Source organism: Lathyrus oleraceus, chromosome 4, assembly GCF_024323335.1.
Source record: "Lathyrus oleraceus cultivar Zhongwan6 chromosome 4, CAAS_Psat_ZW6_1.0, whole genome shotgun sequence".
Taxonomy (NCBI): domain Eukaryota; kingdom Viridiplantae; phylum Streptophyta; class Magnoliopsida; order Fabales; family Fabaceae; genus Lathyrus; species Lathyrus oleraceus.
The window spans coordinates 211,932,143-212,076,321 of NC_066582.1; the positions used below are offsets into that span (position 1 = coordinate 211,932,143).

Consider the following 144,179-nt stretch of genomic DNA (forward strand, 5'->3'; position numbering starts at 1 on the left):
TTAGGGTCAAAATTGGGGTCTTACAGCTGCCCCAATTTAAGGATATTCTCACTGAGGAGGTGAAGGTTAAAATCTTCGGCTCGACTCAGTAGAATGGGCTTAAATAACAACATAGAGAAACAAATTTTGGTCCCTAAGAGACCTCATGATGCATATGATATGAAAATGCAAAAGTTAACGCTCTGTGGGGAAATATTACCACAAAGGAAAAAGAAATCAGAGAGACCGAAAGTCCGCAAGAGCATAATGCATTCCATGAGGAAAAATCGTTGGGGAGACCGAGACTTTGGGGGGATAAAATGGAGTTATGCGTAGGTCAGGCTACGACTTAAAACTACTGAGGGACTAGAGGGATTCCACACAAAATGTAAAGACTCGGTCGGGGAGACAAAAAACATCTGCAGGGGATACGAATAGGTCAGGATAAAACTGAAGTACTCGGCTCGTGCAGGGGAAAACGATTTCACTAAGGAAATGCACACTCAACTCAACTGGGGAGAAAAACTTCAACACAGGAGGAGCAGAAATCTACTATCTAATACCTGTTACTGGGTAAGGAGATAATAAAAATATGACAGAGAGAACATCTGTCATCGGTTAAGATGAACATATCAAGGATGACTCGCTGAGGAAAAGCCAGGGGGAATACTCATTACCGGTTACTAGGTAAGAGTAGCCTTGATGGGGATGTCAAGGAGGATACCCGTCATAGGTTAGGATGAACATATCAAGGATATACCAACTGAACAACAGAAGGGGGGAATTACATCTATCGAAAACTTGATAGAAAATCGTTGAAGAGAAAAATCTGTCACCTGTTAGGATGAACATATCAAGGATTCACCCTGCGAGGGGACAAAGCAGGATTTACAACTACCGGTTACTGGGTAGAAGACCAATCAAAGAGAAAATTCTCCACCGGTTAAAGTGAACATATCAAGGACAGACTCTGAAATGGGGAATAAAAGTAGGGATTACATCTACCAGTTACTGGATAGAATACCAAAGAAGAGAAAATCCTTCACCGGTCAAAGTGAACATATCAAGGATTGACTCCACACAGGGGAAAAAGTAGGATTTACAACTACCGGTTACTGGGTAGAAGACCAACAAGGAGAAGAAAATATGTCATCGGCTAGGACGAACATATCAAGGATTAACTCTCTGAGGAACAAAATAGGGATTACAACTACCTTTTTACTGGGTAGAATACCAAAGGATGAGAACATCCGTCACTGGTTAGATTGAACATATCAAGGATGGACTCATGCGGGGGAAAGAAAGATATTCGTCACTGGTTAAAGTGAACATATCAAGGATATACTTTCAAGGGACTCTATTGAGGAGACCAAAGGGTACTTTTGCCGAATATTGGTCAAGAAGTAACACACTGCAAGCTAAGAAGAATATTACCAGTTATTGGGTAATAGACTCTTGGGGGACAAAAATATCTATCTAGGTAAGAGCTAGAGAGAAACAATCAATCAAGACTCGACCCAATGAGGACATAACTCAAGGGAAGTAATTCCATCCAGAAAATTTACTGGAGAGGAAACTGAAATAATAATCATCCACGAGGAAAACAAACTCAGTGGGGAAACAAAGGAAGGTTAAAGTCTTTCCGCTTAAGGGGATGACACTCTACAATTGACAGAGGACAGACACCAGATTTGGTATGGGGATAAAGTACCGCCATAAGAATCTCAAACAAATCAAATATGGAGATGCGGATTATCCAATTATGAAATTGTATGAATGTATATGCATATATAATGCTTATGCTGACAAAACGATCACGAAGGATACAGAGGTGTCGCAACGGAATTGAACCACCGGTACAATCCTCGGTCCATCCACAAATCATGGAGACAAACTGCTGGGGAACAGAGAGATAATCATCCCAAAGGCTCAACCCTGGCTAGGGAAAGACGGAGGAGATCTGCTGAAGAAAAAAACATTTAATCTGTAGGGAATTTTAGGTCAACACCATAAAAATGGGAGACAACCCTACTGGGGAAGAAATCAAAAGTTGCCCAGGAACCAGGAGAAAACTCTGACTGGGGGCAAAGATAGATGGCGACTGATGGAAACATCAAAGCGATCTACTCGGGAAAGGTCAAACATCTTCTGATGACAATCTACCTGCTGAGGAAATACGAACTCCACTGGGGAAGGCCGAAACCCTATTGGGGACAAGGAAACGCCGCAACCAACTCAGTTGGGGATAAAAAAGAAGCTCCATTAGGGATCAAACGCTCCACGGAGGAACTGAAAATCAACACAAACGTCTAGGGATACCTGAAGAGTTAACTGCTTGGGCAACCTCAGATGCTTCGTACTTAAGAACTTGCTTCTTACTGAAATACTGTTGATATTCTTTTTACTCGCTTTGGAAAAGTTCTTGCTTATATATTTTAAAAACTTGATTTTTTGGTTTAAAAATTTAATTTCAGAATGATCACAATAAAATTTAAAACTATTAGTTGAAGTAAATAAGAGTACAAACAATTGGATAAAAGCTCAACTTTATTTAATAGGATGGTATTCTGTAAATGACAAGACTCCATAGATTTTACAAAGTTGAAAATGGTAATTTACATGGAAAAGGTTACATTGAATACAAATGATCCTTAATCCTCTACTAAATCTTGATATCCACTGTGCTCTTGACCGTTGTGGGGATGATGAACTGATGTCAACCCTTGTGCTCCAACAAGTCTTCAATACACTGAAGATCAGCAGAATACAGTTACTTGCCATAATCCCTAATTTTTGCATAAGTTGCCCCAAGGTGGGGTATTCAACTTATCGGGAAAATCTTTTCTGTTTTATGTCTCTAATTTTTTCCTGGATCGCCCTTTCGGGTTTTCAATCCACCGAGACGCTCATTTTTGCCTAAGCCGCCCTTTCGGGTTTTCAACTTAGCGAGTTGTTCTTTTCTTTTTTAGGCGAAGTATTTCTTGACTGCATCTGCGTTTACAAGACGAGTGAACTCTTCACCATCCATAGTTGTAAGAATCAATTCACCATCCATAACATATGGGCCTTCATAATTGGGAGTCCATTTTCCTCTAGAATCTGGCTTGAACGACAAAATCTTCTTGAGCACAAGGTCTCCTTCTCTGAACACTCGAGGTTTGACATTCTTATCAAAAGCTTTCTTCATTCTTTACTGATATAATTGACCATGACACATGGCAGTCAATCTCTTCTCTTCTATCAAATTCAACTTATCAAACCTGGTCTGACACCATTCAGCTTCAGTCAACTTGGCTTCCATGAGCACACACAACGAAGGAATCTCAACCTCTACGGGGAGTACTGCTTCCATACCATACACAAGAGAGAAAGGGGTTGCCCCTGTTGAAGTGCAGACAGAGGTACGATACCCATGCAAAGCAAATGGGAGCATCTCGTGCCAGTCTTTATACGTGACAACCGTCTTCTTGATAATCTTCTTAATGTTCTTATTCGCAGCTTCAACAACCCCATTCATCTTAGGTCTGTAAGGAGAATAATTATGATGTGCAATCTTGAAGTCTTTGCAAAGAGCTTCCACCATATTATTATTCAAGTTCGATCCATTGTCAGTAATGATCTTACTTGGCACACCATAACGGCATATGATTTGATTCTTGATAAACCTTACAACGACTTGCTTGGTTACATTTGCATATGATGCCGCCTTAACCCATTTTGTGAAGTAGTCAATTGCCACCAAAATGAAACGATGTCCATTCGAAGCTTTAGGCTCAATCATCCCAATCATATTAATTCCCCACATGGAGAAGGGCCATGGGGAAGAGATAACATTCAATAGTGTCGGAGGAACGTGGATCTTATTAGCACAAATTTGACACTTGTGGCACTTCTTCACAAATTTGCAACAATCAGATTCCATTGTCTGCCAATACTAACTTGCTCGCAACATCTTCTTTGCCATTGCATGTCCATTGGAATGAGTACCAAAGGAACCTTCGTGCACTTCGGTCATCAACAAGTCTACTTCGTGTCTATCCACGCATCTGAGCAAAACCATGTCGAAGTTTCTCTTGTAGAGTATATCACCATTCAAGTAGAAATTACCGGCTAATCTTCTCAAAGTCTTCTTATCTTTCAAAGATGCCCCAGGAGGGTAAATCTGACTTTGGAGGAAACATTTGATGTCGTAATACCATGGATTCTCGTCTTTGATCTCTTCAACAGCAAACACATGAGTTGGCCTATCAAGACGTATCACAAATAAATTGGGAATTTCATTCCAATATTTCACTACAATAATTGATGCCGATGTTGCGAGAGCATCTGCCATCCGATTCTCATCTCGAGGGATATGATGAAACTCAACCTTTGTAAAGAAAGTTGAAATCCTCCTCGCATAATCTCTATATGGTATCAAACCGGGTTGATTCGTCTCCCATTCTCCTTTTATCTGATTCACAACCAAAGTTGAATCACCGAAGACATCCAAATACTTGATTCTGAGATTCATGGCCTCTTCAAGCCCCATAATGCAAGCTTCATATTCTGCCATGTTGTTTGTACATTTGAAAGTCAATCTAGCTGTAAATGGTAGATGCGTGCCTTGAGGAGTAATAATCACTGCCCCAATGCGATTTCCATATAGATTAACAGCTCCATCAAATACCATGCCACAACGGGAACCAGGTTCTGGCCCTTCTTCAAGTAATGGTTCATCACAATCTTTCATTTTCAAGTACAAAATCTCTTTATCAGTAAAATCATACTGTACTGACTGGTAATCTTCAATTAGTTGGTGAGCCAAATGGTCAGCCAAGATACTACCTTTGATTGCTTTCTAAGATCGGTATTCGATATCATACTCTGACAACAACATCTACCAACGGGAAATTCTCCCAATTAAAGCAAGCTTCTCAAATATATACTTGATTGGATCCATTTTGGATATCAACCAAATGGTATGATTCAACATATACTGACGCAGACACTTAGCAGCCCAAGCCAATGCGCAATAAGTCTTCTCAAGCATTGAATATCGAGTCTCACAGTCGGTGAATTTCTTACTGAGGTAGTAAATTGCAAATTCTTTCTTTCTAGTCTCATCTTGCTGACCAAGAACACAACCCATACTATCTTCTAGCACAGTCAAATACATGATCAACGGTCTTCCTTCAACAGGTGGAGACAAAACCGGAGGCTCAAGCAGATATTCTTTGATACTGTCAAAAGCTTTCTGGCAGTCTTCGGTCCAATCACAAGATTGATCTTTCCGAAGAAGCTTGAATATAGGCGCACATGTGGCAGTCATGTGGGAAATGAATCTGGAAATATAACTCAAGCGGCTGAGAAAACCTCTGACTTGATTCTCAGTTTTAGGCGCAGGAATCTCTTGTATTGCTTTGACCTTGGCAGGATCAACTTCAATACCCTTCTCGCTGACAATAAAGCCCAACAACTTGCCAGAACGAACACCAAAAGTACATTTATTGGGATTCAAGCAGAGTTTATACTTCTTCAAACGCTGGAATAGCTTCAACAAATGCTCAACATGTTCCTCTTCGTCAGTTGATTTAGCAATCATGTCATCGGCATAAACTTCAATCTCTTTATGCATCATATCATGAAAAAGAGTGGTCATTGCTCTTTAGTAAGTTACACCAGCTTTCTTTAGACCGAAAGGCATCACTCTATAACAGAATGTTCCCCAGGGTGTAATGAGTGTGGTCTTCTCCATATCTTCGGGTGCCATCTTAATCTGATTATATCCGGAAAATCCATCCATAAACGAAAGGACTTTGAATTTAGTAGTATTGTATACCAACATATCAATGTGTGGTAGAGGGAAATCATCTTTCGGACTGGCTTTATTCAAATCTCTATAATCGATACACATGTGGACTTTTCCATCTTTCTTCGGTACAGGAACAATGTTGGCCACCCATTGCGGATACTCAGCGGTCACAAGGAAACCGACATCAATCTGCTTCTGAACTTCCTCTTTGATCTTCACAGCCATATCAGGATGCGTTCTTCTCAATTTTTGCTTGACTGGCGGGCATTCTGGCTTCAACGATGTGGATGAATAGAATTAATTTTATTGATGATCAATTTAAAATGCCCAACAATGTTCACTTCTCCCTTAGGCATAGGAGAAGGATTTTAAAATATAAAAGCAATTACTTAGATCGATGCAAAGTAACAGGAATATCAACGGCAATCCAATTGTTGCATGTCTGTCCATGCGTTACAAAGTTGGTGCAGTCTTCCTCTTCATTGTCCTCTAGCACAGCAGCTAAGTGTTGTTCATTCCCATGAATGAACCCTCCGCTACGAAAGCTGAGTTGCATCTCTTCAGATCAAACGGTTGACGAGCCCTTCTGGAACCCCAAACCAGTTCTTCCCTTGTTGTCGGAGACCTCTACCACGCGCCCTCACTGGTCAACAGTGCTTCAATAATTCTCTGTGCATCTTTCAGAGAGGACATAGGTGCCCCAACTCTCTTCTCAGCAGCAATAGACAAGGCTTGGAACAGAGTTTTAACCTCATCCTCAGCTTCTACATATGAGAAAGATGACAAATGGCTAACCAACAACGCTTTTTCACCTCCCACAATTACCAGCTTGTCATTCTTGACAAATTTGAGCTTCTGATGCAGAGTGGAAGTAACAACCCCTGCTTCATGAATCCATGGCCTTCCCAACAAACAGCTGTAGACCGGGTGAATATCCATTACTTGGAAAGTAATCTGAAAATCACTCAGACCTATCTTGACTGGGAGGTCCACTTCTCCAATAACTGTCTTGCGCGAGCCATCAAAGGCTTTGACAATCACCCCACTGTACCTCATGGGAGCTCCTTGATAAGACAACTTTGACAATGTTGACTTCGGAAGCACATTGAGTGACGAACCGGTGTCAACGAGCACGTTTGGCAAAGCATCTTCCTTACAATTCATCGAAATATGCAAAGCCAGATTGTGATTTCTTCCATCCCCAGGGAGTTCTTTGTCGCAAAAGCTCAAATTATTGCATGAAGTGATGTTAGCCACTATATGATCAAATTGATCCACAGTAACATCTTGCTCCACATACGCCTGTTCAAGAACTCTCTGGAGTGCTTCTCTGTGCGCTTCAGAATTCAAAAGCAGAGACAACACGGAAATCTTAGAGGGGGTCTGGAGAAACTGCTCAACCACATTGAATTAGCTCCTTTTAATCAGTCGGAGCACCTCATCATCATCATTGGCTTTCAAATTGCTGGATTCACCAGACTTATCCTTTGAACAACCAACCGGATCTACAATAGGTACCTCTGCCTTCTTACCAACAACTGTTTCTTCTTTATTTTCCGGGAACACCGGTCCAAAAACTCGACCACTGCGGATCACCTTCGTAGCATCTGCAATACTCACCACTGAGCTGGTCGTGGGCAACAAGACCTCTTGAGCATTCTCTAACATTGTAGCATTGTATTGATACGGTACAGCCTTATCAGATGCATATAGGACTGGGTCCGCTAACCGTATTACCAACGGCGATACTGATCTATTATTTATGCACTTATTGGCTATCACATTTTATTTACTCAAAAACGGACACAATCCAATCGATGATCCGCAAAAATCGTGGAACCGCAACCCGTTGAAACCGAATGCTGAAACACACGAAAATGGATTTTAATAGGCTAATTGTGGGTTTGGCCGGTTTGTGATTTTGGGACGGGAAGGCTTAAAAAAAATGGATTTTAATAGGCTAACAGTGGGTTTGACGGATTATACACCCTAAATAAAGGGAGAGGAAGGCTTAAAAAAAATCAAGTTATTAAAAAATATCTTAAGATTAACAATTGGATCAGAAACATGGTTTTGTGATTTTGGGAATCCAACCGATTATCCACCCCTAAATTAAAGGGAGAGAAGACTTAGAAAAATTATAAGAGAAATAATTAAGAAAGATCTTTAGATTAATAATTTGGCCAGAAACATGGTTTTGAATAGATCCATGTAGCTCACTTCACTTAGTAGGATAAAACTTGATTGTTGATTTTTTTTAAACTTAGTATCTAACATTTAAGGGGATCACTTCTATCTTCCACTAGCTGGCCGTTAAAGGTCAGAACAAATTTTTTTATTGATGGATTCAATAGAGAAATTGTTAAGAGTTTCACCTCATACAATATATGGCCTCAACATAAGCGTATAACGTCAGAACAAAGTTTTTTATTGACGGATTCAATAGAAAAATTGTTAAGAGTTCCATCTCAAATAATATATGGCTTCAACATATGTATATAAGTTAGGACAATCTTCACCCTACAAACCAGTTTTGTAAAGATTAATTAGACCTAACCGCATTTCTTAACATGTATCAAGAGACATATTTAAGATTCGGCCATACTATCATGTTTCCGTTATTTGACTACCCATCATTTATTTTCATGCTCTAGATGTCCAGTCCTGGACGCGAGGGAATGTATTTAGAGTCTCTTATCGAACATGATATTATCTGAACATATGTTTATAAGGATGAACAATTCTCATCCTACAAATCGATTTTATAAGGATGGATTAAGTTAAATTAGATTTTAAAAAAATATTATTTTTTTCTTTCTCCTAAAATAAATTAATACAAATTTAAAAATAAAAAAATCTCACAACATACACTGCATTTTATCTATTAAAAAAAATAGCAGAATGAATAATTGTTAGAAATGATGCGAAAGAATATATGTTGATATGAAGTGCAAAAATGTAAGCCAGAACTTATATGTTGATATGAAGTGCAAAAATGTAAGCCAGAACTTATGTGTTCCATTTCATCCATTCTCAGCCTCAAGGTTCTATTTTTCTCCCTCTTATCTACTACTTGAACATCACTTGGCCCCACCTCAGATTTATGATATTGCTTTTTATTATATATTTATAGTTTTATATAATAAAGTTCATCTAAGTGCAGAGGGCAGTGGCAGCTCTTACTTCTGCCATATTTCACCAAACTCTCTGAAATCCTCCCTGGTAAACTAACTGATTCTCATTTCATTTTTCTTATTATATCATATATTACATGCTATCTTTTCCCTATGTATTCAATTTTAATTTTCCATGTTTTGTTCTTTCAGTTTTATATTTTTTCATGAATGATATATACTACTCATGTTTTGTGTTTTGGAAGCGAAGAAATCGTTATAATGATAAAAAAAGTATACATGAAATATCTATTAGTAAATATAAATATTTCGGTATGCTTTATAGTTTTTATTTTGAGTTAACTAGTTTAGTGGCTGAAATTTCCTGAATGTGATGTTGTGGATTCGAATCCGCACTCTTATAGTTAGATGTTTCTTCACAGCTATCAACTGAGCTGACTTAACAGGACTTTAGAGTCCGGTAATTTCTGTTAATACTGACTTTATGATGGATTTTATATAGGTGATTCTTTGGTGCTAAAAGAAAGGCAAGAGTTGTTTGAGTTCAAAGAGGTAGCAATTTCAAGCTAAGGGAAGATGGACTATGTTAATGGACCAGGAAGAAACCATCTCTTTGTTCCAGGGCCGGTTAACATACCTGACCAGGTCATTCGGGCTATGAGCCGAAACAACGAGGACTATCGTTCTCCTGCAATTCCAGCTCTCACAAAAGAGCTACTTGAGGATGTCAAGAAGATTTTCAAGACTACTACCGGAACACCCTTTCTTTTCCCTACCACTGGTATTCTTCAATCTTTACATGTGTATAGTTTTGGTCGATGGTCTTAGATTTTTTAGAGGTCCTATGTTAATCATGGTTCAACCGTGGAAAACAGTTAAAGACCCTATTTTGCCACGGTTTAACCGTGAGAAATATTTTATGAGGCTCTATTTATCCAGAGTTAAACAATGATAAAATTTAGGTTATGTGTGGTAACCCACCTTACAGTCCTCAAAGACGGTCCTGGTTAGCAACCGGACTCTATTGCATTTAACCAAATGAAACTTGACTGCAAAATTATTATATGAAATTCTAGAGTAGTGGCTGAATTGTAAGTTTTTTGAATTTTTCTTTCTTTCTATTTTGGGTCTTTCGGAGGTTACAAAAAGATGGAATAAGGTTGGTTCAGCAAGACCAAATAAGTTGGTTGTGTTGTCATTTCAAATAATGCTTTTGCATTTGGTTCAGGTACTGGTGCTTGGGAGAGTGCTCTGACAAACACATTGTCGCCTGGAGATCGAATTGTATCTTTTGTGATAGGCCAGTTCAGTTTGCTTTGGATTGACCAGCAGCAGCGCCTAAAATATAACGTCGATGTTGTGGAAAGTGAATGGGGCCGTGGTGCTGATCTCGACGTTTTGGAGTCAAAACTTGCTTCAGATTCTGCACACACTATTAAGGCTATTTGCATTGTTCACAATGAGACTGCAACTGGTGTCACCAATAACTTGGCCAAAGTCCGACAACTTCTTGGTGAGCATGGAAAATTCTGATGAAAATGCATTTTCTTATTGTCTTTTCGATGTTTCAAATAATTTTGCAGTCACCAACCTTTGGATTTTCGATGTTCTCGTCTTTTCTTTACTTATATTGTCTCTATGAAATGGCACTCACATTATAGTTTGGATACTCAGATGCATACAGCCATCCAGCTCTTCTTCTTGTTGATGGAGTGTCATCCATTTGTGCTCTCGATTTCCGTATGGACGAATGGGGAGTAGATGTGGCCATAACTGGTTCTCAGAAAGCCCTTTCTCTTCCTACTGGGATAGGATTTGTGGTTGCAAGTCCTAAAGCTATTGAAGCTTCGAAAACTGCTAAGTCGCTTCGAGTTTTCTTTGATTGGAGTGACTACCTGAAATTCTACAAGTTAGGAACCTATTGGCCATACACTCCTTCCATTCAGCTTCTCTATGGTCTCAGGGCAGCTCTTGATCTCATTTTCGAGGAAGGACTTGAAAATATTTTTGCAAGGCACAATCGTTTAGGTACAGCAACCAGGTAAGGCTTGAATTCGGTGATTTACAGCCTCTTATATTTTTCTATCATTTTATATTATGGACTCATATATTTAAATCGTATCTTAGGGGATGATATGGTTTTCAACTTTTACCTCTAAATTAAAAAGGTTTTTTTTTATTGAACTTACATTCTATTATTTGGTCTTACTTATATTTAAACGAAAATCATGCATTTTTAAAGTTCGTCTTCAAACTCTCATCTAAATTCCCCTTCAACTCACAAAATAGAATTATATTATCTGGGAAAAAAAACATGCATATTTGTGTTAACTATTGAATGTGTTTTGTGAGTGTATCCAAAATAAATCGGTTGGTTTGGCTATGGAACCAATGTAAAAAGTAAATTTTTTAACAATATAAAAAGTCATTTCCACAAGTGAGTGAACCGCAATAATAATGGAAGGATATTTTACAGCCATAATATAATTTAGGGAACATTGATGTTTGAGGTATTTTCACTGAAATGATTTAGAGGCTGAGAAAGCAATATGAGAGATAAAGAGATAATATAGAATGTCAACCACACTTCACTTGTGGGAAATGAAGCTAAATTCCAATCTCCTTTTGTTTGGAATCATTTCCAATGTTTGGCCTTATCCCCCTACATGTAGCTTTGCTTGCGTGTGTTTTATTGTTAACAATAACAGCGATAAGTGTTTTTGATGTATTCATCTTTTGTTTTTTTTTCTTCCATTCTCGTATTCTTAGTTCAACATGATAACATGTACGTGATTCGCATCAATACACGTGTGTAGAACAAAAATATTACTTATTAAAATCTTCATATAATTTATTTATTTTTTGAAGATTAGGTGAGCAAATCCTCATTTGATTAAGATGCAAGAGATTTCAACCTCTTAAAAAAATCGACTACTCTTACAAATAGAAAAAATCAGAGAAAATTTATGCGGTGTTAAATTTCGTATCTATAAAATAGTCTAAAATTATAAGTTTATTAATAATTTCAAAATCCAATTACACTGCATTTGACTTATTCTAATCATCCAACACACCACCTTAAGTTAAATGCGTGTTCTGCGATCAGTAATCGACAATAGTTGTAACTTTTTGTTGAAGTGAATGAATCTGATAGGTTTTGAATATGGTAAAAATACAGACTTGCTGTGGAGGCATGGGGATTGAAGAATTGCACACAAAAGGAAGAGTGGTTCAGTGACACTGTGACTGCTGTTCTTGTTCCTCCAAACATTGACGGTGCTGAAATTGTAAGAAGGGCATGGAAAAGATACAATCTGAGCTTAGGTTTGGGACTAAACAAAGTTGCTGGCAAGGTTTTCAGAATTGGACACCTTGGTAACATGAATGAGGTAATGTTATTGAAGCCTTTTACAAATGAAATTGTTAATTACAAATGCCTTTTACCATTGAAATTGTTAATTGTTTGAATAATTTTCAGTTGCAATTATTGGGATGTCTTGCTGGTGTGGAGATGATTCTGAAAGATGTGGGCTATCCAGTGAAGCTAGGAAGTGGAGTTGCTGCTGCCAGTGCATACTTACAGAACAATATTCCTCTCATCCCTTCAAGGATTTAAGTTACATGCTCATTCTTGTAATTACTTCCATTTATGCTCTTTCAAGATATATGTATAATACAACATAATGTATTATTATTATTATTATTATTATTGTTCCCTTGATGAACATATTTGCTACTTTTAGTTTTAATAAAATGCATTGCTTCTTTCATTGTTGAATTTAATACCTTTATTTCAGACTCTCTTGTGGACACCAAAGAATCAATGTTGTTATAGGTAAAGTACTATAAACATCCATTGTAACAAGTAGTACGACTATATATTTGTAAAGAGACTCAATTTCACTAGCTCATTCAACAAAAGTATATTTAAGTGTTACAATTATTTTACTGTTGAACAAAGGTGATGCACTTAAAAAAATGAGATCGTTTAAAATATTATCAATTTTTTCCCCAACAAATTCATTTTTTCTCATAATTTTAACTTCACAATTTTTCTCTTTATTATTTTTATTAATAATATTTTTTCTACTCAATTCTTCATCTCACGGATTCAAAACAACTTTTGTTAATGTAAAACGAACCCAATCAATATAATTTTCAATTCTCTTTATTGTAAATAAGTTATTTTTATTATCTGTAGTAGTAATTTATATTTGAGCTTTTAGTCCATTAATTAGGCTCATTAAATTAGAATTGTCTTATATAAAAAGATTAATGTTTATAATTTTAACATACTTGAAATATATTATTCAATTTCAAACATATCATCAGAGCTCTCGTTCGAGAGGGTTTATCTTCCGCATAAAAAAAACCTAATCATCTTAATTGTGATTTCTTTTTCAAAACACTAGCCGACTTAATTTTAGTTCTTTTTTCAAAATCCTAGCCGCCTTAATTGTGGTTCTTTTTTCAAAACCCCAACCTCCTTATTTGCGGGTTTAGGTTCAGAAACACTGTTCACTGCAGGAATATTATTCATCTGCAGTGCTGTTCACCGGAAACACTGGTCACTGCAGGAAAATTCTTCATCTGCGGGTCTGTTCATCGACAGAAACATTGTTCATCGCTGAAAACACTATTCATCAATAACGACATTGTTCACTTTTAAAAAAATTCAATTGAAGGTTGTCGATCTCTTTACAACTAGTATGCTGGTTTTTTTATTCTATTGAGTCAGACACATTCGCATGACATCCATCAATATGTCAGAAGGAGAATTGATTCAACTCAAGAAAGACGAAGTAGAGATGTTGATACCCCTCCTTAATAAGTTAGAGAAATAACAGGTACTTCTATGTTAGTACATTCATATACGTTTTTGTTTTCATTTCTCTTGGTATGTTTCAATTTTCTTTTGGATTTAATGCCACAAATAAACCCCTTAACCAATATTGGATACTGGATTCTGGACCCACTGACCACATGACACATTTACCCACACACTTTTCTACTTATTCACCACGTCCTAGCAATAAAAAAATATCCGCGGTAGATGATATAACAGTAATTGAGCAAGGTGATATCCAAATAAGCCCATTTGCAATCCTTGGAAATGTTCTTCATATTTCCAAATTTTCCACTAGCCTAATATCCATAAAAAAAACTCACAACCGACCTATCATGTAATGTTGTTTTTTATAACAATGCTTGTGTTTTCCAAGACAAGAATTTAGGGAGGACAATTGAAAATGCTAGAGAATGGATTTGCCTTTATTACTTGGATAACCAAAATATTCCTCCAAATCTATTCAACAACAACAAATCCTTTTATTCATAATAAATTAAAATCAAAAGAGAAAAGTTTCTTCTGTATCATTTTCGCCTTAATCATCCATCATTTATAGTCATATAACAATCATTTCCTTCATTATTTAAAATTTTAGATGTGGAGAGTCTTTGTCGTGAGGTGTGACAACTTGCTAAACACAAGTATGTCTCTTTTCCGGTCACTAATAAAATGAGTACTTTTCCGTTTTACTTAATTCATACTGGATGTTCCAAATATATCAGATGCTCGTTGGTTTGTAAAATTTATTAATGATTGCACTTAGGTTACTTGGGTCTACTGGTTAAAACAAAAATATGAAGTTTGTTCTGTGTTTCTTCACTTCTTCTCCATGGTTAAAAATTACTTTGGTGTGAGTATTAAGAGAATTAGGTCCGATAATGCCAAATATTACTTTAACAATGGTCTTAATTTTTTTTTTGTAAAAAAGAAGGTTTATTCACGAGTCTTCTTGTGTTAAAACTTCACAACAAAATGGGATTGTTGAGAGAAAGAATGAGCACTTGTTAGACAAACACGTGCTATGATATTCCAAAATAAATTCCCTAAGAAATATTGTGGCGAGGTTGTCTTAACTGCATCGTATCTCATTAATCATTTACCCTATACCTTCTTTGCCTCCAAAACTCCTATGAAAGTCTTATCCCCATTCTATCATGATATGTCTACTTCAAGTAATCTGACCCATAACTGATGTAAAATTTGAAAAGAATTTAGTATATACAAGAAAGAAGAACATTCATGAATCTACTCATATCCAAAAAATACAATCCGATATTACATGAGATAACTTCTCTCGACCCTTCAAGCACTAGTGATTTAATTTTTGAATTTTCTCATGAACAAGAAACAAAATCCAACTCAGTACTACCAACACACTACAAATATTTATATCTTCCAATTTCCGTTAAAAAATATACCAGAAAATGTACAAAAGTCCATATTATCCTATATTCAACTACCTAAGTTTTGAACATTTTTCACCCACCCATAAAGTATTCCTCACAAGTCTAAACACTATTATAATACCTAACTCTTAATTGAGGCATTGTTTGACATGAAACAGAAACAAGCCATGGACTTGGAGATGGAGACACTGAATAAGAACAATATTTGGGATTTGGTTTCTCTTCCAAATGGAAAGAAACTTATAGGGTGAAAATGGGTATACAGTGTAAAACACAAGGTTGCTGGATCTATTAAGAGGTACAAAGCAAGATTGATTTCCAAAAGATTCACCCAAACTTATGGAGTAGATTACTCATAGACATTTGCTCAAGTTGCTAAAATGAATAGCCTAAGGGTGATATTATCTTTAGCAGCTAATTACAATTGGAATTTATATCAATTTGATGTGAAAAATGCATTCCTTAATGGAGAACTTGATTAAGAGATCTATATAGATGTATCCCCTGGATATTGTGAACTTACTACCACCAACATTGTATGCAAATTAAAAAATGCTTTATATGGGCTAAAGCAATCACCATGAGCATGATTTAGAAGATTCACCAAAGTTATGATAGGTTTGGGATTTAAACAAAGTCAAGGAATTCATATTCTATTTATCAAACATTCTGAGATAGGGGGTTAACAATTTTATTACTGTATGTGGATGCCATTATAGTAACAATCAATGATGAGAAGGAATTATTAGGCGAACATTTATCAAAGGATTTTGAGATTAAGACCTTGGGAAAATTGAAGTACTTTCTGGTAATTGAAGTTGCCCACTCTAAGAAAGGAATCTTCATATCTCAATAAAAATACATTATTGATCTTATACAAGAGACAAGTAAGATAACATGCAAGCGTGCAAGTACACCAATTGATCTAAGTGTAAAGTTGGGGAACACATAAGAAAATATTCCGGTTGATAAGTGAATGTATTAAAGATTAGACAAAAAACTTATATACCTATCACATACTAGACCAATGTTGCTTTTGTTGTAATCTTAGTTAGCCAATTCATGCACCAATCAAAAGAGATTCATTTACAAGTCAAGCTCCGAATTATGCAATATTTAAAAGGAACTCCATGTAGAGGAATTTTGTTTGGACGAAATGAAAGTGTGAGTCTTGAAGCATATAATGATGCTAACTATGCATGGTCAGTTTTGGATAGAAGATCAACGACATGACAATATACTTTTTCGGGTGGGAATCTTATGACTTGGAAGAGTAAAAAACAAAGTGTTGTATCTAAATCTAGTGCTGAAGAAAAATTTAGAGTAATGGCACAAGGGATATGTGAACTACTTTTGATGAAAATGATATTAGAAGACTTGAATATAAATAGTGACGAACCAATGAAACTTTATTGTGATAAAAAAAAATTCTATTAGCATAACCCATAGTCCAATGCAACATGATAGAATCAAACATATTGAAGTTGACAAACACTTCAACAAATAAAAGTTAGATAATGGTCTTATTTGCACTCCATATGTTTCTTCTCAAAACAACGTTGCATATCTTCTAACTAAGGGGTTGAACAACAATAATTTTGAAAATATTCGTTCTAAGTTGGGAATGATAGATATTCATTCACCAACTTAAGTGAGAGTGTTCTAAATAAGTTATTTTTATCACTGTTAGTAGTAATTTATATTCGGGCTTTTGGTCAATGTCAGAATTCAAGTTTCACACTTAAATTGTTCTTGAAAGTATTATGCTTGAAGATAAAGAAATATGTTTGCTAAAAAAAACTCTAAAGCTATTTACAAGGAATAAGAATACACTTCTTATTTAATCATGTCAAAACATTTTAAAGGATATAATTGTGAGAGCTTATAAAAAAATTGACAACTTTTGGTTAAAAGTTTTTGCAAATTATGACCAATATCATGAACAGTCGAGAGAAAAACAACATGGTCAATTAAAAAATCTTGATGACATCTAATAAATGACAATGTTAAAAAATTTGTGGAGTATTACAAACTAATGATTCATGGAAAGAAAAGAGGAATTTCAAAGAAATACCAATGGTCAATGCACATGCTTTTTTTTTTCAAGGACGAAGGCACACCATTTAATATTGAGTATGCATGACAATCATTAAAAGACACCTACATGAATAAAAACATCGACTAAAAATTCTTCAAAAAGAACAAATACTTATGCTAGTGGAACATACTCATCATTTCCTATTTGAGATATTCCTTCAAGTTATGAATATAGTTCAACATCCCTAATGAATCATCCAATAGAATAAAAGGCAGTAAAAATGAAGGATAAGGCGACGAAGAATAGAGTTGAAATTCCATACAAGATTATTCATGATACAATAGATAAAAAAAGTAGTAATTATAGAAAAGTTGGTACAACCTATAGAGGAAGAAGACATATTAAATAGATAATATATTGAGTTTAAGGCAATGTTGTTGGTGCAAAGGTAGACTGAAAGATGAATATTCTATTAAGAGAATGACGGCTACAAAACATGATAAAAGTTACAATGATTGTCACCCTATTTATAAGCTAAAACTAGGGTTACTAGAATAGGATAAAATACTAAAATACCCTCTAACAAACTTAGGGGCTAAGAAAATAATATAATTAATAAATATGAATTACTTCTAATACCATCCCTTAATTCATATTCCATCAAAACTTGTAACACCAATTCCATCCCTTAATCTGAGAAATTGATCAGTCTTGATAGCTTTCGTCAGAGCATCTGCTAACTGTTTCTGAGTGCTGCAGTGTACAACTTCTAACACTCCCCTCTGAACTTGATGTCTCAGAAAATGATACTTGGTCTCAATGTGCCTGCTTCTCCCATGCAACACGGGGTTTCTGGCAAGATTGATTGCAGACTTGTTGTCAATCATCAGCTTCAGAGGTTTGTTTACTTTAATCTTCAGATCCTGCAATAGATTCAGAATCCACACAGCTTGGCATGCAGTAACAGCACCTGCAATATATTCAGCTTCACAAGTTGACAACGCCACAACAGGTTGCTTCTTGGAACACCAAGAAATGGGACCTCCCAGAAATTTGAATAAGTACCCAGACGTACTTCTTCTGTCAACTCTGTCTCCACACCAATCAGAATCTGAATAACTCAGAAGTTCTGACTCATCCTTTCTTCCAGAAGGAAATAATACTCCATACTTCAGAGTTCCCTTGATATACCTCAGAATCCTGACTGCAGCTTGGTAATGGGACCACTTAGGTTTACTCATGAACCTACTAACCATCCCAACTGAATAGAAAATATCAGGTCTGGTATTGCACAAATACCTCAGAGAACCAACTAACTGTTTGAAGGTTGTAGCGTCCACATCCTTTCCATCAGAGTCAGAATCCAGCTTCTGATTTGTATCAGAAGGTGTGACAGCAATCTTACAATTCTCTAATTCAAATCTCTTCAGAAGTTCTAATTCATACTTGAGCTGATGCAAAATAATACCTTTCTCAGAGTATCTGAACTCCATCCCTAGAAAGTATGTCATTTTGCCTAAATCAGTCATTTCGAATTCATTCATCAGAACTTTCTTGAACTTAGCTATCTCCTGTTCAGAACTTCCAGTCAGCAGTATATCATCAACATATAAGCATACCAGAGTCATATTTCCTTCAGAAGTATGCTGAACATAGACACCGTACTCCATCTCACATTTCTGAAAGCCTTGCTTCTTGAAAAAAGAATCAATCTTCTTATTCCAAGCTCTGGGCGCTTGTTTCAATTCATATAGAGCTTTGTATAATCTGTACACCATCCCTTCCTGATTCTTTTTCACAAATCCAGGAGGTTGTGACACGTAAACTTCTTCTTCTAATGGACCGTTCAGAAATGCAGATTTTACATCTAAATGCATCAGAGGCCAATTCCTGTTAGCAGCTATTGCAATCACCATTCTGATTGTTTCATGTCTTGCTACAGGTGCAAACACTTCAGAGTAATCCAGCCCAGGTTTCTGTAGAAATCCTCTGGCTACCAACCTTGCTTTATGTTTGCCAATTGAACCATCTGGCTTTAACTTCTGCTTGAAAACCCATCTGACGCTGATGGCTTTCTTGTCTTTTGGAAGTTCTGTCAGCTTCCAAGTCTTGTTCCTCTCTATAGCATCAAGTTCTTCTTTCATGGCCTTCAGCCAGAGCTTCTGCTTAAGAGCCTCTTCTGTACTTATGGGTTCAGAGTCTACTAACATGGCACACTGAATAACTTCTCCTTCAGAGTCTACTTCAGTGTCTTGCAGCATGTCAAATTCTGCATATCTTCTGGAGATGTTTCTGATTCTTTGTGGTCTCTGAACTTGTTCAGAGTCTTGAGCTTCAGAGTTTCTAGCTTCAGATGGTTGACTTCCTCCAGAGCTTTGACCATCTTCAGGGGCTGGCATATTTCCAGAGTCTGAATTGCCACCAGAATCTGAATTACCATCAGAGTCTGGGTCATCAGAGTCTGGATCATCAGAGTCTGGATCATCAGAGTCACCTTCATCTTCTGAGTCTTCTCCAGAGTCAGAATCACTATCAGAATCAGAATCAATGTCAGAGTTTACTCCAACTTCAGAAATTCTTAACTCTGACCTTTCTTCAGAAGTTCTAACATCAGAATCGGATTGAGACTTATCCCAATTCCAAAGTTCTGATTCCTTCATAATCACATCTCTGCTGAATTCAATTTTGTTGTTTTCTGGACAATAGAGCTTGTATGCACCTGTACTGTGGTACCCTATCAGAATCATCACTTTGCTTCTATCATCCAGCTTCTGTCTTCTGGCTTCTGGAACATGTTTATAGCAAACAGAACCAAACACCTTCAGATGACTAACATTTTGCTTATCTCCAGTCCACTTCTGTATTGGAACTATTTCCTTCAACTTCTTCGTAGGACATCGGTTGAGTACATACGTTGCAGTGGCAACAGCTTCTCCCCAGAGCTTCTGAGGAAGCTTCTTCTCCTTTAGCATGCTTCTCACCATATCAAGTAAAGTGCGGTTTCTTCTTTCAGCAAGACCATTGTGTTGAGGGGTATAAGGAGCAGTAACCTCATGCTCAATTCCATTCTCCTCACAGAACTTCTGGAACTCTTTGGAGTTATACTCACCTCCACCGTCAGTTCTAAGAATCTTCAACTTCTGACCACTCTGATTTTCAGCCTTCATTCTGAACTTCTTGAATTCATCAAACACCTCGTGTTTAAACTTAATAAGGGATACCCATGTCATTCTTGTGAATTCATCAACAAATAACACAAAGTATTTATTCCCTCCAATCGATGCTACTGGAAATGGACCACACACATCAGAATGTACAACTCCCAAGGCATGTTTTGCTCTTGGAGCAGTTTCTGACGCAAATGGCAATCGTGGTTGTTTTCCTTCCATGCAAACTTTGCATGACTTTTCAGGCTTCTTAATTGCAGGAATTCCATGTACCAACTTCTTTGAATTCAGATGTTTTAAGCTTCTGAAATTCAAATGACCAAATCTTCTATGCCACAGCTCACTCTCCTTCTCAGCACTTGTTGCACTAAGACATTCTGAGTCTGCAGTTCTGACATTCACCTTGAATGTTCTATTCCTTCCCTGTTCTGACTCCATAATCAACTTCTGATTGCAGTCATACAGCTTCAGAAGATTGTCCTTCATGGTAACTGAAAAACCTTTCTCAATTAATTGTCCCACACTCATCAGATTGCTTCTGATGCCAGGTACATACCACACGTTCTGAATCAATGCTGTTTTCCCATTGTTCAGAATCACTCTGACATTTCCCATACCTTCTGCATTAAGATATTTGTCATCAGCACATCTGATCTTTGTCCTCTTTTCAGAGTCAAAGTCAACCAGCCATTTCTTGTTTCCAGTAAGATGATTTGAACAGCCAGTGTCCATATACCACCAGTCTGTCAGATCCAAATCATCAGATTCAGAGGCCATCAATAGCACAGATTCGTCATCAGAACTTCTGGCTATATTTGCTTCTTCTGATTTTCTCTCCTTGTTTGACCAACAGTCTCTAGCAAAGTGACCAAACTTCTTACAACAGTAACATTGGATTTTCTTCTTGTCATACTTCTCTTTTCCCTTCTGAGCATTCTTTTGTCTATCAGAGGTTGAGCTTTCTGACTTCTGACCACCATCAGATCTTCTCCTGGCTTCTGACTGCTTCTGATACCTCCTATCAGAAGTTGCTTTCAGAGCCTGCTGCTCTACTTCCCTTTCAGAGGTTCTCTCAGTTAAACGCAACTCTTGCGCTTCTAGACTGCTCTGCAGCTCTTCAATTCTCATGGTGCTCAGATCTTTGGAATATTCTATTGCTACCACAATGTAATCAAATTGACAAGTAAGGGATCTCAATACCTTCTCCATGATTGTTTCTTCAGAAAGAGTTTCTCCACACGCTTTCATCTCATTAGTGATCAGAATCACTCTGGAGATGTATTCAGAAACTTTCTCATTATTCTTCATGTTGAGATTCTCATATTGTTTTCTCAAGGACTGAAGCTTCACCTTTTTCACTGATGTGTCACCACCATAACATCTAACCAGTGTGTCCCACGCAGCCTTTGCTGTCGTTGAATCTGCAATCTTCTCAAACACATTTACATCAACACATTGATGAATGAAGAACAATGCTTTCTGATCCTTCTTCCTTACTTCCTTCTGCGCGTTTTTCTGTTCATCCGTCGCATCTGCTGCTACCGGAACATAACCATCAGTGACAAGATCTAGAACATCTTGAGCACCGAACAGTACACGCATTTGTATCATCCAACGATTCCAGTTTTTACCGTCAAATACTGGAAGTTTGGTGTTCATGTTGCCGTTTCCGTTCATCTTTCTACCTTGCACAGTACACTCAGATTTCTCACACAGTGTTTCCCAACCCACAGAATTAAAATTCTGATCAGATTTTGTTCAAGATTCAACACGAATCTAAGAATCAAAACCAAACACACAAGACCTCACGTTCACTCGTGTTTCCCGTGTTTCCCAATGAATCCGAACCGGAGCTCTAGATACCAATTGTTGGTGCAAAGGTAGACTGAAAGATGAATATTCTATTAAGAGAATGACGGCTACAAAACATGATAAAAGTTACAATGATTGTCACCCTATTTATAAGCTAAAACTAGGGTTACTAGAATAGGATAAAATACTAAAATACCCTCTAACAAACTTAGGGGCTAAGAAAATAATATAATTAATAAATATGAATTACTTCTAATAAATGTAAGTCATGAATTCAAACACCTCTTAGATGTATGAAAGTCAATGTCATGTTCATGAAAATATTATAATAATATAGTTTTTTTTGTACAAAAATAATATGGATTTTAGTTAAGATAAAATATTCTAATAGTATTTAAAATTAAATATTATGTAGTATTTATTATGTATCAATTCTTGTGTAAAATAGTCATCCACGTCACTTTAATTCATAGTAAACGTATTTCCCTGGTTACCAAAGTAGTTGTTATTCAAAGTAGTCCTTATTCAAATCAGTTGTTAGTCAAACTAGTGATTATTCAAACTAGCCGTTATTTATGTTGGAGCATACGGTTGAAGATGAAGAAGATGTAAGAGAGAGAGGGAGAGAAAATGTTGTAACTAACTTTTTCTCTCAAAATGAAAAACTGTTATAATACAATTTTGTTTACAAACTGAAACTAACTTTTGTGTATATAACACCATAACCATTAAATGCAACTCAAATGAAATATAACTTAAAAGTGAATTTGGATTACACTTTAACACCAATCCTTAATCCACATTCAATATTAAAATCAGCCACCCCAATTACATCCCTCAAATAGATAAAATATTCAGTCTTGATAGCTTTAGTCAGCACATCTGCAAGTTGCTTATGAGTGCTACAGTGAATAATTTCAAGCACTCCATTCTGAACCTGATTATGCAGAAAGTGGAACTTCGTGTCAATGTCCTTGCTCCTTACATGCAACTTTGTAGTCTTGGAAAGACTTATAGCTGATTTATTGTCAATCATCAATCTTACAGGCTTTCTCACCTTGATCTTCATATCCTGCAATAAGTTCATAATCCAAACAACTTGACATGCAGATAAAGCACCTGCAATGTACTCAACTTCATAAGTTGATAATACAACCACTGGTTGCTTCTTGGAGCACCAAGAAATGGAACCTCCCAGATACTTGAAGAAATATCTAGTAGTATTTCTTCTGTCAACTCTGTCTCCACACCAATCAGAGTGTGAATATCACATCAGCTCTTAATCAAACTTACCATTAGAAGGGAACAAAATTCCATACCTCAGAGTTCCCTTAATATACCTTAGTATCCTGACAACATCTTGGTAACGTGACCACTTTGGTTTGTTCATAAATCTACTCATTATTCCAACTACATAGCATATGTCAGGTCTGGTATTGCACAAATATCTCAGACAATCAACCAACTATTCGAAAGTTGTAGCATCCACATCATCACCCTCAATATCAGAATCCAACTTGTGATTTGTTTCAGTAGGTGTGATTGCATACTTGCAATTTATTAGCTCAAATCTCTTCAAAATCTCAAGTTCATACTTCACCCGATGCAAAATTATACCCTTATCAGAGTACAAAATCTCCATCCCTAAAAAATATACCATATTTCCTAGATCAGTCATCTTAAACTCATTCATCAGCACCTTTTTGAACTTGACTATCTTATCTAAACAACTCCATTTTAGCAATATATCATCAACACAGAGACACACCAAAATCATATTTGTATTAGATGTATGCTAAACATAAACACCATACTCTATCTCACATTTTCTGAATCCTTGAGGATTGAAAAATGAATCAATTTTCAAATTCCAAGCTCTAGGAGCTTGTTTCAGTCCATACAAGGATTTATGCAACTTGTACGCCATCCCTTCCTGATTCTTTTTCACAAATCCAGGAGGTTGTGACACATAAACTTCCTCTTGTAAATGACCATTTAGAAATGCATATTTTACATCTAAATGCATCAGCGGCCAATTTTTATTAGTAGCTATAGCAATCACCAATCTGATTGTTTCATGCCTAGCTACAGGTGTAAACACCTCAAAGTAATCTAATCCAGATTTCTATAGAAATCCTCTAACTACAACCTTGCTTTGTGTTTTCCAATTGATCCATTTGGCTTCAGTTTCAAATTGTAAACCTATCTTACAATAATGGTTTTCTTGTTCTTTGGAAGCTCTAGCACCTGGAACGTGTTTGTAACAAACATGACCAAATACTCTGAAATGAATCACACTTTTCTTATCCTTAGTCTATTTCTCAAAAGGAATAATTTCCTTCAGTTTCTTGGTTGGACACCTATCGATCCCATATGCTGTAGTGGCAATAACTTTTCCCCATAAGGTGTGAGGGAGCTTCTTCTCATTCAACATGCTCCTTGTCATATCAAGCAAAGTCATGTTTCTTCTTTCAGCATGACCATTGTGTTGCAGAGTATATGGAGCAGTCACCTCATGTTCAACTCCATTTTCTTCAGAGAACCTTCTGAACTCTGATGAGTTGTACTCACCTCCACGCCAGTTTTGAGAATTTTCATCTTTTGACCACTCTGTCTCTCAACCTTCACCTTAAACATCTGAAACTCAGCAAACACTTCATGCTTAAACTTTATGAGTGATACCCATGTAATTCTTGTGAACTCATCCAAAAATGACACAAAGTACTTGTTTCCTCCAAGTGAAGGTACTTCAAATGGTCCACATACATCATAATACACTACTCAAAACATGTTTTGCTTTTGGAGCCACTTCTGATGCAAATGGTGTAACACCCTTCTAAAATACCCCAATAATTAATTAAAACAACAAAATATGAATCAGAGTAGATATGCAATTTCAGGGTGTCACACTTGACACTTCACACCATTCACCAAAATAACTTGTCATGCTCATTTATTAATCAAAATAAAACATTGCACAATTCGCAGCGGATAAAAATCTAACAACATTCGAACCATGTAACACATTACATGTAAAATTGTTCAACAACCAAAAAATGAAAACAAGGTAAAACATCCCGTCCCGATGTTACATATACCAGAGCATGACCCATTAAGGAACTACACTAGACTCCAAGCACTAGCTTCTACTCAATCACTGCTCGTTACCTGAAACATAGTTGTAAGGGTGAGTTCCTCAATCGATATAAGAAGCATTATAAAATATCATGTAATGCTAAGTAAATTAACACATTCATCACCCTAATCATATCACACATTCAGCAACGGCAACATCAACTCATAATCATACTCAACACAAACACAAAACACACGTATAATATTGGAATACATCCATTCATATTATACGCCATACATACATTATGAAATGAGACTCCATGCATGCGGTACCGACTATTCGTGAACACATAGTTCAACCTCACCGATCAAACCCAGATACGGCTACCAAGCTCACTAGTCCCACTCATTTGAGACCTAGTGACTCACTCACTAATTCCTCACCATGGGAATTAGCTACCACCATAAAGGCTATGCTATGCACGCTAAATCACCTAGCATGCAACACATCAACAACAATCCACAATGGACATATGCTCACACTCTAAGCCATAAACAGTCCATCCACAATTGCATACATAATAGATATATTCACAGCATTATGCATACCATCATACATCATCAGCATATTTGTCACAGAATCATATCATGTCATGCCAAATAATAAATCACAGTATTAGCACACTCTACTAATACCTATACTGCTCAAAACCACGGGAAATGATCCCTACTATATCATACATGCAATATATCATTCACCAATATAGGCCAATCATCAAATATGTACACATAATTCCATTCCAAAACGTACACAATATTCAATTATCAATTTTTCACTTTTCCAACAGCGTTAACCCGTTAACGCCCTGGGTTAACCCGTTAACGCAAAACAGAAATTAATTTTTTTTAATTATCATAACAGTGTTAACCGGTTAACGCCCTGGGTTAACCCGTTAACGCAAGACAGAATACAAATTTAACAGTTTTTCAACAGTGTTAACCGGTTAACGCCCTGGGTTAACCTGTTAACGCAAGACAGAATGCAATTCTAACAGGATTTTAACAGTGTTAACCGGTTAACGCCCTGGGTTAACCTGTTAACGCAAGACAGAATGCAATTCTAACAGGATTTCAACAGCGTTAACCTGTTAACGCATTTGGTTAACCCGTTAACGCAAGACAGAATACGTTTTTGGCAAATTATAACAGTGTTAACCTGTTAACGCCCTGGGTTAACCTGTTAACGCAAGACAGAAAATTTATTTTTTTAATTATCATAGCAGTGTTAACCGGTTAACGCCCTGGGTTAACCGGTTAACGCAAGACAGAAAGCTGTCCCTGCGCTAACAACGAACAGAATGCAGAATTGCCCGCATTTTTCGCCGTTGGAGGACTTCCGGACCTCCGATTTCGATTCCGTAAAAAGCTACACGTCCAGAAAATTACGACTCATCCAAATATAGATTCATTCACGGTTTTAACGTAATTTATTCATCACCATTTTCAGCATTCATCATCCTGATTAGGGTCAATTCAATGGCTTATTACTACCCATTACATGTTAACCCATAATACCCACTAAACGACGATAAACCCCCTTACCTGAGTTAATCCGGCAATTGATTCTTCGACCTTCAACAATCGTGAATTCTCCTCTTGAGCCCTAGCCTCTTCTTCTCCCTTTCTCCACTTTCCAGTCGCTTCTCTGTTTTCATGTGAAAAACCCTTTTCTAAATGGGACTCTTTTCTGATTTCCAACAATGTTCCAATTCCAACTTTATAATTCCAATAATAATAATCCAATAATATCCCAATTATTTAATTAAATTAATAAATATACTAATAATAATATATATGAATGGTTTATCTAAATAATACCCTCTCATTCATATTATCATCATAATATACTATTAAACTTAAATTAAATAATTATCATATTTTATCGGGGTGTTACAACTCTCCCCCACTAAAAGAGTTTTCGTCCTCGAAAGCATACCTCAAGCGAATAACTCTGGATAAGACTCCTTCATCTGACTCTCAAGTTCCCAAGTCACATTGCCACCTGCTGGTCCTCCCCAAGCTACCTTTACCAAAGCAATCTCTTTACCCCGCAACTGCTTCAACTCTCGATCCTCGATCCTCATAGGTGATGTTTCAACAGTCAGGTTATCTCTCACCTGTACATCATCTACTTGGACCACATGCGACGGATCAGGAATGTACCTCCTCAACTGAGACACATGAAAAACCTCATGCAAATTCGCAAGTGACGGCGGTAAAGCGATGCGATAGGCTACCTCACCTATCCTTTCCAAAATCTGATAAGGACCAATAAATCGAGGTGTCAACTTCTTCGACTTCAAAGCTCGACCAACCCCAGTTATCGGAGTAACACAAAGAAACACATGATCTCCCTCTTGAAACTCAAGTGACTTCCTCCTCTTGTCGTGATAACTCTTCTGACGACTCTGAACAATCCTCATCTTCTCCTGAATCATCTTAATCTTTTCCGTAGTTTGTTGAACAATCTCCGGTCCAACCACAACACTCTCACCGGACTCATACCAACATAAAGGTGTCCGACATCTCCTACCATGCAAAGCTTCAAACGGTGCCATACCAATGCTCGAATGAAAACTATTGTTGTAGGTAAACTCAATCAAAGGTAAATAACAATCCCAAGCACCTCCCTTTTCCAAAACACAAGCCCTCAAAAGATCCTCCAGTGACTGAATCGTCCTCTCAGTCTGACCATCAGTCTGCGGATGATATGCAGAACTCAATCTCAGCTTAGTTCCCAAAGCCCTCTGCAAACCTTCCCAGAACTTCGATGTAAATCTAGGATCTCTGTCCGAAACAATACTCGACGGAATACCATGCAAACTTACAATTTTCTCAATATACAACTCAGCTAATCTCTCTAACGGATAATCCATTCTGATCGGAATGAAATGAGCCGATTTTGTCAATCTGTCAACAATCACCCAAATAGCTTCAAAATTCTTAATTGTCCTCGGTAAACCAGAAACAAAATCCATACTGATACTATCCCACTTCCACTCTGGAATAGCCAACGGTTGCATTAGCCCAGACGGCTTCTGATGCTCAATCTTTGACTTCTGACAAGTCAAACAAGAATAAACAAAACTCGCAATTTCTCTTTTCATTCCCGCCCACCAAAATAACTTTTTCAAATCATGATACATCTTCGTAGCCCCAGGATGAATACTCAGGCTACTACGATGTCCTTCCTCAAGAATACTCTTCTTAAGTTCGGTAACATCCGGAATATACACCCGATTACCAAATTTCAAAACACCATTCTCATCAACTCTGAATTCACCACCTTGACCTTGATTCACTAGAGTCAACTTATCAACCAAAAGCACATCGGATTTCTGACCCTCTCTAATCTCATCCAGAATACCACTCGTTAACTTCAACATTCCCAATTTAACACTATTGTGAGTACTCTCACACACCAAACTCAAGTCTCTAAACTTGCTCAATTAAATCCAATTCCTTAACCATTAACATAGACATATGCAATGATTTCCGACTCAATGCATCAGCCACTACGTTTGCTTTACCCGGATGGTAATTCAAACCAAAGTCATAATCCTTCAGAAACTCTAACCATCTCCTCTGTCTCATATTCAGCTCTTTCTGATCAAACAAATACTTTAAACTTTTATGGTCACTGAAAACCTCAAATCTTGACCCGTACAAGTAATGCCTCCATAACTTCAGAACAAATACCACAGCTGCCAACTCTAAATCGTGTGTCGGATAGTTCCTCTCATGAACCTTCAGTTGTCTCGAAGCATAAGCTACAACCTGCTTATTCTGCATCAAAACACCACCCAAACCCAACAATGAAGCATCACAGTAAACCTCAAATGGTTCCGACGGACTTGGTAATATCAGAATAGGAGCAGTAGTTAACCTTCTCTTTAACTCTTGGAAACCTTCTTCACATTTTGAGTCCCAAACAAACGCTTGCCCCTTTCTAGTCAACATCGTCAACGGTAATGCCAACTTAGAAAATCCCTCAATGAATTTCCTATAATAACCTGCAAGTCCAAGAAAACTCCTTATCTCAGAAACTGACTTCGGAGCTTCCCACTTAGATACCGCTTCTATCTTAGAAGGATCAACAGCAACACCACCTCTTGAAACCACATGACCAAGAAAACTAACCTCTTCTAACCAAAATTCACACTTGGACAGTTTAGCAAATAACTTCTTTTCTCGTAGAACTCCTAAAACCACTCTCAAATGTTCAGCATGCTCTTCTTCAGATTTCGAATACACCAAAATATCGTCAATAAACACCACAACAAACTTGTCTAGGTACGGATGGAAAATCCTATTCATATACTCCATAAATACCCCAGGCGCATTAGTCACACCAAAAGGCATTACAGAATACTCATAATGTCCATACCTTGTTCTGAAAGCAGTCTTCTGAATATCCTCAGTTTTCACACGTATCTGATGATACCCCGATCTCAAATCTATTTTGCTGAACACACTCGCACCAACCAACTGATCCATCAAATCATCAATCCTCGGGAAAGGATACCGATTCTTGATCGTCACTTTATTCAGTTGCCTGTAGTCCATACACAACCTCATAGTACCTTCTTTCTTCTTAACCAATAACACTGGTGCGCCCCACGGTGACACACTCGGACGAATAAATTTCTTATCCAACAGATCTTCCAGCTGACTCTTCAATTCAGTTAACTCAACAGCAGACATACGGTACGGAGCCATCGATATCGGCCTAGTACCAGGTACCAAATCAATCGAGAACTCAACGTCACGCTCTGGCGGTAATTCATTCACTTCTTTAGGAAACACATCAGGAAAATCACACACCACGGCTAGATCGCAAATCGCCAGTTTATCTTTAGCCTCCAAAGTCGCTAACAGCATAAACAACTCTGCCCCATCTGCTACTGCCTCATTCACCTGCCTTGCTGATAGAAACAAACTCTTTCCTTCCTCAATCTCAGGAAAGATCACAGTCTTATCAAAACAGTTGATATAAACTCGGTTAAACACCAACCAGTTCATACCCAGGATAACATCAATCTGCACTAGTGGAAGACACACGAGGTCCATCCCAAAGTCTCTACCAAAAATACTCAAAGGGCAATTTAAACAAACTGAAGTAGTAGTCACTGAACCCTTCGCAGGAGTATCAATCACCATACTCCCATGCATCTCAGATATCTCTAATTTAAGTTTCACAGCACAATCCAAAGATATAAAGGAATGAGTCGCACCTGTGTCAATAATAGCTACAAGAGGAAAGCCATTAATATAACACGTACCTCGGATCAAACGATCATCTGCAGAAGTCTCAGAACCCGATAAAGCAAAGACCTTGCCTCCCGACTGGTTCTCTTTCTTCGGCTTAGGACACTGTGGACTGATATGACCCACCTCTCCACAGTTGAAACAAGTCATAGTCTTCAACTGGCACTCTGCAGCCAAGTGACCACCTTTGCCACACTTGAAACACTTCTTCTCAGTACTGGTACACTCATGGATACGATGTCCAGCCTGACCACATCTGTAACACTTAGCAGGGGCACTGGAGTCTCCCCCACTAGGTCTCTTCATCCCACTCTGTCTCTGGAAACCTTTGCCAGCTGCATACGGCTTCCCACGATCATTCTGATTCTTGCCTTTCTTATCAACCCTCTGCTGATAGCTCTCCGCTCTGGCCTTGGTATCCTGTTCAAAAATCCTGCAACAGTCAACCAAGTCAGAAAACACTTTAATCCGCTGATACCCAATAGCCTGCTTGATCTCGGGACGTAACCCGTTCTCAAACTTCACACATTTTGAAAATTCCCTAGTAGCCTCATCATAGGGAGTGTAATACTTCGACAGCTCTGTGAACTTAGCAGCATACTCAGTAACAGACCGGTTGCCCTGCTTCAATTCTAAGAACTCTATCTCTTTCTTTCCTCTGACATCCTCTGGAAAGTACTTCCTCAGGAATCTCTCTCTGAACACCGCCCAAGTGATCTCAGCACTCCCAGCAGCTTCCAACTCAGTGCGGGCAGCAACCCACCAATCATCTGCTTCCTCTGACAGCATATGCGTACCGAACCTGACCTTCTGGTTATCGGCACACTCAGTCACTCGGAAGATCCTCTCGATCTCCTTCAACCACTTCTGAGCACCATCTGGATCGTATGCTCCCTTGAACATTGGAGGATTGTTCTTCTGGAACTCACTCAGTTGACGAGCAGCTCCCAATCCCACAACATTCGGATTCCCTCCAAGTACTCCAGCTAGCATACCCAGAGCCTCAGCAATCGCAGCATCGTCTCTACCTCTTCCAGCCATCTCTATTCTGAAAACCCAACAAGCTAAAAAAATAAGTACTGATAGGGTTACACAACACCTATCACATACAGGGAAACAGAATAATTACGACTCGACTCGACCGATTATGCTCTGATACCACTAATGTAACACCCTTCTAAAATACCCCAATAATTAATTAAAACAACAAAATATGAATCAGAGTAGATATGCAATTTCAAGGGGTCACACTTGACACTTCACACCATTCACCAAAATAACTTGTCATGCTCATTTATTAATCAAAATAAAACATTGCACAATTCGCAGCGGATAAAAATCTAACAACATTCGAACCATGTAACACATTACATGTAAAATTGTTCAACAACCAAAAAATGAAAACAAGGTAAAACATCCCGTCCCGATGTTACATATACCAGAGCATGACCCACTAAGGAACTACACTAGACTCCAAGCACTAGTTTCTACTCAATCACTGCTCGTTACCTGAAACATAGTTGTAAGGGTGAGTTCCTCAATCGATATAATAAGCATTATAAAATATCATGTAATGCTAAGTAAATTAACACATTCATCACCCTAATCATATCACACATTCAGCAACGGCAACATCAACTCATAATCATACTCAACACAAACACAAAACACACGTATAATATTGGAATACATCCATTCATATTATACGCCATACATACATTATGAAATGAGACTCCATGCATGCGGTACCGACTATTCGTGAACACATAGTTCAACCTCACCGATCAAACCCAGATACGGCTACCAAGCTCACTAGTCCCACTCATTTGAGACCTAGTGACTCACTCACTAATTCCTCACCATGGGAATTAGCTACCACCATAAAGGCTATGCTATGCACGCTAAATCACCTAGCATGCAACACATCAACAACAATCCACAATGGACATATGCTCACACTCTAAGCCATAAAAAGTCCATCCACAATTGCATACATAATAGATATATTCACAGCATTATGCATACCATCATACATCATCAGCATATTTGTCACAGAATCATATCATGTCATGCCAAATAATAAATCACAGTATTAGCACACTCTACTAATACCTATACTGCTCAAAACCACGGGAAATGATCCCTACTATATCATACATGCAATATATCATTCACCAATATAGGCCAATCATCAAATATGTACACATAATTCCATTCCAAAACGTACACAATATTCAATTATCAAATTTTCACTTTTCCAACAGCGTTAACCCGTTAACGCCCTGGGTTAACCCGTTAACGCAAAACAGAAATTAATTTTTTTTAATTATCATAACAGTGTTAACCGGTTAACGCCCTGGGTTAACCCGTTAACGCAAGACAGAATACAAATTTAACAGTTTTTCAACAGTGTTAACCGGTTAACGCCCTAGGTTAACCTGTTAACGCAAGACAGAATGCAATTCTAACAGGATTTTAACAGTGTTAACCGGTTAACGCCCTGGGTTAACCTGTTAACGCAAGACAGAATGCAATTCTAACAGGATTTCAACAGCGTTAACCTGTTAACGCATTTGGTTAACCCGTTAACGCAAGACAGAATACGTTTTTGGCAAATTATAACAGTGTTAACCTGTTAACGCCCTGGGTTAACCTGTTAACGCAAGACAGAAAATTTATTTTTTTAATTATCATAGCAGTGTTAACCGGTTAACGCCCTGGGTTAACCGGTTAACGCAAGACAGAAAGCTGTCCCTGCGCTAACAACGAACAGAATGCAGAATTGCCCGCATTTTTCGCCGTTGGAGGACTTCCAGACCTCCGATTTCGATTCCGTAAAAAGCTACACGTCCAGAAAATTACGACTCATCCAAATATAGATTCATTCACGGTTTTAACGTAATTTATTCATCACCATTTTCAGCATTCATCATCCTGATTAGGGTCAATTCAATGGCTTATTACTACCCATTACATGTTAACCCATAATACCCATTAAACGACGATAAACCCCCCTTACCTGAGTTAATCCGGCAATTGATTCTTCGACCTTCAACAATCGTGAATTCTCCTCTTGAGCCCTAGCCTCTTCTTCTCCCTTTCTCCACTTTCCAGTCGCTTCTCTGTTTTCACGTGAAAAACCCTTTTCTAAATGGGACTCTTTTCTGATTTCCAACAATGTTCCAATTCCAACTTTATAATTCCAATAATAATAATCCAATAATATCCCAATTATTTAATTAAATTAATAAATATACTAATAATAATATATATGAATGGTTTATCTAAATAATACCCTCTCATTCATATTATCATCATAATATACTATTAAACTTAAATTAAATAATTATCATATTTTATCGGGGTGTTACAAATGGCAATCTAGGTTGCTTGCCTTTCATGCATATCTCACATGACTTCTCAGGCTTCACAATCTTAGGAATGCCATGTATCAGCTTCTTAGAACTCAAATTCCCTAAGCTTCTAAAATTTAGATGCCCCAATCTCTTGTGCCATAACTCACTGTCACCTTCAGTACCTTCTGCAGTAAGGCATTTAGTTTCAGTTGTTTCCATATTCACTTTAAATATTCCGTTGCTTCCCTATTCAGATTGCATAATCATCTTCTGATCATAATCATACAACTTTAAGAGATTGTCCTTCATAGTAACTGAGAAACCTTTCTCAATTAGTTGACCTACACTCATCAGATTTCTCTTCATGCCAAGAACATACCAAACATCCTTGTTCAGATCAATTTTTCCACTCTTCACTTTGACCTTGATATTTCTCATTCCTTCAGCATTAAGATACTTATCATCATCACATCTGATCTTTGTCCTGTTTCTAGAGTCAAAATCAATCAACCATTATTTGTTTCTAGTTAGGTGATTTGAGCAGACAATGTCCATATACCAATAGTCTACCAAATATCCACCATCAGATTGAGAAGCCATCAATAACACATGCTCATCATCAGACTCTCCTCTGGCTATTTTTGCTTATTCTAATTTCCTTTCCTTGTTTGACCAACAATCAACATCATAGTGGCTAAACTTCTTACCACAGTAGCATTGAACCTTCTTCTTGTCAAACTTCTCATTTCCCTTCTGATGTTTCTTCTCATCATAGTTAGATGCTTTTGAATTCTGATAACCACCAACATGTTCTTCTTGGCCTCTGACCAAGGCTACTTCTAATTCTTCTCACTAGAAGACGCTTTTAGAGCCTGCTCTACCTCTCTTCCAGAGTTTCTCCCAGTCAAACGCAACTCTTGTGCCTCTAGACTACTTTACAACTCTTCAATTCTCATGCTGTTGAGGTACTTAGAGTGTTCAATTGCTAAAATAATGTAATTAAATTGAGGAGTAAGTGATCTCAGTACCTTTTCAATGATTACTTGTTCAGAGAGAATCTCTCCACAATATTTCATCTCATTTGTGATTAGAATCACTCTGGAGATGTAATCAAGCACCTTCTCATTGTTCTTCATATTGAAATTCTCATACTACTTACATAGAGACTGAAACTTCATCTTCTTCACTGATGCATCACCGCTGTATCACTATAATGGTGTGTCCCACACAATCTTCGCTTTCGTTGAATCAACGATCTTCTCAAACACATTCATATCTACACACTGATGGATATAGAACAATGTTTTTTGATACTTCTTCGTCGTTTCTCTATGCGTGCTTCTTTGTGCTTCAATTGCATCTACTGCAACCGCCATGTAACCGTCATTGACGAGATCAAGAACATCTTAAGTTCCAAACAACACACACATCTGAATCATCCACCGATTTCAATTCTTTCCATCAAATACTGAAAGTGTTATGTTTAAGCTATTGTTTCAGCTATTCATCTTTGTTCTTATGCAAATTTACTCAAATCTCACTAACACTCGTGTTTCCCAATCCCTCACTGTGATTCTGTTTCAATTTAAATCTTTAATTTACTGTGAATCGAATGAGCAAAATCAATCACACACGCCTTACATACATTTGTGTTTCCCGTTCCTGAATCAGAACCGGAGCTCTAGATACCAATTGTTGGAGCATAAGGTTGATGATGGAGAAGATGGGAGAGAGAGAGGGAGAGAGAGAATGTTATAACTAGTTTTTTCTCTCAAAATAAAAAAAAAATTGTTACAATACAATTCTGTTTAGAAACTGAAACTAACTTTTGTATTTATAACATCATAACCACTAAATGCAACTCAAATGAAATCTAATTTAAAAGTGAATTTAGATAACACTTTAACAATTTAGATATCATTATATATTCTCATTCTTACTAGTGACTTCTCAATTTATATTTATCGACCATGTTAACAAGGAATTATCGATGTTTATGTTTGAGAGGGAACCATAATGTGAAAGTTCTACTAACACATTATGACTTCGTGACATTCATTGTAACATAGATGATAGAATCAATTAGAATTAATTTTAAATTCTTTATATTTAGGTCCGAGATGATTGATTATTTCTTAAAACAGAATCATGTATACGTTATTAGAATTAGTTTGAATAGAAACAATTTTTGAAAAAAATTGTTGTGATTTCAATTATTAGGTGTGTGTAAGGATTCCAACACGAAGTCACAATGATTCATGATCCACTATTGTCGTTTTCAAGACCCAAATATTGTGTAATTAGTGGATGAGCAGCACTGACATTTTATCTCGTGATGACAAGTAGTACCGTTAAAGTTTTGAGGTCACATAAGTCCTCCAAAGCTCATTTCTTATCCTTGTTAGCCATGTACAATGAAACCCCACTATTTGATTAGGTTTGTCATATTGTTATTGATTTTTTTCTCCACCTCACATAAAGTCTTATTTTATAGGAGTAATATATTTTAAAATATGTTCTATTAAAAAAATTATACTGTAATACAAAAAATATTATCATATAAAACAATTTAAAAATTATCATATTAAGTAATAATAACTTTTTATTTTTTTTATTTTTCAAATAATATATATATATATATATATATATATATATATATATATATATATATATATATATATATATATATATATATATTTTATAATACACATGTCTATAAATATAAGACTATAAATTAGGGAATAAGTTATTGTGATATTTAATTCGTTGACAATTGATATTTTTTTATTTAATAAATATTTTTATAAGATGTTTATGTAAATTAAATAAAAAAATGTAATATAATTAAGAGTATAATTAACAAAGTAATAACTAATACAATTAAAAATTTAAATAAGATCTTTATAAAAAAAATTCAAAGTCTTATATTCAAGAAGATAAGATAGTGAAACTTAAATATAGTCTAAAAAAATTAAAGATTTAGGTCCATAAAGGTATCATAGATTTATTTTTGAGTCTATCAATTTTAAAAGGTTGATATGATATATAAATTAAAGATATATAGAGGTAATAATACTTTGAATATACAATGCTGATGGTGGTCAATGGAGAAGTTGAGATGATAATTGAAGAATAAAATGTGGTATCTAAAAATATATATTGGGAAAACACACTCATTATATATAAACTAGGCGGTCCCTTATCCATGAATGCAATCAAAAAATTTATGATGAACATGTGGAACTTTGTCACTCTCCCAAAACTGTACTACAACGAAGAAGGCTACTTTATCATTCAATTTAGATCAAAACTGGATAAAGATATGGTGTTGATGAAAGGTCCATACACAATCTATAGGAAACCTATGTTTCTATATAAATGGACACTGACGTTTATATTGAAGGAGGATGTTATAAGAATATTTCCAATTTAGGTGATCTTTCCCCAACTTCCACTGATCTATTGAGGAGAGAAGAGTATTGGAAAAATAACAAGTGCTATTGGTAAACCTTTAATGACAGATGAACGTACTGCAAAGAAACTGCGAGTATCATATGCAAGAGTGTTGGTTGAAGTTGATGTAACCATATAACTAAAATCATCAATTACCATTCGAGATCCAACATGAGTTAAAATCATTGATTATGAATGGAAACCACCATTCTGCAAAGTCTGTAATAGGGTGGGACATGAATGTGAGAAAAAGGAACATCCAACAATGGACAAACAAAAACAAAAGAAAAATTGGGCACCAAAAAGAGACAACAACACAACTAAGACAATTAGAGCATGGAAAAGAAACAAGAGGAAAAAGAAGATGATAAAGCAAAGGGAAAGGAAAATGAAACTGAAGTTTGGACAACTTTGAAGTCATCAAACAACTTTAAAGGAAAAGGTGTTAGAGTTGAAGCCCATGAAGAAGTTTTAATTTGAAACACAAAAGGATTTGACATACTTAGTAGTGGAGAATAATCTACAAACTCTGATATTGTACCATGATGCTACGCTGGAATGTAAGAGGGATGAATAAAAGAGGTAGATGCATTGAGGTAGGAGCCCACCTAGGTCCTTCATAGAAAAACATTTCTCCAACCAAGACTTAATTGTTGCAGGGTAGGAACATCGTTTCCAATGAGTAATATGTCATCTACATATAATATCAGGAAGACGATCATGCTCCCACTAAACTTCTTGTAGACATAAGGCTCATCTTCATTCTTGACGAATCCATATTGTTTTACTGTTTCATCAAAACGAAGATTCCAGCTTCTTGAAGCTTGCTTCAATCCATAAATTGATATTTGTAACTTACATATCTTTTGGGCTTCTTCTGGTATGTCAAATCCTTCAGGCTGTGTCATGTACACATCCTCAAGAAGATTCACATTAAGGAAAGCAGTTTTGACATCCATCTGCCATATTTCATAATCATGATATGCAGCGATAGCAAGTAAAATCCGAACAGATTTAAGCATTGCAACTGGTGAAAAGGTTTCATCATAGTCAACCCCATGAATTTGTTCATATCCTTTTGCAACCAGTGTTGCCTTATAGGTATGTACCTTACCATCCATGTCAGTCTTATTTTTGAAGACCCATTTGCGTCCTATAGGGTTAACTCCTATAAGAGGCTCTACCAAGGTCCAAACCTGGTTTGTGTACATGGAATCCATTTTAGATTTCATGGCTTCTAGCCACTTCTCAGACTCGGGACCAATTATGGCCTCTTGGTAGGTCACATGCTCATCTTGATCCATGAGTAACACATCACCTTGATTAGTTGTGAGATATCCATATCTCTAAGGTAGGTGACATATCCTCCTTGACCTATGCTGGTCTTGTTCTACTTGAGCGAGTTGCTCTTCCACAACTACCTGTGTTTCCTACTCTAATTCCTCCATAGGTGTATCAATGCTTTGTGATTCTTGAATTTCTTCAAGCTCTACTTTCCTCCCACTGATTGCTTTGGAAATAAAATCCTTTTCTAGGAAAACTCCAGTTCGAGCGAAAAACACTTCGCCCTCAGAAGGATTGTAGAAGTAATACCCTCTTGCTTCTTTAGGATACCCCACAAATAAGCATTTGTCAGATTTAGGCTCAAGCTTAGTTGAAATTTATCGTTTCACATAAACTTCGCAACCTCAAATCTTCATGTAAGGCATGTGTGGTTTCTTACCACTCCATATCTCATATGGTGTCTTCTCAACCTTTTTGGATGGAACATGGTTAAGTGTGTAAGCTGTTGTCAATAATGCATGTCCCCAAAAGGAGTTTGGAAGATCGACGTGACTCATCATGGATCGAACCATCTCTAATATGGTTCTATTTCTTCTCTCAGATACATTGTTCCATTGGGGTGTTCCAAGAAGAGTAAGTTGGGATAGGATCCCACACTCTTTCATATGGTCATCAAACTCTAGGCTTAAATACTCATCACCTCGATCTGATCAAAGAGTTTTAATATTCTTACCTATTTGGTTTTGTACTTCATTCTTGAATTCCTTGAAATTTTCAAAGGACTCTAATTTGTGTTTCATTAAATACACATATCCATATCTACTGAAATCATCAGTAAATGTGATGAAGTACTGAAAACCTCCTCTGGTTGGTATGTTCAATGGTCCACATACATAAGTATGTATGAGGGCCAAACGATCATTAGCTCTTTCACCTTTTCCTATGAATGGAGACTTTGTCATCTTTCCAATTAAACAAGATCTGCATGTCCCATATGATTCATAATCAAAAGAGTCCAATAGTCCATCTTTATGGAGTTTGGAATTGCGTTTCTCATTTATGTGGCCTAATCGACAATGCCAAAGGTAAGTTGGATTTAACTCATTAGGTTTCATCCTTTTAGTATTAACGTTATAAATAGGAATTTCAAGATCAAAGACATATAGCCCATTGTTCATTTGTTCAGTAGCATATAATATATCATTCAAATAAATGGAGCAACAATTGTTCTTTATTATAAATGAAAAACCAAACTTACCTAAACAAGAAACAGAAATAATATTCCTGCTAATTGCAGGTACATAATAACAGTTCTCCAACTGAATTATTAAACCACTAGGTAAAGTCAATACATAAGTTCCTACGGCTAAAGTAGCAACCTTTGCTCCATTGCCAACTCGTAGGTCAACTTCACCTTTTGCCAAATCTCTACTCCTCTTTAGCCTCTGCACATTGGTACAAATGTGAGAACTGTATCCAGTATCTAATACCCATGATGCAGAAGTAGATAAATTAAATTCAATAACAAAAATACCTGAAATTGAAGTCTCTACTCCATTCTTCTTATCTTCCAGGTACTTTAGGCAGTTTCTCTTCCAGTGTTCGATCTTACCGCAATTGAAACAAGTGTCTTCCTTTGCTATGCCTCTACTAGGCTTCAAAGCAGGAGCAGTGGGTTTGGGTTTGGCAACTTCCTTGTATTTCCCTTTATCACCCTGCTTGGTGGGTCTTTTCTTTTGTCTCTTTCTATTTTTGATCATCAGAATGGACTTCCCTTTTGACCTCAGATTCTGCTCAGCAGTTCTTAACATGGCTAGCAGTTTAGGAAGAGATTTGTCCATATCATTCATATTGAAATTAAGGACAAATTGACTGAATCTATCTGGCAATTATTGCAAGATCAAATCAGTCGCAAGCTCCTTTCGGAGGGGAAAACCCAACCTCTCAAGGTTCTCCACATACCCAAGCATCTTGAGCCCATGGGGACCTACATGGGCTCCGTCAACTAACTTGCCTTGAAAAAAGGCTTTTGAAACTTCAAACCTTTCATGCCTTTCTTGCTTTTAATAGAGCATCTTCAGGTGTTCGATCATATCGAACGTTGCCATGTTCTCATGTTGCTTTTGTAACTCTGAGTTCATGGTAGCTAGCATGAAGCAAGCAGTTTCATTGAAATCATCGACATGCTTCTTATAAGCATCTCTTTCTGCCTTAGGTGCAGAACTAGAAGTTTCCTCTTCAGGAACAGGTTTCTCCAAGACATACAACTTTCTATCTTGTTTGAGGATAATCCTCAGATTTCGATGTCAATCCAGAAAATTTGTCCCAAACATTTTTTCCTTATCGAGGATTGATCATAAAATGTTGTTAGAGGTGTTTGTTGTCATGGTAATCTGCATGAAAATAATGAAAATATAAGTATCAATAACATATTTAATTAGGCCTTTAATTAAATATGCTCCCACTATTTTACTCAAAACAAATGACCCTCGCCATTTGATTTGGAAAATCCCGTTGGAAGATTTTCTAGTGGGTCGAGATCCACATTTCACTTTGTTTTAAGTTCGTGTAGGAAGATTACACAAAACTAGGTTATTTAGGTAGGAACTTCTTCCAATTATATCTAATACAACTCTCAAATATTTTAGTTGGGTGAATAAATTCTTATTCCAATCCATCACATGGATCATTTCCAACTTTTGCTTCTAAACATATATAATCTTATTATAATTTGTTTAGTTAAGTTTGACCCATTGTTTTAGCAATTGGATATTACAATTATCCCATCGCACCTTACTAATATAGAATATGCACCTCGCGTAGGCGAAACCTACATTATTCGATACTAGTCTTGATGAGTGCTAAAACTTGGAAAGCATAAACTTAATATTTAATTTGAGGGAATTTACAATTATTCTGATCTTACCGGCTTATTTATCATATAAATCGTCTCTCACATGCATCAACATACATTTATATGCATCAACATACATACAAAATGAAACAGTTATGGCCCCTAGCGCAATTGTTTTCCCAAGCCAATGAGAGAACCTAAGCTAATCTAATAACTATCTAAGCTTGTCCAAGCAAGATCTTCAAGGTTGTCCTCCTTTGATATTGTATTCTTCTCTTTCTTCATAACATCACATTACATAAAATAAACTCGTTTTACATACGAGGGAGTGAGATGAGAAAAGAAGTTACATTAAGAGATTAAAAGAGAGGCACAACACACAGGTCGTATTTTAAAATCCCAAAACAAAATAAAGGAAAACTAAGGCCATAATCGATCACCACAAGACAATAATAATAAACACATTATTATTATTAATTTAAATTCTGTTAATTAAATAAACCAAATTAAATTTCGGCGACTAATCACACTACGCAGGGTTAGCCGGGGACTCCGCTGCCCGGTCAGCAGGGTTTCAGGGACAGCACCCCGACGCAAAATTTTAATGAACAATTCATTTGAAATCAACGTCGATTTTCGCATCAACACTTGATACTTTAAAGCACAACTCTTGCGTAGTCACAACCCTAATCGCATAACTCTTTGACAACACAACCCTTGTACTGTCATGAACCCTAATGCACCAATTTCATACCGTCAAACACACCTCGATTGTTAATTCAGTATGTCAACACGTCATTGCTTCACCATACTAATGTCGGATCCAGAAGCAATGACTATTGATCGCTCAAAGGAAAACAACCATTAAGTGTTTGAATGAACGAAACAGAAACAGTATATCATATATACATATTTTGCATTAGGATTACTTATATCATATATATAACTTGATCGATCTCAATTGCGTAACCTATGGACGATCGATGTATCGCTGCTTCACCATACTAACGTCGGATTCTGAAGCATGGTCAACATCAATCATCCAAATCGTACACATATGATGCCAAATTTAATTACTCGTTTGTTCTTTGATTCATTATGTCTTTTAATCGTATTAATACAGAAAATATAGAAAATAAACAGCTATCAGATGCATGGTTTCGTAAGTGGCTCTGATACCACTGAAGGAGAATAGCGATACAAAACACAGCGGAAATTAAAAACTTCTCCTTTAGTGATCCTTACGAATGGGCGTGATCAATGATAGAATCGTTACCTCTTGTGGCGATTGAAACCTTTGATGCAGACCTAAGGAGTGATCACGAACGTTGAATGGTGACAACGCCTTTACTCAGTCCACATGAACAGATTCCTTCAATCTCAGTGCTAGCTGCTACAAATGAAGGCTTTTAGTGTGTGAGAGAGAGAGAAACAAAATTTTCAACTGAACACATGCTTATACACAAGGGTTCTATTTATAGAACCACTTGTGTGGGCTGCAAGCTAAAAAGCCCACGTAAGTGTATGTGGCCCATATCTTATGATATGTCAAAATCACTTAAGTGCGTGGTACCTTACCATATTTCGTATTCTACTTAAGTACACCATACCTTACAATGTTCTACAATCCATTTAAGTGCACCATACCTTACGGTGCTCCTTATTTACTCTATCTCTCATCAATTCGTCCTTTTGTGTGCGATCCTATATGTTTTTGCGACATTAGCAATTATATTAAATCATGTATTTAACATAATGAACGGTGAGCGGTATCTAGCAACACATCACTGCTACCCAAGATACGAAAATGTCATGTGATCTGAAAAATCCTTTTGTGATAATACTTATGTCTATAGTTACCCTTTTGCCCATATGTCTATATTGAACACAAGGCATAAACCGTGTCATCCCTGTCCAGTTCAATATTGGGTCCATAGACATTTATCCTGTTACGCAGGATGGGCAAATTCCAACTAGGTAACTCATGTGCCTCAACATGTTTCGTGGAGTACCCATCAACTGTCTTTATGGTCATCCAGTTGTAAGACCCCAATTTTGACCCTAAGATCCCTCATATAATTTCATCATAAGCATAAGCATTGGGGTCATACCTTGGCATCCTCCTTACCCCTCCTTCATTGGTTTGTTTTAGGAGAGATCACCAAGCACTTTATGATTATATCATACTTTTATTATATCATTTCACTAACCAAAATACCAAAAATATGTCTTTGTATTTGTCTAACTCTTTTGTAGGTAGGGCATGATCTCATTAATTCATCAAGTTCACATTTAGGGTTTGAGACCCTCATGAACAAAGAGCATAACCAAGAATTGATTCAAGAATGGTTATGAAAATCATATATGAGTCCCAATTATCTCTACATGTCATATTGATCAAGTTTTCTTCAAGAGTTTGAGGGTGATTTGCCTTGGAAACCCTAGTTTGACTGGGTATCTTAAGTAACTTCTTCAACAAGCTATCTCACCAATTGATCAAATTTCTCAAGGTACACCTCAAATTTCATCATATTATGCATATATTATCTACCATGAGCCTAGAAAGTCAATAGAATTGAAGGTTAGCAAGTTGGTTGATGGTGGTTGGCCAGATGGATTCATCTGATCAAAACCGGGTCTCCCTAGACCCTATATCCTACAATTTTCACCATATGAAAATGATTCCCAGAGAAAACTTACTCTAAATGACATTATAAACAACTTTCATGTTGATACCTAGTGCTAGTTTTTCTTGGAAAATAATTTTCTATGTTGAAACATTATAAGTCATTTTGTCTAAACCCTAATTTGAAAGTCAACTTCCCAAGGCCATAACTTGCTCAACTTTTATGAGATGGAAGATTTAAAAGTTGAAAAATCAAATTAAATGTGTATAATTCAACTTTGTTGTTTGGAGTGGGAGCTAATTCAACTTTTTTGAGCATGTGATATGAGGCTACATTATAGGTCACTTTTGACCTATACCATTGATCAAGTGGTTTTTCCAAACTTCAAAAATGCATAACTCTATCATTTCAAATCCAAATGACATGAAATTGGTGACCATTTTTAATTACTTTGAGGGAGCTACAACTTTTATGAAGACACTTTTCTCATTTGAAGTTAAAATAAAAAGTTAAGTAGGGTGGAATATTGAGACATATGGCTTGACACTTAGAAAATTTTGATATGTCAAAATTTTCCGAACTTCCACCTCAAGTTTATCTAAGTTCCAAGCTCCAAATTAAAAAGTGTTCAACATAAAACTTGTTCTTCTTGATCTCACCTTTCCAAAGAGCTAAAATTCATTCATTTTGGACTTGAAATGCATAGGCTGCGCATGGCTTAAATAGGCTGATATCATTTGGCATAGATCCAACTTCAAGCAATAATGCACATGTGCCTTGCAATATAAGCTAACTCCAACACATCTGATAATTCATTTTGGACTTTCAGCTATCATTTCATGGGCCTATGCGCACCCATGCACCATTCCATCATCATTTTGCCAATTTTGGAAAGTGGAAATGAGTGTGCAAATATCACATGATTTGGCTATATATAGAGCTGCATTTGCTCATAATTAACACACACATTGCGCCAGCTTTGATTCCCCATTGAAAACCCTTCACTCTCATAGGATAAACCTGATAAATTCATTTGAATTTGAGTTTGAATTTGAGTTTGAATCTCCATTGTTTTGGAATTCAATTCTCCAGGAATCCGTTGCTTCTAAACCTTTCCATTCCTCTCCTGCAAGCAATTAGAGTGAGTCCAAGTGCAAACAAGCTCAAGATCCATCAAGATCAGACCTCCATTGAAGGTAATTTGCAGAAATTTTCAACTCTTCGATTCTCTCAATTTATTGCTCAATTCCATTGATTCTTTGGTTGTCTGAAGTCCTACCAATGTAGGCAAGAAGATTGAGTTGCTTTGAGGTCAAATCGAAGCAACTCAGTTCATGTACCTCATTTTTCCATTCCACATATCTCTTAATATATTTGGAATTGGAGGTCAGATTCGAGCTCAGTGCCATTTTCTCTTTAAGATCATGTCCTTGTTTCTTTTTTTGGTGATGGTTTATGTTGACCAGTCCGGTGAGTGCCACCGGAGAAGATGACCGGAGCTCTGGCTCCGACGATGATCTGGACAACCTCTGAACCATAGGATCCATCCTCCACGTTTTAATCTTGATCGTACCTTGTGAATACCATTTGTGCCACGCGTTTAACTCAGGTCTTTGTGGAACACACATTTTGGATCATCAGATCTGCCACCTCAGTTAATGAGGGAGATCTGATGGTCCACGTATTTTTGAATTTCTGATATTTTGTTTTAATTGCATTTTCTTCAATAATTCATATTAAATTTAATATTGATCCAAAAAATATGGGACTTTCACCAAAAAATTTCAAATATTTTTCTCTTTCATATTCTGAATTAAAATTATTTTTTGGATCATTATTAATATTTTTCATGAATTAATTGATTTTTCATTTGTTTTTATTATTTAAAAATATTTTTAAACGTCCAAAAGTTATGAATTTTTTTCTCCAAGGTCCTTTAACCTTGTTTGACCTATGATAAATATCATGGTCATTTCTTTGGTGTTCTGATGAGATTTTAGGATTTGGACAAAACATATTTGAATTAAATGTATTATTTTATTATTTTTAATTGAATAAATGTCATTTTAATTGTGTTGACAATTTGTATTGACTTGTTTGAGTTTATTGTTTGTTGTTGGACCTTAGTCAAGGTTGATTTGACTTTTTCAAGTTAATATCATTGGATTTAGGGGATTGATGGAATGTATATTCCATCTCCCAAAATGAATGATATTAATTTGGTAAAAGTCCTCCTTTGACCAATTTGTGATCTCATTCATCCCTTTCCCTCTTCATCTAATTTCCCTTCTTCATCCATTCATTTTCATTTGGCCAATGACATCTCAAAGTCCTAATGCTAGTTGATTGAAAGATTAACATGAGTATGGATGAGATTAGGCCACACCTTTTGCATATTTTTTGTGTGTGGTATGTTTCATGAGAATAGTTCATAATACTATGTCTCTAACATGCATTAACACCAAAAGTCTATTGCCCGACCTCAAATAGTTGTGGCTTCTACATAAGTCCAATTATGATTGCTTAACATAGCGCTAAATTTGTGACATAAAAGGCATAAGCATTCTAGTTAGTGGGATTGTAAGTCTCCCCTCTTCCATGGTATTGTGTGAAAACTTGGTCTTTTTTCCTTCCTTTGGAAGATGTTTTGGTTCAAGGATCCATGCTTGTGGCAAGTGGGTTGAGTGTTCTCCAAAGAATGTCTTGAAATCAAAAGCAAAACAAAACAAACTCCTAACTTACTAACTATTAACTTTTAATTTCAAGCTCTTACTTTTATTGCAATTTACTTTTAGCACTCTATTATCATTTGCCATTATACATATAATTCTAATTGTTTATGATTAATGTAATTTTCACTTTGTCCACTTGGACCATATTGTGTCATATATTTTGTTTGTATATACTTTGTTGCTTTGTGTGGTCTTTGACCATTAATGCACATAATAATAACAAAAACCCTAAAAAATTGTGTGGACTGTTGGCTTGATCTGTGGACCAATTGGACTTAGAACTTATGCAACATTCCTTTGCTAATGGACTTGGCCAATGCCAATTTGTGAAGAACCAAGTGCCTGCAATTTGAAATTCATCTTATATATCATTCAAGATCTCTCCAGATTCATCTGCAACTTGATCATTGTGAAGTTGTTATTTTGAACCTGTGACTTGTGGAAGTCATCTGTTGCATGGGCTATTTTGAAGAAGATCATGAAGTGAATAAGCTTGGATGAGGCCATCTTTATTTGATGCTTTTGCTCTTCAAGATTGATATAATTGTGCATTTGCGTGTTGTTTGATTCTAAAGGTCCAAGGGAATTCTGGGTTTCTATTGACATACTTGTCTATTGGATTGCTACCCTTTTGGTCAGATCTTTTCAACTCTAAACTTTTAAGTTTTGTGCATAGGATAGTGCAAGACCCCAATTTTGTCCCTAAGATCCCTCATGGCATCATATCATAGCATTGCATAGCCTCAAGGATCATTGGACACCTTGCTTCCTTCCCTGTGGGTGGGATCTTTTTTAGAGTGATTCTTGATCCCAAAGCATTGCTTACATTTGTATATCATTGCTTTTATTTTAATCACTAACCAAAAATGTACAAAAATATGTCATTAACCTTTGTTACTTGCAACTTAAGCAGTCAACAGGTCAAGGCAATTCAAGTGAGTCCTTTGTGCAAAAGATGAGGTTTTCATTGAGATGTGGATCATTTGATCATTTTATTTAGCTTATGTGATCTAGAGGTTCATTTTGAAGCAAATTTATCCAGTGGCAAAAGCCCAAGTTCATCAGAATATTTTCAGGTCACCTAAGGACCAATGCAAGTCAACTGAAAGTCAACCGAAGGCTTTGAGTGTGGGAATTGAATTTCTTCATCCCATTCGTGTTCAAACAAGGCTTATTCATCATGTCAAACCTCTACCTTGAAGAATTTGAAGCCAGTGCAAAAGTTTCCAAAAATGGAAAGTGACATGTAATTTCAAGTTTCCAAAAATGGAAAGTTTTTGGACCATATTCAACTTGACTTTCCAACATCAAAGAAGCTTCAAATGAATTTTTGTCCAACATTAAAGTTGAAGATCTTTCTCTCCCATTTCCAAAAAGTCCAAGATCATGAGCATCTGATGAATGGTTGAGAAGATATAGTCAAATGATTGCAATGTGTACATGGAACTTCAGCATGCCATAACTTTTGATCCAAAGCTCCAAATTGAGTGCCTCTTTTTGCGTAATGCTTGTTATGACCTATATTTTCCAAATCCATCATCACATTGCATGAAATTTCATCACATGACCATTTGCTCATTCATGAACATTTTGGAGGGAAAATACCAAATTCAAATTTGGTGCATCATATGAACAAAATACCATTGCCATTATGCTTATGAGATGATTTTAAGTGAATTTGAGCATCCACATGTTACTGTTCACGTGTAGATTTGCCATGCACCTCACATTTTCCATTTTTGGTCATGCACCTTATGTTCACTAATTACAATTAGCCATTGGCTAATTAATTTTTTGGTGTGATTAACATGTCATATAAAGCCTTAATCATAACAGAATTGTAGAGGACAATCACATTCTAGATCTCAAATTTTTCTTTCCCTCCATTTTTGCTCTCAATTGAAACTTCAAATTTTTCCACATAGCATTTGAATTTTATTGGATATTCGTGTTCTCTGATCATCATTGAGTGCAGATCAAGCTCTTGATTGAAGAATTCGAGCAGAAATCAAGTTGTGCAAGCTCAAGAACATGAAGATGGAAACTGCCATTTGAGCTAGATCCAAGCATTTCCAAGCTTCAATTCATACATCAAACTTCAAGTCATCATCTCAGGATTGGATCTGGACACTTGCAAGGCCTTGAATCTACAGTTTCCATTGACTGCTCTTCAAGAGGTTAGGATTTCGAACCTCTTAATTCTCCATTTTATGCACATAATGTTGTAGATCCTTGACTGCTGAGCATCCTGATATAAATTTCATGAAAAATGGTGAAGTATTGCATGAGTTATGCTTGGTAGAAGTTTTGTAGATCAAAATATTTTTCTTCGATTTGCATTGATTAGGAAGAATTATGATGAATTGAGCCTGGATTTGGATTGTGCATGGAATAAGCTTTCGTTTGGTATAAATTTTTTGCGTTTCTGGAAAAAAAATTGTCGAGCGCACTGTAGCTCCGCCGTCTTCACGAAGAAGACGGTGGAAATCGCCGCTCCTGCCGCCGTCTGCAACTGGTGGTGTTAGCTAGGGTTTTTATCCACATGCGCATCCATGTTCGTGCCTCATGTACAAATGATTGGCCAGCGTTTTGTTGACCGCTTCCACATGTACCTTGACTCTGAGTTGGCATGCCAACTCATTTAATGAGAACGCTGTGTTTTGATCCTTGTGAACGCTACACCATTCGATTCCTGGCCAATGCATATTGGAATTTATTTGTTTCAGCGCTCCTATCTTCTATGTGAACATGGTTCGATTCTGTCTAGCTGCACATTTTCAAATTTTATCAATCATTTCATTTCCCTCCAATTATCATGTGCATGATTCACATTATTTCAAATATTTTCATCCAACTTCAAAAAATCATAACAAATAGAATGTTAATCCAAATCACTTCCAATTTTTTGCTACATGTTTATATGGATGTCTATTATTTTGTGGTTGTGATTTCATGATTTTATCATTTCTGGAATTTTAATTGTGTTGGCTTCTTTGAACATATATACAAATGTGACATGCTTCATTCATTCTATTGTGAAATGCTCATACATTGGCCAATTGATTTGAAATTTGGTATGCTGATTCCCAACATGTTGCATGATTTTTGAGGCTTGGTTGTGCATTTTTAGCATTTTCCATCTCTGTTTTAGACACATGAATGTAGGGTGTGACAATGTGTGTCACACAATTTGATGTCATACTTGTTCATTTTCATTGACATGTCATTTGAGCTTTTCTGTCTACAATTTTTTGCATGATGCTTGTGTTTGACATGTTGTGTGCACATAAAATTTTCATGATTGTTTGATTCATTTCTGTTTTAATATGGAATTTTCATTCTTGATGATCAATTGTGTGCTTTGTAATTGCCTTTGCCATATCTTGCTCATGTGATGACTTTGCTTGATGCTTTAGACTTGGTACTTTTTAGGATATGTTCTTACTTGATTAAATGAGCTTCATGTTGAATATTGGTTGCTGTTTTGACTTTTTGCTTTGCCTTTGACCCTAGTCTTTGCACTAGTGGTTTGTACTCACCATTTGAGCTTTGCATTTCAGGTTCAAGCAATTAATTCTAATGGATGATGTGATCTCCTTGCTTGAGATGCAATTTACATTGTTTAACTAATTTTGATTGTGGTGTAGGTCTTTTGGTGGCTAACACTTGAGTATTTGCCTCTTATGGCTTACATGTTGTACATATTGGGAATGTCTGACTGTTGTTAATTGTTTGGTTGTCTGAATGTGAATACTGATTGTTTGGCTTTTCATACAGGTACCTTAGTAGCTTTTTGCTCATTATCTGAGCTTTGCTTTGCTTGTGGTTGGTTTACCACTTAGGTAATCTCTCTAACTCTATGTAGTCTGGAAGCCCTGTCGTTTCTTTTGGCAGGCATTTGGCTGAAGTCCTCCTTAAGAGGCAATGTCTTTGACTGTTTAATTTTGTGCTAAAGACCTCATTGTCGGGGCATGTGACTTAAGTCCTCCTAAGTGAAGAGGCAATTGGCATATAGAAGGGATTTGCAATCAATCCCCTGTTATTCAGTTGAGTCTTTCATTATGCTCGCACTATGTGCTGATGCATTTGAATAAACACCCAAGATCTTGTATAGAGTCAGTCATGTGGAATAGAGTTCCTCATTCTGGACTCCCACACCTTGTTTGATTCAAGCTCACCCAGGCCAGGGTTAAGAGCTATGAGGTATAATCCTCATTTCCCATTTCATCTGCTCATCCTGACGGTCAATGTCAGTGGTTAAGAGCCTGAACACCCATAACAGTACTGGCTTGTTTGTCGAGGTTGACATGACCCCTTGACTAAAGCCCAACTTTGATTGAGCCTCTTGCTTGTGTATAAAGTGTGCTAATTGATTGATGTGATTGCTTGTATTTGCTTTTGCATATTGTTTTGCATATTGTTTTTGCATTTGTTATTTGCTTTGTTTGAGGAGTCAGATGTAAGACCATTGATTGGCTATCTGTTTCCTGTTCCTTTTGGGGAGCTGGATATAAGACCATTGATTGACACTCCATTTCCTATTTTATTTTGTTTTGTGGAGTCAGATGTAAGACCATTGATTGACTATCTGTTTCCTGTTTCTTTTGTGGAGTCAGATGTAAGACCATTGATTGGCTATCAGTTTCCCATGTTGCCTTGTGGAGTTGGATGTAAGACCATTGATTGGAAATCCATTTCCAGTTTTGTTGCTCCTTTGAGCTTGCTTATTTGCTTATTACTTTGTTGCCTATTCCAAAGGATAGTACTTACTTGGATCATCTACATATGATCTCAAGAGAGGAACTCCTAATGAAGTTTTGCTCCTCATCCCCACCTTTTTGTTTTCTTACAACCTCCACTTGCATGTTAACCCAAACCAAAATTGTGCAAACATCAGATTCTTTTTCAAATTAGAAACCTAGGCCATATGCCTTTGACTTTTCAAATCTCATTTCTTAATACTCATTGTAATTGAACTTTAATTCATACTTTGACTTCCATTTTGTGAATACTCTAATTGGTTAGTTCAACCCACACAATTGCTTTTTGTGGCCCTTGTCCACTCCTTAATCAAGTTTTCATGCATTAACCATAGATCTGAATTATCTTAGTGGTTGATGTGAATCTCACCTTTGTCCTTAGTGATCGAATTGCAAGTCTTCCATACTGATAAACAGGGTTAACCCCTCTAGTATGTCGAAGTTGTTTTCACATGGTGGACTTGTGGTTGTTCAGGTCGAGTGTTCTCCCTTTGATAATGAAAGACCTTAGGGCTTTTGTTTAAAATCAATCCACTCACTTTTTGGAAATCTTTTAGCCGAACTACGGCGTTTTGATCCTTATCTTTCATGGAAGGTACGTAGGCAATGGGTTCATCCATTCAAACACAAAAATAATAAAACTTGTACATTCTTTTCTCACCTCTTCCCTTATGTTTGCACAATAATTATTTTCATAAACAATACTTTTTTACAACAAGTTGTGAAAAGGGTTCCCTAGGAGTACCTAGGATGCATTGGGTGCCTAACACCTTCCCTTTGCATAATTACCCCCTTACCCAGATCTCTGTACCCCTTTTATTAGTTTTCTTTGCAAAACTTCTTAGGCTTTTGTTCGCTTTCTAGCCATTCCTTTGGATAAATAGAAGTGCGGTGGCGACTCTATCTTTGTATGCTTTGCTTTTGATTTAGTCAATAAATCTAAAGGTAATGAATACACCGCTACAGAAAAGTGGCGACTCTGCTGGGGACCAATGTCTTCCTAGTGGGTTTGCCAACTTTTCACACTTTGTTGTATTACACTTGTTTATGACATATTTTTGTGCAATTTGGGATTACTGTATTGATCGTAATGCTTGAATTGCTTGATATATCAATTGCTGCTTGCTTGGTGATCTCTGTGAGATGAGTTCTATACCCGAACTCGAGTGCACCTTATGATAGGAGAATGGCATAGTCTCGTCGACTTGTGTGGAGTTATTCCTTAGCAAGTTGACTTGCGAGTCCATTCACTTGGTGGAGGTCATGTTGGGATCATAATGTCACACAAGTTATTTGTGGTTAGGCATTATCTTTCCAATATGTGCCTTAGAAGCCAAGGACCTTAGCTTACCAAGCCCATCTTGGCCTATTTTTAGGATGTAGTGCGGAAGTCGTTCAAATGTCAGATTTGATGCGATTGTTACGCGATACTACACTCATAAGAGTCTCTCTTGAGAATATTTTTGGAATACGAGTATTCGTTCCTCCGATAGTATTCGAAAGATGGGATGATGACTATGGGAACCTCTGGTAGAACATGTTCGGCAGGTTTAAACCATAGTACACTCCCTTTGGATGGTTCTTAACCGAGACTCCATGCTCGTGACTCACAACAAACCCGTGATTCATGGTTGATCCGTTCAGCTATCGTTAATATCAATGGAACTTGGGTGTTGATAAGGTGTAAACCATAATCCACCAAGACGGATGATTGATATTAAGGATGGTTGAGCCGTTCATATATCGTTAATATCAATGGAACTTGGGTGTCGATAAGGTGAAAACCCTAATCCACTAAAATGGATGATTGATATTAGGGATAATATGAACCATCCCATGACCTTTGTCTGGTGTGCTTTGCTTGATCCTTGAGTGTGATTGTTGCATTCATGCATTCATGCATTCATCTGCATCCATATCATCAGAAAAAGAATTTTTTTCAAGGAACTTAAGGGGTTTATTTGCAAAATTTTCAGATATGGAAAGACAAAAAAGGCATACAAAGAAGTACAGCTTCAGACAGCCCGATTTGAAAGAGTTAAGGAATCTGACATCCTATGTATTAGATCCCTTGGGTTTCAAGGCTCGTTATGGGAAGCTTCTGCCTCTTCTGACTAATCAAGTGGATGAAGGATTGATGGGTACTTTGGTGCAGTTCTATGATCCTCTGTATCACTGCTTCTCTTTTCCAGACTTTCAGCTATTGCCTACCCTTGAGGAGTACGCTCATCTTGTGGGTATTCCTATTCTGGATCAGGTGCCGTTCAGTGGCTTAGAGAGTATTCCTACTTCTCAAGAGATCGCAGACATGTTGCACATAGATGAATCCTTTGTTAAAGCTCATATGACTACCAAAGGTGGAATTCAAGGTCTCCCTTCTGAGTTCCTCATCGCTCAAGCTACCGTTTATGGGAAGGCCGTGAGTGAGGATGCCTTTGAAGCCATATTCGTGCTTCTCATCTATGGATTGGTATTGTTCCCCAACATCGACAAATTTGTGGATGTGAACGCTATTAGGAGCTTCTCTGCTCTTAATCTCGTTCTGACTCTGTTGGGTGATACCTATTTCTCTTTGCATCCGAGGAATGCAAAGGGTGGTGGCGTTATTGTGTGATGTTTGCCTCTGTTGTATAAGTGGTTTATTTCTCACTTACCTCAGACGGTCGCTTTCAAGGAGAACAAGGGATGTCTACGGTGGTCTACGAGACTCATGTCTCTCACTAATGATAATATCTCTTGGTATGATTGTGCATATGATGGTGTCCATATCATTGACTCTTGTGGTGAATTCTCCAATGTGCCTCTTCTTGGTACATGTGGTGGGATTAGCTACAACCGTGTGTTAGCACGACGTCAGCTTGGGTTCCCCCCAAAGGATAGACCTAATAACATTCTGTTAGAAGGTGTGTTCTTTCAGGAGGGTAAAGATCCCCAAGGCCTGAAAGCCAGGATGGTCCGCGCGTGGCGCAAGATTCACAAGAGGGGTAGAAGTGAGTTGGGTCCGAAGAACTGCATAGCTTTGGAGCCGTATACCACTTGGGTAAGGAAGAGAGCATCTGAGTATCTCATGCCTTATGATTATCCGAGACCTACACCTTTGGTTGTGGCTGGGCCTTCAACCCTCCCTAACCAAGGCGTAGAAGAGTTGAGAGACGAAGACCTTTCACGTGCTTGGATTCGTGAAAGAGAAGAGTTGCTTCAACAACTTAAGGAGAAGGACGCTCTGATCGAGTTCCTCGAGCATCAGGTCATTGATGATCCTGACGATGCTTTGACTTCTCTACTTCCTCAGTCTTCCAAGTTCTGGAAAATGAGGTATGACAGACTCGCCAAAGAGAAGGCAAATATGGTGGCAGCATATGAGAGAGAGGTTAAGAGGCTTCGTGCAGCTTATCTTCCAGCATCCCGAGCTTCTAGGGATCCATAGGATGTTTATTTTCCTTTTCTCTTGTAATGATTAACAATGATGTACTTCTTTGTCTCAAATATATTTGATGAGATATTTTCCATATGCGATCAAATGCTTAATATTCAAAATTTGCAAATAATACCCTAAAGTTCCTTCGAAAATAAAAACAAATCATATGCACGAGCATTGCATGCATCATTTGCATAAGCAGGTGTTTTTTCTCAGCTTCTGGTCTTGTGATCTGACTCTGTGCTCTTCATTTATTTTGAAGACAAGCTGACTCATCGGTACTACACCAGAGCCAACTCTTCCAGATTGATGGATCACCTAGAGCAAGAGAACCGTGAGCTCAAAGAGGAAGTCGCCAGACTGAGTGCTTTGATGGAGTCTTTCCTGGCAGCTCAGAATCAGTCGTCTCCGACACCTGCAACTCCTCCCCAGAGGACAGTCATTTCTGAGGTTATTTCCTCAACTGTGCCTGCTGCCAGCGTACACTTCGTGCCAACAGCCATGCCAGCCGGGTTTCCGTGGGGTATGCCTCCTGGCTTTATACCTGATATTCCTGCGCCAACATTTGCTTCTATGCCGGCATCTAGCCCGGTCATTGTTGTGCCTCCTCCTGTCGTGCATACCGCTCCTAGGGTAGACGACACTATCTATCATTCTGAGCCGTCTGAGGGCCCAGATTTTCATGAGAAGATGGATGCTATGAATGACCAATTTCTTGAACTCCGCAAGGAATTGAAGACCCTTCGAGGAAAGGATTTGTTTGGCAAATCAGCTGCTGAGCTCTATTTAGTTCCCGGTGTGAAAATACCTGTGAAGTTCAAGGTCCCAGATTTTGAGAAGTATGAGGGGAACACCTGCCCGCTCAGCCACCTGGTTATGTATGCCAGGAAAATGTCTACTCAAACGGATAATGATCAGCTGCTTATTCATTATTTCCAGGACAGTCTGTCCGGTGCTGCACTGCGATGGTATATGAGTCTGGATAGTGCAAACATCCGTTCCTTCAATGATCTTGGCGAAGCCTTCGTCAAGCAATACAAATACAATATGGATATGGCTCCCGATCGGGATCAGCTCAGGGCCATGTCCCAGAAGGACAAAGAGACATTTAAAGAGTACGCCCAGAGGTGGCGAGAGCTGGCACCTCAGATTACTCCTCCGCTGGAAGAGAAGGAAATGGCCAAGATCTTTCTGAAGACCTTGAGTTCATTTTATTACGAGCGGATGATTGCTAGCGCTCCTTCTGACTTCACTAAGATGGTGAACATGGGGATGCGACTAGAGGAAGAAGTCCGTGAAGGACGTCTATCCAAGGATGAAGGCTCTTCTAGCAAGCGATATGGGGCGTTTGCAAAGAAGAAAGATGGAGAGGCACATGCGATGCAATCCCATGTCAAACCCAGAAGACCCTCTGTGAGGAGGAAGCCTGTGCGTTCAGCCAGCAACCAGCACCAGGTGGCTCACATAGCACCTGTCTTCAGAGACAACCAGCAATATCATCATCAGCAACACAATAATCAACAATCATCTCAACAGTATCAACAACAGCATCGTCCTCAACAGCAGACTTACCAGCCTTGCAACAACAGTAATCAAGCTAGTACGAGTTATGAAAGGAAGAAGATCACTTTTGATCCTATTCCTGTATCATACGCAAAGTTGTATCCCTCTTTGATAGAGCGGAAACTGATTACTCCGAGAGACCCACCAGCTTTGCACTGTGTCTATCATTCGGGTGCTCCGGGCCACGATGTAGAGAACTGCTTTCAGCTGAAGACTAAGGTTCAAGACCTTATGAGGTGCGGCATCTTGAGCTTTGAGGACACAGGTCCCAATGTTAAAAAGAACCCATTGCCCGAGCATGGGAAGTCTGTTAACATGGTCCAGGGTTGCCCTGGCAAATACAAGGTCAAATATGTTAGCCATATTCGACAGTCATTGGTTGATTTGCATCGCCTACTGTGTGATTAAAGTCATCTGGAGCACGACCATGACAAATGTCGTATCTGCTTTGTCAATCGTCTGGGTTGTCGCCAAGTGCGGAAAGATCTTCAGGAATTGCTGGATGAAGGAACCATTGAGATCCTTCAGAACATGAATGTTGACGAGGATGAACCAGAAGTCAATGTGATTTCTCCGGTGTTCAGGATCCCTGAGCCTGTTGTCATTAAGTACGATGGTAGCAAGCAGAAGGTTTCTCCTGCTCTGGTTATCAAACCTGTTGGCCCAGTGCCTTATTCATCTGATAAAGCAATTCCATTCCGCTTTAATGCCGTTGTTGTTGAAGATGGGAAAGAAGTGCCCTTGCCTTCTCCATCTGTTTTAAATATAGCTGATGTCAGTGGGTTGACCCGTAGTGGTCGCGTGTTTTCAGCACCTCCGAAGCCTCAGGCTAGAGCTGACTGTGTTGAGCATCCGGTTGGGAATGCTGTGAATTCTCCGAACCCGGCACTTGTTGTTAAACCCTCCTCCGTACAAAAGACTCCTACTTCTTCTATTGGCCCTAGTGGCATTGCGAATGAAGACTGTGATGAGATGCTGAAGCTCATCAAGAAGAGTGAGTACAACGTTGTAGACCAGCTTCTACAAACGCCGTCCAAGATCTCCGTGTTATCCTTGCTTCTGAATTCAGAACCCCATAGAGAGGCTCTGCAGAAAGTTTTGGACTTGGCTTATGTTGATCATGATATCACCATAGAACAGTTTGACAACATTGTTGCAAACATTACCGCTTGCAACACTTTGAGTTTCTGTGACGCTGATCTCCCTGAGGAGGGAAGAGACCACAACATGGCTTTACATATATCCATGAATTGCAAGAACAACGCCATGTCCAACGTGCTGGTGGACACTGGGTCATCTTTGAACGTATTGCCAAAATCCACTCTCTCCAAATTGTCATATCAAGGGCCTCCCATGAGGCAGAGTGGAGTTGTTGTGAAAGCGTTTGATGGGTCACGTAAGACTGTGATTGGGGAAGTTGACCTCCCAATCAAGATTGGACCAAGTGATTTCCAAGTTACCTTTCAGGTTATGGATATCCACCCATCTTATAGCTGTCTCCTTGGCAGACCATGGATTCACGAGGCTGGCGCCGTGACATCCACCCTACACCAGAAGCTGAAATTTGTTAAGAACAAGAAACTGGTTGTGGTAGGGGAAGAAAAGGCTCTCCTGGTTAGCCACTTGTCTTCTTTCTCGTACATTGATGCTGAGGATGAAGTTGGAACGCCTTTCTAAGCTTTGTCTATTGCTGAGCCAATTGAGAAGAAAACTCCTTCATTTGCTTCCTATCGAGATGCAAAACTGGCCATCGAATGTGGTGCAGTTGCTGGTCTTGGAAAAATGATCGAGCTTGAAGACAACAAGTCTCGGGCTGGCATTGGCTATTCTTCTGGGGTCTTCAACGACAAAGGACTGTTCAAGAGCGGAGGTTTCATCCACGCCGGTCAGAGCGAGGAAGCTGCTGCTATTCTGGAAGAAGATGCAGAGGATACTGACAATTTTGTCATCCCTGGCGGGATCTACCACAATTGGGTCGCTGTAGATGTTCCCACAGTCATTCATAGATCAGAGTAAATGATTCACTTTGTTTAAAAACCCTTCTCCCATGCCAAAAGGAGAAGTGATGACATTGTTGGCAACATTTATACAATGATATTTCATTCAATAAATTCATGTTAAATGTTTGTTTTTCCAATTATTTTCACTTTTTGCTTTTTTGCATGAAATTGGTGATCACAAAAAACCCTAAAAACAAGAATAAAAGCAATCTTTTCATCTGCATAATGATTGTCTTGTTTGTTTTCTAAAAAGCTTTTTATATTCAAAATCATTATGCAGGTTGATCCTTAAACCCATTGAACATAATGATCCAACGCTGTAGCACCTCAAATTTGCACCTATCATCATGCATACATTTTCACATTAGGTCATGGCATATCATGATCCATTGCATAGCATTTGCATTGTCCCTCAGTTGCCTCAAGAGCAAGCAATCAAGAATTAGGTCAAACTAATCTCCTGATCAGTCAACCAAGCAAGCAAAGGAATTTCTCATTGAATCAAGGCCTTGGGGTTTGTCCAACAAGTTCACATGGCTTGGAGGTCTATTTGAAGTATTTTGGTCAAGGGTTGAAGACTTGGAGATCACCAGTTCATACACAGACAGTCAAAAACCCTAAAAAAGTCAACTGTCAGTCAAAGCAGTGGATGGTGGTCATTCTTGTGGAATTTGGGCACCATGGTCAATAATCAAGAGTTCATACAACTTGGGACATCATTTGAAGTCAAGTCCTCAAGGAATTAGGGTTTGGAAGTCATCAGTCAATGCACAATCAGTCAGAAACCCTAAAAGTCAACTGTTGGTCAACTGTCCATTTAATCAGTGGTTTAATGATTGGAATTGGTTTGTGAGAGTTCATTCATGTTCAAATAGTCATCATATATCATGCCAAACACCATCATGGAAGAATTTGAAGCCAGATCATGAATTTCCCAAAACGGAAACTGGGCCTGTAACTGAAACTTACCAGAAATGGAAAGTTTTGATCCTCAAACTTACATCATGATACAAGCCTCAAATGAATTTTTGCCCAACATGAAAGTTGAAGATCTTGTTCTCCCATTTCCAAAAAGTCCTAGAACTCTTAATTCCCATGTGTGGTTGGCAAGTTATGATCGAATCGATTTCAGAAAATCTTGAACTTCAGAAGGCCATATCTCTCAAACCGTTTGGCCAATTTTGGTGGGGTTTTTCCTACAAGTCACATTTGATCCCCTCTTTCCAAAAATATAAATTTCATGTGCCAAAACTTCACCAATCAAAATGGCATATTTTGACTTTTCTCATTTAAATGTAAGTTTGACCAAGAGTTGACTTTTTGATTTAAACATTTTTCCAACATTTGGCCAATTGGGACAGCTCATAAATATCATTTTAAGTGTGTTTGCAAGCTCAATTATGCAGTACATGAAGCCATTCTTCAACTTGCTTGAAATTTGGATAAAAGTACAATTACACCATGCCATCCATACTTGCATTTTAGCCATGCCTTGTACTCATCAAAACAGAGTTTTTAGAGGCCATTCTCTGTCATTTAGAGCCTGATTTTTGCAGCCAAAAATTAGCAAAAACCAAGGCCATGCTTGTTTACTTGGAATTGGGAAGAAAAAGGACAAAATGTAACCAACACATCCCATAAGCCATGCTGTTACCACAAGACAGCAGGAACTTGATCTTTTTCTGTCAAAAAAACAATTCTAAGAGCAGCCATCACAGAAAAACAAAAATTGACTCATGCTCAAAAAACCACTTTGGCCATTGCAAACAATACAAAGAAACGGTAAATGATACAATCATTTTTCTGTCATGAAAAAGCCAATAGCAACAGCTAACCACCTCCAACTGCAGCAAAAAGACCAACAGACTTTCCATTCTCTAAAACACTTCATTCCTTGGCCAAGGTCATTTTGCTGTCAAAACTCAAGAAGAAAAAACCTGCCTTGCAAAACTCACGAATCCAAGAGCTGCATTCAGTTTGCTTTTTGCATTTTCAGTTTGCTTGGCATTTCTAAAACAGTTAACAAAATACCCTAAAGACCAAACACTTACTCCCTCATTTTTCTCTCAAGCCTCACCTTGCCATTGGACCATTTTTGAAACCCTACAACATCCTGCAGCAGAAGAAGAAAGAACCTTGGTAATTGCTCAAAACCAAAACCCTGCTACAGCAGCCACAAACCACAAAACCCTTGGCATTTTTCTCTTCTAAAAAACCTGTCATAACACTGCATACAGCATTCTCAAGACCTCACCCTGCTATTGGTATTGCTTTGGTCCTGTCCAAAAACACAAAAGCAAACTAGCCTGGCCCTGCATTGACAACTTCCATTCCACCATTTTCCTGTCACTTGGAAAACCATCAACAGCAACTTTGCTCACCAATTGAATGACCTGCTAGTAACCAGCGTAACCAATTGAGCAGAACAAATCTCCTTCATTCAAACTCACCTTCTTGCCTTGTCAATTTGGCTGTCATAACAAAAGAATAAAAACCAAGTCTTGTAACCCTACTATTTGCATCTCATTTTCTTCTGCCCAAAACCAGTAGCAGACCAACCAAAACTTGTGCTTACTTGCATTTTTACAAAGCATGCCCAAACCTCATTTTCCTGGTACCTGAACCACCTTTGACAGCCAAGAAACCAAAGGCTTCACTCAAATTAAAAAAAGCATGCCCTTACCTTGCTGTGGCACTGAAAAAGAACTCTCTCTCAATTGGGAAGGATAGTAAAAATTCCACCAAAAGAGGAGAAACCTAGCAGCAAAGGGATTTCATTTTCCTGTCAAACAATGATGAACAAGTAGCAGCAAAAACCAAAAGTCCAACTGACCTTACTTGGCCTTTTCAAACTGGCTGTCTAAACTTCCAACAAAACTTGGCTTTTGCTTAACACCATATCTCCCCTCATTTTCTGTCATGGAGCAGCTAGCCAACAATCCAACATAGCCAAACCCAACCTTGCCTTACCTTGCCAGCCACCATCCAACTGCAGTAAAATCAATTGCCTACAGCAGCACTAAAACCCTGCATTTGACCCTTGGCCTTGGCATCTCCTTCACTTTGTCCAAACACAAGCAGCATACCACAAACAACCTTCACTTATTTTCCAACCAAAGCCCTTGCTCACTTGGCTATTTTTTCTGTCCAAAACACAATGGTTTCAAACATCACATAGCAGACCAACAAAAGCCTCCCACCTTGCCATTTGCATTTTTCCTGTCCAAAGCAAAGGAACCAGACCCTGCAGCATCCAACAACCAACATACACTGCAGAACCAACCTGCTTCAATCATTTTCCAAAAAAACTCACTCATTGGCATTCTTTTAAACTCAGTCAAGAACTCTCAATGAACAAAACCCTGGCCATTGCTTTTCACCATCTTTTCTGCATTTTCTAAACTTAGAGAAATATAGCAAAAAACCTCATTCTCATCTTCTTGCATTTTTGCTCGAAGGCCATTTCTGACCAAAAGCTCCAAAGGCCCTCGAATGCTTTTGCTTCCTCCAAGTTCTGACCATCATTTGTAGACTCTTTGAACCACCATTCATCATCTACACAGCCTTTCATTGTTCTGTTTTTCTCAAGAACCAATAATGGCAAAACATGAGCTGAGCATTTTCAAGCATGGTTGAGTTAAAAGGCTTCAAGCATTCGACATTGCCAAGCATAAGGGCCATCTGTTTCAGCACAACAGCACCAAACAATCACTGATTCACATGTTTCTTCAAATCCAAGTAAAATCTCGAATCCCTTATTTCTTTAAATGATGATATGTGTCTTGTAACTCTCACCATGCTCATTCCATTACAACTTGAATCATGCTAAATGATCAATCATGCTGTGAGAAATAGGGATTTCATTTTTATGCTTGAATGTGTTTTTTCATCGATTTGCTATAATGCTGTGGTTTTCATGAAAACGATGATTGGAATATGTATGTATGCTGTTAGTTAAGCATAATGGTGTGAGCAATTTCTGTTTATGAGGATGTTGAAAAATTCGATCTGCTGGAAGTGATGAATGCCCTGCTGTTTTGCTATCTTAATCTGTCCAGAAATCCACATTGATTCGTGTTCTGTTTGTTTGTGTTAGAATGCCACTTGAGTTTTAATGCCATGCTGTTGTTTGTTCTGCTTGTTTTGATTTTCATTGATGATTTTGAGCATGAAGATAAGTTTACCATGGCTGCTAAAACCCTAGGGTTTTGTTAAACCCAGAATTTGAGTTGATTGGCCCGTGCACTGTTCCATTGGCTGAGAGCCAATGAGAACATTTCCTTTGCCTTGCCCAAAACGCAGCACTCTGATAAGTGACTGCAGATATTACAAATTTGCCACTGCGTTGACCCTGTTGACCACTTATGCCATGCAATTTGTTCATGTTTGTTTCAATAATCACTCAACTTCAACAATTCATTTCTCATTCATTATTCATCCAAAAATCATGAGAATTTTTCCATCATCTTCACAAGAATGTCCTCTATTTTATTGTGATTTTTAATTAATTTTCCATTGGCTGGATTTTAATTGATAATTATTTTCTTGACATGTATGCATAATTGATACCTTGTGCCATTCCTTTTGTGAAATTCTCATGATGTATCCAATGGCTCCCAAATTTTTTGTGCTTAAACTAGACACATTCATGGTGATTTTGGTGTAAAGTTTTTGAATTTATCATTTGTGGTTTGTGAGATATGATTTTTTGAATTAGGGTGTGACAATTTGTGTCACACCATTGATGTCCAATTTCATGATTTTCATTACCATGCTTCTTGACCTCCAAATGGATTGAAATTTTGCATGAACCTACTCTTGTATGTCTAGATTACATGTGAATTTTCTTGGATTTATTTGAACTATTTTCCATTTGTTTGAGATTTTTCCTCCCTGCCTAGTCAAATGTTGACTTTGTGTGACACATGTTCCCATTTCATTTGTGAAATTCTCATACTTTATTAGATGGACATGAAATTTTGCATGAGATAACTAGACATCCTCATCTTTGCCATGGTTTTGATCCCACTCATTTATCATACACCATTCTTGACTTATGAGTTTTCTAAGTTGATGCATGTTTGGTTGGCTTCATTGAGCATGTTCAAAATTGCTTTGACTTTCTGATTTTCATTGACTGCCTTCCACTTGTCCAAATGGGATGAAATTTGACATGCTTACCATGCTATGTGTTAGGATTGTTCATGATTTATTTGGTGATTTTTGAAAATGTTTAAGGTTGCTTTTGAGTTAAGTCTTGTTGTTGACTTCTATGAGCTTCTGTTAGCCATGTTTTGACCTAATCTGTTCATGAAATGATGATAGTGATTGATTTGAATGTGAACCCAATTGGTTTTGTTTCCTAATTGTTTGAACATGATTTTGGATACTTGACCCTTGCTGTCTTGACTTTCTCATTCACTTTTGACCCTAGGCTTGCCCTAGTGGTCCTGTTACTCACCTTTGAGTTTGTGATTTCAGGTTGACCATCAAATGGCCATTGAGACCAATTCTTTTGATTGAGCTTGCTTAAAAATCATTGTCTAACTTGTGTGTTTTGTAGGTGGCTTGGCTCACATGCCCTAAGCCTTGTGCCTTGCACATCCATGTGCCTCCAATTAACTGTTGGTGTCTGTTTCTGTTTGTTTTGTTTGAAGTTGCATACTAACATCTACTTGACTGTTTCAGGTGCTTTAGTTGCTTAGTTCCTTGTGAACTTTTTGCTTTGCTTTGCTTGTATAAGCAATTTGCATTGAGGTATGTCTCTTTGTCTTCATGTAGTCTGGAAGACCTGGCCTGTTACTTGGCCAGGCAACTGTCTGAAGTCCTCCTTAAGAGGCAATGTCTGTGGATGTTTAACTTTGTCCTTGCATAGAGTCAAAGTCCTCCTAAGTGAAGAGGCAATTGGTGGAAGGTAGGGATATGCAATCTATCCCCCACTATTCAGTGTGTCATCTGCTTTACTCACACCACTGTGTTGATGCATTGCAGATACAAACCCAAGATCTTGTGCAATTGCACAGTTGAGTCAGTTTTAAATGTGTAGAAGGGTTCCCACTTTCTGAACCCACACATTCTTGTCTTGAGCTCTCCCAGGCCAGGGATAAGAGCTGTGAAGTCTTATCTTCACCCACCTTTCATCTGCTTCACCTTAGCCCCTCAATGGCAAGGTTAGGAGCAACATTCACCCAGTTCCAGAGGTTTGTTTGTCGAGGTTGATATGACCCCTTGACTAAAACCTAACCCTTGTTTGAGCCACTTGTTTGTGTATAGCGTGTGATATCTGTGCTTGTAGGATTGTTTGACTTGCTACCTGTGCAAGATAGGATTGTTTGACTTGCTTCCTGTGCAAGATAGGATTGTTTGACTTGCTTCCTGTGCAAGATAGGATTGTTTGACTTGCTTCCTGTGCAAGTTAGGATTAGTTTAGACTTGCTTCCTGTGCAAGTTAGGTTTTGCTTGGCTTGCTTCCTGTGCAAGTTAAGTGTGTGTGGCTTGCTTCCTGTGTGAGCCATGCTTAGGATAGGTTGGCCCTTGCGCCATTTAGCTAGAAACCTTAACTTAGGGATGATTTGCATGATAACATCTAGGCTCGAGTCGTAGTCTCCCTATTTGTGTCTCCCTCTGTTATCTGGTTAGGCTAGAACCTTTATCCCTGCGTAGGGGAACTACATCGCCCTGATCTTCATACCAGATGAAGTATGTAGGCAGGAGATTGAGCTGATCTCTCCGGGCGCCCTTTTTCTTTTTGTCTGCGTGGCAACTATTAGGCTCGAGCTCTAGTCTCCCTTTTAGTTTGTTTGTTCGCCTTTTTCCTTTTTGTGTGTGTTGTCTGACATTTGCTAGGCTCGAGTGCCTGACTCCTTAGCAATTTGTTGCCTGTCTGCTTGAGTGTGTGCTTGACAGTTATAGGCTCGAGTCCCCGACTCCCTATTAACTTGTTGTGTTGTTGTGTGCTTGGAAGCTGATGTAAGACCATCGAGTGGCAGTTAGGTTCCAATGTGCGTGTGTTTGGTTCGGATGCTGATGTAAGCCCAGCTATTGGCATTCAGGCTCCACGTTTGCCTCTTTGTGTGTGTTTTGGTTCGGATGCTGATATAAGTCCAGTGATTGGCATTCAGGCTCCACGTTTGCCTTTGCCTGTGTTTTGTTTGTGTGTGTGTCAGCCGAGCTACGAATGCTCTGATTCTTCTCTCGTCCGAGAAGATACGTATGCATAGGATGCGATATCCTAGCGAGCATGTGTCGTTTCCCCAGTCCGAACTACTTCGACTCTGATGTCTATACCCGATAGACTAAGTAGGCCCAGGATACGATATCCTGCCGAGTCAGTTTCAGTCAGTTTTCTTTTGTCTCTTTCAGCCAGTGTGTGTGAGTTTGAGCAGTGTTTAGCAACCAATATTCCTTCCTTTTGTGCGTGGATCCCGTAGAGTACTACGGATGCGTAGGGGTGCTAATACCTTCCCTTCGCATAACCGACTCCCGAACCCATTCTCTTTGGTCGCGAGACCATGTCTTTTTCCAGGTTTACTCTGAGCGTTTCCTTTCCCTCTTTTGGGATAAATAACGCACGGTGGCGGCTCTGTTGTTCTTTCTTTCCCGCCGGTTTTTCGCGTGATGCGACAGCTGGCGACTCTGCTGGGGAGATAGAGAAGTTGACCTATGCTGGTCCATCTTCCCTGAGCGAGTCTCTCCTAGCGCTCTCTAGGTTAGGGTTTTGGTTGCTTGGTGCTGTGTTTATTTATTGCATTCATTATTTACTGTTTGCATTCATTGTCTGTTGTTTGCATTTATGTTTGTAATTATGTTTGCATTCATATTCATCTGTTCACCTGGCTGGTTGTCTGTTTCTCTCTGTTGGGGTGGGAGTCAGTTGAGGTAAAAGGTCCAACACCCAGACCATGAGTGAAAATCTAGGATGATTAGGAATAGAGTGATTCATGAGAAGCGGGTGGTATGGCGCCACTTAGCGGAACATTGATATCACGAGCAGTTCAGACCCTGGTGGGATACTGTCGTTACATACTTCGGGTGTGTATATGATAGTATTTCTGCGAAAGGTTATTTATGCTGCGTTTCTCTCAGCTTTACCCTGGCCTAGACTACGCCCGTGAGTGGGAAGGGTTATTCATTACAGGTACCGTTGGTGACTTTGGTTCTGTTGGTGACTCTAGTTCAGACAACAGTGTGATCAGTTTGACCATAAGTTGGATTTATGTTCTGATCCTGAATGAAGCTTCGACCTAGTCAGAGTTTGCACAACCAGCCAGTCCAGTCTGCATCATGTGCATCATAGCATATTTATTTTTCAAAGGAAACGCAATGAAAAAAATCAAAAAAAAGAAATAAAAAAAAAGGGAAGAAAAAAAGAAAAAAAGAAAATTTTCAAGGAACTCAAAGGAGTTTATTTGCAAAAATTTCAAAACATGAAAAAACCGGGAAAATTTTTTCACCTGATATATCTGATGAGATATTCTCATATATGATCAAAATGCTAAATATTTCAAAGTTTGCAAATAAAACCCTCGAGTTCCTTTGAAATAAAAACAAGCATATGCATAAACACTTCATGCATCATTTGCATCAGCAGGTTCTGTTCCGGTCTCCCGTCCTGTGGTCTGACCCTGCGATCTTCATTTATTTTGAAGACGCACTTTGCCGGTATTATACCAGAGCCATCTCTGCCAGATTGATGGATCATCCTGAGCAAGAGAATCGTGAACTCAGAGAGATATTTGCCAGACTTTGTACTGTTGATGGATTTATTCCTGGTTAACCGATCCCGGGCTGGTATTGGCTACTGTTCTGGGGCACTTAATGAGCAAGATTTGTTCAAGAGTGGAGGATTCGTCCATGACGATCAACCTGAAGAAGAGGGTGCTGCTATCTTGGAAGAGGACGCAGAGGACTTGAACAATTTCACCATTCCTGGTGGTGTCTGCCACAATTGGGTCACTGTGGGCTTTCCTACAGTTGTTCATAAGTCTTTGTAATAAACACTTTGTTTAAAAACCCTTCTCCCATGCCAAAAGGAGAAGTGATGACATTGTTGGCAACATTTTGTGCAATGATATTTTCATTCAAATAATTCATGTTAAACATTTGTTTTCCCTTTTCGCTTTTTGCATGAAATTGGTGATCACAAAAAAAAACCTTTAAAAACAGGAATAAAAGCAATCTTTTCATCTGCATAACGATTGTCTTGTTTGTTTTTCAAAAAGCTTTTCATCTCTAAATCTTTATGCAGGTTGTTTCTCAAACCCATTGAACATAGTGATCGGACGTCATCTCCCAATTTTGAATTCCCTGTATTCGAAGCGGAAGAAGATGATGTTGAAGGGATTCCTGACGAGATTTCCCGACTTCTTGAGCAAGAAAAGAAGATCATTCAGCTGCATCCCGAGAATCAGCAGAACAACCAACTGGGGCATCAAAATAAGAGAAAAGAAAAAAAAAGAAGAGAAAAAAGGAAAGAGAGGGTGCAAAATCAAAAGAAATCCAAATCAAAGAAAGAAAAAGAAAGAAAGAAACAAGAAAATAGCACCCTCAAAGTCCCAAGTTGGCTGATGCTGAATTCGATCAAAAAGAAGAGATCAACTGCCATGTGTCATGGTCAGTCATATCAGCAGAGAGTGAAAAAGCATTCGACCAGAAGATCAAGCCTCGTGTGTTCCGAGGGACCCTGTGCTCAAGAAAGTCTTGTCTTTTGTACCCGATTCCAGGGGCAGGTGAACCCCCAAGCTATGAATGTCCATATGTTGTCAAGAGAGCCTTTTCAGGCAATGTTTTGACACTTACAACAATGAAGAAGTTCACTCGTCCTGTGGATCCAGATGCAGTCAAGAAATACTTCGCCTAAAACAAAAACAAAAAGCAAAAGCTCGCTAAGTCGAACACCCCAAAGGGCGACTTAGGCAAAAAGGAGCGTCTCGGTGGATTGAAAACCCGAAAGGGCGATCCAGGCAAAAGTTAGAGACATTAAAAAAAAAAAGAGAATTTTCATCCCGCTAGATTGAACACCTCACACTGGGGCAATCTAGGCAAAATTAGGGATTTGGCAAGTAACTGCATCTTGACAAGACTGTGTTGTACATCTGTCATCCGTCAGGGATTCTCGATTCGTCGTCGACTGAAGCTCTGAATACATCGAAAATTCAGAATGGTAGAGGAAAGGTCATTATGTTCAATGTAGCCCTCTCCAATATATATCGCCAATTTCAAACTTGTACAGATCCATGGAGCCTCGCCCTTTGCAGACTACCATTCCATCACATCAATTTGAGCTTTTATCCAATTATTTGCATTCTTATTTGTTTCAACTCAACAAACGTTTTGCATGTTTTAATTGATAAAGTATCATTGTTTTCAAAATAAACAAATTTTTCAAAATTGTTCTTAAACAACGTGAACATTCACAATGATGGAAAGAATACTTAGGAGACCCACAGTGCTCTCCCGGGGGTGGTATGATTACCAACAGGTAAGACAATTGTTCGAATCTCGAGCATGACTGTATCTTTGTCCTGCAGAACCTCGTATGGTCTCTCCTCAGTGAAGTTGCCCGATGCAGTGTTGTTTGAAGTTGTTCATCTTCACGTTCCCGGCAGTACAGATTCTCCCTCCAAGTCCCTATTAGCCCTATCGTGGGGCATCCCCAGTATAGTGATGTTTGAGCCTTATCATGGGGCATACCTGGGGCACGTTCTTTTATCTAACAATCCCGGCAGAGCCAAATCAGGGGCAAGGGATAGTTGAACGGTGAAAAGACAATGAAGGATTACGACGACGATCCTGGAAAGTTAATCAAGAAGACTCTTCAAAGTCTGATGATTGGAAAGTATGTATAAATCCCAAGAGTTCAACCTCCGTGAAGTACGAACGAGTTGGGAATACAAGATGATGGAGCAGAAAAGTCCAGAAGAGTCTGGGAGTTCTTAAAAGTGGAAAGTCAACACTATGGGTGGATGATGGATACTAGTGTTCGACGAGTCGACCGACATCCCTGTCAAACAAGCTGTATCTCCCCAGAGGAATGAGAGTATGATCTCCCTGGCAGATTCGAGATCGTTGTCTCCTCAGCAAGCCTGAAGGTTATCACGTCCCCAGCCCAAGTCAGTATTGAAGCTATCAGAATTATTTTCCCCTGCAGAGATGCCTGTAGACAGTACCTTCTTTCCCCAGCAGATCTAAGGATTGCTTCTCCCCAGCAGGCCTATGCTTGCAGATTTCCCCAGTTGAGAATCCCCGCTGAGCGCCTGGCAGTTATTTTCCTCGGGAGCACCCCAGTGGAGTTTTTCTGTAGACCGTTGGTGTGTTCCCCAACAATTGGTTTTGTGATGCTATCATCTCCAGTGGGGCCGTGAGTGCTTATCCCAAGCAGGTTTTGGGAATTCATCTCCGGTATGATATGACGTGCTATCATCCTCGACAGAGTTGTTACTCTCACTGCTACGGTTGTTGTTCTCTCCACTAGGATCGTTCTCCTCAGCAGAATGGTGTGGTTTTTCCTCAGCAAGTTCCCCGAGTGGAGCGGGTCTCATGAAATACATCTCCAGCAGTGATTCTCCTACATATGGATTGGTTGGGTCGTCCCTAATGGAGTAGCATTTATTTCTCCAGCAGAGTTCATCCTACCAGTGGATTGGACGAGTTTCTGTAGTAGACTGGTATCTGCATCCCCAGCTGAGTTGATTCTACCCATGGATCGCGCGGGTTATCCCTAGCGGAGTAACAGACATTCTCCAGAGCAGGGTTTATCCTATCTGAAGATTGGTTGAGTCTTCCTCCCAGTGAAGTCGCTTTACCATTCCCCAGCACAGTTCCTGGAATTCCCCGGTGTTGTCTCTGAAGGAGACGTGTGTTTATGCATTCATCATTTAGATAAGCATAACATATTGCATCATTAGTGCATAGCATTTCCATGATCATGGGGCATTGTGTAAAGCAAGAAAAAACTCATGCATCAACGTTGCAAGCATATCCATTAGCCCTAGGCCGTGGTGACCAGCCGAGGTTGGGTTGTTGGAAAGAGTTTAGCATCGCGCCATTGGATCGACTTTAGAATTGGGTTCATCAGCATGGTTGAGAGGTTGGTGTTTTCCGAACAAGTGATTCCTCGGTCGAGTGGGTATCCCCATCAGTGTTACTCCCAATTGTTAGCATCTTGCCAGCTTGGATCTTTTTTCCTTAAGCAGATATGGGTGTGTCTGATCTCTCCATGTAGAGTCTACCCCTTAAGCAGAAAGTGTCAATCTTTTCCTGCCATTTCCCCACTGAGATACATCCTCGTGGATGACGGTTGCTTCCGTTCCCTCCCTAATGGGATGGGTTTTCCCTATTGAGTTCTTTCCTCATTAGGATGAGTCTTGTTTCAGTCTGCCTTTTTGGATCGATCCAAAATTGGCTTCCTGTTGGCTGTCTCCTGTACTGCCCTGGGGCATAAATGAATAGTCGCTCACTAACCGGCACTCATTCATCCTCAGCGGAATTTGTTGGCTTCTACCTACAAACCGGTAGTTGTAAGTCCTATCTTTGTGGTTTTCTACCTACTAGCTGGTAGTTGTAAAATCCCACGTTCTCCCCTTGGTGGAGTTAACCCTGTGTGCTCATCCCGATGATGACTGGTTACTTTTCCGTTGGCCTCTACCTACAAACCGGTAGCTGTAAGTCCTATCTTTGTGGTTTTCTACCCACAAGCTGGTAGTTGTAAAATCCCACTTTCATCCCCTTGGTGGAGTTAACCCTTTGTGCTCATCCCAATGATGACTGGTTACCTTTCTGTGGTTTTCTGCCTACTAACCGGTAGATGTAATCCCTTCTTTGCAGTTATCAGTATCCGGTTCGTGATATTGACATTCTTTCCCCTCTGGATACTTGCTTTGATCAAACAGTATTGTCCCCATTGGGTCTTCACTTTCTTTTTGGATACTTGCTCCAAGTTAGCAACTTTATCCTCTTTTGATTGGTCATCTTTTGCATACCTAGTCTGGTACCCAGATGCCTTTCTTTTCGGTCGATTATTCATTTAACAACCTACAACCCGGTTATGGATAATCTTCCATGCGAGTGTATTATCTACGTTTTGACGGCTTTAGATAATATGTCTCATGTTTTTCCGGTATTCAGACCGAAGGAGTTTCCGACGATCAGGTCGATGTACTCATGGCACAAGGCCAATTTTCCGGTATTCAGACCGAAGGAGTTTCCGACGATCAGGTCGATGTACTCATGGCACAAGGCCAATTTTCCGGTATTCAGACCGAAGGAGTTTCCGACGATCAGGTCGATGTACTCATGGCACAAGGCCAATTTTCCGGTATTCAGACCGAAGGAGTTTCCGACGATCAGGTCGATGTACTCATGGCACAAGGCCAATTTTCCGGTATTCAGACCGAAGGAGTTTCCGACGATCAGGTCGATGTACTCATGGCACAAGGCCAATTTTCCGGTATTCAGACCGAAGGAGTTTCCGACGATCAGGTCGATGTACTCATGGCACAAGGCCAATTTTCCGGTATTCAGACCGAAGGAGTTTCCGACGATCAGGTCGATGTACTCATGGCACAAGGCCAATTTTCCGGTATTCAGACCGAAGAAGTATCCTCCTCTCCGTTGGTGTCGATAAACGTCGAGTTTTTCCCGATCGTCCGTTGATGATTTGGTTGTGTCCTCCTTCCCAAGTGAAGTATTCTCCTCTCCGTCGGTGTCGATAAACGTCGAGTTTTTCCCGATCATCCGTTGATGATTTGGTTGTGTCCTCCTTCCCAAGTGAAGTATTTCTCCTCTCCGTTGGTGTCGATAAACGTCGAGTTTTTCCCGATCATCCGTTGATGATTTGGTTGTGTCCTCCTTCCCAAGTGAAGTATTTCTCCTCTCCGTTGGTGTCGATAAACGTCGAGTTTTTCCCGATCATCCGTTGATGATTTGGTTGTGTCCCCCTTCCCAAGTGAAGTATTCTCCTCTCCGTTGGTGTCGATAAACGTCGAGTTTTTCCCGATCATCCGTTGATGATTTGGTTGTGTTCACTCTCCCCAGTAGAGTTTTCTCCTCTCCGTTGGTGTCGATAAACGTCGAGTTTTTCCCGATCATCCGTTGATGATTTGTTTGTGTCCTTCTTGCCTAGTGAAGTAGTCTCCTCTCCGTTGGTGTCGATAAACGTCGAGTTTTTCCTATTCGTCCTATGACGTCTAGTTGTACCTGTCCCCATGTGGATTTACCTCTCCGTTGGTCTTGGTAAACGTTGAGTTTTTCCCATTTCGTCCGTTGACGTATGGTTGTATCCCTCCCAGTCATTCATTAATGTTTGGTTACCTCTCCGTTGGTCTTGGTAAACGTTGAGTTTTTCCCATTTCGTCCGTTGACGTATGGTTGTATCCCTTCCATTCATTCATTAATGTTTGGTTACCTCTCCGTTGGTCTTGATAAACGTCGAGTTTTTCCTAGTTGTCCGTTGGCATCTAGTTGTGATTTCTTTTCCCATTCGTCGTCGTTGCGATGTCTGGATGTGGCCGTACCCTTTGAAAACAAAAATATATACCCAGCAATAAATATCAAATCCCAGTGGACGTTTCCATTGGTGGATCCCTGTATTGTGCAAATTCTACGGTTCTTTGGTATTCAATCCCTGTTTACCCTGAAAGTCTGACAGCCGTTGCTCTCATCCATTCGGGTTCCCAGCTGATTGAATAGGGGCAGCTGTAGCACCTCAAATTTGCACCTATCATCATGCATACATTTTCACATTAGGTCATGGCATATCATGATCCATTGCATAGCATTTGCATTGTCCCTCAGTTGCCTCAAGAGCAAGCAATCAAGAATTAGGTCAAACTAATCTCCTGATCAGTCAACCAAGCAAGCAAAGGAATTTCTCATTGAATCAAGGCCTTGGGGTTTGTCCAACAAGTTCACATGGCTTGGAGGTCTATTTGAAGTATTTTGGTCAAGGGTTGAAGACTTGGAGATCACCAGTTCATACACAGACAGTCAAAAACCCTAAAAAAGTCAACTGTCAGTCAAAGCAGTGGATGGTGGTCATTCTTGTGGAATTTGGGCACCATGGTCAATAATCAAGAGTTCATACAACTTGGGACATCATTTGAAGTCAAGTCCTCAAGGAATTAGGGTTTGGAAGTCATCAGTCAATGCACAATCAGTCAGAAACCCTAAAAGTCAACTGTTGGTCAACTGTCCATTTAATCAGTGGTTTAATGATTGGAATTGGTTTGTGAGAGTTCATTCATGTTCAAATAGTCATCATATATCATGCCAAACACCATCATGGAAGAATTTGAAGCCAGATCATGAATTTCCCAAAACGGAAACTGGGCCTGTAACTGAAACTTACCAGAAATGGAAAGTTTTGATCCTCAAACTTACATCATGATACAAGCCTCAAATGAATTTTTGCCCAACATGAAAGTTGAAGATCTTGTTCTCCCATTTCCAAAAAGTCCTAGAACTCTTAATTCCCATGTGTGGTTGGCAAGTTATGATCGAATCGATTTCAGAAAATCTTGAACTTCAGAAGGCCATATCTCTCAAACCGTTTGGCCAATTTTGGTGGGGTTTTTCCTACAAGTCACATTTGATCCCCTCTTTCCAAAAATATAAATTTCATGTGCCAAAACTTCACCAATCAAAATGGCATATTTTGACTTTTCTCATTTAAATGTAAGTTTGACCAAGAGTTGACTTTTTGATTTAAACATTTTTCCAACATTTGGCCAATTGGGACAGCTCATAAATATCATTTTAAGTGTGTTTGCAAGCTCAATTATGCAGTACATGAAGCCATTCTTCAACTTGCTTGAAATTTGGATAAAAGTACAATTACACCATGCCATCCATACTTGCATTTTAGCCATGCCTTGTACTCATCAAAACAGAGTTTTTAGAGGCCATTCTCTGTCATTTAGAGCCTGATTTTTGCAGCCAAAAATTAGCAAAAACCAAGGCCATGCTTGTTTACTTGGAATTGGGAAGAAAAAGGACAAAATGTAACCAACACATCCCATAAGCCATGCTGTTACCACAAGACAGCAGGAACTTGATCTTTTTCTGTCAAAAAAACAATTCTAAGAGCAGCCATCACAGAAAAACAAAAATTGACTCATGCTCAAAAAACCACTTTGGCCATTGCAAACAATACAAAGAAACGGTAAATGATACAATCATTTTTCTGTCATGAAAAAGCCAATAGCAACAGCTAACCACCTCCAACTGCAGCAAAAAGACCAACAGACTTTCCATTCTCTAAAACACTTCATTCCTTGGCCAAGGTCATTTTGCTGTCAAAACTCAAGAAGAAAAAACCTGCCTTGCAAAACTCACGAATCCAAGAGCTGCATTCAGTTTGCTTTTTGCATTTTCAGTTTGCTTGGCATTTCTAAAACAGTTAACAAAATACCCTAAAGACCAAACACTTACTCCCTCATTTTTCTCTCAAGCCTCACCTTGCCATTGGACCATTTTTGAAACCCTACAACATCCTGCAGCAGAAGAAGAAAGAACCTTGGTAATTGCTCAAAACCAAAACCCTGCTACAGCAGCCACAAACCACAAAACCCTTGGCATTTTTCTCTTCTAAAAAACCTGTCATAACACTGCATACAGCATTCTCAAGACCTCACCCTGCTATTGGTATTGCTTTGGTCCTGTCCAAAAACACAAAAGCAAACTAGCCTGGCCCTGCATTGACAACTTCCATTCCACCATTTTCCTGTCACTTGGAAAACCATCAACAGCAACTTTGCTCACCAATTGAATGACCTGCTAGTAACCAGCGTAACCAATTGAGCAGAACAAATCTCCTTCATTCAAACTCACCTTCTTGCCTTGTCAATTTGGCTGTCATAACAAAAGAATAAAAACCAAGTCTTGTAACCCTACTATTTGCATCTCATTTTCTTCTGCCCAAAACCAGTAGCAGACCAACCAAAACTTGTGCTTACTTGCATTTTTACAAAGCATGCCCAAACCTCATTTTCCTGGTACCTGAACCACCTTTGACAGCCAAGAAACCAAAGGCTTCACTCAAATTAAAAAAAGCATGCCCTTACCTTGCTGTGGCACTGAAAAAGAACTCTCTCTCAATTGGGAAGGATAGTAAAAATTCCACCAAAAGAGGAGAAACCTAGCAGCAAAGGGATTTCATTTTCCTGTCAAACAATGATGAACAAGTAGCAGCAAAAACCAAAAGTCCAACTGACCTTACTTGGCCTTTTCAAACTGGCTGTCTAAACTTCCAACAAAACTTGGCTTTTGCTTAACACCATATCTCCCCTCATTTTCTGTCATGGAGCAGCTAGCCAACAATCCAACATAGCCAAACCCAACCTTGCCTTACCTTGCCAGCCACCATCCAACTGCAGTAAAATCAATTGCCTACAGCAGCACTAAAACCCTGCATTTGACCCTTGGCCTTGGCATCTCCTTCACTTTGTCCAAACACAAGCAGCATACCACAAACAACCTTCACTTATTTTCCAACCAAAGCCCTTGCTCACTTGGCTATTTTTTCTGTCCAAAACACAATGGTTTCAAACATCACATAGCAGACCAACAAAAGCCTCCCACCTTGCCATTTGCATTTTTCCTGTCCAAAGCAAAGGAACCAGACCCTGCAGCATCCAACAACCAACATACACTGCAGAACCAACCTGCTTCAATCATTTTCCAAAAAAACTCACTCATTGGCATTCTTTTAAACTCAGTCAAGAACTCTCAATGAACAAAACCCTGGCCATTGCTTTTCACCATCTTTTCTGCATTTTCTAAACTTAGAGAAATATAGCAAAAAACCTCATTCTCATCTTCTTGCATTTTTGCTCGAAGGCCATTTCTGACCAAAAGCTCCAAAGGCCCTCGAATGCTTTTGCTTCCTCCAAGTTCTGACCATCATTTGTAGACTCTTTGAACCACCATTCATCATCTACACAGCCTTTCATTGTTCTGTTTTTCTCAAGAACCAATAATGGCAAAACATGAGCTGAGCATTTTCAAGCATGGTTGAGTTAAAAGGCTTCAAGCATTCGACATTGCCAAGCATAAGGGCCATCTGTTTCAGCACAACAGCACCAAACAATCACTGATTCACATGTTTCTTCAAATCCAAGTAAAATCTCGAATCCCTTATTTCTTTAAATGATGATATGTGTCTTGTAACTCTCACCATGCTCATTCCATTACAACTTGAATCATGCTAAATGATCAATCATGCTGTGAGAAATAGGGATTTCATTTTTATGCTTGAATGTGTTTTTTCATCGATTTGCTATAATGCTGTGGTTTTCATGAAAACGATGATTGGAATATGTATGTATGCTGTTAGTTAAGCATAATGGTGTGAGCAATTTCTGTTTATGAGGATGTTGAAAAATTCGATCTGCTGGAAGTGATGAATGCCCTGCTGTTTTGCTATCTTAATCTGTCCAGAAATCCACATTGATTCGTGTTCTGTTTGTTTGTGTTAGAATGCCACTTGAGTTTTAATGCCATGCTGTTGTTTGTTCTGCTTGTTTTGATTTTCATTGATGATTTTGAGCATGAAGATAAGTTTACCATGGCTGCTAAAACCCTAGGGTTTTGTTAAACCCAGAATTTGAGTTGATTGGCCCGTGCACTGTTCCATTGGCTGAGAGCCAATGAGAACATTTCCTTTGCCTTGCCCAAAACGCAGCACTCTGATAAGTGACTGCAGATATTACAAATTTGCCACTGCGTTGACCCTGTTGACCACTTATGCCATGCAATTTGTTCATGTTTGTTTCAATAATCACTCAACTTCAACAATTCATTTCTCATTCATTATTCATCCAAAAATCATGAGAATTTTTCCATCATCTTCACAAGAATGTCCTCTATTTTATTGTGATTTTTAATTAATTTTCCATTGGCTGGATTTTAATTGATAATTATTTTCTTGACATGTATGCATAATTGATACCTTGTGCCATTCCTTTTGTGAAATTCTCATGATGTATCCAATGGCTCCCAAATTTTTTGTGCTTAAACTAGACACATTCATGGTGATTTTGGTGTAAAGTTTGTGAATTTATCATTTGTGGTTTGTGAGATATGATTTTTTGAATTAGGGTGTGACAATTTGTGTCACACCATTGATGTCCAATTTCATGATTTTCATTACCATGCTTCTTGACCTCCAAATGGATTGAAATTTTGCATGAACCTACTCTTGTATGTCTAGATTACATGTGAATTTTCTTGGATTTATTTGAACTATTTTCCATTTGTTTGAGAGTTTTCCTCCCTGCCTAGTCAAATGTTGACTTTGTGTGACACATGTTCCCATTTCATTTGTGAAATTCTCATACTTTATTAGATGGACATGAAATTTTGCATGAGATAACTAGACATCCTCATCTTTGCCATGGTTTTGATCCCACTCATTTATCATACACCATTCTTGACTTATGAGTTTTCTAAGTTGATGCATGTTTGGTTGGCTTCATTGAGCATGTTCAAAATTGCTTTGACTTTCTGATTTTCATTGACTGCCTTCCACTTGTCCAAATGGGATGAAATTTGACATGCTTACCATGCTATGTGTTAGGATTGTTCATGATTTATTTGGTGATTTTTGAAAATGTTTAAGGTTGCTTTTGAGTTAAGTCTTGTTGTTGACTTCTATGAGCTTCTGTTAGCCATGTTTTGACCTAATCTGTTCATGAAATGATGATAGTGATTGATTTGAATGTGAACCCAATTGGTTTTGTTTCCTAATTGTTTGAACATGATTTTGGATACTTGACCCTTGCTGTCTTGACTTTCTCATTCACTTTTGACCCTAGGCTTGCCCTAGTGGTCCTGTTACTCACCTTTGAGTTTGTGATTTCAGGTTGACCATCAAATGGCCATTGAGACCAATTCTTTTGATTGAGCTTGCTTAAAAATCATTGTCTAACTTGTGTGTTTTGTAGGTGGCTTGGCTCACATGCCCTAAGCCTTGTGCCTTGCACATCCATGTGCCTCCAATTAACTGTTGGTGTCTGTTTCTGTTTGTTTTGTTTGAAGTTGCATACTAACATCTACTTGACTGTTTCAGGTGCTTTAGTTGCTTAGTTCCTTGTGAACTTTTTGCTTTGCTTTGCTTGTATAAGCAATTTGCATTGAGGTATGTCTCTTTGTCTTCATGTAGTCTGGAAGACCTGGCCTGTTACTTGGCCAGGCAACTGTCTGAAGTCCTCCTTAAGAGGCAATGTCTGTGGATGTTTAACTTTGTCCTTGCATAGAGTCAAAGTCCTCCTAAGTGAAGAGGCAATTGGTGGAAGGTAGGGATATGCAATCTATCCCCCACTATTCAGTGTGTCATCTGCTTTGCTCACACCACTGTGTTGATGCATTGCAGATACAAACCCAAGATCTTGTGCAATTGCACAGTTGAGTCAGTTTTAAATGTGTAGAAGGGTTCCCACTTTCTGAACCCACACATTCTTGTCTTGAGCTCTCCCAGGCCAGGGATAAGAGCTGTGAAGTCTTATCTTCACCCACCTTTCATCTGCTTCACCTTAGCCCCTCAATGGCAAGGTTAGGAGCAACATTCACCCAGTTCCAGAGGTTTGTTTGTCGAGGTTGATATGACCCCTTGACTAAAACCTAACCCTTGTTTGAGCCACTTGTTTGTGTATAGCGTGTGATATCTGTGCTTGTAGGATTGTTTGACTTGCTACCTGTGCAAGATAGGATTGTTTGACTTGCTTCCTGTGCAAGATAGGATTGTTTGACTTGCTTCCTGTGCAAGATAGGATTGTTTGACTTGCTTCCTGTGCAAGTTAGGATTAGTTTAGACTTGCTTCCTGTGCAAGTTAGGTTTTGCTTGGCTTGCTTCCTGTGCAAGTTAAGTGTGTGTGGCTTGCTTCCTGTGTGAGCCATGCTTAGGATAGGTTGGCCCTTGCGCCATTTAGCTAGAAACCTTAACTTAGGGATGATTTGCATGATAACATCTAGGCTCGAGTCGTAGTCTCCCTATTTGTGTCTCCCTCTGTTATCTGGTTAGGCTAGAACCTTTATCCCTGCGTAGGGGAACTACATCGCCCTGATCTTCATACCAGATGAAGTATGTAGGCAGGAGATTGAGCTGATCTCTCCGGGCGCCCTTTTTCTTTTTGTCTGCGTGGCAACTATTAGGCTCGAGCTCTAGTCTCCCTTTTAGTTTGTTTGTTCGCCTTTTTCCTTTTTGTGTGTGTTGTCTGACATTTGCTAGGCTCGAGTGCCTGACTCCTTAGCAATTTGTTGCCTGTCTGCTTGAGTGTGTGCTTGACAGTTATAGGCTCGAGTCCCCGACTCCCTATTAACTTGTTGTGTTGTTGTGTGCTTGGAAGCTGATGTAAGACCATCGAGTGGCAGTTAGGTTCCAATGTGCGTGTGTTTGGTTCGGATGCTGATGTAAGCCCAGCTATTGGCATTCAGGCTCCACGTTTGCCTCTTTGTGTGTGTTTTGGTTCGGATGCTGATATAAGTCCAGTGATTGGCATTCAGGCTCCACGTTTGCCTTTGCTTGTGTTTTGTTTGTGTGTGTGTCAGCCGAGCTACGAATGCTCTGATTCTTCTCTCGTCCGAGAAGATACGTATGCATAGGATGCGATATCCTAGCGAGCATGTGTCGTTTCCCCAGTCCGAACTACTTCGACTCTGATGTCTATACCCGATAGACTAAGTAGGCCCAGGATACGATATCCTGCCGAGTCAGTTTCAGTCAGTTTTCTTTTGTCTCTTTCAGCCAGTGTGTGTGAGTTTGAGCAGTGTTTAGCAACCAATATTCCTTCCTTTTGTGCGTGGATCCCGTAGAGTACTACGGATGCGTAGGGGTGCTAATACCTTCCCTTCGCATAACCGACTCCCGAACCCATTCTCTTTGGTCGCGAGACCATGTCTTTTCCCAGGTTTACTCTGAGCGTTTCCTTTCCCTCTTTTGGGATAAATAACGCACGGTGGCGGCTCTGTTGTTCTTTCTTTCCCGCCGGTTTTTCGCGTGATGCGACAAACGCCATCTCCCAATTTTGAATTCCCTGTATTCGAGGCAGAGGAAGATGATGTTAAGGGGATTCCTGACGAGATTACCCGTCTTCTTGAGCACGAAGAGAAGATCATTCAGCCGCATCTCGAGAATCTGGAAACAGTCAATTTGGGGTCTGAAGATTGTGTTCGAATGGTGAAGATTGGGGCACTCCTTGAAGAGTCTGTCAAGAAGGGGTTGATCAGTTTGCTACGAGAATATTCTGATATCTTCGCTTGGTCGTACGAAGCCATGCCAAGTCTAGATACAAATATTGTGCAACATTTCCTGCCTTTGAAGCCTGAGTGCGTGCCAGTGAAGCAGAAGCTCAGAAGAACTCATCCAGATATGGCAGTGAAAATCAAAGAGGAAGTTCAGAAGCAAATTGATGCGGGGTTTCTGGTGACTTCTACGTATCCTCAATGGGTGGCCAATATTGTGCCTGTGCCTAAGAAAGACGGAAAAGTCTGTATGTGTGTTGATTACAGAGATTTAAATAAGGCTAGTCCGAAAGATGATTTTCCTCTACCACACATTGACATGTTGGTAGACAATACAGCCAAATTCAAAGTCTTCTCGTTTATGGACGGATTTTCCGGATATAATCAAATCAAGATGGCACCCGAGGATATGGAGAAGACAACATTCATCACACCTTGGGGAACATTCTGTTATCGAGTGATGCCCTTCGGTTTGAAGAACGTCGGAGCCACGTATCAACGAGCTAGGACTACCTTGTTTCATGATATGATGCACAAGGAGATCGAGGTCTATGTCGACGATATGATTGCTAAGTCCCGAACGAAAGTGGAACATGTAGAGCATTTGTTGAAGCTTTTTCAGCGTTTTAGGAAGTTCAAGCTTCGTCTGAATCCCAACAAATGTACATTTGGAGTCCGTTCTGGCAAATTATTGGGCTTTATTGTCAGCGAGAGAGGTATTGAGGTTGATCCCGCAAAGGTCAAAGCAATACGAGAGATGCCTGCGCCCAAAACTGAAAAGCAAGTCCGAGGTTTTCTTGGCCGCTTGAATTATATTTCCAGATTTATATACCACATGACTGCCACATGTGCGCCGATATTCAAGCTCCTCCAGAAAGATCAGTCTCATGATAGGACCGAGGATTGCCAGAAAGCTTTCGACAGTATCAAAGAGTATCTGTCCGAACCTCCGATTTTGTCTCCGCCTGTAGAAGGAAACCTTTGATCATGTATCTGACTGTTCTTGAAGACTCGATGGGTTGTGTACTTGGTCAGCAAGACAAATCGGGAAAGAAAGAATTTGCTATCTACTACCTGAGTAAGAAGTTCACCGATTGTGAGTCTCGATACTCTATGCTTGAGAAGACGTGATGTGCTTTGGCTTGGTCTGCTAAGCGTTTACGCCAGTACATGATAAATCATACAACTTGGTTGATATCCAGAATGGATCCAATCAAGTATATCTTCGAGAAGCCTGCTTTAACCGGGAGGATTCCCCGTTGGAAGATGTTATTATCAGAGTATGATATCGAGTATCGAGCTCAGAAAGCTATCAAAGGTAGTATCTTGGCTGACCATTTGGCACATCAGCCGATTGAAGATCATCAGTCTGTTCAGTACGACTTCCCAGACGAGGAGATTCTGTATTTGAAGATGAAAGATTGTGATGAGCCTACACTCAATGAAGGGCCAGAGCCTGGTTCCAGATGGAGTATGGTATTCGATGGCGCTATAAATTAGTACGGAAATGGAATTGGGGCAGTAATCATTACTCCTCAGGGCACACATATTCCTTTTACAGCAAGGCTAAATTTCAAATGCACGAATAATATGGCTGAGTACGAAGCTTGTATTATGGGATTAGAAGAATGCATTGATCTAAGGATCAAACACCTCGATGTTTATGGTGATTCGGCCCTTGTTGTCAATCAGATCAAGGGTGAATGGGAAACGAATCAACCCAGTCTCATTCCATACAGAGATTATGCAAGGAGGATTTCAACGTTCTTTACAGAAGTTGAATTTCATCATATCCTTCGAGATGATAATCGGATGGCAGATGCTCTTGCTACGCTTGCCTCCATGATTATGGTCAAATATTGGAATGAAGTTCCCAACATCACCGTGATGCGCTTGGACAGACCGGCTCACGTGTTTGCAGTTGAAGAAGTACAAGATGACAAGCCTTGGTATTATGATATCAAATGTTTCCTCCAGAACCAGGAAAACTCTGAGAAGGTTGTCAGGCAGTTTCTACCTCAGTGGAGAAGTGCTGTACAAGAGAAATTTTCACATGGTTCTGCTCAGATGCGTGGATAGACACGAAGCAGACCTGTTGATGACTGAGGTCCAAGAGGGTTCATTTGGTACTCATTCCAATGGACATGCCATGGCTAGAAAGATGCTGAGAGTAGGCTACTATTGGCTGACAATGGAGTCTGACTGCTGCAAATACGTGAAGAAATGCCACAAGTGTCAGATTTACGCGGATAAGATTCATATTCCTCCGACACTTCTGAATGTGATTTCATCATCATGGCCTTTCTCTATGTGGGGAATTGACATGATTGGCATGATTGAACCGAAAGCGTCCAATGGACACAGGTTTATTCTCGTAGCAATTGACTACTTCACCAAATGGGTTGAAGCGGCGTCGTATGCGAACATGACCAGACAGGTGGTCGTGAAGTTTGTCAAGAATCAGCTGATATGTCGTTATGGTGTGCCTGACAAGATCATTACTGATAATGGATCTAACTTGAACAACAAAATGATGGAAGAACTGTGCGCTGAGTTCAAGATTGCACACCATAACTCCTCTCCCTACAGACCCAAGATGAATGGGGCTGTTGAAGCTGCTAATAAGAATATCAAGAAGATTATCCAGAAGCTGACAGTCACGTACAAAGATTGGCACGAGATGCTGCCATTTACTTTGCATGGATATCGTACATCTGTGCGCACTTCAATAGGGGCGACCCCTTTCTCTCTTGTTTACGGCATGGAGGCTGTTCTCCCAGTAGAGGTGGAGATCCCATCAATGAGAGTCTTGATGGAAGCCAAGTTGACTGATGTTGAATGGATCCAGAGTCGTTACGACCAGCTGAATCTGATTGAAGAGAAGAGATTGACTGCCATGTCCCACGGTCAGTTATATCAGCAGAGAATAAAGAAAGCATTCGATAAGAAGGTCAAGCCCCGTGTGTTCCGAGAAGGTGACCTTGTGCTCAAGAAAGTCTTGTCTTTCGCGCCCGATTCCAGGGGCAAGTGGACTCCAAACTACGAGGGTCCATATGTTGTCAAGCGAGCCTTTTCAGGCGGTGCTTTGATGCTTACAACTATGGATGGGGAGGATTTCACTCGTCCTGTGAACTCAGATGCAGTCAAGAAATACTTTGCCTAAAATAAAAACAGAATAGCTCGCTAAGTTGAAAACGCGAAAGGGCGGCTTAGGCAAAAAAGAGCGTCTCGGTGGATTGAAAGCGATCCAGGCAAAAGTTAGAGACATATAAAAAAACAAGTATTTGCATTCCGCTAGATTGAGTACCTCACCCTGGGGCAATCTAGGCAAAAATTAGGGATTTGGCAAGTAACTGCATCCTGACAAGACTGTGTTCTACATCTGTCATCCGCCAGAGATTCTCGATTCGTCGCCAACTGAAGCTTCGAATACATCAGATTCGGAATTGGTGGATAAATGGTCATTATGTTCAATGTAGCCCTTTCCAATATATATCACCAATTTCAAACTTGTACAGATCTATGGAGTCTTGGCATTTGCAGACTACCATTCCATCAAATAAATTTGAGCTTTTAGCCAATTATTTGCACTCTTATTTGTTTCTACTCAACAAATGTTTTGCATGTTTTAATTGATAAAATATCATTGTTTTCAAAATAAACAAATCTTTCACAAATTGTTCTTAAACAAAGTGAACATTCACGATGATCAAGGATACTCAGGAGACTCTCAGTGCTCTCCCAAGGGTGGTTTGATTACCAACAGGGTAAGACATTTGTTCATATCTCGAGATAACTGTATCTTTTTCCTGTAGAACCTTTTATGGTTTCTCCTCAGCGAGGTTGCTCAGTGTAGTGTTGGTTGAAGTTGTTTAGCTTCATTTATCCGGCAGTACAACATTCTTCCTCCAAGCCTCTACTAGCCCTATTGTGGTTTTCATCCCCAATAGAGTGTTATTTTAGCCCTATTGTGGTTTTCATCCCCAGTATAGTGCTGTTTGAACACTTTTGTGGGTCAGTCCCGAGCAGAGTGTTTGTTGAAGACTTCAACTTTCCTCTCCAGCATTATTCTCTCCCCAGCATGGGTGCTTTTCTTTGGAAGATTCGGTATTTAGTGGATTGACATCCCAGTACTTCGTCATTTCCTCGGATAGATCCCTAGCGGAGTGGTTGGCATGATGAGCTTCATCTATGCTATCTATCCACATCATAGATCTGGTAATTTCCTGGCATCTCTGGTCCCTAGTATGAGTTGCTGTTGTGGCGTTTCTGCCTGTGCATTAAACTCTTTTCTCCGGTTGTGACTGACGATCCCTCCGGAAATGGTCTCCCTCTCCTACAGAGATTTGGTAATTTCCTGATACTTCTGATCCCCAGTAGAGTTGCTTGTGTGGTAGGATCTACTTGTGTGATCTTTTCTCCTTCAGATGGGTCTTCCCCAGTGAAGTTGCTTGGAGTTGCTTTCGTGGCATGTTCTTGCCTGTGTAGCGAGCTCTCTTTCCCAGTTGAGATTGATGATCCATCCTTGCAGATGATTTTGTTATCTCTGATCCCGACAGATTGGATGTTCTCCGGCGATCCTGGCTTTCTCTTTCGAGATGTAGTACCAGGCATTTGATTCTTGGACCTGTTTGTGTTAGATATGTCTGTTTTGTCAGCATTCATCAAACATAAATCAAGCATATTCATGCATACTTTCAACATTCAGATATTCATGTTGCATCTTTTGTCATATATCTTTTGATTGTTGTCTCCTGCTAATTGGTGATATAGATCTCCCCAGTAGATCTCCCCAAGCAGATGTCGGGTGTCTAATCTCTCAATATAGAGTCAGCCCCTTAAGCAGAAAGTGTCTGTCCTTTCCTTCTGCATTTCCCCACTGAGTTATATCCTCGTGGATGACGGTTGTTTCCGTTCCCTCCCAACACACATAATGGGATGGGTTTTCCCTTTTGAGTTATATCCTCATAAGGACGAGTCTTGATTCAGTTTGCCTTTTAGTTTGATCCTAATTTGGCCTTTTGTGACTGTCTCTTGTGCTTCCCTGTGGTATAAATGAATAGTTGCTTACTAACCGACACTCATTCATCTTATCCTCAGTGGTATTTGTGGCTTTCTGCCTACAAACCGGCAGTCGTAAGTCCTATCTGTGTGGTTTAATGCCTACTAACCGGTAGTTATAAATCCTACTCTTATCCCCTAGCGGAGGTAACCTTTGTGGTTCATTCTGGTTGATGGCGGATTTTGGGGTCTTCTACCTACTAACCGGTGGTTGTAAATCCTATTTTCTCACTTTGTTCCTCAGCGGAATTTTTGGTTTTCTACCTACTAACCGGTAGATGTAATCCCCTCTTTGTGGTTATCATTACCCAGTTTTTGGTATTGATATTCCTTCCCCTTTTGGATATTTGTTTTGATTAAGCAATTTTATCCCCAGCGGGTCTTCCCCTTCTTTGTGGATAACTGCTCCGAGTAAGCAGTTTTCTCCTCAGCGGTTCCTCTTTCATTTACCGTTTGCCGGTAATGTTTGTTGTCCCTTTTGGATTGGTCATCATTATCCTACCTAGTTTGGTATCCCGATGCCTCTCTTTTAGGTCGATTCATCCTTTAACAACCTACAACCCGGTTATGGATAATCTTCCATGCGAGTATATTATCTACGTTTTGACAGCTATGGATAATATATCTCATGCACTCTTCGATCGAAGCCTTTCGTGTTTCCCCCAGTCGAGTAAGATTCGTTGTCCCTTTGAGGAATCGAATATTCATCCCCTTTTGTTTGGATAGTTGATGTATGCTTGCAATTTATCCCCAGTGAGTCATCTCTCGTCTACCCTTTTGTTGTTGGTAACGATTGTTTCTCTTTTCGGTTGATTCATCCTTTAAAAACCTATAACCCGGTTATGGATAATCTTCCATGCGAGTATATTATCTACGTTTTGACGGAAATAGATAATACATCTCATGCGCTCTTCGGTCGAAGTCTCGTCCTTCCCAGTTGAGTAAGATTCGTATTCCTTGTGGAATCGAATTTCCGTCCTATAAATAAGTCTGCTTTTCTAGCTTTCTTCAGGATGATGAGTGTTTTGGAACACAAACCAATTCACGATTTCGGTTGATTTATCCTTTAACAACCTACGACCCGGTTATGGATAATCTTCCTTGCGAGTATATTATCTATGTTTTGACGGAAATAGATAATATATCTCATGCACTCTTTGGTTGAATCCTTTGTTTGTTTCCCCAACTGAGTAAGATTCGCATTCTTTACAGAATCGAATGTCCATCCTATAAACAAGTCTGCTTTTCCAGCTTTCTTCAGGATGATGAGTGTTTTGGAACACACACCAATTCACGCCTTGGTCGGTCACCTGTTATATGCCTACTACCCGGTATCACTGGTGTTCCTTCCTGTCTGCTCCCTATTATGACATTGGTCCCCTGCGGAGTCAGATTTCCCTGAGTCGAAATATACCTTTTCAGGTCTTACTCAGATGATTTGGTCGATTGATATCTCTCACCCGTACACAGGTCTTAGATATTCATTCTTCCCGAGCTTGTTACTCACTAATCGGTAACATCTCATCCTGTTGCTTCCCCTGGAGAGTCTTTGTTAGATTTCCCCAGCGGAGTTGTTGTTGTGATTCGCTTTTTGCTGTATTGGCATAACTCCCCAGTACATGCATTTTCCCGGCAGAATTGTCTTGTCAGCTCTTTTCCCAGTTGTAACACCCCAAAATTTGCCCTCCTCATTCATGCATTCATTTAGCATTTCATATTGCATTTCATCATGTCTATCATAATTAGATCCAAGAAACTTAAAAAAAAATGAAAAAAAAAACGAAAAAAAAAAACGAAAAGATTTTTTTTTTTTTTTTACAAAAATAAATAAATAAATAAAAATAATAATAAAAAAATAAATAAAATATAATAGAAAAAACTTGGACTTGGACCTCTCTCATTTGAGCCCACAAAGCCATGAAAATCAGGTTATAAAAGAGGGAGATCAGACAGAAAAAGGAAGAGAAGCAAAATACTCTGAGATTTCCTTGAAACAAAACCCTGGACAAAACCTGAAGAGAAATCTGACAGAGAACTCAGAGCAACCCCCAGGCAGCTCTGAAAAATTCAATCTGACTCACACACTTTCACCTCACGCAAACCCTAACATTGCCTTGCAAACCCAACCGTGCCATTTGATTTCAATCAGTCTCTCCCATCAGGTTTGCCTCATTCCCATAATTTTATGCTCTTAATTTGGATCATCTGAATGTATGAGGTATGATGGATGAATTTCATTATGTTTTTGCCCACGGGTTTAATTATGCATGAATTGGTGAAACCTATGCCTTGAATGTTTAATCACATGATTTCTGAAATGTATGCCACAGGGTTTGAGGTTTTTGAAACCATACTGTTATCCATGAAAAAAATGCTTATCGTGTTTCACTAACCCTTTTGTTGAGTTTTTGTGAGGGCTCATAGACTCTTGCAGAGATGGTTTGCGTGGTTTTCCCACTTTATTTGTGGGATACCCCCTGGAGATTCATTCCGATTACCTGTACTGACTCACCTTTCTTTGATGGCATTAGCTTGGGAGATCCTTGGGTTTCTTATTCCTTTAATTGTTGTTACTTCGGATCTTTATCCGTGTGGTACTTTTACCTCTTTTCCGCATTTTATCGCTTTCTTAGCTGGAAGACCTCGATAGGAGGCATTTGTTTTCTTTTGTTTATTTACTTCTGAGCCCCTTGTTGGCACATTTACCTTATACATGTTTGTTTTGTATGTGTTCGTATCCCCGCAGGTAGCGCGGTTCCTTCGTCAAGGACTGCCTTTTTGCCCTTGAGCATCCCAAACCCTAAAACCCAAAGCAACACGTTAACTCCTTCTACTACAGGCGAGTAAGTCTCCAAAGGTCGAGCATCCGGTAGATTGCGTAGTGACGTCGTTCGTCCAAAACCCAATCCATAACCCCATAGTTAGCCGAACTACGTTTTGCTTTGATTCTCAGGCCAGATGAGATACATAGGCATAAGACGCGATGTCTTAGCGAGCACACATCCCCCCAACCCATAGGTCAGCCGAGCTACGAAGACTCTGATTCTCATATTCAGATGAGATACGTATGCAGTGGATGCGACATCCGCGCGAGTCATTTTCATTTAACCCCCTTTTTTTAGTAAATAACACATTAGATAACCCACACCCTTTAGACAAGAACTACAAAAGTGGATCCCGTAGAGTACTACGGATGCGTAGGGGTGCTAATACCTTCCCTTCGCATAACCGACTCCCGAACCCAAGATTTGGTTGCAAGACCCCGTCTTGTCCTTTCCTTTTTCAGGTTTACTTCGAGCGTTTCCTTTCCCTCCTTTAGGATGAATAACGCACGGTGGCGACTCTTCTATCATTTTCTTTCGCCGGTTGTTTTTTCGCGCACTGTATTTTTCAGGTTGCGACAGCTGGCGACTCTGCTGGGGACTGAAAGAAGTTGACCTCTTGCTGGTCCATCTTCCCTAAGCGAGTCCCTCCTAGCTTGTGTGATTTCTTGTTTATTGGGTGTTCATGCTTTTGTACATTTATTTGCTTACCTGCTTGCATGCATTTGTTGTATCTGTTGGATCTGTTTGTTTGTTTGTTGGGATGGGATGTTCTATGAGAGATAAGCCCATTACCCAGGCTTGAGTGTACACACAGGTTTTAAAGTGGATAATCATGAGGCTTGCGTGGCGTGTTGCTACGTTAAGTCGTTCGTGAAGAACCACACCCAGACGAGGTTTCTTTTGGATGTATTATGTCTTACGGGTGTTCCGTAACGGCAGGATGTTCCTCTAGAAATCGTCGATTCTAGTGACCATTTCCCGAGAACTCAGTCGAGGCCTCTCCTCCGAGACGTGATTATGTTAGCTCTGGTGGGCGCATTCTCGCTGCTCAATCCGAGGATCCCGAGACTGGGAACTTGCTATTAGGATGTCCTGTTGAGGGGAGTCAATGGAGGTCTTTTGTCCCGTAATAATACCAAACCTTCAGTGGTAAATGTATTATTCGCGACTGAAGGGCTGAAGCTGACGAACTTCTGTTCTTAGAACCTACCAGTGAAGGGCGGGCTAAATTCAGGAAACCTTAACCTCCAACCAACCCGATTTTCTGGAGCAGAGTTTTGGTCTTGTATTATAGTCCTCAGTGAATTTCTCTCCAGGCAGTGCAACCTGACAGATGTTCAAGCGGATCCATCAATTCTGATTGACATGCCTTTGTATTGCATAACATCATTTGCATATTTGCATCCAACATCTCATGCTTATTCATTTGCAGGGTATTCCCTTTCAAAACGGGGGTGCCTTAAAACTGCACAAGCAGTGCATCGCATACCATGCATATTAACCCTTGTCTGTTTTGCAGGTGTCACCGTAGTGTCTAATGTTTGTTCCCTGTATCAGGCAGTTATTGGTCCCAAGCGAGTCCACAGGTACCCGACAAAGGAAAATCGTCCACAGCTAGTGATGGACCAAGTACAGAAAGAGCTGGCTGATATGCGTGAAAGGATGGATCAGTTAATGACATGGATGTATGGTATGGAAGAAGGCCAGGAAAAACTGAGGGAATTGGTTGAGCAACCGAGACCCGGTCCGGAGGTGGAGATACCAAATGCTGAGGGAAATCCTGGTAACCCTGGGAACGCTGATAACCCTGTGAACACTGGTAATGCGGGTAACGCAAATGCTGATGGAAACCCGGGTAATGTTGGCAACACAAGGAATGTTGGAAATGGTATTGGCGGAAGGTACAATGTGAATCAAGGAATTCGGATTAACGGGCGCCCCGTTACTGAAGATTATCAGTATGATCAATTTTCTTTGCACGACGAGGCCCTCGAGACCACTTGCCGTATGGATGAGCTTGCTGAGAAGCTCAAATCTTTGGAGTCTCAAAATTCCTTAGGCTTTGATGTCAAAAATCTTGGTCTGGTTCAGGGAGTAAGGATTCCTCACAAGTTCAAACCCCCTACTTTTGAGAAATACAACGGGGCTTCTTGCCCACGCACTCATCTCCAATCTTATCTGGGAAGGTTAGGAGCTCACACGGAAGATGAAAAGCTGTGGATGTACTATTTTGAAGACAGTCTAACTGGAGCTTCTCGTGAATGGTATTCTCATTTGTCTCGTACTACCATCAAGAGCTGGAAAGACTTGGCAGAGGCTTTTGTCAAGCAATATCAATACAACTTGGACATGGCTCCAAATCGGACCTTGTTGCAAGGTATGTCTCAGACTGCCAAGGAAACCTTTAGAGAGTATGCTCAGCGTTGGAGACAGATTGCTGCATCCGTCCAACCCCCTATGTCTGAAAGGGAGATGGCGGACATGTTCATGAACACTCTTCAAGGCAATTATATTGAGAGATTGGCTGCTTGCCCGTCAATCAGCTTTGCAGAGATATTGCTGGAGAAAGAATCGAGAGTCTGTTGAAGATGGGCCGAATTCAAGACAATAGTGCTTCCAACTCATCAGGTCCCAAGAAACCGTTTGCTGGTAACGGTCAGCGAAAAAGAGAAGGCGAGACAACCGCTGTGTATGCCGGCAGAGGCAGGGGCAGAGGACGCCCTAATTATTATCAAGATCAAGTGGCCGCAGTCACTATTCCAACACCTGTTCCTCAACCGCAATATCATCCGCAACAACAACCCAGGTACAACAATCAACAAAAAGGAGGTAATCCGGGTCAGCAGAGACACTATCAACAACGTCCAAGGCAGACGGACCGGGTCATCGAGCTAATCCCAATGCCTTATTCAGTATTACTTCCCAAGCTGATTGACATGAATCTGGTTACGTTGAGAACTCTGGCCCCACCAATCGATCCCAATAATTTGCCTAGAGGTTATGATGTCAACGCCAGATGTGCTTTTCACTCCAACGCACCTAGCCATACTACAGATAATTACAAGGCTCTCCAATTAAAGGTACAAGATTTGAGAGATGCCCAGGCTATCAATTTTGCTCCGGTGCCTAATGTTATCCAGAACCCGATGCCGGCTCACGGCGGGCAGAGGATTAATGTTGTTGATAGTGGGGGAACTTTGAATTTGGGTTCTGATGTGACTAAGGTGAAGACTTCGCTATCGGTGGTTAAAGACCGACTTCTGAAAGGACAGATTTTCCCGGGCTGTGGGGAAGAATGCAGAAATTGTCAAGCTGCCGAGAACGGATGTGACAGTTTGAGAAGGGGTATTCAGCAACTGATAGATGAAGGTTGTCTTCAGTTTGATTAGGCCCGTCCAGTGAAGAACGATGTATCGACGGTGACGTTTTATTTCACTTCTGAAGAAATATATGTTCCCGAGAGACCCGCTCCGACAACAATATACTTCCCAGAAAGTACAGAACCAGCAACGGTGAACATCGAAAGTCCGGCACCGCTTACAATTTACTCTGATAACCCTCAACCGACTTTGGTTAGTCCGATCACCATCACGGTACCAGGACCTGTTCCGTATGAGAAAGACAGTGCTATCCCGTGGCACTATGGGGCTGATATCTACTGCCAGGGGCAGAAAGTTAACGAAGAAGACATTGGCATTGGTAGCTCCGCTGTAGACAATGTTGGAGGGGTTGGTGGCTTCACTCGCAGTGGACGCCTATTTGCACCATCAACATTACGCGCGAATACTGAAGTCGAGGCAGCTGCCAAGGCTAAAGGGAAACAGATGGCCGCCGAAGAGGTTACTACTGAGGAAGATCCTCCTAAGACCGCATTCGAGAAAGAAGTGGATGAGTTTATGAGGATTATCAAGAAAAGTGACTACAAGGTAGTCGACCAGCTAAATCAGACACCCTCAAAGATCTCCATTCTCTCACTATTGTTGTGCTCTGAGGCGCACAGAGCAGCCTTGTTGAAAGTACTGAATATGGCCTATGTTCCACCGGAGATAATTGTTAACCAGCTGGAGTCGGTAGTTTCCAATGTAAACGCTAGCCGGGGGCTAGGTTTCACCGATAATGACCTGACATCTGAGGGCAGGAATCACAACAAAGCCTTGCATATCACAATGGAGTGCAAAGGGGTGATGCTTTCCCATGTTTTGGTTGATACAGGCTCTTCTCTGAATGTTCTTCCAAAGAAAGCCTTAATGAAGTTGGATTGCGATGACACCATCCTGAGGCCAAGTAACTTAGTTGTGAGGGCTTTTGATGGCTCTAAGAGAGCTGTCTTTGGCGAAGTTGAGTTGCCAATTAAGATTGGACCGCAGGTGTTCAAGAGCACCTTTTATGTGATGGATATCCAGCCTGCCTATAGCTGTCTGCTAGGTCGGCCTTGGATTCATGTTGTCGGTGCTGTTACTTCTACCCTCCACCAGAAGCTCAAATATGAACTAGAAGGTCAGGTCGTCACTGTCTGTGGTGAAGAGGATATTTTTGTTAGCCACCTGTCTACGTTTAAGTATGTAGAGATGGACGGCGAGATGCACGAGATGCTGTGTCAGGGCTTCGAAGCCATAAACATCAATGAGGTCGCGCCCGAAGCTGTCTTTTCACCTGAGTTTGAGAAGGTCGGAACTTCTATCTCTTCATACAAGAAAGCTGTCGAAGTGGTTAAAGCTGGTAATGCCCAAGGCTGGGGCAAATTTGTGGAGCCAGTCATCAAAGAAGACAAGTTTGGATTGGGGTATGCTCTGGGATCTCAGAAGAATGAAACCGGTACTCTCTCCAGCGGGGGTTTGGTTTCTCCCGACATCGTCAATGCTGCAGATGAAGACAAGGCTGACAGCGACTGTGACTTAGATAGCTGGATTCGCCCGTGTGTCCCGGGAGAAAAGCTCGACAATGGGTCGTCTGAAAAAATCGTCCGGGTTACTCTACTGAAAGAGTGATTTTTATTGTTTTCCTTTATTACATGCATAATAAAGTCTTACACTTTGCCCAAGGTGTAACGGCTCATTTGTAGGGCCATCCATTTAGTTACATTTCGCAATTATTTTTATCATCAATAAAGGATGGCTTTTGCAAACAATTTTGTGTTCTCTTTCTTTCAGTTTTTTTTTACTTTTACAAAAAAAAATGGCAATGTTTCTTTTTTCGTTTTTTCTTTCTTTCCAAAAAAAAATATCTCATTCTAAGGTAAAGCATGATCCTCCATCATGCAGAGCTGACCACCCGGATCTCACTACTAACGACACTGCTATGGCCAAGTATGACTTCGACAATCCTATTTATTAAGCCGAAGAAGGGGTTGAGGAAGATTGTGAATTGCCTGAAGGGTTAGCCAGATTGTTGAAACAGGAGGACCGAGCTATTACACCTTATCAGGAGGTGATTGAGACCGTCAACATCGGTACCGCAGATGACAAGAAAGAGATCAAGATCGGGGCAAGTCTATAGGCCGAGAGGAAAGACCGTTGATCATGTACTTGACTGTGTTAGAAAGGTCAATGGGTTGTGTGCTCGGTCAGCATGACGAGTCAGGTCGAAAAGAGCATGCAATATACTACCTTAGCAAAAGTTTACCAATTGTGAACAAAGATACTCATTGCTCGAGGAAACTTGTCGCGCTTTGGCATGGGCTGCTCGCCGACTAAGACAGTATATGTTGACTCACACGACTCTATTGATATCAAAAATGGATCCAGTCAAGTATATTTTTGAAAAGCCAGCACTTACCGGAAAGGTTACTAGGTGACAAATGATACTGACAGAGTATGACATCCAATACACTTCACAAAAAGCCATCAAGGGAAGTGTCCTGTCAGACTATCTTGCAGAGCAACCGATTGATGATTACCAACCTATGAGGTTTGACTTTCCTGATGAGGACATCATGTTTCTCAAATCGAAAGATTGAGAGGAACCACTCCCGGAGGAGGGGCCTGACCCTGAATCCAAATGGGTTATGATGTTTGATGGGGCGGTCCACGTCAATGGTCGCGGAGTTGGTGTAGTGTTGATCACACCGGAAGGGGGTTCATATGCCATTTAGTGCCAGAATAACTTTTCCCTGCACCAACAATGAAGCCGAATACGAAGCTTGTATCCTAAGACTTGAGGAAGCCGTCAATATACAAATTAAAACCCTGGATGTATACGGAGATTCAGCTTTGGTCATCAATCAAACCAATGGGAAATGGTGCTATGCTGGAACTACGTACCCATAATTGACGTATCTCGGTCAGAGACGAATGAAGAAAGCATTTGGTCAGAAAGTGCGCCCTCGGGGGTATCAAGTCGGTGAATTGGTACTCAAAAGAATTCTTCCTCCCAACACAGATCACAGGGGCAAATGGACACCGAACAACGAGGGTCCATACGTGGTTAAAAGAGTTTTCTCTGGCGGAGCTTTGATGCTAACAACCATGGATGGCGAAGGATTCTCGTCCCCTATTAACTCAGACGCAGTTAAAAAAAAATACTTCGCATAAAATAGACCCGCTGGACGATAAAAAGAATAGTCCAGGCAAAAAAAGGGCATCCCGACGAACCAAAAAAAAAGAATAAAGAGGTCCGGGCAAAAATTAGGGATATAAAAAAAGAGTACACCCGGTGATTCGAAAACCCAAAAGGGCGGCTCAGGCAAAAATGGGTATCCCGGTGGATTGAAAACCCGAAAAGGGGGCGATCCAGGCAAAAGTTAGGGAATAAGCGAATGACTGTGATCTGAGTTCATCAGTGTTATATCACCGTTTCATTCAATCCGGCAATCTTCGAAGGTTAAAGATCGACTAATCATCCACTTTAGAAAGCAAGATGAGCAGAGCGTCTTGAGGACATACGAGCCATAGCAGAGTCGAAACTCGGTGGGACCCCGTATCTCCATTGCCATTAGGATAGTTCTCTTTTTATAGCGATCACCTCTTTTCAGGGATCAGCTTCCTGATACCCTCGCCTATTCCTGGCACAAATTTTCTCCCCAGTAAGAGTCGAATAATTCAGTTAAAGAGCCTCTTTATTTTTCATTTATCAGTTTGTTTGCAAAAATGTCTGAATTTTTGATAAAACATATTGCATATGAAAATAATGGTGGCTTTTGCAAATGATTTGCACAGGAAAACATTTAAAATTGCTTTGAATGTGCTTAATCCCGGAAGGTGAATTCAAACCGAGTAATTCCCCCGAGGCATACGTGTATTTTTGGTTGCAGGTCACAAGAACCGGATGCCAAGTCATGAATCCTCATCCCCAAGCGGTTGACAAAGTCTCTCCTCAGCAGAGCATGTTCCTCAGCAGAGCATGTTCCCCAGCAGAGTTGACAGTATCCAGACTGTCTAGCCCCAGTAGAGTTGACAGTATCCAGACTGTCTATCCCTAGTAGAGTTGACAGTATCCAGATTGTATATCCCCAGCGGAGTTGACAGTGTTAGACTGTATCTTCCTAGCAACAGCGGAGTGGTTGCATAACCAACAGATGAGAGGGTGGTGTTCCCAGTGTTAATCTCATTCCCCAGCAGATTATTTTTAACAGATTTGTTAATCCCCAGCTTGAGGGCGATTAGCAAGTTCATATCCCCAGCAAAGGTCGTTTCCTACGACATTTCCCCAGGAAGTGTTTTCCCCACAGACTCTCCTCACAGAGCCTCGCCGAACAAAGTTTCCATAGTTAATACTCCCCCCGCAAGGTCAACTTTTCAAGCAGCCAATTTATTTTTGGTGGCTCATTGGTCCCGGCAGACGGATCGTTCCCCACAAAGCATTCAAGGATTGATACAGTGATCTGTTCCCTACCGGAGTTTGCTTCCCCAAGCAGATTTCTTTTTACACCATGCAGGTTCTTCCAAGCAGACTGAAGAATTACTTTACAACCAAGGTCATGAGATCCAGCCAGAGGATCAAGCGTGAGTGATCCAGCCTGAGGGTCGTTTTGAAGATTCAGCCTGAGAATCGTTTTCCAGTGATCCAGCCTGAGGGTCATTTCGAAGATTCAGCCTGAGAATCGTTTTCCAGTGATCCAGCCTGAGAGTCATTTTGAATATTCAGCCTGAGAATCGTTTTCCAGTGATCCGGCCTGAGGTTCATTTTGAAGATTCAGCCTGAGAATCGTGTTACAGTGATCCAGCCTGAGGGTCATTTCGAAGAGTCAGCCTGAGAATCGTGTTCTAGTGATCCAGCCTGAGGGTCATTTTGAGCAGCCTGAGAATCGTGTTCCAGTGATCCAGCCCGAGGGTCATTTCGAAGATTCAGCCTGAGAATCGTGTTCTAGTAAGCCAACCTAAGGCTCAATTTGAAGATTCCCTAGTGAAGTCGCCTACAAGCTTTATTTCCCCAGCAAGCCCAATTGAGGAGTCGTTACAACATGTTCTAGCCCGAAGAATATGTACGAAGCCCAAAAGTGGAATATTCTCGAAGCTGCATATCTAATATGAAGGTTGGGTGTAGATTTCAAAAGAGGGTCAACCAGCGCATGCCTCAGATGCGGGATCCTAATGATGGGAATTTATCATCAAAACAATCCAGATCTAGCCAGAAGATCGAAGTAGATTCAGCCAGAGAATCGAAACAAAGAAGATCTAGCCAGAAGATCGAAAATCGCAACAATTCAGATCTAGCCAGAAGATCGAAGTAGATTCAGCCAGAGAATCAAAGGAAATAGATTCAGCCAGAGAATCGAAACAATTCAGATCTAGCCAGAAGATCGAAGTAGATTCAGCCAGAGAATCAAAGGAAATAGATTCAGCCAGAGAATCGAAACGAAGGAGATCTAGCCAGAAGATCGAAGAAGATCTAGCCAGAAGATCAAAATCGTATCCAGCCCGAGGATCAAAATTAATATCCAACCAGAGGACTAAATTGAGTATAGGTTCAGCCAGAGGATCGAAACTCCAGATTAAGCCAGAAGACTGATTCAGATCCAGCCAGAGGATCGGAAGAAAAATAAACAGCGCGGTTATTTCCGCGTTTTTGTGGTGTTCTCGGAGCGCAAATTTTCGGTCTGTCTTTGGTATTCAATCACAGCTCACCCCGTTTGTCTGATAAGCTATTCGGTTTCATCCTACTCGGGTTAGCTGATGATTGAATAGGGGCAGCTGTAACACCCCAAAATTTGCCCTCCTCATTCATGCATTCATTTAGCATTTCATATTGCATTTCATCATGTCTATCAGAATTAGATCCAAGAAACTTTTTAAAAAAAAAATAATAATAATCTTTTACAAAAATAAATAAATAAATAAAAATAATAATAAAAAAATAAATAAAATATAATAGAAAAAACTTCGACTTGGACCTCTCTCATTTGAGCCCACAAAGCCATGAAAATCATGTTATAAAAGAGGGGGATCATACAGAAAAAGGAAGAGAAGCAAAATACTCTGAGGTTTCCTTGAAACAAAACCCTGGACAAAACCTGAAGAGAAACCTGACAGAGAACTCAAAGCAACCCCCAGGCAGCTCTGAAAAATTCAATCTGACTCACACACTTTCATCTCACGCAAACCCTAACATTGCCTTGCAAACCCAGGCGTGCCATTTGATTTCAACCGGTCTCTCCCATCAGGTTTGCCTCATTCCCATAATTTTATGCTCTTAATTTGGATCATCTGAATGTATGAGGTATGATGGATGAATTTCATTATGTTTTTGCCCACGGGTTTAATTATGCATGAATGAGTGAAACCTATGCCTTGAATGTTTAATCACATGATTTTTGAAATGTATGCCACAGGGTTTGAGGTTTCTGAAACCATACTGTTATCCATGAAAAAAATGTTTATCGTGTTTCACTAACCCTTTTGTTGAGTTTTTGTGAGGGCTCACAGACTCTTGCAGAGATGGTTTGCGTGGTTTTCCCACTTTATTTGTGGGATACCCCCTGGAGGTTCATTCCGATTACCTGTACTGACTCACCTTTCTTTGATGGCATTAGCTTGGGAGATCCTTGGGTTTCTTACTCCTTTAATTGCTGTTACTTCGGATCTTTATCCGTGTGGTACTTTTACCTCTTTTCCGCATTTTATCGCTTTCTTAGCTGGAAGACCTCGATAGGAGGCATTTGTTTTCTTTTGTTTATTTACTTCTGAGCCCCTTGTTGGCACATTTACCTTATACATGTTTGTTTTGTATGTGTTCGTATCCCCGCAGGTAGCGCGGTTCCTTCGTCAAGGACTGCCTTTTTGCCCTTGAGCATCCCAAACCCTAAAACCCAAAGCAACACGTTAACTCCTTCTACTACAGGCGAGTAAGTCTCCAAAGGTCGAGCATCCGGTAGATTGCGTAGTGACGCTGTTCGTCCAAAACCCAATCCATAACCCCATAGTTAGCCGAACTACGTTTTGCTCTGATTCTCAGGCCAGATGAGATACGTAGGCATAAGACGCGATGTCTTAGCGAGCACACATCCCCCCAACCCATAGGTCAGCCGAGCTACGAAGACTCTGATTCTCATATTCAGATGAGATACGTATGCAGTGGATGCGACATCCGCGCGAGTCATTTTCATTTAACCCCTTTTTTTTAGTAAATAACACATTAGATAACCCACACCCTTTAGACAAGAACTACAAAAGTGGATCCCGTAGAGTACTACGGATGCGTAGGGGTGCTAATACCTTCCCTTCGCATAACCGACTCCCGAACCCAAGATTTGGTTGCAAGACCCCGTCTTGTCCTTTCCTTTTTCAGGTTTACTTCGAGCGTTTCCTTTCCCTCCTTTGGGATGAATAACGCACGGTGGCGACTCTTCTGTCATTTTCTTTCGCCGGTTGTTTTTTCGCGCACTGTATTTTTCAGGTTGCGACACTAGTCTGAGTCCGGATTTTCATCCGAAGTATCCTTTGTGGATAGTCTTGCTGTGTTTGCGTATTTCCCAGCACACGTATCTTTGAGTCAGCTTGAGTCTTTCCATCGGATGTGTTTCCCTTTGGAAATCTTTTCCCCAGTGTCAGTCCTTTACTCCCCAGTAAAGTCTCCAGTTTCAAGTCGTGTCCTGCTCACGCATTCTTTTTCTTTTTCTTATCCCCATGAGAGTCCCGTCAGAGTCTCTGTTCCACTAGGAAGTGCATCATTCCTGTGGATTTGTCTTTTCTCCTGATTTTATCTTCTTCTTTGTGGACCCATATTCCCCACAGAGATATTTTGTTCTGCATACATACATTTGCATCATGAGGTCTCTCAGGGACCAAAATTTGTCTCATTGTTCTAATTTAAGCCCATTCTATCGCGTCGAGACGAAGATTTTAATCTTCATTCATCCGGCTAGAATGACCTTAAATAGGGGCATCTGTAAGACCCCAATTTTGTGCCTAAGATCCCTCATGGCATCATATCATAACATTGCATAGCCTCAAGGATCATTGGACACCTTGGTTCCTTCCCTGTGGGTGGGATCTTTTTGAGAGTGATTCTTGATCACCAAGCATTGCTTACATTTGTATATCATTGCTTTTCTTTTAATCACTAACCAAACATGTACAAAAATATGTCATTAACCTTTGTTACTTGCAGCTTAAGTAGTCAACAGGTCAAGGCAATTCAAGTGAGTCCTTTGTGCAAAAGATGAGGTTTTCATTGAGATGTGGATCATTTGATCATTATATTGAGCTTATGTGATCTAGAGGTTCATTTTGAAGCAAATTTATCTAGTGGCAAAGGCCCAAGTTCATCAGAATATTTTCAGGTCACCTAAGGACCAATGCAAGTCAATTGAAAGTCAACTGAAGGCTTTGAGTGTGGGAATTGAATTTCTTTATCCCATTCGTGTTCAAACAAGGCTTATTCATCATGTCAAACCTCTACCTTGAAGAATTTGAAGCCAGTGCAAAAGTTTCCAAAAATGGAAAGTGACCTGTAATTTCAAGTTTCCAAAAATGGAAAGTTTTTGGACCATATTCAACTTGACTTTCCAACATCAAAGAAGCTTCAAATGAATTTTTGTCCAACATGAAAGTTGAAGATCTTTCTCTCCCATTTCCAAAAAGTCCAAGATCATGAGCATCTGATGAATGGTTGAGAAGATATGGTCAAATGATTGCAATGTGTACATGGAACTTCAGCATGCCATAACTTTTGATCCAAAGCTCCAAATTGAGTGCCTCTTTTTGCATTATGCTTGTTATGACCTATATTTTCCAAATCCATCATCATATTGCATGAAATTTCATCACATGACCATTTGCTCATTCATGAACATGTTGGAGGGAAAATACCAAATTCAAATTTGGTGCATCATATGAACAAAATACCATTGCCATTATGCTTATGAGATGATTTTAAGTGAATTTGAGCATCCACATGTTACTGTTCACGTGTAGATTTGCCATGCACCTCACATTTTCCATTTTTGGTCATGCACCTTATGTTCACTAATTACAATTAGGCATTGGCTAATTAATTTTTTGGTGTGATTAACATGTCATATAAAACCTTAATCATAACAGAATTGTAGCGGACAATCACATTCTAGATCTCAAATTTTTCTTTCCCTCCATTTTTGCTCTCAATTGAAACTTCAAATTTTTCCACATAGCATCTGAATTTTATTGGATATTCGTGTTCTCTGATCATCATTGAGTGCAGATCAAGCTCTTGATTGAAGAATTCGAGCAGAAATCAAGTTGTGCAAGCTCAAGAACATGAAGATGGAAACTACCATTTGAGCTAGATCCAAGCATTTCCAAGCTTCAATTCACACATCAAACTTCAAGTCATCATCTCAGGATTGGATCTGGACACTTACAAGGCCTTGAATCTACAGTTTCCATTGACTGCTCTTCAAGAGGTTAGGATTTCGAACCTCTTAATTCTCCATTTTATGGACATAATGTTGTAGATCCTTGACTGCTGAGCATCTTGATATAAATTTCATGAAAAATGGTGAAGTATTGCATGAGTTATGCTTGGTAGAAGTTTTGTAGATCAAAATATTTTTCTTCGATTTGCATTGATTAGGAAGAATTATGATGAATTGAGCCTGGATTTGGATTGTGCATGGAATAAGCTTTCATTTGGTATAAATTTTTTGCGTTTCTGGAAAAAAAATTGTCGAGCACACTGTAGCTCCGCCGTCTTCACGAAGAAGACGGTGGAAACCGCCGCTCCTGCCGCCGTCTGCAACTGGTGGTGTTAGCTAGGATTTTTGTCCACATGCGCATCCACGTTCGTGCCTCATGTCCAAATGATTGGCCAGCGCTTTGTTGACCGCTTCCACATGTACCTTGACTCTGAGTTGGCATGCCAACTCATTTAATGAGAACGTTGCGTTTTGATCCTTGTGAACGTTACACCATTCGATTCCTGGCCAATGCATATTGGAATTTATTTGTTTCAGCGCTCCTATCTTCTATGTGAACATGGTTCGATTCTGTCTGGCTGCACATTTTCAAATTTTATCAATCATTTCATTTCCCTCCAATTATCATGTGCATGATTCACATTATTTCAAATATTTTCATCCAACTTCAAAAAATCATAACAAATAGAATGTTAATCCAAATCACTTCCAATTTTTTGCTACATGTTCATATGGATGTCTATTATTTTGTGGTTGTGATTTAATGATTTTATCATTTTTGGAATTTTAATTGTGTTGGCTTCTTTGAACATGTATACAAATGTGACATGCTTCATTCATTCTATTGTGAAATGCTCATACATTGGCCAATTGATTTGAAATTTGGTATGCTGATTCCCAACATGTTACATGATTTTTGAGGCTTGGTTGTGCATTTTTATCATTTTCCATCTCTGTTTTAGACACATGAATGTAGGGTGTGACAATGTGTGTCACACAATTTGATGTCATACTTGTTCATTTTCATTGACATGTCATTTGAGCTTTTCTGTCTACAATTTTTTGCATGATGCTTGTGTTTGACATGCTGTGTGCACATAAAAATTTTCATGATTGTTTGATTAATTTCTGTTTTAATATAGAATTTTCATTCTTGATGATCAATTGTGTGCTTTGTAATTGCCTTTGCCATATCTTGCTCATGTGATGACTTTGCTTGATGCTTTAGACTTGGTCCTTTTTAGGACATGTTCTTACTTGATTAAATGAGCTTCATGTTGAATATTGGTTGCTGTTTTGATTTTTTGCTTTGCCTTTGACCCTAGTCTTTGGACTAGTGGTTTGTACTCACCATTTGAGCTTTGCATTTCAGGTTCAAGCAATTAATTCTAATGGATGATGTGATCTCCTTGCTTGAGATGCAATTTACATTGTTTAACTAATTTTGATTGTGTTGTAGGTCTTTTGGTGGCTAACATTTGAGTATTTGCCTCTTATGGCTTACATGTTGTACATATTGGGAATGTCTGACTGTTGTTAATTGTTTGGTTGTCTGAATGTGAATACTGATTGTTTGGCTTTTCATACAGGTACCTTAGTAGCTTTTTGCTCATTATCTGAGCTTTGCTTTGCTTGTGGTTGGTTTACCACTTAGGTAATCTCTCTAACTCCATGTAGTCTGGAAGCCCTGTCGTTTCTTTTGGCAGGCATTTGGCTGAAGTCCTCCTTAAGAGGCAATGTATTTGATTGTTTAATTTTGTGCTAAAGACCTCATTGTCGAGGCATGTGACTTAAGTCCTCCTAAGTGAAGAGGCAATTGGCAGATAGAAGGGATTTGCAATCAATCCCCTGCTATTCAGTTGAGTCTTTCATTATGCTCGCACTATGTGCTGATGCATTTGAATAAACACCCAAGATCTTGTATAGAGTCAGTCATGTGGAATAGAGTTCCTCATTCTGGATTCCCACACCTTCTTTGATTCAAGCTCACCCAGGCCATGGTTAAGAGCTATGAGGTCTAATCCTCATTTCCCATTTCATCTGCTCATCCTGACGGTCAATGTCAGTGGTTAAGAGCCTGAACACCTATAACAGTACTGGCTTGTTTGTCGAGTTTGACATGACCCCTTGACTAAAGCCCAACTTTGATTGAGCCTCTTGCTTGTGTATAGAGTGTGCTAATTGATTGATGTGATTGCTTGTATTTGCTTTTGCATATTGTTTTGCATATTGTTTTGCATATTGTTTTTGCATTTGTTATTTGCTTTGTTTGAGTAGTCAGATGTAAGACCATTGATTGGCTATCTGTTTCCTGTTCCTTTTGGGGAGATGGATATAAGACCATTGATTGGCACTCCATTTCCTATTTTATTTTGTTTTGTGGAGTCAGATGTAAGACCATTGATTGACTATCTGTTTCCTGTTTCTTTTGTGGAGTCAGATGTAAGACCATTGATTGGCTATCTGTTTCCCATGTTGCCTTGTGGAGTTGGATGTAAGACCATTGATTGGCAATCCATTTCCAGTTTTGTTGCTCCTTTGAGCTTGCTTATTTGCTTATTACTTTGTTGCCTATTCCAAAGGATGGTACTTACTTGGATCATCTACATATGATCTCAAGAGAGGAACTCCTAATGAAGTTTTGCTCCTCATCCCCACCTTTTTGTTTTCTTACAACCTCCACTTGCATGTTAACCCAAACCAAAATTGTGCAAACATCAGATTCTTTTTCAAATTAGAAACCTAGGCCATATGCCTTTGACTTTTCAAATCTCATTTCTTAATACTCATTGTAATTGAACTTTAATTCATACTTTGACTTCCATTTTGTGAATACTCTAATTGGTTAGTTCAACCCACACAATTGCTTTTTGTGGCCCTTGTCCACTCCTTAATCAAGTTTTCATGCATTAACCATAGATCTGAATTATCTTAGTGGTTGATGTGAATCTCACCTTTGTCCTTAGTGATCAAATTGTAAGTCTTCCATACTGATAAACAGGGTTAACCCCTCTAGTATGTCGAAGCTATTCTCACATGGTGGACTTATGGTTGTTCAGGTCGAGTGTTCTCCCTTTGATAATGAAAGACCTTAGGGCTTTTGTTTAAAATCAATCCACTCACTTTTTGGAAATCTTTTAGCCGAACTACGGCGTTTTGATCCTTATCTTTCATGAAAGGTACGTAGGCAATGGGTTCATCCATTCAAACACAAAAATAATAAAACTTGTACATTCTTTTCTCACCTCTTCCCTCATGTTTGCACAATAAATATTTTCATAAACAATACTTTTTTACAACAAGTTGTGAAAAGGGTTCCCTAGGAGTACCTAGGATGCATTGGGTGCCTAACACCTTCCCTTTGCATAATTACCCCCTTACCCAGATCTCTGTACCCCTTTTATTAGTTTTCTTTGCAAAACTTCTTAGGCTTTTGTTCGCTTTCTAGCCATTCCTTTGGATAAATAGAAGTGCGGTGGCGACTCTATCTTTGTATGCTTCGCTTTTGGTTTAGTCAATAAATCTAAAGGTAATGAATACACCGCTACAGATAGTCTCTTTATCTTCTCCCCATTTCTTTAATTTCAAAATATCTCCCTCCATTTTTAAAACCTTCTTTGTGTGAACTAATCTTGTTCTAAATTTTGACCACTTTCAAAAAGATAGAAACTTTGGCCTTATGCCATTGCACTTTCAAACTTATTTTCTTGAATCAAATTTATAAATAAACTTAACTATACTTGACTTAAACTTTCAAAAAGCCAAAAAGAACTAACTCATTCAAATCATTTTCAGGCCTTTGTGCCTTTCAAACTTAAATTTTATTAAAACCAACACACTCATTTTGAAATTTATAGCACGAACTACGAGGTTTTGATCCCTCATTTTTATGTTGGTACGTAGGCACAAGACCGAAGGTCTTGTATAACACAAAAAATATAATTAATGAATTCTTTTCTCATCCCCCCATTCTATTTGTTTGTAACCATCACTTTGCACAAAATACATATGCACACAAAAAGGGCTCCCTAGGAGTACCTAAGACACTTTGGGTGCTAACACCTTCCCTCTATGTAACCAACCCCCTTACCTGTGATCTCTGACTTTTATTAGTTTTTATTTGAAAACTTCTTACTATTTGGGTTTTGTTATTACTTTTTCCCTTTTCCCTTGGAAACAATAAAAGCACGGCGGCGACTCTTGTTAATTGATCTCTAGCTTGTCAATAGCTTGATGATCATGGATTTCTCGCTACAGAAATTCAGTGGCGACTCTGCTGGGGAGTAGTCTCCAGTGGGTTTAGCCTACTTTTTGTGTGAATATATTTGTATATATGTGATGTTTGTATATATGTATGTGTGATATAATCTGCTTGTTATGCTTGGTGATCTCTGAGTGGTGAGATAAGTTCTAACCCGAACTTGAATGCAATTAAGATAGGAGGATGGTATAGTCATGTTCGACTTGTGTGGAGTAGTCCTTAACAAGTTGGCTTGAGATCCATCTGCTCAGTGGAGACTCCTTTGGATTTGGAAATGTCACACAAGTATTTGTGGTTAGGCATTACTATTTCTAATTGGGTCTGAGAAGCTGAGGACCTTAGGACACCTAACTCATCTTGGCCTATTTAAGACGTAGTGCAGAAACTGTTCAGGTGTAGACTTGATAACAGTTCTTACGCGATACTACACTCAGACGAGTTTCTCTTGAGAATATTATGGGTCGATGAGTCATTTATCTTAACCTGTAATATCCGATAGATGGAATTAAGACTCTAGGAACTTTTTAGAACATGATCTACAGGCTTTTATCCTTATTTCACTCCTTTGGGATGGTTCTTACCCAGACTCCATGCTCGTGACTTGCAACAAATCCTTGATTCTTGGTTGATCCAATCAAGTCTTGTCAATATCAATGGAACTTGGGTGTTGATAAGGTGTAAACCATAATCCACCAAAGTGGATGATTGATCTTGACAATGACTTGATTCATCCCTTGACCTTTGTTTGCCTTGTGTGTGATCCCTTATTTGTGATTGTTGCATTCATGCATTCATGCGCATCATAACATTCATCACACGTAATTTTCAAGGAACTAATGTGTCATTTGCAAATATTTTCAGACCATGGATTATGGACGAAGGAACACTAAGAAGTACAATTTCAGATGTCCCGACTTGAAAGAGTTAAGGAAGCTAGCATATTTTTTATTAGATCCCTTGGACTTCAAACAACGCCATGGGAAGCTTCTGTCCATCTTGTCTGCTGATGTAGTTGAAGGACTTTTGAGTGTACTAGTGCAGTTCTATGATCCTCTCTACTATTGTTTCACTTTCCCAGATTTTCAGCTTGTGCCTACATTGGAGGAGTATTCTCATCTTTTGGGGATACCTGTTTTTAGTAGAGTGCCTTTTAGTGGATTGGAGGAGATTCCCCGGTCTAGTATTATTGTTGAAGCTCTTCACTTGAAGAATTCTGAGATAGAGGCTCATTGGGTGAAGAAAGGAGGATTGTTTGGGTTGTCATCTGATTTCCTCGTCAAGGAAGCTACTGCCTTTTCTCAAGCCGGTAGTGTGGATGCTTTTGAAGCTATCTTTATGTTGCTCATTTATGGATTAGCCTTGTTCCCTAACATTGACGGTTTTGTTGATGTTAACACCATTAGACTTTTCTTGATTGGGAATCATGTGCCTACTTTGTTGGGTGATATGTATTTCTCTTTGCATCAAAGGAATTCTAAGGGTGGTGGAACCATTGTCTGTTGTATTCGTCTTCTGTACAAGTGGTTTATTTCGCACTTGCCTCAGACACCTACTTTTATGGAGAACAAACAATGTCTAAGGTGGTCTCAGAGACTTATGTCTCTCATTAATGATGATATAGTTTGGTATGATCCGTCCTTAAGCAGTTTGGAGATTATTGATAGTTGTGGTGAATTCTCTAATGTACCTCTCATTGGTACACAAGGAGTAATTAACTATAACCCTGCTTTGGCTCATCGTCAACTTGGGTTCCCCTTGAGAGACAAACCTAATAACACTTTGTTAGAGGGTCTTTTCTATCAAGAGGGTAAAGATCCCCAAAATTTGAAGCAGAAGATTGTGCATGCTTGGCATAATGTGCATAGGAAGGGAAAATCCGAGCTTGGTCCATGCAATTGTGTAGCTTTGGAAGCTTACACTCTTTGGGTGAAGAAGAGAGCTTTGGAGTTGAATATGTCTTATCCTTGTGAAAGACCTATGCCTATGGTTGTGGTTGAGCCATTAACTCTCCCTAACTAAGATGTAAAGGAGTTGGAAGACGTGCTCATCAAGATGAAGTAAGAGAAAGATATGTGGGAAGAGCGTTTCCATGCTTTGAGAAGAAAGCATGAAGAGTTGCAGTTGGAGTCTAAGGACAAAGATGCACTGATTGAGCTACTTGAAGATCGAGTGACGAAGAGACAGTGAGAGCCAAAGGTTTCATCTTCTAGCATGCCTAAGCCTTCCGTTGCTTGGAAGAAGATTATTGACCAGCATGTCCTCAAGAAGACTCAGATGAAGGCTTTTTTTTGAGACCGAGATTCGTCGCATTCGAAGGAAGTACGCGCCTTCAGCCAGATCTTCTGACACTGTTGTTAGGGATCCTTAGGATGACTAGTTTCATTTCCTCTTGTATCTTTTTATTTTGGTTTTTGAAATTGTACTCAGTGTAATCCTTCCAATTTATATAAATAAAAAGAGATTTTTGGTCATATCAAATTGTTGCAATTGCCATTTAAATATTATATATATTTGGAAAAGATATAGTAAGTTCATTGGAAATAAAAATAATCAAGCATTGCATTTCACGCATCATTTGCATAAGCAGGTTTTTGCTAGGTGTCTGATTGGTGTTCTTTTGTGCTTTAGCCAAGCTGACTCACCGGTAAACCACCAGAGCCAATCACCAGAGAATCATGGAACACCTTGAGCAAGAGAACCGAGAGCTGAAAGAGGAAATCGCCAGATTGACTGCCATGATGGAGTCAGTTCTTGCTGCTTAGAGCCAAGCTTCTCCAACACCTGCAACTCCTCCCGCGAGGTCTGTTATCTCTGAAGTGGTTACCTCTACTGTGCTTGCTTCCACTACCCACTTCGCACCAAACCTGCCTGCCGGATTCCCGTGGGGAATGCTGTCCAATTTTGTGCTAGAAGGCTTTGCGCCTGCCTTTGCTTCCATGTCGGCATCTAGCCCGGTCATCCGTGCCACCTCCTGTTGTGCATACACTACGCCAAATAAGGGAAAAGAGGGCGCTTATTTTGGCCTATAACAGCGCTTTTAAGCGTCCTCTAAAGTGGCGCTGGCATAGGTAAAGACAACGCTTTGTTTTCCTGGAGAAAGCGCTCTCTAAAGTGGCCCTTTAAGGGCCACATTATAGTGCGCTTTCAGAAAAAAGCGCCCTCTGGAGTGGTCCATAAAGGGCCACCTTAGAGGGCGCTTTTTGGACAAAGCGCCCTCTAAAGTTGTCAATGTAAAGTGTTTAGAGGGCGCTTCCTACAGAAAGCGCCCTCTAAAGTGTTAGTTATTTTAAAAAAAATTGTTTGAAAAACAGTGGGTATTTAATTGGGAACTTGTTCGCATGCTGCAAAAGTGTAAAATTCATATTGATTTCATCCTTTAATCCAATGTTATACACCATTAATCCATTGATATATACAACATGAATCCATTTATATACAACATTAATCCTCCATATATACAACATTAATATATTGATATTCATGCATGTACAACAACATTCCATACATATATGTACAACAACTACAACCTATATGATTCTATGATCAATAATGAATTGACACAATTCATCCTTCATTTCATCCAAATGAGCTCTTGAGTAAGATTTGTATTCGTCAAAGTACTACAATTAAGAGAATAAAACATATTCATGATTTAGTAACAAATTAGATGAAATATCCGATAATATTAAAATAAACCCTAAGTTATTATTCCATACCATTTTTGGGATGTCTATACGATTCAACGCAATGATATCTCTCATAAATCTCAATACAAAAAAATCCGCAATCGATCGAATTGTTTTGCTGAGGACACTACACAGAAAAACAAACAATATATATATATATATATATATATATATATATATATATATATATATATATATATATATATATATATATATATATATATATATATATATATATATATATATTTAATTTCTTACAAACACTATTATAAGCAAGAAACAAACACTATTGTAAGCAAAAATAAGAAACTTAATATATACCTGAACTCTGACCCAGGTAATGTCCTTCCTATTACGATAATTCTTTTTCGATCTAAATTTTAGTATTGCCCTAACAAAATAAAAACGTATATTGAGATCAATCTGACAGACATAATTAAATATACAAATACACACGAATATTTAGGGGAATTTCACTTACGCGTCAACCGTCTTCTTCATACTCGGATATTTACTCCAATTACCCGGTAACGAATCGAGATAATACACCATTAGTCTCGAAAGATCCATAGCAACCAACACCCAGTGACCACTGTAAAATAAAACAAAAATTTAGATGCATGAAAATTTTCTACGTAAAAGATATACATAGATTAGAATGAAATTATTAGAAAGAAAATCTAACCCGTTGCCAGAATTAAACGGTAAAAAATACAAACTGGGTGTAGTATTATCGCCGGCCACCATGAATCTATCGACTAGTTCATTCATTACGGATGTTGGATTTTTCGTTATAAACGTTGTGTTGATACGGGAAGCAGCAATAAAATTGAATCGGTTACACAATTCAGTTCCCCGCATCAATGTGTCATACATATACCTTAAATAGAAACATAATAAACATTAGACTACTCATTGAAATGTGTAAATAAATTGTTCAACTAAGTAAATAATAGATTGATCGGAGTACCATATGTATGTATGAATGACAGCGATGCCCAATTCTTCGTGTTCAAAAAGTTGTTGCATGTCCTCCTTTGCAATTAATTCGGAATGAGCAATTCCGAAAACACCTTCATCCATATCTACACTACGGATGGCGCCGTGCATAATATTTGACTCTTCCACCATTTTCTCAAGACGTATCATAATTTGAGATTTTGTCCCGGACGTCGTTGGAATTTCCTTACTAGCTTTGTCCAACATTTGACCGGGAACCTAAAAATATAAACTAAATCATGACTTTTTGTGATGCAACAGAATCGTTGTGTATATAATTCAATGGGTATATATATTTGTACCTCTTTTTGAGATTTAAGATTTGTTTTTGTCCCGGACTTCGTTGGAATATCCTTACCAGCTTTTTTCAACATTCGACCGGGAACCTAAAAATTCATATAAATTAAATCATGACTTTTTGTGATGCAACAGAATCGTTGTGTATATAATTCAATGGGTATATATATTTGTACCTCTTTTTGAGATTTAGGATTTGTTTTTGTCCCGGACTTCGTTGGAATATCCTTACCAGCTTTTTTCAACATTCGACCGGGAACCTAAAAATTCATATAAATTAAATCATGACTTTTTGTGATGCAACAGAATCGTTGCATATATAAGTCAATGGGTATATATATTTGTACCTCTTTTTGAGATGCAACCGACTCGATGCGTCTTGAAATCCCTTTACCAGCTTTATGTGTGGGTCTTGTAGGAGTCTAACATTACCATGTAATAAGGATTGATTAAATATCATAGTTGTAGCTGAATTGAAATGTGAATACTAAATATTCATAATCATTTAGAACATATATACCTCGGCATCTGGGAAAATTAGATCTGACGGCCATCCAACAAAGGATCCGACTGCATCTCGCATCAACGTTGTCTCTGAAACAACGTCAGGTAATGGTAGAAGCGCGTCCGTATCTAATACAAGGTCAACCGAAACTTTCATATATCCCACCGGGAGGGGATTATGGTGAAGTAATTCACCCGAAGTGTTGTGCACTTTTCCCTTGCCAACTATGCGATAAGTTGGTGACGATAGATACAGCTGACAAGGTGTAATGCCCTAAACCAATAATAAATATGTTATTGTTAACGTGTATATGTGTCAAGTAAAAAAGTGTTATTTTAATTTCATAATAACATATATAATTACCTCGGGAAATTTCGGTTGACAATTGATACTAGCTCGGTCACTAGTATCTTTTGCCTCGGAACCGCGCCTTTCCTCTCTATACCTTGCATTCTCCTTTTGCAGTTCGAGTACTTGTGCCCTTAACTCCGTCAAGGTCTCCATCACCTCTTTGTTGGTAGGATTTTTTGTTTTTGGTTTTTTATAAAATGACGACGGAGTCACACCAAAACCCTTACCCCTCACACGACCGGAATACTCAGGAACATTTAGTACTCGACTAAGTAGGCTCCTGCAATCCTGGACCTCGGTTGAAGGTAAGGTTTGGGATAAAGTCTCCTGAAATATTATTAGAGGAGATTAAAAATGAATTATATGTCTAACAAAATTTTCGATATAATTAAAGAAATAATGTTATATATACTTACACATTCGTCATAAACATTTTGAACCGCTTCAACGACAGCCCCATCCTTCCCAACCCGAGCAGCCTTCCACAATACGTGCTCCGGAAGAGATGTTGCGTCACTTTTCTCCTCGGCTAGCTACACATTGAATCAGATTATAAGATCATCAATTATAACATATTGTGACAATGTATAAGCTCATAGCATTTGAATATACTCACAATTCTTTGTTGTAACCGTGCATATCCCGTACGCCCTTTTTTGTACGGATACGCGGGTTTTGATGCCCTTTTCCGATTTTTGTCGCTTACTTCCTGGATAAAAAAGTTTAAGGCATATCAGAACCAAGTAACTTAACAATTGTATAATACCATAATTAATAGACATTACATGGAATTTTTCGTTTCTTCGTTTGGCGACAAAGTTATCCCATTCTTCGGCTGAAATAATCTCCGCATACTTCATTGGCCGTTCTGCTTCAACAAATTTTCCTTCCTCATCCTTGAGAAATTTGTTGGACAAAAAGGATCGAAATCCTCGGAGTCTTTTTCCGGCCAATTGAATACAATATTTTTTCCGGCTTTCATCGATGTGAAAGGATCTCTAAAAAACATACACATGGAGTGTGTTATTATAAGTAATATTATAACAATATATGGTCAACAAATAGTCAACAAAAAAAACATATAACAATATATGGTAAGTACCTGTATCTCGGACCATATTTTTTCTTTGCCAACCTTCAATTCCGGACTTCTCCAATTATCACATGTAATCGGAATATGTTGTCGAACAAGGAAACCAATGTAACTTGCCAACATTGAACCGTTAGGCTCAATTAGTTGGTCTTCAGCACTCCAATGTACTTCGAATTTTTCACCCTTGTCTCTTGCACGAATGATTGACTTCATAACAGTCAATCCTCGTTTGATTTCATTTTCAACATTGTTACGTGATCCACTCGCGTCATGGGTATCGTCTTGGTTACTAGCCATTTTATCTGTAATATAGAAATGATTCAATAAGACCCAAGTAAGACAATGACCATATTCGTGAAGCTACACAAAAAACACATTCATATACCTTCCATTTCTCTCATGTTACAACAATCTAAACTCTCTCTTTTTTTCATCATTATTGAATACAAACTCACACACACCTACTGCATACAAAAGACCAATGCAAACTTATGGTGTTTGGATCATGAACAAACTTGCATCCATAATCATCAAACTTCCAAGCACAAGCTCAAACACACTCCAAATGACATCAGTTTTCAATCAGAAATAAAAAACCTTACATAACCATACAACATACAACATTCAGTGATCAAAACCATACACAAAAAAATAACAAAAAATGATTTTCAACAAGGTGCTCATGAACACCATATAGTGCTCGTTTTCCCTAAACAACATTAATCAACATAATGCACAAAATGTAAAACTCAGTTTAGAAAATGCCCTAATCAAACACCTGAAAATACAAACTATTGAGAGAAATACCTTCAAGGTGACGGTAACGATGGAGAAGAAAGTGAACAGCGACGGTGGATGCAGATAACTCAGTGAACGTGAACGCAGCAGCAGAAAAAGGCGACGGCGACGACGACGGTGAGGGAGGGAGAACGAACGGAGGACGAGAGTAATCGCAGTAGAGAGTAATCGCAGTAGAGAGAAAACCCAGTTACATAAACGAAATAGCATATAGCGAGGGAAAATAAAGAGACATGCAGTATATGTTATAATTTTAATGTTTACTAAAGGGGACCTCAGAGGGTGCTTGTGTAAAAAAAGCGCCCTCTAAAGGGGGCCTAAGAGGGCGCTTCTAAAAGCGCTCTCTAAGGCTTTCCAAAAGCGCCTTATAAACTAGAAATGTACATGGACTTAGAGAGCGCTTTTTTAAAAGCGCCCTCTAAGGGTACCCTTAGAGGGCGCTTTCATAAACGCACCCTCTATTGGTGTCCCTCCATTTCCTCATTATTTTTTCGCTTCACTTTAGAGGGCGCTTTGTTACAAAAGCGCCCTCTAAAGTGCGTTGTCTATTCCAGTTGTTCGCTTCTTATTTTTTCTCTTCACTTTAGAGTGCGCTTTTGTAATAAAGCGCCCTCTAAGGTGCGCTGTCTATTCCAGTTTTTGGCGTAGTGATACTTTGCCTCGCGTAGAGGACACTATCTATCATTTCGAGCCATCTGAGGGCCCGGACGTTTATGAGAAGATGGATGAAATGAAGGACTAATTTCTTAAGCTGCGCAAGGAATTGAAAACCCTGAGAGGCAAAGATCTATTTGGGAAGAGTGTTGCTGAATTGTGCTTGGTACCCAATATGAAAATCCTAGTGAAATTCAAAGTGCCTGACTTTGAGAAGTATAAGGGGAATTCTTGTCCACTCAGCCATCTTGTGATGTATGCTCGCAAGATGTCAACCCAGACAGATAATGACCAACTGCTGATTCACTACTTCCAGGATAGCCTGACAGGTGCTGCACTCCGTTGGTATATGGGGTTAGATAGTGCAAGCATTCGCACTTTCAATGATCTAGGTGAGGCTTTTGTGAAGCAATATAAATACAATGTGGATATGGCGCCGGATAGGGACCAGGTGAGGTCCATGTCTCAGAAAGATAAGGAGACATTCAAGGAGTATGCGCAGCGATGGAGGGAGTTGGTTGCCCAGATCACTTCTCCTTTGGAAGAGAAGGAGATGACAAAAATCTTTCTGAAAACTCTGAGTTCATTTTATTATGAACGAATGATCACCAGTGCCCCCAGTGATTTTCCCGAAATGGTAAACATGGGGATGAGACTTGAAGAAGGGGTCTGTGAAGGACGATTGTCAAAAGAAGAGGCATCGACAAGCAAGAAATATGGCAGTAGTTTCAGCAAGAGGAAAGACAGTGAAACTAATGCAATTTCCAATGGGAGGCAGAGGAGGCCTCAGATCAGAAGAAATCCACCACCACGTCAACATCATCATCATCAAGTATCTTCCGTCATTCCAGTATTTTCTAATCAACAAACAATACCAATTCAACAATAATAAAATCAACGTCAACAACAACAACTGCACAAAGAACAAACACTTACAACAACAATAATTCCAATAACAATCATCATCAACAACAGAATTTCGAGAGGAAGAAGGTCTCTTTTGACCTGATTCCTATGTCGTACGTAGAGTTGTATCCATCTTTAGTCCTCAAAAACTTGATTCAACCGAGGAACCCACCACAGATCCCAGAACCACTTCCTTGGTGGTATAAACCCGAGCTTCATTGTGCTTTTCACCAGGGTGCACCTACGCATGAGATTGAAAACTGTTATCCGTTGAAGTATGAGGTGCAAAAGCTTATGAAGAGTGGTATGGTATCTTTTGAAGACCGCACACCTAATCCAAGACATAAATGATACAATGCAAAGCTTAAGAGGTCCTATGACAAGGGCACATGCAAGAAGAGTCAATGATGCTTTAGTTCACTTCATGATCAAGTCAATAGAATGCATGGGCCAGATTGAAGAAAAAGAGCCCAAGTTTATTCTTATCATCCAAGCATGTGATAAAAGGCCCAATAATGCATAAATAAATAAAAAATAAAGGAAATACCAATAACCACACTATAATGGACGAAAATTGCAAGAGAAGTGGTAAATAAAGAATTGCCATTATTCTGCCCTTTCAAGAACCCCACTATCTCTTCTTTAATTTGCACTTTCTTTGTAATAACTCAACCCACTATTATGATAATTAGTGGCTGAAACCCTTTTGTTTTCTTAGGAGTTAATTTTTACTTATTTCATCATCGTAAGCCATTCCTATATAAAGGAGGCATGTATCTTCTTTTTGGATGAATGAACTTTGGCAAGTTTACACATTGTGTAAGTGAGAGTATTTGCTCTTAGGTTCTGGATTGGACCAAAATTGATCTTATCAAGAAATCCTTTTCTTGTGGTGATCCTCATCCATAGGCTTATCATTCTCTCTTGAATTAGAAAGAGTGTGGTGCCCCTTCTACTTAATTCCATTTCTTATTTCTCCTTTATTTCATATCAGTCTCGTTTATTTTATATGCGTGTATCAAATTATGTCATTCTTTCAATTATAAGGTAGATTACTTCCTCTGAGTCACAAAAGAATTAATATTCCAAAAGTTAACAAAGTTGTTTCAGGAATTTTGAAGGAAATGCATAAGTCTCAAAAGTTAGTGCATATTAAGTGGTAATCAGAGCATATTCCAAAAAAAAGGGCCGAAATGTGGTAAATTGTCTATATTATTGTTCTTCATTATTATTTATTTATCATTATAAAAAAAATCGAAAAAAAGGGGTATAAGAAAAAAAAAATTAAAAAAAGGATCTGATTGTTAAAGATTGTGATTAAAAAAAAATCTATTTTTTTTCTTGCCACACTCTTAAAATTCTCCTGGTTTCCTTTGTTTTAGAGTCTTTTTTTTTGTTTGCTGTTTTTTTAAGTTTTTTGTGTGTTGATTATCATCTGAAATTGATTTCTTTGTGTTGATTCATTTTGGTTTCTCTAAAGAACTAAAAGAGCAAATTGAGTGGTAAAAGGCAGAGTGTTTTTATTATTAAAAAAAAGCCAAAAAAAAATTAAGTGAAACACGAGTGATTGAGTGTAAACACGTGAGTAGAGTGGTGAGGTCCATTTTTAAACACTTGTTCCTAATTTCATAAATATTTCACAATTATGTCTAGTCCACCTTCACCTAGAACAACAGCTTTAACTGTTCAGATCGCAGCCATGCGTGACAATTTCGAAAGATTGTTAAGAGAACAAGGTGAACAACTTCAATAAAGAATTGATGAGTTGGAAAGTAGGCCCCAAAATTCTAATGATGGTAGTGGTGATGAGGAGGAAAGAAGATGTAGAAGGAGACAAGGGGGAGATAATTTGAGGGGCATAAAAATTAAAGTTCCAACTTTTGTTGGGAAGAGTGACCCGGAGGCATATCTAGAATGGGAGACTAAACTTGAACAAATTTTTAATTGTCACAATTATTCTAATCTTGAAAAAGTGCAGGTTGCTTCTATTGAGTTCAAGGAGTATGCCTTAGTTTGGTGGGATCAATTGACCAAAGATAGAAGGAGGTATGCAGAACGACCAATTGATACTTGGGAAGAGATGAAAAGAATCATGAGGAGAAGGTTTGTTCCTTCCTATTATCATAGGGAATTGCACAACAAATTGCAAAGACTCACTCGAGGTTCTAAAAGTGTTGAAGAATATTTCAAGGAGATGGAAGTTCTCAAAATTAGAGCTAATGTAGAGGAGGACGATACATCAATTATGGCTAGGTTTCTCCATGGTCTAAATCATGACATTAGTGACATAGTGGAACTTCATCACTATGTTGAAATGGATGAATTGGTACACCAAGCTATCAAAGTGGAACAACAACTCAAAAGAAAGAGCCAAGTAAGGAGAAATTCCACCACTTTCAATTCTCAAAGTTGGAAGGACAAAACAAAGAAGGAGGGTGCTTCATCATCTAAGGAAGCCACGGTTGAAAACAAAGGTAAAACTATTACATCTTCTTCTTCAAGTGTTTCAACTAACAAAAGTGTTAAGTGTTTCAAGTGTCAAGGCCAAGGACATATTGCATCTCAATGTCCAACAAAGAGAACTATGCTTATGGAAGAAAATGAAGAAATTGTTGAAGAGGAGGATGGTGATTATGATGAGGAGTTTGAAGAAGAAATACCTAGTGGAGATTTACTCATGGTGAGAAGAATGTTGGGAAGCCAAATAAAGGAGGAGGATACAAGTCAAAGAGAAAACCTTTTTCATACAAGATGCTTTGTGCAAGGAAAGGTTTGTTCTTTAATAATTGATGGAGGAAGTTGTACAAATGTTGCAAGCACGCGTCTGGTTTCTAAACTAAAATTGGAAACAAAACCTCACCCTAAGCCTTACAAACTCCAATGGCTTAATGAAAGTGTAGAAATGCTTGTTAATAAACAAGTTGAGATTTATTTTAAAATTGGAAAATATGAGGATGTAGTGTTGTGTGATGTAGTACCAATGGAAGCTAGTCATTTGTTATTAGGTAGGCCTTGGCAATTTGATAGAAAAGCCAATCATGATGGGTACTCCAATAAGTACTCTTTTATGTATCATGATCAAAAGATCAATCTTGTACCGTTAAATCCTAGTGAGGTGAGAGAAGATCAAAGAAAAATGAGAGAAAAATATGATCAAGAAAGAAAAGAAAAAGAAAAAGAAAAAGAAAAAGAAAAGAATGAAAAGAAAAAGAATGATAAAAGAGAAAAGAAACAAAGTTTAATTGCAAAAAGAAGAGATGTGAAAAAAGCAATTGTGTCACACCAGCCTTTGTACTTGCTCTTTTGCAAGGAGGTGCCTTTGCTAACCACTATTTCTAATGAAAAAAATTTGCCAAATTAAGTTGAGTCTCTTTTGCAGGAATTTAAAGAATTGTTTCCGAAAGAGGTGCCAAGTGGTTTACCACCTATAAGAGGAATTGAACATCATATTGATCTCAATTCAGGAGCATATTTGCCTAATAGGCCAACATATAGAAGCAATCCACAACAAACTCAAGAGATACAAAGGCAAGTTGCTGAATTGATAAGTAAAGGATGGGTAAGAGAAAGTTTAAGTCCTTGTGCTGTCCCTATTATTCTAGTCCCTAAAAAGGATGGTAGTTGGAAGATGTTCACTGATTGTAGGGCCATTAACAATATTACCATTAAATATAGGCATCCTATTCCTAGACTAGATGATTTGCTTGATGAATTGTTTGGTGCATGCTTATTTTCTAAAATTGATTTGAAAAGTGGATATCACCAAATTAGAATAAGGGAAGGGGATGAATGGAAAACTGCTTTTAAAAAAAAATTGGTTTGTATGAGTGGATGGTTATGCCTTTTGGATTAACTAATGCACCTAGTACTTTCATGAGACTAATGAACCATGTGTTAAGGGAGTTCTTGGGTAAGTTTGTTATTGTGTATTTTGATGATATTTTGATTTATAGCAAGAACTTAGATGATCATTGCATTCATTTAAGGGCTGTTTTGCAAGTGCTAAGATATGAAAATTTGTATGCCAACCTAGAAAAATGTGTCTTTTGCACCGATCATGTGATTTTCTTAGGTTTCATTGTGAGCTCTAAAGGAGTCCACGTTGACGAGGAAAAGGTGAAAGCCATTCGAGAGTGGCCTCCTCCCAAAAATGTAAGTGAGGTAAGAAGCTTTCATGGTTTGGCTAGTTTTTATAGGAGGTTTGTGAAGGACTTTAGTACCTTGGCAGCACCCCTCAATGAAATTGTTAAAAAGGATGTTGGTTTTAAACGGGGTGAAAAACAAGAGCAAGCCTTTGCTGCCCTAAAGGAAAAGCTCACCCAAGCACCAATTCTTGCATTGCCTAATTTTTCTAAATCTTTTGAAATTGAATGTGATGCATCTAATGTAGGAATTGGAGTTGTTTTGTTGCAGGAAGGTCATCCACTTGCTTATTTTAGTGAAAAGCTAAAAGGGGTTGCCCTTAATTATTCTACATATGATAAGGAATTGTATTCCTTGGTGAGAGCTCTACAAACTTGGCAACATTACTTGCTGCCCAAAGAGTTTGTCAAGTGGGTTGAATAAGAGGCATGCCAGGTGGGTTGAGTTTCTTGAACAATTTCCTTATGTAATCAAGCATAAGAAAGGTAAATCTAATGTTGTGGCAGATGCACTCTCAAGAAGACATGTCTTGCTTTCTACTCTTGAAACAAAAGTTTTTGGTCTTGAGCATATTAAAGATTTGTATAAAAGTGACCTTGAATTTTCTTCAAAATTTTTAGCTTGTGAGCATACTGCCTTCAATGGGTATTTTAGGCACAATGGCTATTTATTTAAAGAAAAAAAACTATGTGTGCCTAAAGGTTCCATTAGAGAATTACTTGTAAAAGAGGCGCATGAGGGAGGACTAATGGGTCATTTTGGGGTTTCTAAAACTCGTGAATTCTTAAAAGAACATTTTTATTGGCCTCACATGAAAATTGATGTCCAAAAGCTTTGTGAAAGATACATTGTGTGTAAAAAGGCTAAATTAAAAGTTATGCCTCATGGTTTGTATACTCCTTTGCCTGTACCTGAATTTCCTTGGATTGACATTTCCATGGAGTTTGTTTTGGGGCTTCCTAGAACAAAGAATGGCAAAGACTCTATTTTTGTAGTTGTGGACAGGTTTTCAAAAATGACACATTTTATTCCATGTAAAAAGGTGGATGATGCGTGTCATGTTGCTGATTTGTTCTTTAAGGAAGTGGTGCACCTACATGGCTTACCAAGGAGCATTGTCTCTGATCGTGACTCCAAGTTCTTAAGCCATTTTTGGAGGACTTTGTGGGGAAAGGTGGGTACAAAGTTATTATTTTCCACTACTCGTCATCCCCAAACAGATGTACAAACTGAAGTAGTAAATAGAACTCCTTCTACTCTTCTTAGGGATGTTCTTAAAAAGAATTTAAAAATGTGGGAGGAATGGTTACCTCATGTAGAGTTTGCTTATAATAGGGTTGTCCATAGCACTACACAACATTCACCTTTCGAGATTGTGTATGGTTTTAATCCTTTAACACCTCTTGATTTGTTACCATTGCCTAACACATCTATTTTGAAGCATAAAGATGGGAAAGCTAAGGCTGAATTTGTGAGAAAATTGCATGAACAAGTAAAATTGAAAATTGAAAAGAAAAATAAAAGTTATGTTAAAAGTGCAAACAAAGGGCGAAACAAAGTTATTTTGAACTCGGGGATTGGGTTTGGATACATATGAGAAAAGAGAGATCCCCATCACAAAGGAAGTCCAAACTTCAACCTAGGGGAGATGGACCATTTCAAGTACTTTCAAGGATCAATGAGAATGCCTACAAAATAGAACTTCCAGGTGAGTATCGGGTAAGTACTACTTTTAATGTGGCTGATTTATCTCCTTTTGATGTAGGTGATGATGGTCTAAATTCGAGGTAGAATTCTTTTCAAGAAGGAGGGAATGATGAGGACGTAATCCAAGACATAAATGATACAATGCAAAGCTTAGGAGGTCCTATGACAAGGGCACATGCAAGAAAAGTCAATGATTCTTTAGTTCACTTCATGATCAAGTCAATAGAATGCATGGGCCAGATTGAAGAAAACAAACCCAAGTTTATTCTTATCATCCAAGCTTGTGATAAAAGGCCCAATAATGCATAAATAAATAAAAATAAAGGAAATACCAATAACCACACTATAATGGACAAAAATTGCAAGAGAAGTGGTAAATAAAGAATTTCCATTATTCTGCCCTTTCAAGAACCCCACTATCTCTTCTTTAATTTGCACTTTCTTTGTAATAACTCAACCCACTATCATGATAATTAGTGGCTGAAACCCTTTTGTTTTCTTAGGGGTTAATTTTTACTTATTTCATCATCTTAAGCCATTCCTATATAAAGGAGGCATGTATCTTCTTTTTGGATGAATGAACTTTGGCAAGTTTACACATTGTGTAAGTGAGAGTATTTGCTCTTAGGTTCTGGATTGGACCAAAATTGATCTTATCAAGAAATCCTTTTATTGTGGTGATCCTCATCCATAGGCTTATCATTCTCTCTTGAATTAGAAAGAGTGTGGTGCCCCTTCTACTTAATTCCATTTCTTATTTATCCTTTATTTCATATCAGTCTCGTTTATTTTATATGCATGTATCAAATTCTGTCATTCTTTCAATTATAAGGCAGATTACTTCCTCTGAGTCACAAAAGAATTAATATTCCAAAAGTTAACAAAGTTGTTTCAGGAATTTTGAAGGAAATGCATAAGTCTCAATATTTAGTGCATATCAGCTGTGCTTTTCACCAGGGTGCACCTGGGTGTCGCAACCTGAAAAATACAGTGCGAAAAAAAACAACCGGCGAAAGAAAAAGACAGAAGAGTCGCCACCGTGCATTATTTATCCCAAGGGAGGGAAAGGAAACGCTCGAAGTAAACCTGAAAAAGGAAAGGACAAGACGGGGTCTCGCAACCAAATCTTGGGTTCGGGAGTCGGTTATGTGAAGGGAAGGTATTAGCACCCCTACGCATCCGTAGTACTCTACGGGATCCACTTTTGTAGTTCTTGTCTAAAGGGTGTGGGTTTATCTTGTGCTGTTTACCAAAAAAAAGGGTTAAATGAAAATGACTCGCGCGGATGTCGCATCCACTGCATACGTATCTCATCTGAATATGAGAATCAGAGTCTTTGTAGCTCGGCTGACCTATGGGTTGGGGGATGTGTGCTCGCTAAGACATCGCGTCTTATGCCTACGTATCTCATCTGGCCTGAGAATCAGAGCAAAACGTAGTTCGGCTAACTACGGGGTTATGGATTGGGTTTTGGACGAACGACGTCACTACGCAATCTACCGGATGCTCGACCTTTGGAGACTTACTCGCCTGTAGTAGAAGGAGTTAACGTGTTGCTTTGGGTTTTAGGGTTTGGGATGCTCAAGGGAAAAAAGGCAGTCCTTGACGAAGGAACCGCGCTACCTGCAAGGATACGAACACAAAACACAAAACATGTATCTCAAAGTAAAATGCCACCAAGGGGCTCAAACGTTGCCTCCTATCGAGGTCTTCCAGCTAGGAAAGCAGTAAAATGCGGGAAAAATGTAAAAGTACCACGCGGATAAAGATCCGAAGTAATAGCAATTAGAGGAATGGGAAACCCTGAGATCCTTCCAAGCTAATGCCATCAAAGAAAAGTGAGTCAGTACAGGTAATCGGAATGAAACTCCAGGGGTTATCCCACAAATAAAGTGGGAAACCACGCAAGTTATCCCTGCAAAAGTCATGTGAGCCCTCACAAAAATTCAACAAAAGGGTTAGTGAAACATCATAAGCATTTTTTTCATGAATAACAGTATGGTTTCAGAAACCTCAAACCCTGTGGCATACACTCAAAAATTAAACGGTTAAACATTCAAGGCATTGTTTATACATTCATATACATATTAAACCCATGGGCAAAGGTAATGGGAATAATGGCAAACCTGATTGGAGAGCTTGATTGAAATTGAGTTGCACCCGTGAGGTTTACAAAACAATCTTCAGGGTTTATGTGAGGCAGAGGTGATTCTGTGTAGTTGAGTTCCCTTCGGGGTTTGGAGGCTGCTCTGAACTCCGTTAGGTCTTCTCTCACTATCTTTTTCCTCAGGGTTTTGTTCCAAGGAAACCTCAGAGTATTTTGCTTCTCTTCCTTCAATGAAACTCTAGTATTTATAGGCTAATATTGGTAGCTTAGTGGGCTTTTGAGAAAGGTCCAAGTCCAAAAAATTTTATTATATTTTATTTATTTAATTATTTATTTAATTAATTAAATAATTAATTAATTAATAAAAAAAATTTTATTATTATTTTTTTTTGTAAAAAATTATTATTATTTTTTTTTTCCTTTTTTTTTATTATTATTATTTTTTTTTTTTCGTTTTTTTTTTTTTGGATCTAATTCTGATTGACGTGATGAAATGCAATATGAAATGCTAAATGAATGCATGAATGAGGAGGGCAAATTTTGGGGTGTTACAGCTGCCCCTATTCAAACATCAGCTAACCCGAGTAGGATGAAAGCGAACAGCTTATCAGACAAACGGGGTGAGCTGTGATTGAATACCAAAGATAGACCGAAAATTTGCGCTCCGAGAACACCACAAAAACGCGGAAATACACCGCGCTGTTTATTTTTCTTCCGATCCTCTGGCTGGATCAGTCTTCTGGCTTAATCTGGAGTGTCGATCCTCTGGCTGAATCTGAACTTAATTTAGTCCTCTGGTTGGATATTAATTTTGATCCTCGGGCTGGATACGAATTTGATCTTCTGGCTAGATCTTCTTCGTTTCGATTCTCTGGCTGAATCTATTTCCTTTGATTCTCTGGCTGAATCCATTTTCGGTCTTCGGGCTAGACCTGACTTTGATCTTCTGGCTAGATCTGGAGTGTCGATCCTCTGGCTGAATCTGAACTTAATTTGATTCTCTGGCTGAATCTACTTCGATCTTCTGGCTAGATCTGAATTGTTTCGATTCTCTGGCTGAATCTATTTTCGGTCTTCGGGCTAGACCTGACTTCGATCTTCTGGCTAGATCTTCTTCGATCTTCTGGCTAGATCTCCTTTGTTTCGATTCTCTGGCTGAATCTATCTCCTTTGATTCTCTGGCTGAATCTACTTCGATCTTCTGGCTAGATCTGAATTGTTTCGATTCTCTGGCTGAATCTATTTCGATCTTCTGGCTAGATCTGGATTATTTTGATGATAAATTCTCATCATTAGGATCCCGCATCTGAGGCATGCGCTGGTTGACCCTCTTTTGAAATCTACACCCAACCTTCATATTAGATATGCAGCTTCGAGCATATTCCACTTTTGGGCTTCGTACATATTCTTCGGGCTAGAACATGTTGTAACGACTCTTCAATTAGACTTAGGTTTGCTGGGGAAATAAAGCTTGTAGGCGACTTTACTGGGGAATCTTCAAATTGAGCCTTAGGCTGGCTTACTGGAACACGATTCTCAGGCTGAATCTTCGAAATGACCCTCAGGCTGGATCATTGGAACACGATTCTCAGGCTGAATCTTCGAAATGACCCTCAGGCTGGATCATTGGAAAACGATTCTCAGGCTGAATCTTGGGAAAACGATTCTCAGGCTGAATCTTCAAAAATGACCCTCATGCTGGATCACGGGAAAACGATTCTCAGGCTGAATCTTCAAAAAGTGACCCTCATGCTGGATCACGGGAAAACGATTCTCAGGCTGAATCTTCAAAATGACCCTCAGGCTGGATCACTCACGCTTGATCCTCTGGCTGGATCTCATGACCTTGGTTGTAAAGTAATTCTTTAGTCTGCTTGGAAGAACCTGTTTATCAGCTTATGTGTATGCTTGATATGATATGCATGCGAATGCAAATGCTATGCATGGTGTAAAAGAAAAAAAAGAAATCTGCTAGGGGAAGCAAACTCCGGTAGGGAACAAATCGCTGTATCGATCCTTGAAAGCTCTGTGGGGAATGATCCGTCTGCCGGGACCAATGAGCCACCAAAAATAAATTGGCTGCTTGAAAAGTTGACCTTGCGGGGGGAGTATCAACTATGGAAACTTTGTTCGGCGAGGCTCTTGTGAGGAGAGTCTGTGGGGAAAACACTTCCTGGGGAAATGTCGTAGGAAATGACCTTTGCTGGGGATATGAACTTGCTAATCGCCCTCAAGCTGGGGATTAACAAATCTGTTAGAAATAATGTTGGGGATGAGATGAACACTGGGAACACCACCCTCTTGTCCGTTGGGTATGCAACCACTCCACTGTTGCTAGGAAGATACAGTCTGACACCGTCAACTCCGCTGGGGATATATAGTCTGGATACTGTCAACTCTGTTGGGGATAGACAGTCTGGATACTGTCAACTCTACTAGGGATAGACAGTCTGGATACTGTCAACTCTGTTGGGGAACATGCTCTGCTGAGGAGAGACTTCGTCAACCGCTTGGGGATGAGGATTCATGACTTGGCATCCGGTTCCTGTGACCTGCAACCAAAAATACACGTATGCCTCGGGGGAATTACTCGGTTTGAATTCACCGTTCGGGATTAAGCACATTCAAAGCAATTTTAAATGTTTTCCTGTGCAAATCATCTGCAAAAGCCACCATTATGTTCATATGCAATATGTTTTATCAAAAATTCGGACATTTTTGCAAACAAACTGATAAATGAAAAATAAAGAGGCTCTTTAACTGAATTATTCGACTCTTAATGGGGAGAAAATTTGTGCCAGGAATAGGCGAGGGTATCAGGAAGCTGATCCTTGAAAAGAGGTGATCGCTATAAAAAGAGAACTATCCTAATGACAATGTGGAAACGGGGTCCCACTGAGTTTCGACTCTGCTATGGCTCGTATGTCCTCAAGACGCTCTGCTCATCTTGCTTTCTGAAGTGGATGATTAGTCGATCTTTAACCTTCGAAGATTGCCGGATTGAATGAAACGGTGATATAACACTGATGAACTCAGATTATAGTCATTCGCTTATTCCCTAACTTTTGCCTGGATCGCCCCCTTTTTCGGGTTTTCAATCCACCGGGATACCCATTTTTGCCTGAGCCGCCCTTTTGGGTTTTCGACTCACCGGGTGTACTCTTTTTTTTTTTATATATCCCTAATTTTTGCCCCGAACCTCTTTATTCTTTTTTTTGGTTCGTCGGGATGCCCCTTTTTTGCCTGGACTATTCTTTTTACTGTCCAGCGGGTCTATTTTATGCAAAGTATTTTTTAACCACGTCTGAGTTAATAGGGGACGGGAATCCTTCGCCCTCCATGGTTGTTAGCGTCAAAGCTCCGCCATAGAAAATCCTTTTAACCACGTACGGACCCTCATAGTTCGGTGTCCATTTTCCCCTGTGATCTGTGTTGGGAGGAAGAAATCTTTTGAGTACCAATTCACCGACTCGATACTCCCGAGAGCGCACTTTCTGACCAAATGCTTTCTTCATTCGTCTCTGACCGAGATACGTCAATTCTGGGTACGTAGTTCCAGCATAGCACCATTTCCCGTTGGTTTGATTGATGACCAAAGCTGAGTCCCCGTATACATCCAGGGATTTAATCTGTATTTTGACGGCTTCCTCAAGTCTTAGGATACAAGCTTCGTATTCGGCTTCATTGTTGGTGCAGGGAAAAGTTATTCTGGCACCAAATGGCATATGAACCCCCTTCCGGTGTGATCAATACTACACCAACTCCGGGACCATTGACGTGGACCGCCCCATCAAACCTCATAACCCATTTGGATTCAGGGTCAGGCCCCTCCTCCGGGAGTGGTTCCTCTCAATCTTTCGATTTGAGAAACATGATGTCCTCATCAGGAAAGTCAAACCTCATAGGTTGGTAATCATCAATCGGTTGCTCTGCAAGATAGTCTGACAAGACACTTCCCTTGATGGCTTTTTGTGAAGTGTATTGGACGTCGTACTCTGTCGGTATCATTTGTCACCTAGTAACCTTTCCGGTAAGTGATGGCTTTTCAAAAATATACTTGACTGGATCCATTTTTGATATCAATAGAGTCGTGTGAGTCAACATATACTGTCTTAGTCGGCGAGCAGCCCATGCCAAAGCGCGGCAAGTTTTCTCGAGCAATGAGTATCTTTGTTCACAGTCGGTAAACTTTTGCTAAGGTAGTATATTGCATGCTCTTTTCGACCTAACTCGTCATGCTGACCGAGCACACAACCCATCGACCTTTCTAACACAGTCAAGTACATGATCAACGGTCTTTCCTCTCGGCCTATAGACTGGCCCCGATCATGATCTCTTTCTTGTCGTCTTTGGTACCAACGTTGATGGTCTCAACCACCTCCTGATAAGGTGTAATAGCTCGGTCCTCCTGTTTCAACAATCTGGCTAACCCTTCAGGCAATTCACAAACTTCCTCAGCCCCTTCTTCGGCTTGATAGATAGGATTGTCGAAGTCATACTTGGCCATAGCAGTGTCGTTAGCAGTGAGATCCGAGTGGTCGGCTCTGCATGATGGAGGATCATGCTTTACCTTAGAATGAGAGAGATTTTTTTTGAAAGAAAGGAAAAACGAAAAAAGAAACATTGCCATTTTTTTTGTAAAAAGTAAAAAAACTGAAAGAAAGAGAACACAAAATTGTTTGCAAAAGCCGTCCTTTATTGATGATAAAAATAATTGCGAAACGTAACTAAATGGATGGCCCTACAAATGAGCCGTTACACCTTGGGTAAAGTGTAAGACTTTATTATGCATGTAATAAAAGGAAAACAATAAAAATCACTCTTTCAGCAGAGTAACCCGGATGGTTTTTCGGACGACCAATTGTCGAGCTTTTCTCCCGAGACACACGGGCGAATCCAGCTATCTAAGTCACAATCGCTGTCAGCCTTGTCTTCATCTGCAGCATTGACGATGTGGGGAGAAACCAAACCCCCGCTGGAGAGAGTACCAGTTTCATTCTTCTGAGATCCCGGAGCATACCCCAATCCAAACTTGTCTTCTTTGATGACTGGCTCCACAAATTTGCCCCAGCCTTGGGCATTACCAGCTTCAACCACTTCGACAGCATTAATCCCCTGCCCGCCGTGAGCCGGCATCGGGTTCTGGATAACATTAGGCACCGGAGCAAAATTGATAGCCTGGGCATCTCTCAAATCTTGTACCTTTAACTGGAGAGCCTTGCAATTATCTGTAGTATGGCCAGGTGCGTTGGAGTGAAAAGCACATCTGGCGTTGACATCATAACCTCTAGGCAAATTATTGGGATCGATTGGTGGGGCCAGAGTTCTCAATGTAACCAGATTCATGTCAATCAGCTTGGGAAGTAATACTGAATAAGGCATTGGGATTGGCTCGATGACCCGGTCCGTCTGCCTTGGACGTTGTTGATAGTGTCTCTGCTGACCCGGATTACCTCCTTGTTGTTGATTGTTGTACCTGGGTTGTTGTTGCGGATGATATTGCGGTTGAGGAACAGGTGTTGGAATAGTGACTGCGGCCACTTGATCTTGATAATAATTAGGGCGTCCTCTACCCCTGCCTCTGCCGGCATACACAGCGCTTGTCTCGCCTTCTTTTCTTCACTGACCGTTACCAGCAAACGGTCTCTTGGGACCTGATGAGTTGGAAGCACTATTGTCTTGAATTCGGCCCATCTTCAACAGACTCTCGATTCTTTCTCCAGCAATTACTATCTCTGCAAAGCTGATTGAAGGGCAAGCAGCCAATCTCTCAATATAATTGCCTTGAAGAGTGTTCATGAACATGTCCGCCATCTCCCTTTCAGACATAGGGGGTTGGACGGATGCAGCAATCTGTCTCCAACGCTGAGCATACTCTCTAAAGGTTTCCTTGGCAGTCTGAGACATACCTTGCAACAAGGTCCGATTTGGAGCCATGTCCAAGTTGTATTGATATTGCTTGACAAAAGCCTCTGTCAAGTCTTTCCAGCTCTTGATGGTAGTACGAGACAAATGAGAATACCATTCACGAGAAGCTCCAGTTAGACTGTCTTCAAAATAGTACATCCACAGCTTTTCATCTTCCGTGTGAGCTCCCAACCTTCCCAGATAAGATTGGAGATGAGTGCGTGGGCAAGAAGCCCCGTTGTATTTCTCAAAAGTAGGGGGTTTGAACTTGTGAGGAATCCTTACTCCCTGAACCCGACCAAGATTTGTGACATCAAAGCCTAAGGAATTTTGAGACTCCAAAGATTTGAGCTTCTCAGCAAGCTCATCCATACGGCGAGTGGTCTCGAGGGCCTCGTCGTGCAAAGAAAATTGATCATACTGATGATCTTCAGTAACGGGGTGCCTGTTAATCTGAATTCCTTGATTCACATTGTACCTTCCGCCAATACCATTTCCAACATTCCCTGTGTTGCCAACATTACCCGGGTTTCCATCAGCATTTGCGTTACCCGCGTTACCAGTGTTCACAGGGTTATCAGTGTTCCCAGGGTTACCAGGGTTTCCCTCAGCATTTGGTATCTCCAAATCTAGATTGGGCCTCGGTTGCTCAACCAATTCCCTCAGCTTTTCTTGGCCTGCTGCCATACCAGTCATCAATGTCATGAACTGATCCATCCTTTCACGCATATCAGCCAGCTCTTTCTGTACTTGGTCCATCGCTAGTTATGGACGATTTTCCTTTGTCGGGTACCTGTGGACTCGCTTGGGACCAATAACTGCCTGATACAGGGAACAAACATTAGACACTGCGGTGACACCTGCAAAACAGACAAGGGTTAATATGCATGGTATGCGATGCACTGCTTGTTCAGTTTTAAGGCACCCCCGTTTTGAAAGGGAATACCCTGCAAATGAATAAGCATGAGATGTTGGATGCAAATATGCAGATGATGTTATGCAATGCAAAGGCATGTCAATCAGAATTGATGGATCCGTTTGAACATCTGTCAGGTTGCACTGTCTGGAGAGAAATTAAGAGCACACCAAACAAAGGTCATGGGATGGATCATGTTATCCTTAATATCAACCACCCATTTTGGTGGATTATGGTTTACATCTTATCAACACCCGAGTTCCATTGATATTAAGGATACCTGATCGGATTAACCATGAATCAAGGGTTTGTTGCAAGTCACGAGCATGGAGTTTAGGTTAAGAACCACCCAAAAGGAGTGTACTAAGGTTTAAACCTGCCAAACATGTTCTACAAAAGGGTTCCCATAGTCATAATCCCATCTTTCGGATATTTTCAGAGGAACGACTACTCGTATTCCAAAAATATTCTCAAGAGAGACTCTTATGAGTGTAGTATCGCGTAACAATCGTATCAAATCTCACACTTGAACGACTTTCGCACTACGTCCTACGAATAGGCCAAGATGGGTTTGGTAAACTAAGGTCCTCGGCTTCTTAGGTCTATATTGGAACAAGTAATGTCTAACCACAACTTACTTATGTGACATTATTGATCTCAACATGACCTCCACCAAGTGAATGGGCTTGCAAGTCAACTCGCTAAGGAATACTCCACACAAGTTGACAGGACTATGCCATTCTCCTATCCTAAGTGCACTCGAGTTCGGGTATAGAACTCATCTCACAAAGATCACCAAGCAGCCATAGCCAGCCAACAGATAAAGCAATGATATGTACACAATGCAATAAGGTAAAGCAGGTAAATAAATAACTGTACAAAAGCATGAACACCCAATAAACAAACAAACTACAAAAGCTAGGAGGGACTCGCTTAGGGCAGATGGACCAGCAAGAGGTCAACTTCTTTCAGTCCCCAGCAGAGTCGCCAGCTGTCGCAACCTGAAAAATACAGTGCGAAAAAAAACAACCGGCGAAAGAAAAAGACAGAAGAGTCGCCACCGTGCGTTATTTATCCCAAGGGAGGGAAAGGAAACGCTCGAAGTAAACCTGAAAAAGGAAAGGACAAGACGGGGTCTCGCAACCAAATCTTGGGTTCGGGAGTCGGTTATGTGAAGGGAAGGTATTAGCACCCCTACGCATCCGTAGTACTCTACGGGATCCACTTTTGTAGTTCTTGTCTAAAGGGTGTGGGTTTATCTTGTGCTGTTTACCAAAAAAAAGGGTTAAATGAAAATGACTCGCGCGGATGTCGCATCCACTGCATACGTATCTCATCTGAATATGAGAATCAGAGTCTTCGTAGCTCGGCTGACCTATGGGTTGGGGGATGTGTGCTCGCTAAGACATCGCGTCTTATGCCTACGTATCTCATCTGGCCTGAGAATCAGAGCAAAACGTAGTTCGGCTAACTACGGGGTTATGGATTGGGTTTTGGACGAACGACGTCACTACGCAATCTACCGGATGCTCGACCTTTGGAGACTTACTCGCCTGTAGTAGAAGGAGTTAACGTGTTGCTTTGGGTTTTAGGGTTTGGGATGCTCAAGGGAAAAAAGGCAGTCCTTCACGAAGGAACCGCGCTACCTGCAGGGATACGAACACAAAACACAAAACATGTATCTCAAAGTAAAATGCCACCATGGGGCTCAAACGTTGCCTCCTATCGAGGTCTTCCAGCTAGGAAAGCAGTAAAATGCGGGAAAAATGTAAAAGTACCACGCGGATAAAGATCCGAAGTAACAGCAATTAGAGGAATGGGAAACCCTGAGATCCTTCCAAGCTAATGCCATCAAAGAAAAGTGAGTCAGTACAGGTAATCGGAATGAAACTCCAGGGGTTATCCCACAAATAAAGTGGGAAACCACGCAAGTTATCCCTGCAAAAGTCATGTGAGCCCTCACAAAAATTCAACAAAAGGGTTAGTGAAACATCATAAGCATTTTTTTCATGAATAACAGTATGGTTTCAGAAACCTCAAACCCTGTGGCATACACTCAAAAATTAAACGGTTAAACATTCAAGGCATTGTTTATACATTCATATACATATTAAACCCATGGGCAAAGGTAATGGGAATAATGGCAAACCTGATTGGAGAGCTTGATTGAAATTGAGTTGCACCCGTGAGGTTTACAAAACAATCTTCAGGGTTTATGTGAGGCAGAGGTGATTCTGTGTAGTTGAGTTCCCTTCGGGGTTTGGAGGCTGCTCTGAACTCCGTTAGGTCTTCTCTCACTATCTTTTTCCTCAGGGTTTTGTTTCAAGGAAACCTCAGAGTATTTTGCTTCTCTTCCTTCTTCTCCTCTTCTGTGTGGCCTTTTGTTTCAATGAAACTCTAGTATTTATAGGCTAATATTGGTAGCTTAGTGGACTTTTGAGAAAGGTCCAAGTCCAAAAAATTTTATTATATTTTATTTATTTAATTATTTATTTAATTAATTAAATAATTAATTAATTAATAAAAAAAAAATTATTATTATTTTTTTTTTGTAAAAAATTATTAATTTTTTTTTTTCGTTTTTTTTTTTTTTTTTTTTTTTTTGGATCTAATTCTGATTGACATGATGAAATGCAATATGAAATGCTAAATGAATGCATGAATGAGGAGGGCAAATTTTGGGGTGTTACACTGGGCATGATATTAAAAATTGTTATCCATTGAAGTATGAGGTGCAAAAGCTTATGAAGAGTGGTATGGTGTCTTTTGAAGACCGCGCGCCTAATGTGAAATCTAACCCTTTGCCCGCTCATGGGAACTCTTCAGTTAATATGGTGGACGGTTGTCCTAGTGAGTACAAAGTTTTTGATGTGCGTTTTATCCGTGGATCCTTAGTGCAAATACACAAGGACATCTGTATGGTGAGGACTGTGAACATGATCACGGTGGTTGTGATAGTTGTAGCATGAACCCAAGGGGGTGTGTTGTGATGAAAAGGGACATCCAACGTCTGATGGATGAAGGCATGATCCAAATTTGTCAATCTCGTCACGTAGATGATGACGTCAATGTCACAGTGCCTGTTTTCAAACAACAAGAGCGGTTGGTAATTCAGTATGATAGAAACAACAACAAGAATGTCAGTCAAAGATCAGTATCGTCGTTGGTAATACGGTTAGCGGCCCCAGTCCCGTATGCATCTGATAAGGCTGTACGGTACCAATACAATTCTACGATGATAGAGAATGGTCAAGAGGTACCATTACCTACGACCAGTTCAGTGGTGAGCATTGCAGATGTTACGAAGGTGACCCGCAGTGGTCAAGTATTTGGACCGGTGTTCCTAGAAAATAAAGAAGAAACAGTGGTTGGCAGAAAGCGGAGGTGCCTAATATAGATCTTGTTGGTTGTTCAAAGGATAAGTCTAGTGAATCCAGCAACTTGAAAGCCAATGATGATGATGAGGTACTCCAACTGATTAAGAGGAGCGAATTTAATGTGGTTGAGCCGTTGCTCCAGACTCCCTCAAAGATTTCCGTGTTGTCTCTGCTTTTGAATTCTGAAGCGCACAGAGAAGCACTCCAGAGAGTTCTTGAACAGGCATATGTGGAGCACGATGTTACTGTGGATCAATTTGATCATATTGTAGCTAACATCACTTCATGCAATAATTTGAGCTTTTGCGATGAAGAACTCCCTGAGGAGGGAAGAAATCACAATCTGGCTTTGCATATTTCGATGAATTGCAAGGAAGATGCTTTGTAAAACATGATCGTTGACACCGGTTCATCACTCAATGTGCTTCTGAAGTCAACTTTGTCAAAGTTATCTTATCAAGGAGCTCCCATGAGATACGGTGGAGTAATTGTCAAAGCCTTCAATGGCTCGCGCAAGATGGTTATTGGTGAAGTGGACCTTCCGGTTAAGATAGGTCCGAGTGATTTTCAGATTACTTTTCAAGTAATGGATATCCACCTGACCTACAACTGTTTATTGGGAAGGCCATGGATTCATGAGGCAGGAGTTGTTACTTCCACTCTGCATCAGAAGCTCAAATTTGTCAAGAATGGCAAGCTAGTCATTATGGGAGGAGAGAAAGCGTTGTTGGTTAGCCATATGTCATCTTTCTCCTATGTGGAAGCTGAGGATGAGGTTGGAACTCCGTTCCAAGCCTTATCTATTGCTGCTGAGAAGAGAGTTGGGGCACCTATGTCCTTTCTGAAAGATACACAGGAGATTGTTGAAGAAGGTGTTGTCGATTCGTGGGGGCGCGTGGTAGAGGTCTCCGACAACAGAGGAAGAACTCGTTTGGGATTCCAGAAGGGCTCGTCAGCTGTTAGATCTGAAGAGATGCAACTCAGCTTCCGTAGCGGAGGGTTCATTCATGGGAATGAACAACACTTAGCTGTTGTGCTAGAGGATAGTGAAGAGGAAGACTGCACCAACTTTGTGACGCATGGAAAGACATGAAACAATTAGACTGCCATTGATATTCCTGTTATTTTGCATCGATCTAAGTAATTGCTTTTATATTTTAAAATCCTTCTCCTATGCCTAAGGGAGAAGTGAACATTGTTTGGGCATTTTAAATTGATCATCAATAAAATTAATTCTATTCATCCACATCTTTGATGTTTATTTTTACTTTTTGCTTTATTCTGAAAATGGTAATCACAAAAAAATATAAATAAACAATATAATTGTCCATCTGCATAATATTTGGTCACAAATTCACTTCTCTCAAATCAAAATATCAAATCATTATGCAGGTTGGTTCCTAACCCCATTGAATACAATGATCCTTCTCCAGATTTTGAATTCCCTGTGTTTGAGGCTGAGGAAGAAAGTGATGTAGAAGTGAGTGATGAATTGTCTCGTCTTCTTGAGCAAGATGAAAAGATTATTCAGCCGTTTGAAGAGAAGATTGAGCTAGTCAACCTGGGTTCCGAAGATGATGTGAAGGAAGTCAAGATTGGGTCTCGATTGTGTCCAAATGCTAAGAAGGGGTTGATTGATCTTCTTTGAGAGTATTCAGATGTGTTTGCTTGGTCCTATCAAGACATGCCTGGGTTGGATTCTGAGATTGCGGAGCATAGATTGCTGTTGAAGCCAAAATGCCCACCAGTCAAGCAGAAGTTGAGAAGAACGCATCCTGATATGGCTGTAAAGATCAAAGAGGAAGTTCAGAAGCAGATTGACGCTGGTTTCCTTGTGACTGCTGAGTATCCGCAATGGGTGGCCAATATTGTGCCAGTGCCGAAGAAAGATGGAAAAGTCCACATGTGTGTCGATTATAGAGATTTGAATAAAGCCAGTCCGAAATATGATTTCCCTCTGCCACACATTGATATGTTGGTAGACAATACTGCTAAATTCAAAGTCTTTTCATTTATGTATGGATTTTCCGGATATAACCAGATCAAGATGGCACCCGAAGATATGGAGAAGACCATATTCATTACACCCTGGGGAACATTCTGTTATAGAGTGATGCCTTTCGGTCTAAAGAATGCTGGTGCAACTTACCAGAGAGCAATGACCACTCTTTTTCGTGATATGATGCATAAAGAGATTGAATTTTATGTCGATGACATGATTTCTAAATCAATTGATGAAGAGGAACATGTTAAGCATTTGTTGAAGCTATTCCAGCGTTTGAGGAAGTATAAACTCCGCTTGAATCCCAATAAGTGTACTTTTGGTGTTCGTTCTGGTAAATTGTTGGGCTTTATTGTCAGTGAGAAGGGTATTGAAGTTGATCCTGCTAAGGTCAAAGCAATACAAGAAATGCATGCGCCCAAAACTGAGAAGCAAGTTAGAGGTTTTCTCGACCGCTTGAATTATATTTCCAAATTCATTTCCCACATGACTGCCACATGTGCGCCTATATTCAAGCTTCTTCAGAAAGATCAGTCTTGTGATCGGACCGAAGACTGCCAGAAAGCATTTGATAGTATCAAGGAATATCTGCTTGAGCCTCCGATTTTGTCTCCACCTGTTGAAGGAAGACCGTTGATCATGTATTTGACTGTGCTAGAAGATAGTATGGGTTCTGTTCTTGGTCAGCAAGATGAGACTGGAAAGAAAGAATTTGCAATTTACTACCTCAGTAAGAAGTTCACCGACTGTGAGACTCGGTATTCAATGCTTGAGAAGACTTGTTGCGCATTGGCTTGGGCTGCTAAGCGTATGTGCCAGTATATGTTGAATCATACCACTTGGTTGATATCCAAAATGGATCCAATCAAGTATATATTTGAGAAGCCTGCTTTAACTAGGAGAATTGCATGTTGGCAAATGTTGTTATCAGAGTATGATATCGAATACCGATCTCAAAAAGCAATCAAAGGAAGTATCTTGGCTGACTATTTGGCTCACCAACCAATTGAAGATTACCAGTCAATACAGTATGATTTTCCTAATGAAGAGATTTTGTACTTGAAAATGAAAGATTGTGATGAACCATTGCTAGAAGAAGGGCCAGAACCTGGTTCCAGTTGGGGCATGGTATTTGATGGAGCTGTTAATCAATATGGAAATGGCATTGGGGCAGTGATTATTACTCCTCAAGGAACGCATCTACCATTTACAGCTAGATTGACTTTTAAGTGTACAAATAACATGGCAGAATATGAAGCTTGCATTATGGGGCTTGAAGAGGCCATGAATCTCAGAATCAAGCATTTGGATGTCTTCGGTGATTCCGCTTTGGTTGTGAATCAAATCAAAGGAGAATGGGAGACAAATCAACCCGGTTTAGTACCATATTGAGATTATGCGAGGAGGATTTCAACTTTCTTTAAAAAGGTTGAATTTCATCATATCCCTCGAGATGAGAACCGGATGGAAGATGCTCTTGCAACGTTGGCATCAATGATTGTAGTGAAGTATTGGAATGAAGTTCCCAATTTATCTGTGATGCGTCTTGATAGGCCAGCTCATGTGTTTGCAGTTGAAGAGATTAAAGATGAGAAGTCGTGGTATTACGACATTAAATATTTCCTTCAAAGTCAAATTTACCCGCCTGGGGCATCTTTGAAAGATAAGAAGACTTTGAGAAGATTAGCCAGTAATTTCTACTTGAATGGTGATATACTGTACAAGAGAAACTTCGACATGGTTTTGCTCAGATGCGTGGATAGACACAAAGCAGACTTGTTGATGACCTAAGTGCATGAAGGTTCCTTTGGTACTCATTCCAATGGACACGCAATGGCGAATAAGATGTTGCGAGCAAGTTACTATTGGCTGACAATGGAACCTGACTGTTGCAAATTTGTGAAGAAATGCCACAAGTTTCAAATTTATGCTGATAAGATTCATGTTCCTCCAACACTATTGAATGTTATCTCTTCCCCATGGCCCTTCTCCATGTGAGGAATTGATATGATTGAGCCCAAAGCTTCGAATGGACATCGTTTCATTTTAGTGGCAATTGACTACTTCACAAAATGGGTTGAAGCGGCATTGTATGCAAATGTGACCAAGAATGTTGTTGTAAGGTTTAATAAGAATCAAATTATATGCCGTTATGGTGTGCCAAGTAAGATCGTTACTGATAATGGATCAAACTTGAATAACAATATGGTGGAAGCTCTTTGCAAAGACTTCAAGATTGCACATCATAATTCTTCTCCCTACAGACCCAAGATGAATGGGGCTGTTGAAGCTGCGAACAAGAACATCAAGAAAATCATTCTAAATATGGTTGTAACATATAAGGATTGGCATGAGATGCTCCCGTTTACTTTTCATGGGTATCGTACATCCGTCCGCACTTCAACAGGGGCAACTCCTTTCTCTCTTGTATATGTTATGGAAGCAGTGCTCCTCGTAGAGGTTGAGATTCCTTCATTGTGTGTGCTCATGGAAGCCAAGTTGACTGAAGCTGAATGGTGTCAGACCAAGTTTGATCAGTTGAATTTAATTGAAGAAAAGAGATTGACTGCCATGTGTCATGGTCAGTTATATCAGCAAAGGATGAAGAAAGCTTTCGATAAGATGGTCAAACCTCGTGTGTTCAGAGAAGGTGACCTTGTGCTCAAGAAGATTTTATCGTTCAAACCAGATTCCAAAGGAAAATTGACTCCCAATTATGAAGGCCCGTATGTTGTTAAGAGAGCCTTTTCAACTATGGATAGTGAAGAGTTCACTCGTCCTGTGAATGCACATGCAGTCAAGAAATACTTCGCCTAAAAATAAAAGAACAACTCGCTAAGTTGAAACCCCGAAAGGGCGGCTTAGGCAAAAATGAGGGACTCGGTGGATTGAAAACCCGAAAGGGCGATCCAGGCAAAAATTAGAGACATAAAACATAAAAGAATTTCCCGATAAGTTGAGTACCCCACCTTGGGGAAACTTATGCAAAAATTAGGGATTATGGCAAGTAACTGCATCCTGCTGATCTTTAGTGATTTTTTTGAAGACTTGTTTGAGCACAAGGGTTGACATTAGTTCACCATCCCAACAACGGTCAAGAGCATAGTGGATATCAAGAGTTGGTAGAGGGATTAATGATCATTTGTATTCAATGTAACCCTTTTCCATGTAAATTTACCATTTTCAACTTTGTAAAAATCTATGAAGCCTCGTCATTTACAGACTACCATTCTATTAAATAAAGTTGAGCTTTTATCCAATTGTTTTTACTCTTATTTACTTCAGCCAATAGCTTTAAATTTTATTATGATCATTTTGAAATTAAATTTTTAAATCAAAATCAAGTTTTCTTTAAAATGTAAAAGCAAGAATTATTTTCAAAGCAAATAAAAGGAATGTCAATCGCATATCAGTAAGAAGCAAGTCCCTAAGTGTGAAGCATCAGAGGTTCCCCAAGCAGTTAACCCTTCGGCTATCCCTAGACGTTACTGTTGATTCAGTTCCTTGGCAGAGTGTTTGATCCCCAGTGGAACTTCTTTCTTTATACCCAGCTGAGTTGGTTGATTCAAATGCCCTGTGGCGTGTCCTTTTTCCCCATCAGAGTTTCGGCCTTCCCCAACGGAGTTCGTATTTCCTCAGCAGGCGAATCTTCATCATAGATGTTTGATAGTTCCCCAGTAGATCGCTTTTGGTGTCCCCATCGATCGCTTTGTATCTTGGCTCCCAGTCAGAGTTTCCTCCTGGTTTCTGAGCAGCTTTTGTTATTTTCTCTGTAGGGTTGTCTCCCATTTTTATGGTGTTGAGCTAAAATTCCCCATAGAGTTGGTTGTTCTGTCCTCAGCAGATCTCCTCTTTCCCCAGCCAGGGTTGAGCCCTTGGGATGTTGATCTCTCTGTTCTCTAGTAGTTCGTTTCCAAATTTTGTGGATTGTACCGGTGATTCAATTTCTTTGTGACACCCTTGTATCCTGTGTGATCGTTTTATCAGCATGATCATCATGTGTACATATACATATACATTCATATAGTTTCATGATTTTGCATATCCTGCATATTCGATTTGTTTAAGATTCTCATTCTCTATTATGGCGGTACTTTATCCCCATACCGAATATGGTGTATGTCCTCCCTTCAATTGTAGAGTGTCAGCCCCTTAAACAAAAAGACTTTAACCTTTCTCTGTTTCCCCACTGAGTTTGTTTCCTTGTGGATGGTTGTTATTTCAGTTTCCTCTCCAGTAAATTTTCTGGATGGAATTACTCCCCTTGAGTTATGTCCTCATTGGGTTGAGTCTTGATTGATTGTTTCTTTCTAGCTCTTACCTAGATAGACATTTTGGTCCCCTAAGAGTCTATTACCCAGTAACTGGTAATATTCTTCTTAGTTTGCAGTTCGTTACTTCTTGCCCAATACCCGACAAAAGTACCCTTTGGTCTCCTCAGTAGAGTCCCCTGAAAGTATATCCTTGATATGTTCACTTTAACCAGTGACGAATATCTATCCTTCCCCCGCGTGAGTCAATCCTTGATATGTTCACTTTAACCAGTGGCGGATTTTCTCTTCTTTGGTATTCTACCCAGTAAAAAGGTAGTTGTAATCCCTATTTTTGTTCCTCAGAGAGTTAACCCTTGATATGTTCATCCTTGGTGGTCTTCTACCCAGTAACCGATAGTTGTAAATCCTATTGTTCCCCCTGAGCGGAGTCTATCCTTGATATGTTCACTTCAGTCAGTGACAAATTTTCTCTTCTCCGGTATTCTATCCAGTAACAGATAGATGTAATTCCTATTTTCTCCCTTTTTCAGAGTCTATCCTGGATATGTTCACTTTAACCGGTGACGGATTTTCTCTTTGATTTGGTCTTCTACCCAGTAATCGGTAGTTGTAAATCCTACTTTGTCCCCTCGTAGAGTTTATCCTTGATATGTTCATCCTAACCGGTGACGTTTTTTTTTTCTCTCTGACGGTTTTCTATCCAGTTTTTGATAGATGTAATTGTAGCGGGGTATTCGTTACCATTAGAGATATTGACTAAATCCAAGGTAAACCATACAAGTCAAGTCGCCACCGCACTTCTATTTATCCAAAGGAATGGTTAGAAAGCGAACAAAAACCTAAAAGTTTTATCGAATCAAAAACTAGTAAAAATGTCAGAGATCGGGGTAAGGGGGTTGGTTATGTAATGGGAAGGTGTTAAGCACCCAAAACATCCTAGGTACTCCTAGGGAGCCCTTTCCACACTTGTTGTAAGGTTGGTATTTTGTGAAAATTTATTGTGCAAACATGATTGAAGAGATGAGAAGAGAATATACAAGTTATTTATATTTTGTGTTTGGATGGATAAACCCATTACCTACGTACCATCTTAAAAAAGATTAGGATCAAAACCTCGTATTTCGGGGTAAAAATCTCAAAATGAGTTGGTGAATTGATTGGTCCAAAAGCCTTAAGGTCTTTTGTTATCCAAGGGAGAAAAATCAACCTAAAACCACAAATCCACCATGTGAGGATAGCTTCAACATGCTAGTGACGGGTTAACCCTATAATAAGCATGGAAGACTCATTGTCCATCACTAAGGATAAAGGTGAGCATTACATCTACCTCAAGGATAACTCAAACCTAATAGCTAGAGGTTATGAAAAAGTTTTGATTTAAGAAAGTGGCCATTGAAACCACAAAAGTAATTAGATGAGTTATATTTACCAATGAAAAGTATTTACAAAATATGATCAAAGTTGACTTAAAGATTCAATTCAAAATAAGTGTTATGAAAAGAAAGTTTGGAAATCAAAAACATAAGGCTTAGGTTTCTAATGTTTGAAAAGAAGTGTTAAATCTTTGCACAAAAGTTTTGGCTTGGGTTAGAGTGGAGGGAAGAAGAAGAATGGCTAAAGTCCTAATCATACAAGAGATAAAGGAGAAGAAATAAGACCACAAATGGAGTTCCTCTCTTGAGATCATATTGATGATCCAAGTAGCTCCCATCCTTTGGAATAAGCAATCACATAAAGTATAAACTCAAGCAATCAATCAATCAACCAAGCTCTTGGAAAGTTCCCCAATGGCTCTTAGATCTCTCTCTTTAGAAGCTCATGGCAATGGTTCCTCACTTAGGCTCAATGTTGGAATCCCTAGCACAAGAACACACACATTAAAAAAGTTCTATCAAACAAACCAAGAATGAACAAGAATAAGTTTAGAAAGTAGTCTCTTCAAAGTTCTCTTCAACATTTATAGCATTCTAAAGGCCCAATGCCTAGTTGCTCTTTGACTTTTATAGCACTCTAAAGGCTCAATGCCTAGTTGCTCTTTGACTCCAATTTTGCCTAGGGAAAGTCCTAAAGTCTAAGTCCATTTGTCCATTTGCAATTGGTTCACAACAAAAAAAACAAAAAAAACACAAACACAATAGTATATACACAATTATGTGCTCAAGTGAGCAAAAGGCAAATTGCATAAACATAAACATGTGCTCAAATGAGCAAAAGGAAAAAGCAAATGAATAATGTGTACAAGAATAGTAAATTGCATAAATGTAAAGAACAAGAATTAAATGTCAATGGTTAATGGTTAGTGTTAGAATTAGTGTGCCATAAGGCAATTTAGCGCTATGTTAAGCAATCGTAATTGGACTTATGTAGAAGTCACAACTATCTGAGGCCGGTCAATAATAATGTAGGCAATAACATAAGTTAGAGGTCTTGATTAGTGAATCAAACTCCAACAACTTGCCATGCCAAAAAGAAAATGAGAAATGATCTTGTATTGATTTAGGTTCTTTGCATGATTTAGGAAGCAACCTATCCTTAATGCAAAGCCATTCATTTGATCCATGACCAAAATGAATTAGATTTGAATCAAGGAAGATTAAACCTCCATGTATCAATGCTAACCACCAATCTCTAACCCATTGATCAAAAAAGAAAAAGAAGAAGAAGAAGATGAAGAATTAAAGTGCATTAATGGAAATAGAATGAGATAATCAACAAGCATTGACCAAAGATAAAGAAGATCAAGGTCAAACAATAGAAAACAGAAGCAAAATGAATGTTAGAAGTCAAGAAACAAATAAAATATTTTTGACATTTTTTAATATTAAAATAAAACTTGAATTAAAATAATAAAGAAAGGTCAAACTTCAAACTCACTTTAAATCAACTTTGAAAAGTCCAAGTAAATTATCCCAAGTTCAACAAGGTCAAACAAAGTTTGACAAAAAATTTCAGCATTTTTAGAAGTCAAAAACTATTTTAAATCAATTAAAAATGCATAAAAATAACCTAATTGAACTAAAATCTCAAATAAATCTCAAATCAATTAATAAATTGATAAGAATATTTTTCATAGATCTATCATTATTCAAAGAGGTTAAAAAAATATTTTTGTATTTTTTGGATATCAAAAGCTATTTTAAATGAATTAAAAATAACCAGAAAAGAGAAAATTACTAAAAAAATATCAAATGATAAAATAAAAAATATTAAAAATCATTTTTAGAAAGTAGAAATTAAAAGGAGAAGAATGAAATTAGTCCCATAATTTTGGGACCAATAATGAGAGAGATATGAATTTTTAAAAAGAAAGGGAATTAAAATAATAAAATGAAAATAGAAATCAGAAAATAGAAATTGGAAAAAACGTGAGCCGTCTGATGATGATTCATTAATTGACGTGGATCATCACACGGCTAAGAAACGCGTGTTCACCATACACGCTGGTCAAACGTGACACACCATGCCATTAAATAGGTCATAACATTGGACGTGTGTGATTGAATCTGGAAACATGAATGGACGGTTCTGATCACATCTGGAGACCAGACGGTGGCCAGCGCCACCGTCTTCTTCTACCAAACTCCGGCCAAATAAAAAATTGTAGAAATGAAAAAGGTAACCAAATAGCACGATCCAAGCATCAATCGAGAGTTGGGGTGATGTACATCACCCCTGTACCACTCAAATCCATTCTAGATCTCTATGTTGAGAGAAATCAGAAGTGGAAAATCTGTGGTGTTCATATGAACTTCATGATTTTCAAAAATTAAAAACACAGCAATGTTGCCTCTATGCAGAGGACTTCAGATCACACAACAACAATGAGAATTGAACACTATACAAGTAGATTCGAAGAAGATAACAGTTGGTATGAACCTTTGATTTGCAAGGCTTTGAGTCACAATTCTTGGATGCAGTTGCTTACAGTTGACACTAGAGATCAAGGAGATGAAGGTTTAGGAACTTTAAGATCTGAAAATTGATCAATGAAATCAAATCTCAGATCTGAAAAATTTGAAGAAAGATGGATCAGTTCCTTTAGTGATGGCTGGGATTTCAGTTGAGCAGCAATTGGGGCGCCATTAGGTTGAAGAAATGAAGAGCATTGGCCTTGTATTTATAGGAGAATGCATGATCAAAATTCTTGCATGAATGGAAAGGGCCTCCATGCATGGGCCTGTACAGGCGCATGGAGGGCCCAATTCCAACTAGAATTGAAAGTTGATGCATGATGAAAGCAAAATGGACGTGCAGATTTAGAAGTAGCAGCTCATGCAAGGCAATTTAAATGATTTTCAAAAAATACACTATTAGGTTCAAGCCTTCGAAAATGCCATGTCAAAAATGGAAACACCGCCTTATGAGTAATGGTTGGAAAGCTTATTGCATAAGGATCATTTGTTATGTTGATCAAAATTCCATTTGAGCCTTGGAAATTGATGAAAATTGGACATGAAGTGTAGGGTGCAAAACATGCATATGTGAGATTTTCAAAATTGGCCAAAGTTCAAGCCCTTCTGTCTCAATGATCCAAGCTCCAAATGACAAAATCTTCAACCTGAAAGTTGTAGATATTTTTAAGGCACTAAATTTGGACCTAAATTTTGAATCATTTG

At 39.3% G+C, this 144,179-nt stretch overlaps 2 protein-coding genes across 3 annotated transcripts; one reads left to right on the top strand and one right to left on the bottom strand.

Moving 5' to 3' along the window:
* Positions 1 to 8,694: 8,694 nt before the first annotated feature.
* Positions 8,695 to 12,677, top strand: LOC127074586 (serine--glyoxylate aminotransferase). 2 transcript variants are annotated; one of them, XM_051015909.1, is made up of 7 exons: positions 8,695 to 8,817; positions 8,907 to 8,995; positions 9,410 to 9,688; positions 10,136 to 10,420; positions 10,582 to 10,948; positions 12,086 to 12,296; positions 12,386 to 12,677. In XM_051015909.1, the coding sequence occupies exons 3-7, from the start codon at positions 9,484 to 9,486 to the stop codon at positions 12,521 to 12,523; spliced, it is 1,206 nt and encodes a 401-aa protein (XP_050871866.1). In that variant the 5' UTR covers positions 8,695 to 8,817; positions 8,907 to 8,995; positions 9,410 to 9,483; the 3' UTR covers positions 12,524 to 12,677. The 2 variants fall into 2 exon arrangements, with proteins under 2 accessions (XP_050871866.1, XP_050871865.1); XM_051015908.1 differs by having other exon boundaries at positions 8,706 to 8,817; positions 8,937 to 8,995.
* Positions 12,678 to 22,951: 10,274 nt separating this feature from the next.
* LOC127136713 (uncharacterized) lies at positions 22,952 to 110,610 on the bottom strand. Its single transcript, XM_051063244.1, has 6 exons — positions 110,498 to 110,610; positions 110,213 to 110,407; positions 110,009 to 110,119; positions 109,855 to 109,918; positions 24,751 to 24,816; positions 22,952 to 23,251 (listed from the first exon to the last, which is right to left on the bottom strand). The coding sequence occupies exons 1-6, from the start codon at positions 110,608 to 110,610 to the stop codon at positions 22,952 to 22,954; spliced, it is 849 nt and encodes a 282-aa protein (XP_050919201.1).
* Between the last annotated feature and the right edge of the window lie 33,569 nt (positions 110,611 to 144,179).

Bases quoted from the DNA above. Each gene is read 5' to 3' on its own strand.
- LOC127074586 (XM_051015909.1), top strand. From the start codon at position 9,484: ATGGACTATGTTAATGGACCAGGAAGAAACCATCTCTTTGTTCCAGGG. The intron at 10,949-12,085 runs GTAAGGCTTGAA...GTAAAAATACAG, and splicing joins CGTTTAGGTACAGCAACCAG to ACTTGCTGTGGAGGCATGGG. The intron at 12,297-12,385 runs GTAATGTTATTG...AATAATTTTCAG, and splicing joins ACCTTGGTAACATGAATGAG to TTGCAATTATTGGGATGTCT.
- LOC127136713 (XM_051063244.1), bottom strand. From the start codon at position 110,610: ATGGATGAAGGTGTTTTCGGAATTGCTCATTCCGAATTAATTGCAAAG. The intron at 24,817-109,854 runs GTTCAGGTATAT...GCTGAGTTTCAG, and splicing joins AGGACATTACCTGGGTCAGA to ATGTTTAAGGTGAAGGTTGA. The intron at 23,252-24,750 runs GTGAGTACAACT...AACTTATTGCAG, and splicing joins TTCTCAAAACTGGCGTGGAG to GATATGAAGATCAAGGTGAG.